At 43.4% G+C, this 144,179-nt stretch overlaps 3 protein-coding genes across 5 annotated transcripts; 2 read left to right on the top strand and 1 right to left on the bottom strand.

Annotated features, from left to right (window-relative positions):
- Positions 1 to 36,742: 36,742 nt before the first annotated feature.
- Positions 36,743 to 51,364, top strand: PROK2 (prokineticin 2). The gene is made up of 3 exons (XM_045991718.1): positions 36,743 to 37,162; positions 40,855 to 40,980; positions 50,184 to 51,364. The coding sequence occupies exons 1-3, from the start codon at positions 37,067 to 37,069 to the stop codon at positions 50,286 to 50,288; spliced, it is 327 nt and encodes a 108-aa protein (XP_045847674.1). The 5' UTR covers positions 36,743 to 37,066; the 3' UTR covers positions 50,289 to 51,364.
- A 9,689-nt stretch (positions 51,365 to 61,053) lies between these two features.
- On the bottom strand, positions 61,054 to 64,830 carry GPR27 (G protein-coupled receptor 27). Its single transcript, XM_045990435.1, has one exon. It carries the CDS (start codon positions 64,693 to 64,695, stop codon positions 63,568 to 63,570), a length of 1,128 nt encoding a protein of 375 aa, XP_045846391.1. The 5' UTR covers positions 64,696 to 64,830; the 3' UTR covers positions 61,054 to 63,567.
- Positions 64,411 to 135,341, top strand: EIF4E3 (eukaryotic translation initiation factor 4E family member 3). Of its 3 annotated transcripts, none has more exons than XM_045990437.1 (8): positions 64,411 to 64,521; positions 90,146 to 90,291; positions 107,389 to 107,461; positions 117,328 to 117,422; positions 118,932 to 118,992; positions 121,646 to 121,712; positions 125,108 to 125,263; positions 129,618 to 135,341. In XM_045990437.1, exons 4-8 carry the CDS (start codon positions 117,397 to 117,399, stop codon positions 129,662 to 129,664), a joined length of 357 nt encoding a protein of 118 aa, XP_045846393.1. In that variant the 5' UTR covers positions 64,411 to 64,521; positions 90,146 to 90,291; positions 107,389 to 107,461; positions 117,328 to 117,396; the 3' UTR covers positions 129,665 to 135,341. The 3 variants fall into 3 exon arrangements, with proteins under 3 accessions (XP_045846393.1, XP_045846392.1, XP_045846394.1); XM_045990436.1 differs by having other exon boundaries at positions 64,421 to 64,533; XM_045990438.1 differs by lacking the exons at positions 64,411 to 64,521; positions 90,146 to 90,291 and adding an exon at positions 93,515 to 93,747.
- Positions 135,342 to 144,179: the final 8,838 nt, after the last annotated feature.

The raw sequence follows: 144,179 nt of genomic DNA, 5'->3' as shown, positions 1-144,179 counted from the left end.
GGTTGTTTTTCAGAGTCCATAGTCTCTCATGGTTCATCTCCCCTTCCAATTTCCCTCAACTCCCTTCTCCTCTCTATCTCCCCATGTCCTCCATGTTCTTTGTTATGCTCCACAAATAAGTGAAACCATATGATACTTGACTCTCTCTGCTTGACTTATTTCGCTCAGCATAACCTCTTCCAGTCCCATCCATGTTGCTACAAAAGTTGGGTATTCATCCTTTCTGATGGAGGCATAATACTCCATTGTGTATATGGACCACATCTTCCTTATCCATTTGTCCGTTGAAGGGCATCTTGGTTCTTTCCACAGTTTGGCGACCGTAGCCATTGCTGCTATAAACATTGGGGTACAGATGGCTCTTCTTTTCACTACATCTGTATCTTTGGGGTAAATGCCCAGCAGTGCAATTGCAGGGTCATAGGGAAGCTCTATTTTTAATTTCTTGAGGAATCTCCCCACTGTTCTCCAGAGTACTTACTTATTTTTAGCCTTCACCATTACATCTGCAAAGTCCCATTCATTGGAACAAGGATTCCATACTTGCTGCCTCCTGGGGAACTCTGATAATCTATTGACCTGAAAGGTCCAGGTATCTGAAAGGAGCAGGTTAGTGAGGTTTTACAAAACCCTCTCTGAGGGCAGGATACAACTTACCCTTTTCCAAGGTAAGAAAGTTAATTCACCATTTATGGGTACCAACATTTATGGTCAAAACACTTCCCATTTTGCAAGCAATTGATTTAATTGTAATAACTTCTATAACCCAGTGATCTGGCCCTGGGCCAGGCACCACCGTTCCCTGACAATGTGGTTATGCTCTGGGAGGCTGAGACCCTGCGCTGCGTTGTTGGGGTAGAAGAGAAGACAGTCTTCGTGCTCCTGGAAGGTCAGAATGTCAGGAGAGCAGGAGCAGAAGCACATGTTTCCGAGTCAAAAGCTAACAGAACAGGTGCCCTTGGAATAACTTGGGGCTGATGACGCCCTCCTCTTCAAGCAGTGGAGGAGGGGTGCTGCATTTGGGGTGTTTGTCTGGGTGCTCTGCCCCACCAATCCAGAGGAGCCTATGATAAAGCATAGGTACTACAGAGGTTGTCCAGGGCAGTACTCCTGAGTGCTTGGGGGTGGTTTTTCTTGTTCTTTCTGCCAAGGGGAGAGGCAAAGGGACCTTACCTCCCCCAGGAAGAGCAGCTGTAGAAATTGTAGAATGGCAGAGGCAAAACTGGCAGATGACTTGACAATAGAACAACATGGTGTTGGCTCTTGGGTTGACCACTGACAGTAGTCCAGCAAGAGAGACCTCATGTTCCTTTGATCATAGGACCCAAGGCCTACCTTCAGAAACAGAGCAAAGACAGGAACACACTGCAGAGAACATGAGTGTGAGGGAAGGAGGGGCTGTTGATGCCAAATACGGCTCATGGAAGAAGATAACCCAAATCCAACCTCCCCATGGTGGAGTGTGAATGGAGGGTATGGCCTTATCCCCTCCATCTACACTAATTAGCTGGCCACTAAGAACCCCACCTCTTGTGCCTGGTTCGGTTCATCACAAAGTTAACAGCAGAAGGGTGACAATGGTGGGCCTTGATTTGTAACCTACCTGGGCATTTTCCTCCAGCTTCAGTGGTTTCACATACATTTTATTGCTCTGTATTACCCCTGAGTTACACCTACACATCTGGAACAGCACATAGATAGATACCATCTAGGGCACAGGAGCCAGGGTGACCCTTTTAAAATATAAGTGTCATCATGTCACCTTCTGCTCAACACCCTGCTGTGACATCTCTTCTCATTTGGAGCAAAACTCAAAGTCCCCATCATGGCCCTTGGGCTCCATGCAATATAGACCCCTACCACCAGCCCCATGTAGCTCTAACTTCACCTCCTATCCTCCACTCAGTCACCCAGGCTAGCTGCGTCCCTCTGGCATACACCAGGCACATGCCTGCCTGGAGTGTTCTTCCCCTGGTACCTGGAAGGCTCGCTTCCACATTTTCTTCAAGTCTTAGGTCTCTTGTCACTTTCTCTTCCCAGCCAACTCTCTATAAAAGTGTAACCCTCAGCCCCAACCCCCATACCACATACACATATCCTCTTTCCCATTTCATTTTCTCCATGGTCTGTATCAGCATCTGACCTTCTGCATGCTATAGTCATTTGTTTAATATTTGTCTCTCCTCCCCCATCCTCTCAGTTCATCCCACAAGTGCAGGGACTTTGGCCTGTCTTGGTGTATTCTCAGAGAGAAGAACCTGGCACATAGAAAGTGCTCAAATATTTATTGAATCCAGGAAGTACCAGAAAGAAAGATCTTCAGTGAGCCCAAAAGATGGAACAAAATACAATTGTATCCATTGAATTACTTTCTAATATCTGTCACCCACCTGTTTTTCTCGACACCCTGCCTTTTTCCCAGTATTCCTACCCAACTTGGATGAGCAAGATGAGGTCGTTCAGTGCTACTCAATTCTTAAGAACAAAGCCTTCTCAAAGCAAACAATTTTTTCTCTTGCCCACATTGACTACCTCTTGAGGTTTAATATCAACATGTGGTTATGCTATTAACTTTACTCTGTCCAATTAGAGACCATGTTCCCAAAAAAGAGGATGGAAGAAGGAGAAGGGAGAAGAAAGTCCCATCAGGTCACATCTTTACAGTTCACACAGGCAGCTATACCAGGCAGCAAATACCAGTCTCTGTCCATTGATCTCATGAACAAAATATCACCAGACTGGGGACTTTGAAATGTCTTTGATAGCTACCCACAGTAGGAAAAACATTTAATGTGCGTAATGCCCATTAATATTTCTGAAACAGAAGATTTATGAAACAGTATTATTATTTGGTGTGTTGCTTTCTGACATTCCTCAGTCTATTCTATTTCATTTTAAAAATGCCAATCTTAGTCTCTGATTTCATTTCATAACCCAGCGGATCATACACCATAGTTTAAAAACTTCCAGTCTAGCCTCTGGGCCCTTGTACTAGAATGTCATGCACACTTTTGTAGCCTCTCAGTAGAACATACAAGCATTGCACATCAACACTTTGCTGTTTCATGAATACAAGTGGGGTGTAGTAAAAAATACAATATAAATGTGGATCTTTTTAAGACCTATTAGGTCCAGAAGAGAAATGTATTGCACACTAGAGATATTTTATTAGAATAATTAAAAATTATTATAGTACCAGGTAAAATGTTAAATGCATAGAATATTCCGTCACCATGTGAGCAGTTTCCAAAGCTTGCCCTCTTGTGAAGGTTACCAGATGACTGTCACTTGGCACTAAGTGAACTTACTGAGAGCTCTCCCTCCTTCACTGTCTCTCCCTCTCTCACACACAAACACACACACATGCACACATTTTATTCTGGCTCTCAGAACTCAGGCACTTTCCTGGAGTAGCACTTGCTACGGCACTTTGTAAACTAAATACCAAACATTGAAAGGGTGAATTATCTGTTGAAAAGTGGTTATACCTACTGAAAAAAAATGTTCAAGAGGTGGCGAGTGTATGACAAGTGTACAAATTTTATATTAGATCATGCAAACAGACAAAAGTGGATGGCTTTGAGAGGCTGCAGCTTAGCTCGAGTGGGATTTTTATATGGAGGGCCCTCCTAATTCTAGTACCACCACATCCTCTTCCTACACTGACTCAGACCATCCTAATATCAGTGTGTAAAGGAAGTGGGCAAGTGTTGTGATTCTCAATATGCAGTCATGGAAACTGGGCCCCCAAGGAGTTAGTTAGTCACACTCAGAGGAAAGCCTTTGTTTCCCAGTTCCAACTGCAAGCAGGAAACCAGCCTCAATGTCATGGTTAGTAGTGCCAATTGATGGGAATGAGGACAGGGGGATCAGTCTGGAGGGAAATGGTTGGACAAACATTAGTATCTATTCTACAAAATGTTATGCAGCTCTTTAGGATCTAAGCAATAGTTAGATCTGAGGTCACCCAGAAAATCAAGATAGAGAAAAAGAAAAATATATAGAGTTTTATCCCATTTTTTTTAATTTAAAAAGAAAGGAACAGGGGCACCTGGGTGACTCAGTCAGTTTGGTGTCTGACTCTTGATTTTGGCTCAAGTCATGATCTCAGGGTCATGAGATTAAGCCCCAGGCCAGGTTCCACACTCAGCTGGAAGTCTGCTTGAGATTCTCTCTCTCCTCCTACCCTTCCCCATGCTCATACATGCCAGATAAATAAATAAATAAATAGATAGATAAATAAAATCTTTAAAAAAGAAGAAAGGAACACACTACACTGTATGTGGATAGAATTACTTGTAGGTGTTTCTAGTAGGTTGCTGAAAAACATGAACAGATAAATACTAAATGATTACTACTAGTTATTTGAAGAGAGCTAGACCATGGGCCTGTATAAAGGAAATGAAGGGGTGTATAATTGACTTTTTTGTTTCATAATTGCATTTTTTAAAGATTTTTAAAAATTTATTTACTTGACAGATAAAGAGAGCACAAGTAGGTAGAGTAGTAGGGAAAGGGAGAAGCAAATGTGAGACTCAATCCCAGGACCCTGGCATCATGACCCAAGCCAAAGGCAGACACTTAACTGACCAAGACATCGAGGTGCCCCTGTAATTGCATTTCTTTCAAAAAGCAATGTTTTGGGGGCCCCTTGGTGGCTCAGTCAGTTGAACCTCTGCCTTCAGCTTGGGTCATGGTCTCAGGGTCATGGAATGGAGCCCCACATTGAGCTCTCTGCTCAGTGCGGACCCTGCTCCCCCCACCCACCTCTGCCTCTCTGCCTGCTTGTGATCTCTCTCTCTCTCTCTCTCCCCCTATCAATTAAATAAATAAGATTTTTTTAAAAAAGCAGTGTTTTGGAATTTTAAAATTCTGACAAAGGATGTTTAAAACAACCAAAGAAAATTATCTGTTTTGTATGGCTCAGGGTAAGGTGACCTTCTCAGGGTCTCCTGGGTTGAAACGGGCAGCGTTTGGACTGTCATTAGAACTGTGTTTCTGACCCCAAGGCTGCACCATTTCCTCAAAGCTACAGCTGCCTCTTGAGTATCAAGTGCGTGGAAAACTCTATACCCTTAAAACTAGTGTTGAGCTGAACACAGAGTGAAGAACCAAATAATGCCATGTAAGAAAATGGCCCAAATGATTGTTATTATTATACAGTGTTTAATGCAAATTTAAGCATGCAAGTCAGGTATCACAATAGCTGTTGGAAGAAATGTAATGCTGACAGTATTTGGCAATAAAGTAATAATCGCTGTGTGTATCTCTGATGAAATGAGATTTAATCCATTTGAGCTCCTAATTGTCTGCCACACTACATTAAAGATGGATACTACTATTGTCTTCACTGCTCAGAAATATGAAATTCAAAGCAATATGCACAATGTCTTGAAATAAGCTAGCTTAATGAACCAGCAAATTAGACCTTTCTATCTCTTTATTTAACATCCAGTTCCATGAATTTATCAGAGTTCATTACAAAGGTGCAAAATTTAAGGAAATGCTGCTAAATTCATTTATGATTAGAACTAATGACTTTGAAAAAGACTTCTCATATTTTTAGAGAGAGCCATTATTTATTATTGAATTTATATGGTTTCGGGTAATAAACGTTCAATCTTCTCCCTTCCTTCTGTTATTTATAGTTTGAATTTTGTAATACAGCTACCAAAAAACTCTCATGTAAAGAAGTAAACTTTTACCCCCAAACACAGCAATGACGTTCAGGGAAGCAATGGCAGAGCTTTCTTCTTGACCTTTGGCAGGTTTTCAATGGGTAGATGAAGGAGGACTCTGCCCCTAAGATACATCTGGCAATGTCTGGAGACATTTTTGATTGTCATAGCTGAGGGAGGGTGTTACTTACATCTCTTGGATGAGACCCCAGATGTTGCTGAACGTCCTCTGATGCCCAAGACAGCTCCTTCAACAAAAAATTATTCAGCCCACAATGTCAGCAGTCCCAGGTCTGAGAAGCCCTGACCTCTATGAATAGGTCTCATTCAAAGAACATTTCGTTCCACATTTCTTAAATGAGATTATTTTTCATCTTGTCACATAGATTTAGAGCAAGACCAAATAAAAGTATGGCTCTGGATCAAATGATTTTCCCCCCTAATAGTTGTAGTAATAATGACTTTTAACATCTGTAGTGAAGACAACAGTGCTGAATGCTAGAATGGAACCCTTAAATATAGATTAGAGATACGATTTTCATTTGTCCAGATATTTATATATTTTTAAGGGGATAGCTTTCCCATTTTAAACCAAAAGCATCTATCTAATAGGTTTTAAGATGTTAGCATTTCAATTCAGAATCCTTAAAAGAAACTTGCTTGGGATTCTAATTTAGATGAAGAAGGGTCTATTTCCAGAGTCAAGAATGATGGCAAACAATGGGAAGATCACAAGGTCTGATTCAGGTAACTTGTATTTACCTAGAAGATTGTTTTTGGTCAATTCAAGGTCGCAGTTCCACACTTTCGATAGAGATAGGTTTGATTTCAATATTACCGAATTTCTCTTTTAAAATTCTGGTCTTAGCTCTTAACTTTTGTCTTTCTCTATGGCATGCATCACGAATGCAGTTAATTTGATACGATTTAACTGGGTACTTTTAGTATCCCTGTGATAACAATGATCAACGTTTTTATAGGCCTTAGGTATTTAAAGGAAAATATAATCATAATGAAGTGGCCCAATGAAGAAGAATGAAGTATTAAAATTCTTCTTATCCAAAAGAAAATAACAATCAAGAATCCAAAATTAAAAGGATTAGAATCCCAATTTGTTAAACTTCTTCAGAACCAGGGTCTTTTGAAGGAAAGTTCGTTCAATATGTTGGTATTCTTTGATCTCATGAAGTGAACATAATTGAGGCAGCCATAATTTAAGGGATTGTGGTAACATAACATTTTTTATAGCGAGGGAAATGGTTTACTGGTTATGTGCTTATTGTCGTGTATTTTCAGAAAAAGAAATGGCATTCACACATCGAATCCATGACTTTACTATTACTATTCTCAAAACTAATGAAGTAGGTCTTGGCATTAGACCCAACTCTATTTAAAGACAAATATTAAGTAATTAAATAACATTAAGGAATCCAGTAATATTAAGTAAATGATGATGGTGGTACGCAGGGAGGGCAAAAACTGTGACTGGTACACGAATGAAATCTTGGGGCAGTGTTTCAAAGTCATCATTCTGAACATTTTCATTGTATAGCATTTTGGATGAACAAAGTAATAGGGGAGAGATACAATGGCCTCAGCATACGTCATTACATTGGTTTTTACAACTAATTAATGTTTATTGGGCCCTTGTGATGATCCGTAGTAACATTTATATAATGCTTACTACATGCCAGAGTGTTGCAAGAATGTTACTTACATGGTTTTTGTTGTTGTTGTTGTTGTTTTGTTTTTTAAACTCATTTAATCCACAAAACAACCCCACCTAATCAGTCAGTTAGTACATGGTAAAGCTAAGATTGCCACTAAGCATCTGCCTCTGGAGTCCGTACTCTTCATGATTATGCAATACTAGGTCTCTTGTGATAAAAACAGGTGCCATGCACTGTGTCAAAGGCTTTCACATATCATCTCATTTAACTCTCATGGTACTCTTCTGCTGAGCTTCATTACCTCCTTGAATACATGAGGCTGATTGGGTGAAACAATTCATTTCTCACTAAGATGTATAGAGGGATAAACTTGGATTACTCAAGACTCTAAGTTAATGGAAATCAAAATGGGGAGAACACAAGAAGAGCCATAGAGATGTGAAAAGAAAAAAAGTAGAATTTGATTAGGATTTATCCCTATCTCAGCCTTACTTTTTTAAAAGGTTTTATTTATTTGAGAGAGAGAAAGAATGTGCACGTGTGTGTTCATAAGTGGGGGATGGGCAGGGGGAGAGAGAGAAGTAGACTCCCCGCTGAGCAGGGAGCCCAACATGGGGCTCAATCCTAGGAATCTGATATTATGACCTGAGCCAAAGGCAGACTCTTAACCACCTGAGCCGCCCAGGTACCCCATCTCACCCTTTCTAATGTTCATTCTTTCTGTATGGTTATAATGTACTTAGATAACCAAATAATAACATGTGGTATAACTTATAAATGAATATGAATATATTATATTATATTATATTATATTATATTATATTATATTATATGAGTGTTTGAGCAGAAATTTTATACCAATGGATGCATACTTTATAGTAACTCCAGATTTTCTCCCTGCCTGGGCCATTCCCTTGGCATACATAAGTCAACTTGGAAACTTACATTGTCTTCTAACAGCCTGTATATATGGACAGCTTCGTTTGCTCTGTACATTTAAATCCATTTATGCAGGACATTGTCACTAATTGCTGGAGCGTATCTTGGACATAAAAAGAATATGTCATTTTAAGGATGAAACCACAAGATGAAACAAAAAACAAAACAGCTATTCAATTCCAAGAAAAGATACCATTGCTTAGAGGAACCTAAGAGGTTAGCTGAGTGAGCCATTTGGGTGTCCACTTAACAGATATTCATACAGCCTTATGCCAGCCACAGCAGGTGCCACCCCTAGTGGCTCTGTCCTCAGGTTGCTGACAGTCTAGTCCAGTGGTTAGGAGCACAAATCCCTGGCTGCGTGACCTTGGGCAGGTTATTTAGCCCCTCCGTGCTCAAGGTTTCTCATTTGTACAATGGAAAACAGTCCCTACCTCAAAGGGTTGTGTTGAAGGAGTAGATAAATTCATAACTGTTAAGTACTTAGCACAGTGGTACCCGCAAGCACTGAATTCTCATTGTTGTGTGTAACGGTATGTGTCAATTTGGCTAAGCCATGGTGCCCAGATATTCGGTCAGACATTATATGTTTCTGAGAAGGTATTTTTTAGATGAGATTAACACTAACAAATTGGTAGACCTTGAGTAAAGCAGATGATCAGTAATGTGGATGGGTCTCATTCGATCAGCTGAAGGCCTTGACAGAAAAAGACTGACCTCCCCCGAGGAGGCTTGAATTGTGCCATAGACTGCCTTTGGACCGGAATTGCAATTCCTGCCTGGTAGGCCAGCCTACCCAGCAGATATTGGATTCCATATATGTGTGTATACACACACACACACACACACACACACACACACATACACATATATATACGTACATACACTATATATATGTACATACATACATACATATATACACATATGACTATAACTATGCATAGATGAAAGATAGATATACATTCTGTTGGCTCTGTTTCTCTGGGGACCCTGGCTGATACACTACTAGATAATAGTAACTAGGTAACTAGTATTTATCAAGCCCTTCATACGTATTATTTAACATTTCAAATATGATCTCACTTATTCTTCATAAAAGCCCAATTACCCCCATTTTACAAAAAAGCAAACTGAGTCGAAGAAAAGCATCTGACCTGCCCAAGGTCCATCCAGCTAGTACGTGACAGATGCAGTACTCTCCCCCAAACTCCCCCTTCCTCCAGTAAATACTGTCATATTTAACTTAGGGTTAAAAAGGTAGGACTGGAACGTTAGGACTTCCAGTTCTGGGTGGGGTGATAGGTCTTCAGCTTCAAAATGCTGGGTGACAGAAATATTTTTGTAGCTATTTCAAAACCCATTTTAAGCTGTTGTGAGATACTAAATGCCAAATAATAAATGCCTAATGAATTTTGCTCACATTTGATTGTAATTCTTGCCAGAGTTGAACTGCTTTGTGCTTCAGTGAAGCCATTCACAATATTGCAGACAGAGGAACTAGACAGGGAGTGTAGAGCCCACCAAGTCCCCTTATTATAGGAGCTGTCTAACAGAGGGGGGCAAAGTGTTAACACCTTAAGTGAAATTAGCCAAGGTTCTGAGACCACCTATGGTTTTGAGGGGAACAAATGTCTTTTGAGTTAGATGGGAGGTTCAGCTCTTTGAGAACGGACTTTCAGCCCCTCTCCTCCCCTGTCAGGGGAGCACATTAGGGAACTGGCAAATCCAATCAGGCCTCTTCCAGTAAATAACTCTGATTCTTGAGTGAAGCTTATCTGAGGGTTCACCAACAGCATTTAAACCAGTCCTAGAACCATCAGGCAAAAACAAATTAGCTAGCATTCAGAAACAATTTCCTTTTATGTGCAAAGCTGTTCTATAAAAAACTCTACAGAGTTCAAAAGAGCTGTAAGGAAATATTTTTACAATCTGTTCCACTGGGTAACAGATTGAATTTAGCCTCAGCTGGTGATTTTTGTCTCCTTAATTATGGGCAATAACACCACTTTAAATTGATATGGTGCTTTAACTTTGCAAAAGATGGTCAAGTTCGTTTATCAACTGATCCACTTTGTTGTACCGTGCTATGATTTTTCAACCGATAGTCCAAGATAGCAGGCTAGCACATAATGCAGAAAGGCATGCTAAGAAAGGTTGTCAATATATCTTTTTTTCTAAACAGAATTCAGGTGATGATGACATGATTTAAGAAAGTATCTGATACAGTTTAGTCCCCAGAGACAAAATATCTACATGTAGGTAAGTGAATAAAGAGCACTTGATAATATAAAAAAAAATTTTTTTTTAATTTCACTTGCATGTTGTTAAGTATAAAAATGCAAACCAAAGCCAACTAAGAATGACTGGGGAATGAACTTGCTCTGTGTTTCTCTCTCTATGAGTGTAGGCACTGAGAGTTTTCTGTGCTCTAAGGGTTCCAGAAAATTCTGGAACAGGATTAAGAGCAAGGAGCTTAGAAATGACTTTTGAAAGATACATGCTGTGATTGGCTATAGACACATCTTTATCTGGTTTATTTAAAAATTCAGATACTCACCATAATAAGGAAGTGATAGTTACATTGGCAAACCTTTCAACTGTAAAACTTGCTAAATGGTGTTTAAAACAGCAGGGGGCCTTTGTCTATACATTTTGTATTTCTGAATTGAATTGTATGAGATAAGATTATATGGCATATCTTTTAAACTATGTGACGAAGGCAAAACTCTTAAAATATATGAGGCTCTAAACTTATATTTAGATATTTCACTATATAAAGAGATGAGTTTGTAAAATCAAATTTTGGAATTTGATTACACAATTTTGGAAGGTAAATCAAAGAACCAAGGCCATAGGATGTGGAATTTCCATCCCACAATAATATATGAAGATAAATTAGTCAATGAGAGGTATGTGTATATATACCAAAATATGTACTGATTATATTTTTTCATGTTTGAAAAGAGGAAAGCATTATCAAATTAACTATAAATAGCTCTTCTAAGCAAGGATTTTTACACCAAAATTGCAAAAAAAAAAAAAATTCTCTCTGTGATTAGGCAAAGTTCACACTTCATTTGGTCTCTATCCATCATATTCCATAACGCTGGCCAGTCCTCTTCCAAATTTGATGCTGCACAGATCCAAGCACTGAATTGGAGGTTTCTTCTCTTTCAGTATGTTGTGGTCATTGCCTGTTGCCCCAAGTATGAGATCTGTTTGTCTTTCTTTCTGTAACTTCCATGAGCTCTCTATCTGTAATGGCAGAAGAAAAGAAACCCAGGTCTGCAGTAACTGTATAACTCCATGGGCAACATGCACATTTTAGTCCAAGTGAATCTCTATCACTGTTTATATAGACTACCATGTGAGTGGTGCTTTAGGAATGATGCAGATGCCTTCAAGTTAGGTTAAACTCTAGAAACTAACAAAAGTAGATAAGGTTATATCAAGAACATAGAACATTTCTCTGCTGTTTGGTGTTCTCACTCCACTTTTTCAAGGCCCAGATGCTTCCATCTCATCTTCCTGGCTTTGCTTGGCCCCACAGTTCAGACACCTAACAGGACAGACCATACTGGAAAATCCAAATGACCTAATATGGACCAGGGTGTGGATACCTGGCCTATGCTGCAAACAGCTGCAGGCACAAAGTGGTTTCATGTGGTTCACTTAGCAAGAGAGAGAATCCCTGAGAAAAATTTATGGACTAGGCAGGCAACTTGGTGACTGAGCTTTCTGTGGTAATGTGGTAACATAGATAATGCTGGATTTTGTCAGGAGAGTTTGTAATCTCTAAGAATATTCCCATTATGTGGAAGTCATTCACCCTAAAACAGTTACTCTTCCATGATAGTAAACTACTTCTTTTCATGAGTAGATTTTATTATTTATTTTAAAATACTTGTTTCCCCTCCCTGTGAATGTATAGTTTCCTGTCCCATTGAAGTCAGGCTTGGCCCTGTGATTTGCCTTAGCCTGTGAAATGCTTGTGAACATGGTGGCTGTCAGTTATGAGCAGAAACTATAAGAACCATCATGCACTTCCCTCATTCCTCCTTTCCTTCTGCTATGGTAGATGCAACATGTTAGAATGTCCTCTATATAGCTTAGACCATAGTGATGAACCAGAACCAGATGTGATGATCTCTGTCTTTTGATGGAAATATTTTTCCATTAATATTTAATGCAATTGTCAACATGATTTCCTTTAGATATTTTGCTCTATTGTTTTTTCTGTTTTCCTCTCTGCCTTTTGTTCCTTCCTTTCCCCTTTCCCCCTTCTTTCTGGATATAATACAGAAACTCTTACTTCTGTTATATTCCTACAGACTGTCAATGATTTTGTTTTAGCAAGCGATTAACTTGGACAGACTCAAACAGTGAACTCTGTGATGCCTATGGAAGGTAGTAGCTCACATTTCAATACACTTCTCTTAGCCTTCCTCCAAGCTGCTTTAAGTCTGCCATACACATTGTTCAGGGGTCAGACTCCTGAGACAAATTTTATGCTCAGAATTAGTGGCCCTACTGCTCTAGCTTCCTCATTTCTGGAATTCCCTTCTCACTTTGCAACAGCAATGACTGGCTCAGAACCTATGGTTCTTCAGGCCAGAAATACAGCAGATTTTCTAGCAGGATTTTAGCCCACCCACTCTCTGACTTCACCCTGATCTCACACGGAAATGGGAAATTCATGTCATCATCACCTCTGATGATGATTCCTCCAAGTTTTGACTCGCTTCCAAAATCTGCCTGCTTTTGCTAACTTCCAAGAGCCTTTGGGTATTTTTTGTTGTTGTTTTGTTTTGTTTTTAATGTATTTTGTTTAGAGTTCAGAGTCCTTATTTGCAAGAAGAACAGTCTATTGGGGACCTACTCTGCTGTACTGGAAGTAGAACTTTCTAAAGCCAGTTCTGAGACAGGTATATAATGAGAATCAGAAATAAGCTTTTATGATTGAAAGTCTTTGAGATTTTAGGGTATATATGTTCCTACAGCCTAGTTTACCCTAAACTGACTAATTAGCCAGCTAGGGCAACCTGAGGTATTACTATTTAACTATTTCACAACTGTACTGATAAAATCCACTCAAAGGTAAATTAATTTCCCCAAATCATTCTGATTTTATGAATTTTGCTTTTCTCCTGACACTCTGAGCATCCTTTAAGTGGTACTCTTTCCTTCTTAATTTTCTATCATGAATAGTAATCTCCTTAAATTGAGAAGACATTTTTCATGTCTCCGCATTCATCCTTATCACCGAAATCACAAAGTTTGAAGACCAGGATTCATGACCTAAATTGAATGTATGTCTGTGTCACTAACAAAATTGGGCCCAGTAAAATTATGAAATATTTCATTTAAAAGCATATAATTAACTGATTTTGGCTTAAACATGGTAACATGTAAAAGTTGTAGAAAGTAGAGATAAATGGAAACTAGGCAAATGAGAGCATTTTTCTTGGGATTGCCATTTCAATGTTTACTTCCCTTAAAATTGATTCAGTAGAAAGTAGATCTTTTTACTGCAGTATAGCAAAGCAGGTCTTTGACACAGTTGTTCCATGTTATATATGATGTTGCCTTTAATAGGAATGCAGGATTATGACTATATAAGCTTCAAAATTCAAGCACATGGTTATCTCTCTTCGTTGGCTAAAATCATGAAAAAAACATACACACACACACAAAACACACACATGAATACACAAACACACACACACATTTATTTATTTCCTAAGATAGTTACTTTGCAGTTTATGATCTAACTGGTAATAAAATTTCTTCATAAAAGTCTATAGGAGAGTTGTAGATTAGAAAATTCTTTTGGACCTCTTGGGTAGCTCAGTTGGTTAAGCAGGTAACTCTTGGTTTTGGCTCAGGTCAATAACCTCAAAGTCCTGGGATCAAGCCCCACATCTGGCTCCCTGCTCAGTGGGGAGTCTGTTTAAGTATTCTCTTCCCCTCCCCTTACTTGCTCTCTCTCTCTCTCTCTCTCTCTCTCTCTCAAATAAATAAATAAAATCTTTCAAAAAAAGAAAAGAAAAGTATTTCAGAAGTACATCACAGTCTTTGTATATTGTTGATTTCCACTTAAATTAGGAGGAGAGTCTGGGAGGCTGACCCCAGGGTATATCCTATAGGCATCCTCATAACTTGCTTTTTCTTATTTGAACATGCATCTATAACTCCTTGTAAAGAGTCTGAACATATGTCCATAAAACTAAAGTTATTACATTTATTTTTGTCCTTTACATATTTTCATCAGACTCTGCTAACTCTTTATTCAACAATTTTTTTCAGCGAATATTTATTAAATGGCTATTTTGTGCCAAGCATTGAGGATACAGGAGTGAATGAGACAAAATTTCAACCTTTCATGGTGCTTCCGTTTTAGAGGAGAGACAGACAACAAATAAACATAAGTAGTATCATTTCACATTGTAAAAGATGCTGTGAAGAAACATAAAGCAGGTTAAGGAGCTAAAACCCACTAGAACTTTCTCTTGCTCTGTAATTTCTTTACCTTTGCATCATCACTAATCACAGTGACTGTTCCGAATTTTAAGGAAGCCCTGCATGAGAGATCGATGGTTTATCCACATTTTGCTTCTATATACCCCAAATCCAGCCCACTTTGTTAACACTGCTCTCAACAAGGACACCAATAACCTCCTTGTTTCTAAATCCATTGAACACGTCTCACTCTTTGTCTGAGTTGAGTCCTCCGCAGCAGCTGACATCATTCCCCACCTCCTTGAAGAGCTCTTCTGAGCTGGGGACATCTCTGGTCATGTTTTCTTGGTCTCCTCTGGAGTCTCCTCTTGGTCTGTCTATCCAGTCATTGTATTCTGTTGTTGTGGAGCCTGAGAGGCCTGGGTCCTTGACCCTCTTTTCTTCTCTGACATGTTTTCCTTCACATATCCCATGCACCCCCACACCTGCTTTATTACCCACCTCCAGTGGCTCAAAAATCAGTGTATCCTGCTAAGCTATTACTCCCAAACTCCAGACTGTGTCACCAATAACCTTTAAACACATGTACTTGGATGTGTTCCAGATTTCTCAACTTCAGTGTGTTCAAAATTGATTTCACCATCCCTACTTCCCCTCTACCATGCCCCATCTCCAGACTTATCCTTCCTATCCATTCCCCATCTCAGGAAATGGCACAACACTCTAATCCTCAGCTGCCCAAGCCAGACTGGTGTCATCTCTCTCCCTCGCTCTCCACATCTACTTTATTAAAAACTACAATCAACTTGTCTGCTTTGATATTGGTCAGGTCTGTCCCCCTGGCTTCATGCCCACTCCCAATCTCTTAGACCAGGCTGCAGAGTGGTCTACACATTCTCAGATCTGCCCTTTCAACCCACCCCCCACCTTCACACTGCAGCCTGGATGAGCTTTCTAAGCTCTAACCTGATTGTGGTTGTCCTAGGCTTGAAGCCCTTCAGAGCTTCTTTCAGAAAAAAGACGATCACACACAAACCTTTGCACCCTTATAGTTTCTTTTAACTTTCTCCTTTCTGAGGAAGCTCAGCTCTGCTGGCTACGACTCAAGTTGAAGTGGAAGACCTGCATGGTCTTCCAGTCTTACACACCAACCTCCACTTGCAGAATTGCATGAAATGCCACACAATGGAGTGTAAGATCTGACTTCCCAGGCAGTGCCAGGTGATGCAACCAGAAAGATGGAGAAGTTAACTCCCAAAGGATATTCCTTGAATAAAGGAAAGTAGAAGATGGAAGGGAGCTGGGCAGAGAAATTCCCCTCCTTGCTACTTTTGTGGACTACGATAAGAAGGGATTTCTTCTTGGAGCATTTCAAACAAAGTCCCTTGTCCCAAGCAGATTCACTTGCTTGAGTTAGTCATCTGCTGTGTCTGATTTTGGCTCATTGTAATTTGGTGGCCATCAAGACAATGTATTACAGCTCCCTCAAACTGCTTGGCTTCTGCATTTGCTTTACTTCCCTTTCTGACTTACCCCCGCTGTCCTGGGCTTGCATCTTCCACATTAAGAGCCACTGCTTTCATTCTTGAGTCAGGGTCCACTTTCTAGAGGCCCTGTGCTTAGACCAAAATCAAACTTTCTGGCCACTGTCTAGCTCCCTGACTCTGGAGTCTGCCTTCCCCTCTCTCTGAACGCTTGCCCAGCCCCCAACCTCAGCAGCATGATGACAATGCCACGTTCTCTCTTTCCTCCTGAAGTCCTCTGTGGGGCGCTTTCTTGTCTCCCCTAGGGAAGTCTTATGTCTCATCTGGGAAGCATTCCTTGATACCACTCTTGCACCAACTGGTTTAGGCGCCGTATTTTTTTTTTTTTTAATTTCTTTTCAGCGTAACAGTATTCATTGTTTTTGCACCACACCCAGTGCTCCATGCAATACGTGCCCTCCATAATACCCACCACCTGGTTCTCCCAACCTCCCACCCCCCCCGCCCCTTCAAAATAGGTGCCATATTTTGATGCTCCCATGGTGCAGCCACTGTTTTTTCACCTGTGGAAATCCTCCTCACTTGGCCTGGTGATTGCTGTTTGGCTGGTCTGTATTTCCTCTTGGATAGGAAGTTTTTCACTCATGTACTTCCAGCAGCTGGCACAACAGTTGACACATGAGGGCCTGATAAATATTTAATGAATGGGTGAATGGATGAACACATGTTTTCAAAAGGGATAAATTTTATGTAAAAGGGTACACCAGCAATAAAACTGAGTTGGTGTTCAGTTATTTACTGAGAAAGATTTAGTATATACTTTTTTTTTTCTAAAGAAGTGAAGCATAATCTATTCTTGTTTTGTTGTGATGCTGGTGTATATATCCGTCATTGTGAACCTTCATATTATTGAATACTGTAGAGTTCAACGGTTAGGTTTTGTGCAAGGAGTAAGTTTGGTTCCAGAGCCAGACAGCAGATGTTGAAATCCCAGCTCTGTCGCTGACTTGTCTTGGGGGTGTTTGTGTGTGCACGTGTGTGTGCATCCTTGAGGACAAAGATTTCCTCATCTGAAAATGAGGCTAATAACAATCTCTACCTCATATGATTGTTTAGAAGCATAAGTAAGTAAAAGAGCCAAAAAGTTTGGTACAAGGTTTGACACAGTGATGAGTAAGTGTTGGTTATTATTATTTGAAGAAGACAATAATAATAATATTATTATTATTATTTGAAGAAGACACTTTTATTATCACCACCTAAATAATTTTCAAGTCCATTAGGTAGGATGTTTTTGGTTGCCAGGTACTGAAAAGCCCATGCTAAATGACTTGCACAAAAAGGCAATATATTATCTGACGTAACTAGAAAGAGTGGGACCACCAAAGTTACTATCAAATACCTGGCTTACTTCAGCTCTCTGCTCCATTTTTCTCATGATGATCGAAATGTAATTCTGGAGTACCACGTGATTACGACCCGCCTTCAGTGGCACTCGAACCTACAGCTTCTTTGTTCTCAACCTTCTGATGGTAGAGGGAAAAACCACACCCAGTGAAGGAAATGTTAATCCTTCCTTCATTGTGACTGAGCCAGCCTTAATTATGTGACCAATCAAAAACAGAGAAGCAGAGCTAAGGGGAAAGGATGATGTATGACTGCCTCAGACTATTTAAGATCCACCCCCGGAATGTAGTCTTGGGTGGCATTCTCCTGAGTGGTGAGACATGTACGATGGTGAATACTTGGCCAGAAACTGGGTTCTGTTTTAAGAAGAAAGAAAAGGGGGGAAAGGAAGCTGACTGGACAATCAGCAATGTTGACTACATGTGCCATTGCTGTCAGAAAATAGGGAGATGCCTCTATTAATCAAAAGCATGAATTCTAACACATTGTATTATGCTTAGAAACTATGTAACCAGGAGTAAAAAAATGAAAGTATGTACTTACATATATATTTAAATATGTATAGCTAATATTTACTGAGAGATTACTTTGTGCCAGACACTGTAAGTCCTTTATGTTCACTGTTCCCTTCAATCTTCACAAACGCCCCATTCATTAATAAGGCAATACTCATTGAGCACATACCATATTTCAGGCAACGAGACTGAGACAAAGTGAAAGTTATGTGAAGCTTTATTCTATGCCAAGCATTAGAGGTCAGACTGACCGGCCAGGGCTACCTCCGAAGAGAGCGACCCCCTCCCGATTTCACAGGCTGGTTTTATAGGGCATAATCGCAGACCCAAGATATGTGGCTTCTATTGTTAAGGTGTTTACTCCCGGAGTCGATACCTGGAACCATACCAGGAACTACGGGGGGCATTTATTCACGGAATGAAGTCCATGGATGTAAACAACAATATGGCTACCCAGGCAATATGGAGTTGCTCTGGCTAAGCAGGCCCTGATAGTTAAACAGGTGTTAACATTAAGTTGGCCCTAACAGGGGCGCCTGGGTGGCTCAGTTGGTTAAGCGGCTGCCTTCGGCTCAGGTCATGATCCCGGTGTTCTGGGATCAAGTCCCACATTGGGTTCCTCACTGGGCAGGGAGCCTGCTTCTCCCTCTGCCTCTGTCTGCCCGTGTTCTCTCTCTCTCTCTCTGACAAATAAATAAAATCTTTTTAAAAAAATTGGCCCTAACACTCCTTACAAAGTTTATCATCTACTGGGTTGAGAAAAGGGACCAGTAGCAAGAAAATGGATAACTAAACTATGTCATTATCAAATATGGTAAGTGCACATGGGCAATGAACAGAGTATGATTTTTAGAGACAGTTGAGGATCTAGTTGGAACGGTCACCAGAGGTGGACATTCTCATCCCGCAGGCACCCTTTACCCTTTGCTCTTCTCCCCTCTGCCCCACGGTTGTCGATTGGGTGGCCATCTTACCATCCTGAGGGGACATGCATGGGGACCAAAGTGCTAAGAATGGCTGCGTGGAAGAGTGGAATAGTCCCTTATCTCTGATGGCATCATGGAGCCAGTGTACCATCCTGGAAAGTCACTTCCAAACTTCTATTTTTGTGAGGAAGACAAAACTCCTGTTTGTTGAAGCCAGAGAAAATTGGATATTTCTGTAAGGGTGCAGCCAAATGTATTTTTTTTAAGATTTTATTTATTTATTTTAGAGTGAGAGAGCACGAGCAGGGGAAGGAGCAGGGGGGGTGGGGGGACAAAAGTGTCCATGCTGAGTGCAAAGTCTAAAGTGGGGTTTCATCCCAGGACCCTGAGATCATCACCTGAACTGAAAAGAAGAACTGAACATTTGACTGACTGAATCACCAGGTGTCCCAGCAGAATGTAATCTTAAGCAGCTCCCAAACTGTGGAGGAGGGGTTGATCTTCTAGGAGAGAAAATCAGTTTCCCAGGAAGGAAGAAGCAGAGGGTAAATACAGAAGAAAGTTGGAAGGCTTCTCACATTAGCTTCTCTACAGAGATACAGGGTCATTATGACACTTTAATAAAGTAGCGCTGAACAGACCAAGTACAAGAACATGGTTTATTATCTTTGTGGGAATCTTTACCTGCGGTAATGGGTTCATTCAACCCCGGCTTTTCTTCACATTAGCACTAGTAACTTTTGGGGCTGGATCATTCCTTTCTGTAGAGGCTGTCTTGTACCTTGTCGGATGTTTCGCAGCATCCCTGGCCTCTACCCACCAGTGACTGAATTGTATCCCCTCCCCCTTGGTTGTGACAAATAAAAATGTCTCCAGAGGTTACTGAATGTCCCCTGAGGGCCAGCCAACATCACACCCAGTTGAATGCCATTGCTTTAACCTGTGATCTTTTCCTTTCAAAATACAACTTAAAACCTCTAAATTTTATCTACAAACTTTGTAATTAATGATAAATTACAGGGCCAAATGGGTGGTTCAGTCCCTTAAGCGTCTGCCTCTAGCTCAGGTCATAACCCTGGGGTCCTAGAATGGAACCTCTCATCTGGTTCCCTGCTCTGTGGGGAGCCTGCTTCTCCCTCTCCTTCTGCTTGCTGCTCCCCCTCTCTGTGTCAAATAAATAAATAAAATCTTTTTTAAAATGATAAATTATGTTTAAACTACAAGAGAGCTATGAAGAAAGCAATCTTCTTTTGTACCTATAGGCTGATGTTCTTTTAAGTAAACATTGAAAACAAAATCTGCATCTATCAAAAGAAAAAAAAAGAATAGTAATACAAATCACAGAAGAAGCTCACTTTAAGTGTGCCTTAGGTAAGTCATTCTTCACCATGTATCTCAGTTTCCAAAACTACAAATGGAAGAACTTACATAGGATAGCTCAAAAGTATTTTTTTCCTTTAAAATTAAAATTATTCCATGATACACTAAAAAGTTTTTTGGTGTCACCCTGGACCTGAAATGATGATTCAGTTTACAAAGATGTAATTTACATGCAAATTTGTGGAAAACAGGTCTATAGAATGAGACATACTGTTTTTTTCTTCCAAAAGTCTTATTGAGGAATGTAGGAAAATAATTATTTTAAAGAAGGAAAGTAGTCATTGATTTATGTCTATATGTAGATATATATATTTATATATCATATATAAATATGTTATAATATATATAAATTTTTATATATAAATTTATATATACAAATTCTACAAAGCAATTGTCTATCATTGATTCAAGGTCAGGTTTTGATATTGTTATCTTCTGAAAGTATTCATTATCAGATTGTCTGCATTCTTAAAAACTGACACGGCCACAGTCAAAAAGAGAATAGGCCAAGGAAAGGTCAGTAAATGCTGAGGTGAGTCAATTTGCATAGGGGAGAAAAAAAGGGGGCTGTTTCCATGGCTTCTAATAGAAGCAGAGAGAGAAATGTGAAAAATGAAAACTAGTTTGCAGTGGCAAACAAAATGAACTGGTCTATAAATATTTCATCATTTTAGCCCCATAAAGTCTCATTGTTTGGTGGTAATCTTTATTATGACTAATCATGGGTTGCTTTTGTGTTTGTTTCTGGCTTGTTCTGCTGATCTCTGTGCCATACATCTCTGAAATAGAACCCACTAATTTCTTTTTAATTTACCTCACTGTGGTATAGAAAGAATATATGTAGTCATGAAGTAGGAAGTTAGAATTGTAACTATCCAATTTAAATGAATAAAGTACATTTTTAGAGTCAAAGAGTATTGCATGGAAAAATGGAAACCCAAAGATAAAGTCTTCAGTCGTGTTTTCCTTTTGGAATAGGATAATGATTTAAATATCCTAAGAGGTTAAGTCAACCATACCCAGAAGCAGTTATCTTGTTTCTTGTGTCTTGGTTGGGGGAGTGGGGGATGTATACAAGACCCGTAAGCAACAGAGATGTGTACAGAGTAACCCTCTTTGCTCAGAAGCAGGGCACATATCTCTTGCCTTGGCCTGACTATGTCCCCCCTCTCTTCCTTTTTAACAGCACATTCATTTTCCCAAGGAAAACCAGCTCCTCTCACCCTAAGTACAAACAGCCTGGTGGGGTTTCTCTCCTATGTGTATCAGCATCACACCCCCAAATCAACATCCGATAGCTCATTCCATTCCAGTGATTATAGAGATTGGTTCAGAGATGAGCACCTACCCCAGAATAATCCACTGAGACTAAGTCCTGGGATTTCTGCTGGAATCGTTGGGGCAGGAAACAGGTATAGAGCCCCGTTTTGGTAAATAAGAAACAGTGGAAATTGTGGAAATTGTCATTATGGAAATACTGGGGTCGTTCATTCAAGAGAGTCTCCCAGAGGGGACCGGCCCAACCCAAAACCTGATTGAAGACCAGCCTGGACTCACGCCTGGCCTTCTGTTTCGAGAGTGCACAAATTCTTTCTTTGCCTAAACCAGTTTGCATTGGATTTCATTACTTGCCATTAGAAGGTTCCTGAGGAATTCAAAAGTAAAGTTCTGCAGACCCTAGAAAGGACTAAGGGCTCAGAGATGCTTGTGGATTGGAGTTAGAAGAAGAAAGAATCCACCTTTATTTAGGGATCTGCACATAGTTGGCAAAACGACAAAACACAACTGGGGAAATGGTTAACAGACCGGAAATTGAGGATACGTATTTGAGGGGAACACCCAGAGAGGGTTTTGGGAGCACCGTCAATGTTCAAATGCAGCAGCTTTGCAGCAGTGTAGAAGAATTTTAATTTGTACCTGTACTGTACCACATGGTAGTCACTAGCTACATGTGGCTATTTGAATTTAGATTTCATTGAAAAATTTATCCCTCGGTTACATTTGCTACATTTCAGGTGCCCTGCAGGCCTATGAGGCTCGTTGTATTGTTGTGGACTGCAAAGATGTGGAATATTTCTCTCATTGTGGAAAATTCTTTTGGATCACACTGTGCTGTTCTGGGAGTGACTGAAACCAGAACTGGAAGAGCATAAAACTCTCCATGTGTGGAGCCTGGAGAAAATGCACATTTAGGGGAAGGTTTTCTGTCTGTGTCCTAAAAGGGGCCACAGGTGACTGCTCACCTTGACCCAGTGACAGTAGTCCAATGTCTCCTTGACCTGTCTGCACCTCCAGAGAAGGAGTAGAGCACTTAGGATAACCAGGCCTCCTCAGTTTGGGTCATGAAATCAGAATGCCAATCTGTTGCTTTAGGATGAAAACCCTCACTGCCCAAGGACTGGCACTCAGGCCCTCTGGTTCCCAGAACCTCTCCCTCCAGGCATAAGCAGAGAGCCGCAGTGAGCCAGAGTCAGAACAAGGGCAGCAGTTTGTGTGGTCTGAATGTGCTGAATGTGTTGTTCCCCAGGTTCAAGGGAGAGCTGCCTGTCACTGGAGCTAGGCTGGCAGATTCTCAGGCCAGAAGCCGCTAGCCCGATTATGGTCAGCTTTACTGAATTTGTATTCAGACACTCCCATTTCTCTCTCCATCCTTTCTTCCTTCCCTTCTTTTCCTTCCTTCCTTCTTCCCTCTTTCTTTCTCTTTCTTTCTTTCCTTTTTTCTTTCTTTTCTTCCATTGTTCCTCCCTCCCTTCCTTCCTTCCTCTCTCCCTCCCTTCTTCCCTCTCTTTCTTTCTCTCTTTCCTTTTCTTTTTGTTTTTCTTCCTTCTTACTTTCCTTCCTTCCTCCCTTCTTTCCTTTCTTCCCTCCTTTTTCCTTCTGTTCCTCTCTTTCTTTAACTCTTTATTTTGAACTAATCTTATACTCACAGACATAACAAAAATGATACAGAGAGTTCCTGAGCATCCCCGCATGCTCCCCCAGCAGTAACATGTACATGACCAGAGCACCTTTTCAGGACCAGGACACTGACGTCGGCACCTTTTCCTTTGATAAGAGCAAATGTCTCACTGGGTTGTTTTTACTGCATCAGGCACATTGTCTGTTTCTCATAACAGCCCTGTCCTGCAGGTATGACCATACTTAGCTCCATCTTCTTGATGAGAGAACTGATGCTCTAAGAGCATAAGTGTCTTCCCCAAGAGTGTTCAGGCTGTCGGTGGCCGAGCTGGGACTGGTCTCCATCAGATCTAACCCCAGAGCGACACTTTCCAAATGTGACGGGGGTAAAAAGACTAACAAGCAGGCCTCAGAGACCAGACTGGAAGGGCTTTCTGCTTGTTTGCTTTCGTATTCTCCATCTCTGAGCGGATTCCGTGTCTGTTAAACCTGCACATGCCCCAGGTGGGGGATGGGAGGGCACTTGACTGTAGGCCCCAAATTGTGATGACATGGTTAAACCCCAAATTTGCTAGAACTTTCAGTAAATTTATTGTGATATTTAAGAAAGGGAACCAATAGCATTCCAAATATAGAGTATATTGTAGATGACTTGTACTTGTATACTCTGTGAGTTCAGGAACTCATCATTTGATATTATGGCTCATTATAATTGAGACAAATAATCAATAATGAAAACATACCCACCAGAGGCCCAATATTGAGGAAAACCAGAAAAACTGTAGATAGGCTTACTCTGAGGAAATATAATAATACGAAAGAATACACAGTGATAATAGCTCACATTTTTCAAATGCTTATATGTCAGGCACTATGCTAAGCACTTTAAATATTTAGATAGGTCACTTCCTTTATTCCTTACTCCACAGCTCCATGATCTGGAAAAATGTGTTTATAGCTGGATTATAAATGGGTACTCATCCCTAAGAGGGATACACACAGAGTTGACAAAACACAATCTCATCATCGTCACCATCATCTAATAGGTATCAAGCCAAGTATGCCATGCAGTCTGCTTTCTCATTTAATCGCGCTTTAATACTCTCAGTCCTTTTGTTCTTGCCTGCCTGTCATTTCCTACCTGCTAGGGAGGTATGAGGATACTTTAGCTTACAGTTATTGCGCTCTTATGACGATGCAGTTGGCGGATCACAGTTAGTCATTATTTCATTTAGTTCCCATAACAGCCCCCTGAGGACAGAGCCATCATGATCCTCATTTTACCAATAAAGCTCAGAGACATGATGTCACGAGCCCTGGCTCAGACCGAGATGTATCTTAGGAGTGTTCGAGGGGTGCATTCCAAGTGCTCCCGGGTTTTAGAAAAGAAAGTTGAATGTGGACTGCAGTCACGTGGGTACAAGGGGTTGCAATGCTTTGGCCTTCAGGAGCCAGTAACTAGTAAGACAGGCAAGGGACAGTCCTGCAGGAGTGACAGCAGGAGGGGGATGCTTACAGCTTGTGTGAAGTCCAGGAAACACATCTGCTTGCTTGGAATTCAGAGGGGAGGCTGCAAGACATGGAGCTGGATTCCAAGCAGAGAACCTGGAGTGCTTTTCAGAGGGATGTAGATTAAGGAGCTCTTAGTTTAGAAAGTCAGCCCTTGTAGGAGAAGAATAAATGAAACAAGATGGGATTGGGAGGGAGACAAACCATAAGTGACTTTTAATCTCACAAAACAAACTGAGGGTTGCTGGGGGGAGGGGGGTTTAGGAGAGGGGAAGTGGGGCTCTGGACATTGGGGAGGGTATGTGCTATCATGAGTGCTGTGAAGTGTGTAAACCTGGCGATTCACAGACCTGTACCCCTGGGGACAAAAATACATTATATGTTTATAAAAAAAATTAAAAATAAATAAAAAATTTAAAAAAAAAAGAAAGAAAAGAAAGTCAGCCCTTGTCGTGATGAGCACCCTGTGATATATGGAATTGTGGAATTGCTATATTGTACATCTGAAACTAGTATCACTGTATGTTCACTGTCCTGGAATTTAAAATAAAAGAAAATCAGTTTAGGATTTTGAACATGGTAATGGTAAGACGGTTGCTCTAAAAAGAGCCATCTGGTACCGGCGTGTGGTGTGGACTCGCTCTTGGGGCATTTTCCCCAAGAAATGCGCCTACGACCCAGTGTGTCTCTAGTGGGTAAAATTGCTTGTGCTCTCTCTTCACAGCTTCCCCTGCCCTATCTGTCTATAAAAGCATCAGGAAAAAAGGGCAATCAGGAAGAATTTATCTGACAGCAGTCTTCCCAAAACTTGGGTGTTCCTCTAAGGGGGGAAAAGAAAGTTTGAAGTCCACTATTTTACAGAAACTGAATATATAAGAGATCCTTTTGCAAATCAGATTAGCTGTTAAGTAATTTAAGAATTACTGAATCGGGGTGCCCGGGTGGCTCAGTGGGTAAAGCCTCTGCCTTCAGCTCAGGTCATGATCCCAGGGTCCTGGGATAGAGCCCCACATCAGGCTCTCTGCTCAGCAGGGATCCTGCTTCCCCCTCCCCCTCTGCCTGCTTCTCTGCCTGCCTGTGATCTCTCTTACTCTCTGTCAAATAAATAAATAAGATCATAAAAAAAAAAAGAATAACTGGATAACCCCAAGCAGCTTGTGCTAGTTTAAGATTCGGGGGGTTTCATCAGCTTTAAGGAAGACTATGAGCTCCTCAGTCAAGGTGGGGTTCTGAAGCCCCACCTGCTCTACGAGGAAAACACTTTTCAGCACCCCAGTAAACCCATCTTCTGACCTCACTCGCTCTCCTCCACCTCCAGCTATTATGACGGGGGTCTATTAAACAGACAAACTCAAAAGAAGTGGAGGGGAGAATGTGTAATAAGATCATAAAAGCACAATTACTATGGATCATTGACTAGGACTTGGAAATACTTTCATTATGGAGAATTGCATCTATCAGTTCAAAGGCATTTTAGAGGTAAACAAATGAGTTAGCAGTTTACCGCTTAGGGTTTGGCCCATCAAAAGCCATTTTCCAAAACCCGCCATCCCCAAGCCTATGTTATCCTGTTCACCAATTCACAGACCAAATGTTGGTAATACTTATATATACATTTAATATATACATATACATTTAATTATATATATTTACTCTGCTGACCCATGTGAAGGGCAAATGACACCAGTAGATAGAGACCAAGGTGCTTTCACATCGAATGCACGATCTGATGGTCTTCTTTCACTGTAAGGACAGTGGAGCCCATAGCTAGAATGGCTCAACATACAGGGCACAAATATCCACAAACTAGTTTCCTTTTTTTTTTGGAAAATGTGCCTATAACTGTTTTGTAAATGGGCACCCATACCTCAAAGAGGTGCATGTATAGTTGGGAAAATTTTGAATTGTGATTAGGAAGCAGGAGAACCATGATCTGCTCCCAGCTCTGTCTCCTAGTTCCTATAAGGTACTATCTTCCAGATTCTTGGTTTCCTCATCTGTAAAGCAAGTTAGATGAATCTGAATATCTCAGCATTCCTTGTATTTGACTGAGAGTTCATCTAAGACTCACTGCATGGTCAAAGCACTTATTCTTAATTTAGTGGATTTTTTGTTAAGACTAGCATGTGGTCAAGTTAGGGGATTTAGATTTACCTAAAATCTTTTTCCTGACACATGCAGGAAATGCTCTATTAACAATTGGTTGGAAATGCTGGGTTGCAGCAAGTTGGGCTGGTTTCTTTTTGCAGGACTTCTCAGGGCCTATAACATGTTGACAGAAAGGGTGACTTCTTAAGAGATCTCTTCCTACCTCGTAAGCAAGCAGGATGCCTTCAACAAGGTAGTTACGTTATAAGCAGACGTACCAGTATTCTCTTCCAACTCTGACAAATGAAGCTGAAGAGTAGAGATATTGCTCACCTGTTTACTTACAAAAATAAAGAATAAAATATAAAATAATAGCTCTTCTGATCTTTCCTGTTGTTGAGGGAAACCTTTTGGACAAAACCTCTAACAAAAAATCTAGGATTGTACCTGCTCTCTGACATTTTGTTCTCGAGTTTGGTGTCTTAGTTGATAAAGACAGAGAGAGAGGGAGAAAGAGAGAAGGAAGGTTTTAAGATGATTGTGAGGAAAATTCACATCATAGTCATAGTTTCTTGCTTCTGGTTATTGGCTACCTAAATTTTGTATGGCAATGTTTATGTAAACCAGAAAAACAGGGGCAAAGCTATAATACCGAAACATTTGGTCTTGGACTGACTGGGTTGAAACCCACCTCTACCACTTAGAAATTATTATGATTCTGTGCAACATAGTTCATCTCTCTCAAGCACTCTTTTCTCATCTGTAAAATGGGATTGTGCTAGTAGCTACCCCAGAGAGTAACTGGGGGTCTTCTACAAGCTGTATTGAAATTTATTTACCATGTGCAAAGATAGAAATAGTCAGCCTTTACATTTAGAAATAAAGGCTCTGTGAACTGGTTTGTGCCTTAAGTTCCTATGCCCACATGCCTTCTTATTCCAAGTCATTTCCCTCAGTGGAAAAATATGATCCAAAGTTAGGGGAGAAAAACAAATTGCTAAGTGAAATTTACTTGCGTGGGATAGCTAATGAATGTTGACCTAAAATAATAAAGCAGTAATTACCTAGCCCTGGTTTTTTTCTTAAAACTCTTTACTATATGAGCTTTTTCTCTTTCTCTGTGGAAAGTTCCTAAATATACTACAGATTTGCATAACAATCTCTTCCTTTTAGTGAAGTATGTGATATATAAACCTTAGCCTTAAGCCCTATCTTCATTGCTAAAAATGAATATTAAATACATTCAGCATTATAATGAATAAAACCTAAATCTTTTAGAAACAACTATTCATCCTGACCCCTCCTATTCTCTCAGATGAGTTTTCTACTAATTGTTTTAAGAAAACCTTTTCTCTGGGATTATACTCCAACTATTTAAAAATAGGTAAACTTTACTGTACATTATCACTTGAATAGACTAAATAATTTTAGTGCCTCTGTAGACAATTGGCTTTCAAATTGAAACACGGTGATTTATTTTTAAAAATAAAGAGAAATCATCAGCATTGAAGTAGATTAAAATAGATGTCTTATTTAGAATTAGAAAAGTGGTTCATTTTTCATATGTCACATTTAAAGCCTGGTTCTTATTTTTAAAAAATATTTCAGTCTGATAATATGGGTTTGTTAACAAGAAAAGCCAATATATAATAGTATGGTGATAAAAGATGAAAAGTGAGAAAACAAGCAGAATATCTATTTTACTTCATTTATTTATTTTAGAGAAAGAGCATACACAAGGAGGAGGGGCAGAGGGAGAAGTAGACTGATTATGTATGTATGTATGTATGTATGTGTGTCTATATTATGTTATGTTAGTCACCATACAGTACATCATTAGTTTTTGATGTAGTGTTCCATGATTCACTGTTTGCATATAATACCCAGTGCTCCATGCAATACGTGCCTGCCTTAATACCCATCACTGGGCCAACCCATCCATCCATCCCCTTCCCCTCTGAAACCCTCAGTTTGTTTCTCAGAGTCCATAGTCTCTCATGGTTCATCTCCGATTTCCCACCTTTATTTTTTCCTTTCCTTCTAATGGCCTCCATGCTCTTCCTCATGTTCCACAAATAAGTGAAACCATATGATAATTTACTTTCTCTGCTTGAATTATTTCACTTAGCATAATCTCCTCCAGTCCCATCCATGTTGATGCAAAAGTTGGGTGTTCATCCTTTCCAATGGCTGAGTAATATTCCATTGTATATATGGACCTCCTCTTTATCCATTCGTCTGTTGAAGGGCATCTCAGCTCTTTCCACAGTTTGGCTACTATGAACATTGTGCTATGAACACTGGGGTGCATATGACCCTTCTTTTCACCACATCTATATCTTTGGAGTAAATACCCAATAGTGCAATTGCTGGGTCAATTGCTAGGGTAGCTCTGTTTTTAATTGAGTTCCCTCCACACTGTTTTCCAATGTGGCTGTGCCAATTTGCATTCAGTGTGAAAGAGTTCCCCTTTCTCCACAACCTCTCCAACACTTGTTTCTTGCCTTGTCAATTTTTGCCATTTTAACTGGCATAAGATGGTATTTCAATGTGGTTTTGATTTTAATTTCCCCTGATGGCTAATGATGATGAATATTTTTTCATGCATCTGTTAGCCATTTGTATGTCTTTTTTGGAGAAGTGTCCATTCATGTCTTTTGCCCATTTTTTGACTTGATTATTTGTTTTCTGGGTGTTGAGTTTGAGAAGTTCTTTATAGATCTTGGATATCAGCCCTTTGTCTATAACATCATTTGCAAATATCTTCTCCCATTCCATGGGTTGCCTCTTTGTTTTGTTGACTGTCTCCTTTGCTGTGCAAAAGCTTTTTATCTTGATGAAGTTCTCAAAGTTCATTTTTGCTTTTGTTTCCCTTGCCTTTGGAGATGTGTTCTGAAAGAAGATGCTGTGATGTTGAAGAGGTTGTTGCCTATGTTCTCCTCTAGAATTTTTTATGGATTCCTGTCTCACATTGAGGTCTTTCATCCATTTAGAGTTTATCTTTATGTATGGTGTAAGAGAATGGTCGAGTTTCATTCTTCTGTATATAACTGTCCAATTTTCACATACCATTTATTGGAGAGACTGTCTTTTTTCCATTGGATATTTTTCCCTGCTTTGTTGCAGATTATTTGACCATAGACTTGAGGGTCGAAATCTGGGTTCTCTATTCTGTTCCATTTCTCTATGTGAAGGAGACTGAAACTTAAGCAGACTTTGTGCCTAGCACGGAGCCCAACATGGGGCTCCATCTCACAACCCTGAGATCCTAACCTAAGCAGAAGCCAAGAGGCAAAGGCTTAACTGACTGCACCATCCACACACCCTAATTTTACTTTTTTTAAAAAACCCATCTAAATGAAAATCGTTGACTAAGACAAATGGGAGCCAGCTTCATATGAAGTTAACAGACCCACCTATTATGCTATAATAATCAGAAGTCATATGAAGAAGACACACAAGAAAGTAAGTCCTCAATCAAGCTGGAATCACTCTAAAAACTAGAATTTCGTATACAATAGTAATAATAGTTTCCTTGGTGTATATGGAGGAAAAAATGTTTCCGGCTTCTAGTTCAACATGGCAGAAAAAACAAATTTATTGTCCTTCTTCCTCCAGCTTTACCAGAAAACATTCATTGAGTACTACTATGTAACAAGCAGTTGAAGTGGAGTACATACAACAAGGTGAACATGATAGAGGTCCATCGGGACCCCAGCATTTGGGGTAACTTCCCAAACTTGGGAAGCTGATGGATTAAACTGATAAACCGGGAGAATTAAAGTACAGCCCATACAAGGCCAAGAAAATTCTCATGGTAACAAGTTTGCCCTGAGGAACAGTAGAAAAACTCCAGATTCCTCTTTATTCTCTAAAGCAAGAGTCAGCAAACTTTTGATAAAAGCTTTCTATAAAAGGTCAGATATATGTTTTTAGCTTTGTGGACCATACAATCTCTCTCTCAAAAATACTGCACTCTGCTACTTTGGTATAAAAACAGTCATAGACAATACATTAAAAAGTGTGGCTGTGTTCTAATACAACTTGATTTACAAAAACAGGTAATAAGTCACAGTTTGCCAACCTCCAATCTAAACTCTTACATTGGAGCTATATTATATGATATAAAAAAAGGAAAAGATTTTAATGGAAACAGGCCAGAATTATTCCCAGCCCAGCCTTTTTTCTATACCCCAGGCTTGTCTGACTGCCTCTCTCCACACTTGGGTACATTTTCTACATCCCCAGCATCACTACTGTTGATACAAGGTGTATCTTGGGGATAAATCTGATTTTTTTTTCTTCTCCACTCTTTATCTTAACCAATGGTAAACTCTACCTGTTTCACTTTTAAAAATGAATCAGTTGACTTTTACCCCTCTTTACTGCCAGTGACATTAGTAGAAGCCCCCTGGACCACTCCAGTAACCTGTCATTGGTTCCATCCTTGTCCATTCTACCGCACCGGCAATCTCTTCTCCACATTCCCAATAACTTGTTCAGCAAATATTTGTTGAGTACCTACTATGTGACAGGCATTCTTCTAGGCACTGGAGATAAATTGGTAAACAAAAGATATTTTTAAAAAATTCTTGACCTCATAGAGCTTATACTCTGGTCTATGTGTAGGGTAAGTGGGACAAAGCAATGAACATATTAGTAAATAACAGAGTATGCTAGAAGACGTTCAGTGCTATAGGAGAAAGCCAAATATGGAAAGTAGGCTAAGGGACTCTGGAGTGCTGGGGCAGTTGCAAATTTAATTGCAGTGGTCAGGAGAAGCCTCCTTGAGAAGATGAGATTTGAGCAAAAGGGAGTCAGTTGCATTCCTGTCTGTTTGGTAAAAGAGCAGTCCTGACAAAAGAAGTTTCAGGACAAAGTTCCCATGGTGGGAGCATACCTATGTGTTCAAAGAACTCCAGGAGGCCAATATGGACGAGCCAGCAGGAAGACAAGTGGTAGTCAGAGTAGATGAAGCTGAAGAGGTCAAGTCTCTGTGAAGGAAATGAGAAACCACTGCATGGTTTTGAGCAAAGGGTCTGACTTACAATTATTTTTCAAAGATTTATCCATTTATTCCAGAGACAGAGAGAGTGTGTGAGTCAGGGGAGGAGCAGAGGGTGAGGGAGAGAGGGAGTCCCAAACAGACTCCCTGCTGAGCGCAGAGCCAGATGTGGGGCTGGGTCCCTGGACTCCGGCAGCATGACCTGAGCTGAAAATCAAGAGTCAACCTCTTAACCCTGACTGAGCCACCCAGGTGTCTCCTGACTTGTATTTTTAAAGAAGAGCCTAGGCAGCTGGGGCAATGATGGGATGTAGAGGGCAGGGGTGAAACTGGGACACCAGGCAGGAGCTGATGGCAACAATCCAGGCTGGATTGGAGATAATGGTGGCTCAGAACAAGAAAGGTGGCCATAAAGAGGGCAAAGTGGTCAGATTCTAGATATATTATGAGGGCAAGGTCAACAAGATTGGATATGAGGTATGAGAGAGGGTCAAGCATGACTCCAAGGTCATCCTCAGAAGGACGGAGTTGCCTTCAACAAAACAGGTTTGGGTGGGGGCCACAAGGAGTTTGGCTCTGGACTGTTCAGTGAAGGTCTTCTTTTCAAAAGCTTGTCTCATCATGCCTGGCTCATCCCTTTGTTTTCCATCTTCCCTGGCCACATAAAGATGGAATTCCTCTAGGCTTATGACCCTGCATTGGATTTCTACCACCTCTCTGGCCCCATATTTGTATCATATTTCTCTTTAGGCTCAGTCTTCCAACCACACTCATCTCTCTTCAGCTCTTTGAACACAGATGCTCTTTCTAATCTCCAGCACAAGCTGATTCCCCTGCCTAGAGTACCCAGCACTCTCCACTTCTGCTGCCCCCATTCTCCATCCCATTTAAATCCTGCTCAAGCTTCAGATCTCAGCTTCCGCTTCTTTACTTGAAGGAAACCTTCAGGTCTCCCCCTGTGTCATGTCCTAATGCACTACATTTGTTTCCTGTAATTATGTAATTGTATGATTATTAGAATCATGGCCTTCCCACTAGACTGTAAGCTCCCAGGGGGCTGGATTTACATCTGTTTTACTCACCATGGTACCTCCAGTGCCTCACACAGTTATCTGGCATATAGTAAGTATTACGTAAATGTCTGCTGAATGAATGAATGATGGCCTATTACCCACCCCCCAAAAAAATATTAGCCTATACATTTACTCTCTTGCGGAATCTTTGTATAATTCTAGCATAAGGAGTACTGAACTAGGAAGAAACACAAAGGAAGTAACACATTATCATTTATAATCCTCCAGAGTTTAATATGCCCATTCAAGAATCCAAGCCATGATGGATCCCTCCTCTCCTGTAACATATGGCCTTGTTCACCAGAATTCTGGTCCCCCTAAGATTTACATTGTCCAGCCCTTTGAAGACAGGCTGAGTCGTGTGATTTGCTTCGGCCATTTAAACTTGAGCAAAAGCAATTGGCATCAACTTGAGGCAGAGGCTTTCGAAAGCAGGCGTGCAACCCTCCAGTTCCACCTGCCTGTATTAGTTTCTGGTGGTTGCTTGAAGAATGCATCATGACGGAGTGGCTTAAAACAACAGAAAATCATTCTCTCTGGTTCGGGAGGCTAACAGTCCAAAATCAAGGTGTGAGCAAGGCCATGCTTCCTTGGAGGTCTCTAAGGAGGAATCTTCCTTTGACACTTCCAGGTTCTGGGCCTTGCTGGCCAATCCATGGCAGTCTTGTCTTGTGGAAGCATGACTCCGATCTCTGCCCCATCTTCACGTGGTGGTCTCCTGGTGTGTCTCCTCTGTGTCTTTCTGTCAAGGTCTCCTTTGCCATTCTCTCATAGGGATGCCAGTTATTAGATTTGGGGCCCACCCTACGCCAGGATGACCTCATCTTAAATTGATTACATCTGCAAAAACCCTCTTTAAAACAAGGCCCCACAACCAGGTACCAAGGGTGAGAACATGAACATAGCTTTGGGCAGGGATGCAAGGGAACCCGTTCTCACCGTGCAGCACACGCCGAGGTGGAGACTCCCTCAGCCTGGTTCCCTGGGTCACTGCAGTGGGACAGGTTTGTCTCTCCCCATTCACCTCCATTCAGTTCCGTGACGCCCCCTGAGTTAGAGTGGTGGGCTGAATCACCTGCCCCAGGTCAAGTATTTATCTCGATGGCTATTTGATGATGACGTTTTGCTGATTCCTGCAAATTAAACATGCCTGCGCTGTCCATCTATTTCCTGTGACCTGTCTCTGGACTATCTTCCATACTCTATATTCCTCTTGATCCTTAGTGACTGAGTGCCTGCCATATGCCTATCATTGTGCTGTGTGCCAAGAGGGATGTATGGGAAATTAGACACAAGGAGCCCAATTATAAGGAGTATATAATCTAATCTGGTGGACAAAACAGAAAAAAAACTATCAGCGTTGACTGAAATTATCAGAGGACACCAGATAATATGACTTAATAAGAGGGAATGCCAAGAGGACATCTGGTTCGTTCTAGGTTTTATGGTAAGCAGTTTACAGGTGTTATGCCTTTTCATCCCTGTGGAGGTTGTACCCTGCTGGGCTGGTATTTTGTATCTGTTTTATAGGTGAGGAAACAAGCTTAGAAAGGTTTAAGCAGCTTGCCCAATGATCATTCAGGATTCAAATCCAGGTTGGTCTGATTAACAAATTTGGGTTCCTGTGGACTTGACTGACCCTTCAATTTAGATCAGCCTTGATAGCCTGCAAGTATATGGTAGTCTACACTCAAACTACACCAAGTTTGGTTCTCCTTATACAGTTATCCCTGGGCTGAACTTATCATGTGGCAGTATCAAGAGTCTGCACTAATAAATAGAATAAAATAGTTAACCTACTCTTCAATTTCAATCTCAGCATTGTTAAATGGGCCTTTCCACCTGATTTGTCTGAACTAATCCAAACTCAACCTTTCGTCTTTCCCTTTACAAGATGGGACTTTCAGACTTTAATTCTCTAAGCTGGCCATGGATGCAAAGATTTGTCATATCAGGAGCCATCATTTTTCCTCTAAAGCATTAAAAGTGATTAAAAGAAGCAACATGGTCAAAAGAAACAACATGGAACCAACCAACCCTATTTTTAAGTGTTTCCAACCTTGTTTCAAAAACAGCCTTATGACGACTGTTTTCCCAACAGCCATGTATGAAGCCATCCACTTTTGAAATCTGATTTTCCTGTGTAGACACATCCTGTTTTCTATGCTTGGAGAAGCAGGGAATACCCAAGCTGGCACTCAGTTGTAGCAAATATGAAATAGACCATTTTTAAAAAATCATAGGAATGTTAAAACGCATGTTGACTGGTTTTTACATTTCCCCGGCAGCATTCCCATGCTAGCGTTGGCATGGAGACTGGAAAAGGAAACTTTCCACCAATCTGTCACTTGCTACTGTTTCCACTTACTTTACTGGGAGTCCAATTTTAACAATTTTTTGAAGTTAAAACAAGTTTAATTCTTTTTTTGTTTTGTTTTGTTTCGTTTCAGAATGTTTCTCAAACACAAAAACACAGGCAAAAAGATTTTAAAACTCCGTCAAAAATTTGGTTTTCCAAATATTCAGCTGTTTAACATTCAGATAATTGCCTTCCTTTTTTTTTTTTTTTTTTTTCCACATTTAGTCTGAATGCTTTGGCATGGGGAGCCCCACAGTCTGAAAGTAACTTTGTCCCGACTCTCCTCACTGCGTTTTTTAAAGGGGCTGAAAGACGCATCTGCTTCCCAACAGTTTCTGGTCCCTAAGGGACCAGGGAAAGCCAGAGGTTCTCACCATACAGGAATATAGCTGGACTTCCCAAAACCTCTGCACAAGCAAAGTTGGCAGTGGTCACAGCGAGGTATTCTTGAAATCGTTTTCATTGAAGAAAAACGGGCAGTGATTCTTGGATCTAGGCTTGGGTCAGAGATGGAAGGCAAATTTGTCACTCGTTCTCTCGTGGGTAGCCTAGAACCCAGTAGGCACTCAAGTCCTGTTTGCGTGAATGAATTCATCACAGTGATGATGTATGGCATTTTCCAAGACTGAAGGGTGATTCTCCTAGGCTGGAAAGTAAAAGAGAGAGCTGCCTACCTACAGTTCAGGGGGCCTCATCCTGGCGGCCCCGAAGCCAGGCGTTCTCATTTCCCCTTGGCATCCTCCTGAACTGCTCTGCCTGACGCTGGCGCTGGCGCTGGCGCGACGTTACAGAAGGGAGGAAATGCATGTGAGGAGAATCAGCGAGGAGAGGGTCGGGAACAGATGTGAGCATAAAGGGAAGCATTAGAAATGAAAGAAAGAAATTGGACACCCACAGCTGGAAGGACAAACCGCACAGTGTCGTCAGGGATGTGGGATTAGGGGTGATTTTGCTTGCCCTTTGTTCTTTTTCCTGTCTTCCACGTTTCCCGGTGTATTTGATGTGTCTTTTCTGTTCGGTTATTGGACCATGAGGCCCGACCCCAGTGGCCAGTACCTGGGATGCAGCAGGCGCCCTGTGAAGACCTGCTGAACAACTGAACGGGTTCGGAGGCTCCTGCCCCTCCTCTCGCCGCCTCCCCAGGGTGTCTAACCGCCTGGCACGTAGTAGGCGCTCCCTAAACATCTGCACAGCAAATGAGCTGCAAGTTTTCGGCGCCGAGCACGTGGAGCTTTGAAAACCAGGGCAGTGAACGAGCGCGTCTCAGACCACAAAGCGGCTAGGGCGCGTGCGAGGAGCGGCGGCGGGCGGAGGCGAGAGGGAGGCTAGGCGCGGGGCCCGGAGTGGGGCGCCCCGCGGGGGGCGCTGCCTGCGTGGCGCCCGGGGCGGGGGCGCCGGGAGCAACGCGCCGGCACGTGCTCGTCCCGGGGACGCCGGGCCAGGGTGGGCGTGCGTGTACGCGTGGGGGCGTGGGGTGTGTGCCCGCGCCGTGCCCCCCGCGCGTGCTGCCGGGCGGGCGCCGGCGTGAGTCACGGTGGGGCTCGCCTTTATAACGGCCCGGAGGCTCGCGCCAGCCGCCCGCCAGTCCGCCCTCCCGCCGCTCCGCGCTCCAGCGAGCGCGCCCCGGCCCCGCGCCCCCAACGGCCCCCCAACCGCCGCGTAGTCCCGAGGGCGCCATGAGGGGCCCGCGCTGCGCCCCGCTGCTGCTCCTGCTGCTGCTGTCGCCGCTGCTGCTTATACCCCTCGCCGGGGACGCTGCCGTCATCACCGGGGTAAGCGGCCCTGGGCGCACCTGTCCGCCCGGGATGCGCGCCCGCGCTGCGCCCCGGGGGGGCTCGGGAGGGGAGCGGCTCGGGGAGGGTCGCCCCGGGCGAGGACATCTTCCCCAGGTGCCCTTTGGCGCTCTGGGAGAGGTGCCCTACTCCAAACACAGCGGACGGCCCGGAATCTTAGGTGCGCTGTGGAAAAAAAAGTGACCGAAGTGTCACCCACCTCCTTTATCACCACCTTCTCCCCCTTGCTTCCCTCTTAGAACCCTGCAAGCTCTCTCCTCGAGTTTAGTCTGTTTTTCTGTTAAACTGAAAGAAGTTTGCTTTCAGAGTCTTCTCTAGCACTTCTTCCAGGGTTCCAACCTCAAACCTTAAAATTTGGGAGGCCCTTTCTGAAATGCACAGGGGGGCAAGACGAGTATCTCCCATTCCTGAGACTTAACCCTCTGGTCAAGGAGTTTGCTCCCCTTGCACCCGCCACAGAAATCCCGTGAAATAACTTGGTCCGAGGCCCTGTGTATGTTTTGAAAAGCAATGTGGGCGCTTCCTTCTGGTTTCCAGAGAGTCCCCCGCCCCCCCAGCTTCTTGAGGTTTTCCTTGTAAAATTTTTCCATTTCCAATTCCTGATAAAACACCTCCAGGGCTCGGGCATAATTATGGAGTAGGTTACAATGTAGACGTTTGTTTCAACTTAGTGTAGTTGTCCTCATCATTTCTGAAAGTAGGACCTGAGTCAGTTCTCTCCTGTTCTCACCAACAATTTTCTGTGTGGATCTGAAGGATGAGTTTACCGTAGTCTATTTACATCAACATCTGAAGGATGAGTTTACCGTAGTCTACATCAACAATGCAAAATCCCTACCACTTCCTGATTGCTCAACTGCTTTACTCTTTCAATTTTTTTTAAAGATTTTATTTATTTATTTGGCAGAGAGAGACAGCGAGAGAGGGAATATAAGCAGGGAGAGTAAGAGAGGGGGAAGCAGACTCCCAGCTGAACAGGGAGCCCAAAGCAGGGCTTGATCCCAGAACCCCGGGATCATGACCTGAGCTGAAAGCAGACACTTAATGATAGAGCCACCCGGGTGCCCCTGCTTTACTCTTTTATCTTTTTTTTTTTTTAAAGTCTTAAATTATTTTACATCTCCACTAAATTGCTTAAATTATCTAAGTGCACATTATGGGATTTTAAATATAACTTACATGTTTGAATTGATGATACACAATGAAATATTGAAATTTGAGGGAAATCTGTCCTTGTTTTGAGAAAACAAAAGTTCCATAGTCTCCCAAGTGAGTTCATAGGTTTATAGCATCTTGAAAGCGCTTGTACAATAACAGTATTTGGTTATATCCAATAGGATTATAAGCATTGTGATATTTATTAAAATAGAGGTTTTTTGAAAGTGTATTTGAATAGCTTTGTCAGTCAGTCAGTGTGGTTGAAAAAAACTTTTTACAGGTCTTTCTAATATAAGAGTTGGAACATGATTGGTTTTTTTCTCCCACTCTTCCCCTGCTGGCTCATTTTAAATTTCTGCTAATCCTCTGAGCCCAGAATCCCTTTGCAATATAAGTATCTTTTTGTTCCATTCACAGGACAACACTATTTGAATAGATCTGCAATGGGTTAAGGATGAAGGGCATTAGGAAACAGCAGTCTAATTAAAATTATATAAACCTATGCATTTCTTTGTAAATATTTCCAAGAAGTGAAGTTTTTTGTTACGAAAGGGAAATTTTATCATATGGGGTATTTATCTGTTGGAGAGGCTTAGAGTGGACTTCTATGAGCTGTTTTTGTTGTTTTAACTCAGTGTTACCGAAAGAGAATTTTTTTAAAATTCCTCTAAGCAATGTAGCAATAAAGAAACGTATTTATGCCTTCATGACAGGAACCATCTGGAGCCAAATGAAAAACCTGGTAACTTATCATCTTCAGGATGTTAAATATCCAAGTGATTGACCGAATTTTGGGAAAATTTTGGCTGGATTTTGATTGTCTTTTAAAAAGGGTTAGTGGGGCCTCAGAATTCTAGTTCTTGAGCATCTGTTGACAGAAAATACTGCCTGAAACCTCCATCTTAAATATTTACCTTTTTTGGTAATGGGTGTAGCTATTTTGAAATTGATTTATGTTCCACATAGATTTGTTAAAACCGTATTGGAAAAGATCACATACTGAACTTCTCATTTACAAAATGTTATGGCCACATATACATGTCTCTATTTGATCCCAGGGTTCTGGGATCAAGCCCTGCATACAGCTAAAAATTGGAAAATGGAAATGTTTGGATGTTTTCCCCTGAATGTCCTAATGCCCCAAGGTGAAAATTGACATTTTGTCCACACAGTCATTTTAAATAAACTGGGAAAAAACTCTAATGAGGGAAATAAACCAACCTTAGAGCAGGATGGTTGATAATTTTTAACAAAAAAACAGTGAATGAGGGTGAGCCCATATACTTATGTTTTGAGACTTGTGGCTGGCCCTCAAACTTTGAAGGAGAAAAGCCTTGAAGGAATGTTTTAGTTGTTTACAGTAAATATAAAAAAATTATATTTTTGTCTAAATTATAGACTTTTTAGTTTCTTACATATATAGTACAGCATGTTTTTACCTTATCACTAGCAAAACAGATTATTAACATACCGTTCAAACAAAGCATCCTATTTTTTGTTGGTTCTAGGAAGGAACAATAGTTCTTCAGATCTATTTTCATGCAAATAAATTCAGACAGCATTATTTATTTCTATTTAGATAGAGTATGAAAACTCCTCTGTAGTTGATTCTTTAATTATTTGTATTTGCAGTTTTTATATTGAGAACAGATGCCTCGATTGAGTAATCGTTGTTGAGAATTGCATCCGTCATTTGAATTTCTAAATCTGATTAATCTTAAAGAATAGTTCAGCTGATTTTGTAATGTACACATGTGTAAACCCTAAGCCAATAATTTCCTTTTTGCAGGTTACTCACCTGAAAAAAGCAAAAAACAAAAAAACAAAACAGTAACCTAAGGCAAAAATCTTGGTTTGTCCATTCCCAACCTATGAAATTTCTTTCTTTAAAGAGGAAATGTGAAAATCAAGCCAGCGGTTTGAGAAACATCAAGTCTCATGAACCAAAATACAAATATTTGAAAGAGAAAATGAGCACTTTTAAAATTTACATCAGTGCCTTTATGGGTCTGGAGCATTTCATGCCAGATTTAGAGACCATTTAAATGCCTTTAAAAATAAATAAATAAATAGGTTAAATAAGTCCTTTTTAAAAATTGGGCCCAGTGTATTCTGTGGTTAATAGTCATAAAATCTTGTGATTCAATTTATGTAGTTCCTAATAGCCATGTATGGTATAAGACTAATCCAGACTTGTTTTTCAAATTCAAAGCCAATTCAGCCACAAAACACTAGAAAAAGAGAGGTGATTTTCTGTGTGTTTATTTAAGATTTTCGTAATGTGTGGGCCATTCTTTAGGCAATTTTTTTTTAAACTAGGAAAATCTCTTCTGTTCAGATTTTATGGTAAATATGTGCAAGCAAATGAAGATTATAGTTCTTTTTTATATGTGTGATTATTAAAATCCTAGTGGTTGGAGATATAAAGAGCATTTTTGACTGCTAATTTTAGATTTCCTCAGCCCGAGTCTTGCCCGCCATCTACATTTATCTGTCTGTTTGTTACATTTCAGGCCTGCGACAAGGACCCCCAGTGTGCTGGAGGCATGTGCTGTGCTGTTAGTATCTGGGTTAAGAGCATAAGGATTTGCACGCCTATGGGCAAAGTGGGAGACAGCTGCCATCCGCTGACTCGTAAAGTTAGTACATATATTCGTATTCACGGTGGTTCTCTTACGTTGTGGTAACTGAACTCCCAGCAAGGCCTGTAGGACATGAAACCCAAGGTGTTGTGCTTGAAATTGTAAGTTAGAGAAGATGGCAATGGAAAACTCCCTCCTCTCCCCTCTCCCCTCCCATTGTAAAGAACTGGGTCCTCTCCCATAGTTATTCTAGTGAATCATTTTCATATCCTTGCTGTCATGATGTTAGCAACTTTTCAGAAAAATAATTTCAAACATGGGAATTTGCCTAAAAGAGATTTAGGACAAAAATACATGTGTGTAGTACAGTGTATGCTTCTCTGCCGAAATCGGAGTACAGAAGTTCTTGAAAAGACTTTTTGTATCAGACCCACTGATAAGGCAGAAGTAAATAACTGTTTTGTTTCTTGCAGAAAATTATGCATGATACAGTTATCCGTATATCTTAATTTAAAAGTCCTTTATTTTCACTCCATCTGTGCAGGACACTGTTCATAATCATAGAGATTAATGATATTTAATTCTCCAACTTCTTCTGTTATCTAACAGCTCAGTGTCCCGATGACCTAAACAACGCTTTTGAACGGTTTTGGCAATGAGTGGCATGACCCGACATAGGCAGGATTGGATGGTGCTTCTGAGGTGGGATGGCAGACACTCCTGCCCACGAGGCCAGTCAGCGACATCATTTCAGGAAGCGGGGTGGGTTAGAGGCAGAAGGGAGTAGAAAGGTATGTGGGGCTTGGAGAGTCTTGGCCGTTCTGAATCAAAACTTGGAACAGTGGGATCTCAGGAAGATGCCCCAGGGACGCCAGGTGGTGGTGCCTTGCTCTCCTAGCGCCACCTCCTGGTTTTACCCAGCAACAAAGGGAAGTCGGGAGCCACAGAAGGGTCCGTCCCAGGCCAGGTGGCTTGTTGGAGGCAGAGCTGCGAGTGCCCTCAGCGTCCTCTCCTGTTTAAAATAGATGGAATGTTTGCAAAGTAGTCTGCCTTCTGGACTCTGCCTTCCACCTTTTTTTCCCCCACATGTGGTTTAGGGTGGACAGCTGTAGTAGAGCCCACCATCTTCGCTGTCCTTGACAGTTATGGATGATGACAGTTACTATTTTGACTTTCTCAGAGTGAAGGTAATGAAATAAACGGGCTTCTGTTGAGCTCTGTGAGCTGTAATAGGGAGCCCACTTGTTTGGGTTGCTCTGAAGACTGAGTTTGGCTTTCCTGTGGTTTCCTTGAGAAATACTTCCTGTTCCATTTAGACCATCCCTCCCCATGGCTTCACTGTCATTGTCACATGTGACATGCATCTTTTATTTCTGGCCACTTTAAGACAGGAAAGGTTGTAAACTGTTAGAGGTCTGTCTCAATGCCTGACTCCCGGAGAGGAGGTGACACCAGCCCAGCCACCCTGGGCACTGATGGCACTTTTGCCCTCACCCTTATCAAGTGCGAGTCAACTTTTGTACATTGGAGCCACTGTCCTTGAAAAGTTTCCTCTCAGTCTTTTAAGAATGTTGTGGTTTTTGTGCAGTGTTGGTATATCCTTCTACTTCCTGCATACCAGAATTGTGCAGACTTTTTGCTAAAACAAGTGAATACTGACACGTTCTATGCAACCATTCTTTGCCATAGCAAAGCGCAGTTGTGCCTTGTGGAGGACTGTGACGTCCCAGACACCCTGCCCTAAATGTTGTATATGCGTTTCTCATTTCACACGACAAGCCTGTGAGGCACATTTTTTTCCTGCACGTTCTGCATTCAACCACGGTAAGCCTCAGAGGGACTCAGTGACAGGCACCAGATGAGAGGGCACACAGTAGCATGGGACTTCATGTCTGGCTGGTGCTCCGCTGATTGTGGAGTGTTTGTCCCCATACTCTCCTGCCACCCTGAAAGGGGATTTACCTGAATACTTTTACCAAAACTGGTTGGTGTGGGATGAGAGACAATGGTCCCTCGTGGGAATTTGTCACATCCTGTAGTTCTGATGAATTTTCCAAATCCGAGGTATTTTTTTTTTAAGATTTTTTTTTTATTTATTTGACAGACAGAGATCACAAGTAGGCAGAGAGGCAGGCAGAGAGAGAGGAGGAAGCAGGCTCCCTGCCGAGCAGAGAGCCTGATGTGGGGCTCGATCCCAGGACCCTGGGATCATGACCTGAGCCGAAGGCAGAGGCTTTAACCCACTGAGCCACCCAGGTGCCCCCAAATCCAAGGTATTTTAATAAGAGAACCAAATTCTCTTTCCCTGGTGCCTGAATAACTTCCAGTTCAGGTATATGAAGGGCAAGGTCATTTCCGAGAGTAAACAACACCATTCTTCTCCTGGAAACCCAGGTTCACCTCTACACCTTTGTTTTTAGTCACAGTTTTAATAACGAAGTCTATAATAACACGTTATGGTTTTCATAGTAGAATTAAGTGATAAAAGAACTAAAAGACTAAGAAAAAGAGAAAGGTTTTAATGTCAGCTCTTAAGTATTCCCTTATTCAGATACCCATTTGGAAAGTGTTTCTAGAACTCAGTTTTACACCTTTTCCTACTGGATACTTCTCTGTCTTAAAAATACATTTTCATATGTCATTTCTATTTTTAAAGTAGGTCCTGGAGTTGTTACTTGTTCTGGGTGAAATTAACTTATCCTGGTAAAAATCTAGTTACTTCCAGATTATCTTTCTGCTATATTCTACTCAAAACAACCTGAGAAAAGAAATTTTTGTAAATGTGTCCTAGTGAATGTAACATTAGTATTCAACTTCACACTATAGTTTGATGGTTCATCAGTGAACAGTAAAAGTATAGACACTACATAGAAAATTCTATTTTAATATGATGTGTTCATTCCTTTTTTCTTTTTTTTTTAAGGGGGGATTGCGGTCACAGGGCTTGGTGTTTTAAAAACACAAGACTATGAATAAGTCAAGACTACACCTGTTTAAATTTTAAACTTTCCATTCTGGCTTGACTTAGTCATAGCCACAAATGTCTGTTTATTTTGATAAAGTGAGTAATATTTGATGAATGAAATTGCAGACTACAGGTAGGAATTGATAGTCACAGAGTTCAGTTTACTATTTTCTTTGCGATACATCCACTAATTTGTGGAGTTTACAGTGACTGCTAGGCTAGACTCAGGAAGATGCCCCAGGGACGCCAGGTGGTGGTGCCTATACAACTTTATAATTGTACAGTTTTTAAATTTACATTTGATAATTGAAAAGTAGAACAAAAGATCAGTTTACCTAAGAAGAACAGGATGTAGGTTTTCCAAACACATTTTTAGTCAAATAAAATTCTTAACATATATTCATTTTTAACACTTAGGGATGAATTACTGAATCATGTCGACAAGGAATATTTTGATATTTAAAAATCCCACTATTTTAATATTTCTATTAATACTTAAACTTTTCAGAGTTTACAAAGATTAGCCATTTCCATCCCATTCTGATTACTGCTTGACTTTGGAAGTTTATAATTATGTGGTTAATACTTTTATTTTTATTGCTTATTAGTTTATAATTTTCTTCAATTTAAACAACTGTTTCCTCCCCCAAAATTTTTTGCTTCACTTTTTTTTTTAAAGATTTTATTTATTTGTTTGACAGAGAGAGATCACAAGTAGGCAGAGAGAGAGAGAGAGAGGGAAGCAGGCTGCTTCCTGCTGAGCAGAGAGCCCAGCACGGGACTTGATCCCAGGACCCTGAGATCATGACCTCAGCCAAAGGCAGTGGCCTAACCCACTGAGCCACCCAGGCGCCCTTTTGCTTCACTTTTTATGTTAACATTTTTAGTATCAGTTTTACTTTTTGTTTTCTGATGTGTTTTTTTGTTTTTGTTTTTGTTTTTTTTAGCTACACTTTAAGATTTGACCAATATATTTTCCTTTTCTGGAAAAAAAAATTTGAAATTAAAACCTGGGGTTTGTCTTTGTAAAAAAACAAACAAAAAAGGGGGTGCCTCTCTCTCTCTGCCCGCCTCTCTGCCTACTTGTGAAACTCTTTAAAAAAAAGAAGATTTAAAAAATTATTAGCCGTTTCTGTTTTAGAACCAACCAATGATAAAACATTGTAAACATACTTTCAGGATAGAGTATAACCTTAAAAAATATTAATTAAAATATGGCTAATGTAACTATAGGATTTAGTGGAAGCTGGGTGGATGAAAGCCCAGTATGTTAATTTCCTCATCTTTCCTACCACAGAGCTCAAGAGCCATTATCTGCATTTTCTCTCTCAGGGCAGCATCCCTGCTGTGAATACAAGTTCCTTGTCGGAGAGACTCAGGGGACATAAATACACTTCGGTGTAATACGGTTTCTCAGCCTGGGAACTTGACGGTATAGCCCTGACAGCTCTTGGTGGTAGGGACAAGCCTATGTATCAGAGAATGTTCAGCAGCATCCCTGGCCTCTACCACACGATGCCAGTAGTCTCCCTCTCTTGGTTGTGACAACCAGCCATGTACCCAGACTATGACAGATGTCCCCGTCATGGTTTGGGGCATGGACCTTGCCCTAGTTGAGCACCCCTGACCAAACACTATATTGACTTTGCCTCACAGGACACAGTGTAGGAAATGAAGATCATCATTGCATTGGGAGCTCAGCAGCTACTGAAACCCACAGCTTGGCTTGCCCTCTCTTCCACACAGGGTACTTGTAGTTGCCCCACTTGAGAGCTAAAGTGGGGGGAGGGGAGGCTCCCCTTGACTCACAGAAGCTACCACCCTTACTCTTGCAAATATTTTGCACCTCTCTAGACCCAGAGGCCCAGGCCTACATGCCAACAGCTTCTCCAATCCAACTCGAGTTCCGCACAACCCACGGGGCTGGCCCCTTATTCCCTGTTCTCCTTTACTCTTTCCGAGGACACAGAACAGTGGGAGGCCAGATCCCATGGTAACCCTCTACGCACAAGAAGATAAATCATTGCATTATTTAGGGTTGTATGAATATATAATTATTCCAAAAACATTGGAAGAAACATTTTCAGAATTTACCAAATTAAAATACATTGGCGACCTTCCCAATTATCAAAACTGGAAAGTGTGAGAGAGGGACAGGAACTGTGAGATCTTTCGTTTGTATTGTATGTGCCATCATGCTATTTGAAATTTTTTAAACTGTGTACTTATTGATAAAAATTATGGTAACAAAACTGACATTCTTTAAAATAAAATTGTCGTTTTTTATTGAGGTAAAATTGGTATATAAATGATATAAGTTTCAGGTATACAACATTGGTCTGAAGTACAAAGCAATCACCATCCTTCACTATTCAGTTGACCCCCTTCACTCATTTTCCTACCCCAAACCTCCTTCCCACAAGAGACCAGCACTTTCTATGTGACATGACCAGCCTTCTCTATAGTTCTTTCTTTAGCAAAGTTGACTCTGTTTTGAGAGAAATCACAAACAATACGTGTGTTCTGGGTCAGTACTGTCTTCTCTTTACAAGTGCTGCAGATGGCTAGGAGTCATGCCTTGTGGAAAGCACTGCAGGTCCTACCTCGGTTTCTTTGAGAATCTGCTGTTTGGCATTCTGGGCTTGTGGAAATGCTGAAGTGAGTTGATTCTAAAATAAACCGTCAAGTTGGGACTGAACGGTTGGCTCCTGGGCTCTCTCTGTGCCTCTCCTGTGTCCTTTCTCGTGTCTCTGGCTATTAGACACCTATGGACTTTGTCATGCAACACGTGTAGGACTAGGGGATGCCCGTGTGGCTCAGTCGGTTAAATGTCTGCCTTCAGCTCAGGTTATGAGGGATCCAGCCCTGAGCCAGGCCCCCTGCTCTCCACCTCCTCCCAGCTGGTGTGGGCTCAGTCTCTCTCTCTCACTATCTCTGTTGCTATCTCTGTCTCTCTCAAATAAATAAATAAAATCTTTAAGAAAAAAAATATGTATAGAGCTAGAAATGAAGGGGCCAGTGGAGAAATTGCCTAGTGTATCACATCAGAAATTGTGCCCTTTGTCAGTAGGGGCTCGGTGAGAGAAGGAGAGGAGGAAAACTGCTATGAGCGGGCACATGAAAAAGGCTCAGCAGGGGGAGAGACACAGAGCAGATCTTGCAAAGGGGGAGTGGACTTGCGAAGAATAAGAACAAGGCTGCAAGGTATAAAGATGCCTGCAGGACAGTGTGATCACGATGTCAAGGTTGTTGGGGCAGATCTGGACTGAGGCCAATAGTACCTTTTCACCTTCAATAAGAAAAAGAAAAATCCACGATATATTTGAAAGATTCACAGAGACATAGGACCTTGGGAACTCGTTGCCAGGGTGCTGTCCTATAGAACTATCCTGGAACTATCCCCAGGAAGGCCCTCTGTGTCTTTGGCTTCACATAAGTCCCTCTCTGTGAGTTTGGTGGCATGGGTCACTTTGGGCCTGCTCAGTGCCAGGCAGTGGTGTATGGAGTGAGGAGAAGCCACATTACCTGGGAAGAGCACGTCTGGGGAGATGGGAGGGGTCACTGGCAGGAGATAGGCTTTTAACAAGTATTCGCTTAAGCGTCTCCTGTGTCCCAGTCTAAGCGCCGAGTGTTCCACAAATGAGATCTCTTTTCTTCAAAGAGTCTGGAGTTGGGGGAATAGTGGTATTTGAGAAAAGAGCAAAATCTGGAAGAAAGTGGGACTGGGTTTGATGATGACAGCTTCCCTTTCAGCTGGGTGACCTCAGTCAATCGTGTCACTTCACCTCAAGAGGAAGCCACTTAGCTTGTGTCAAAAAAAAGGCAAAAAGCTGTCATACAGGTTTGGTGTGACGTTCATGCATGATGCCTCATGAAGCCTGCGTCTGGCTGGCCACCACTTGCAACTGTTTTCAAGGCACTAGGAATGCACATAACAGACCAGAAAGCGCCCGTGGTGCCTTGGGGCCCTTATCACTGGACGGCAGTCACCCCAAGGGGCTTCTTTGGTGCTTAAACTATCCCCCTGGTCCTCTGTCTTCTGTCACTACAATTCACGCCACATGATGGGCCCAGGCCTTTCCTGTTTGTTCTCACTGTCTCTAGCACGTGACGTAAGGCCTGTAGGTCGGGGACAGTAAATGTCTGCGGAATGGGCAGATGAAGGAAAGCTGCTTGGCATAGTCTGTGTGTAGCAGTTTGACGCGGTCATTATAGTTACACTTCATTCAGGTCAGGCTCCTTTACCTCGGATGTTGCTGCTTCTGTTCATTTTTCTCCACATCAGCATCATTGGCCCCTTGGGTCTTCTTGTTGGGGTGACCATCCTGTGCGTTGAAGGCTGTCTAGCAGCACCCCAGGTCTCCACCCACCACTCATGCTCCTTCCCCCAAGTTGTGACAAATAAAAGTGTCTCTGGATATCACCTGATGTCCTCGGGAAGGGGAGGAGTGGTGGAGTCACCCCCAGCGGCCCACGAAGTCATCTTGGGTGTGACACAATGAAGCTCTCAAAGACTCAGGGCTAGAGCAGATCCGAGAGGTCCAGGGTTGGAACTTCTCCTGCTGTCCCCTTGTAATCGCCCGAGCCAGTGCAGCTGGGCCCACCTCCTCCGACACGTTCTCAGGGCCCACAAACGAGCCAGCCATCCACATGCCCCTGGAGCACACAGTGACAGAACCATTCTGAGCATGAGTCTGAGGGGCGTTAAAGGCCACAGCCCCAGCTGGCAGGCACTGTCACCAGAGCCTTGACAATAAGACCCTTGTCAAAAGGCAGAGGAACCTGGGGTGGCTCTGCCGGTTCTCCACGTGCATATCAATGCCTACCTGTTACTTCCCTCTCTTCCTTTTGTATTTATTGACCTCCGTCATTTCCCTGGTTCTTCCAGAACCATTTTGGAAATGGAAGGCAGGAAAGAAGAAAGAGGAAGAGAAGAAAAAGGGAAAAGGCGGTAAGAGGAACATGAGCACCGTGCCCACCCAAAGATAGTGCCCAGTGTGTACTGAGCCCTGACCACTGTTTGGACTACCATACAGTTGAGTCTGTCCTCTTAGTTCAGCCCCAATATAAGGTTAGAATGGTTCTGTCACTGTCTGCAGACAAATTTTTTTTTTTTTTTTTTTTTTTACAAAGGAATTATTTCAAAGGCATCTGGAAGATGTTCTCAGACTTTCTCATTAGGACAGATAATTGGTATGGGCCGGCCTCTTTTGGTGGCATAGACTAGGAAATACACTAGAATGATAGAGAGCAGACAAAAAATAGCAGAGCTGAGAAACAGACAGGATGCATTTTTCTGCCCTGTGTAAACCATAGAAGGATCCCTGAGGCATGAGTCTCTGAGAGCTTGCCTCTCTCAACTTATCCTGGACCAGAGTAATTTGCCGTCCCATTTCATTGACTAACTATTGCCTCCAGACCTGGGGAAAATCTCTCCCTCTAACTTCCTAAGGAGGCAGAGTCTCAAGAGGGCACCATCCCCAGGGCAGAGAATGAATTCTGTTCTTTGCCTCTGGAACTTATGCATACTTTGAAGGACTCCATTGGCCCTGAGACAGAGAACCATGATGCTGGTTGCTAGTTGACCCCCCCTCAACCCTGCTTCACTGGTGGCATAGGCAAGACTCAGAAATACCACTTGGATGCCTCTTAAAATGAAGCCAGCCTTTCTCTGCTGGCTCTCCCTGGGCCGGGGTTTAGTTTGTTCCTTTTCTGTGACTCAGGCTTGCCTCCTTCCCTAGTTTCCCTTTTGTTCCTCCCCTACCCACACTGCTTAGAATTCTGACCCCTCCTGCCATCTGTGTGCAAATGTGTGAGTTTATAGATTGCTTGTTTTCAGTGACTCCACATTTACTCATTATAATATCATTGTGGTCATACCCTTAATGTCATGCCCTTATTAATAGTATTATTAATAAGGGCTTATTAATAGTATGCTATAAAGAGAATTAAAATGCAGAAGTAAAAGGCAGTATAGCTTGGTGGTTAAAAGCTTGGTCTCTCTGGTCCAGCTGCCAGCCACGCTTCAAGGTCTGGGTCTGTGAGCTTGGGCAGGTTGCTGATCTCACTGTGTCTCAGTCTCTCACCTGTAAAATGGGTATAATGAAAGCATTTGTCATCTTCACAGAGTGGTTGTGGGATGAAAAAGGATAATAAAGTGCAGAGTGTATTGCTTGATTAAGAGTTCCAGGTAACACTAGCAATTCTTATTCAAAGAGATTTCTCAAGAATCAGGTTTTTTGGTTTTGTTTTTTAACATTTCCTGCTCTGACTCAGTTTTCTTCTTCTGTCTTAGGTTCCATTTTTTGGGCGGAGAATGCATCACACATGTCCATGTATGCCGGGCTTAGCCTGTTTACGGACTTCATTTAATCGATTTATTTGTTTAGCCCGAAAGTAATAACTTGAGAGTAGAAACTTTAAATGTGAACAACCACATGATGTCTGTAAAGCCTATTTACTTGTGATTGTGCCAAACAAATAATATGCCAGAAAGAAATGCTGTTGCTTCCTCAGCTATCCAAGTAACATTTCTATCTTTGATGTTTAAATGACTTTTTTTTTTTAATTGAAAGAGGATTTTAATTTTGGATATGAATGTAAAGTGAGGGGCATTATGGAACCGGTTCTCATTTTCCCGTCTGTGTTTTGATTTGGCTGGACTCTTTTAATGCCAATAACTCACCTATTTTCACAGAAATGAGAAGAATAAGAATTTGATATTTTGTCACAGAAAATTTTTTTTCTTAAACCCTCTCCCACCAGCGCTGCCCACCACACACACACACACACACACACACACACACACACACACAGATACACAAACTTTGTGGTCTCTTTTCTCTCTTCAAAGAATTCTAAGGCTCTCACTTTATTTTTCACCATTTCCCTCACCAGTCCTCTAGCCTTTGAAGGTGGGGCGCAGGGTTGTTCCACAGCCTCTAATTTGCTTGCAGAATCACTGTTGAGACTCGAGCTTTTTGCCTGATACTTAAAGAGTGAAGGGTGTGTAGTTGAACTAGACACTCCAGACTTCTAGATGGAATAGAGGTTGGAGTGCTTCCACACTTTCACGGAACCTGTCCATGTGACAAGACCTCAGGTCCACTGTGTGACAGATGTGAGTGAGTCCAGAGGGAAGGGAAAGTCAAGTTAGTCCATATATCTAGATTTGGGTTGGTTTAAAAAAAAACAAAAAACAAAAAAAACTTCTCCAATATAACATTACATTTATTTATCTTTCTCTTTATAAAGTTGGTTTTTTTTTTTTGAAGTCTCACAGAGATGTTCCAGAAAATGTCACTTGAAGAGGAAGTATTGATTTTAATCTGACATAACCCCCGTTACCATTTTAAAATCGGTATTAAGTCGTAATTTAAACTTCATTTGTAACCAGAAGATCTCTTATAATGGATTACCTGACATCCTGCCATGTGTACCTATATCAATATTGCCGTGTAAAAATTCTGTATCAGAATAATGACAGTATTGTATATCATTTGATTTATTTTAATATTATATCCTTATTTTTGTCACTGTTGTCGTCAGTTTTTATTAAAAGCAGCTTTCTCTTAGCTCACATTCTAAAATGGGCAAAGACCCCCAACGCTGGGCAGATGGCACTCACAGGACCTGCTTGTCACTCACTTTACATACAGGAAAGTTCTGTTTGCCTGAATCTTAAGGTCGTACAAAAAACAATGTGTAAAACAGTGAGGTCTGGGACCACGAAGGAAGATTGTGACGTGCTAAACTGGCTGTAATCAGGAATGGACTCCTGTGATGTCACTGTTGATTCAGCAAATCATGACCCAGTGCTTATCACGAGCCATTAGGCAGCAGGCTAGGTGCTAGCCGAGCAGTGATGGAGAACCTTGAAAAACCCCACCAAGTATTGTAAATGGAATCAATGTCACAAATAAACAACTTATAAAATGTGTTTAACTGACTAAACTTGACCATGCCAAACCCACTGACTTGCAAAAAAAAAAGAAAAAGAAAAAGAAAAATTTGTCCATTTTGTAGTTACTGATTCAGCCAAGGCTGACAGTTGCACGTTGTGTGTAACTTTACCCTCGGGGGCTAAGTGTCCTGTAAATGTATGGGATTTTGCTGTACTCATTGCCATACCTGGGCATAGAAGTATTATTTTTGGTTGTTTCCTATGCGTGCAAGAAGCATTGACTTTAGCAAGTGGAATTACGGATAAAGAAACATACTGCAGCCATCGTGCTAAAAGTCGCCTTCATATAACGGTTGAGATACCCTCTTTCATAAATTGTAAACACTTGATTGGATCAATCATCCATTTTCCCCCAAGTAAAAAAAAAAAAAAATCGAACAAACTCATAAAATTTTAGTTTTACATATACCAATTCAATTAAATCACTACAAAGAGGTAGACCATAGGACACAGCCAGGACAAGGAATGTAAAAAGTGTGTGGGAAACAGAACCGTGTCTCCTGACTTGCTCGCCGCCATTCAGAGAAAAACAGAGCTTCATCATTTGGTAGCTCTCCCCTGGGTTATTATTCCTATTGGGGAATAACTCCTACAACTCTATTTGGTTAGTACTCTTTTTAGCTTGTCACCAAAGTTAGCACTTTTCAAATAATTGTTTCAAAAAACTTACAATCATGTTCCATGGAGATTTTTTAAGATAAATGCATGCAAAGCACACAAAGTCTTGCACTATAAAGACTGTGGTACTGTTTCTTCCCATCCCCAGTAAGCTTTCTCACTGAAGTTGACCAGATCTCATGGGCCAGAATGTCTGCAAGGAAAGGCAACGTGAGAATTTACACAAGAAGTTGTTAAAGTCAGCAATCTACTTTGATGTAAATATTGTGAATGGATTCTATCCGTCCTAAGATAGAAAAACTCAGGTGGACCTTTAGATTCCTTTACAAACGTTGACTTTCATGAAAACTATCATTTCTGACCTCAACCTCTTTTCTTTAAGCATCGTTGTTGTTGTTTTTTCTTTTGTTTTTGTTTTCTTTTTTTTTTTTTTTTTAACCATGGAAAAGTTAGTGCCACAACTATTTCCTTACGGGCCCTCTTATCTAACTGAAGACCATCATCCTTCCCAGCGTTTCATTGTTCTCTTGTTGGAGCTCTACAAAGTCATTCTAGGGAGAGATCACACATGTAAGCCAATTTTTTTCTTCACTGGTGATTTTTTTTTTAATTTTATTTATTTGTCAGAGAGAGAGAGAGAGAGAATGAGCACAGGCAGACAGAGTGGCAGAGGGAGAAGCAGGCTCCCTGCGGAGCAAGGAGCCTGATGTGGGACTCGATCCCAGGACGCTGGGATCATGACCCCAGCCGAAGGCAGCTGCTTAACCAACTGAGCCACCCAGGCATCCCCACTGGTGATTTTTTTAAAAGATTTTATTTATTTACCTGACAGAGATCACAAGTAGGCAGAGAGAGAGGAGGAAGCAGTCCCCCTGCTGAGCAGAGGGCCTGATGCGGGACTCGATCCCAGGACCCTGAGATCATGACCCGAGTTTAAGGCAGGGGCTTAACCCCCTGAGCCACCCAGGTGCCCCCTTCATTGGTTTTGATATCAGAAATTTTATTCCACTCAGAATGTCCTAACTTCAGTTTTTAAGAGGATTAAATTTGAGACCATTTTAATTTTAAAAACGGGATTTTTTTTTTTTTTGGTAGCTACTTATTTGATTCTCAGGTGCACCCATGATTGAGAGCCACTGAGAAAGAATAAAGAAATATGCTTCTATAGGAAAGCTACTGCTCCCCTGGGACACCCTTTGGCAAGACAACTTTCTAGTCAGATTAGAAGTAGCTAATTGTCTTGCCTTTCCTTGCCACCCTCAGAAGTTCCCATGATCCTTAAGCATAAATGAATCTATTTGTTTGGGGGATTTTTCCCCCCACCATGACTTCTGGAAGGATAATCACAGAAGGGTCCCGTGTGAGAGTTTTAGCTGCAGTTTCATAGCTCATTTGAGGAGTCTATTCAAAGTTTCTTGGAATTAGATGAGGGAAGCAGACCGGGTGCAGCCTAGCTGGTCCCTGGGCTCTGGCACTAGCCCTGAGGCAGGGCGTGGAGCCATGGCTCTCTTCCTCCAGGCAAACCCTCCCAGATGACAGTTTTCCCAGCTGGCCCCTCTGCCAGCCCCACTTTCCAATATCTCTCCAGATTTCATTCCATCTTACGGGGCCCATAAATCACCCCAATGCTCGAGAAAGGCCAATGTTGCAGCAAATTGTAAATGAATAACTCCCACTAGTAAGCATTTAAATAAAACTTATATATGCCTCAAGAGAGTAAAAGCCAGAAAGCGGAAAATCATGATGTGAACCTGATTTCTGATGATAAAAGCACGGTCTCATCTATATCGCGTGCATACATGTGTCCACGGCGTTCTTCACCCCTATGAAGGAGCCCTGGGGCCCTACTCATGAATTGTGCCGGCCAGGCAAGACCATGGCCTGCACCCCGGAACGGCAGCTGGAGGGGATGTTTCCAGGCATCCACTCACTTTAGTGGAGATTTCTGGACACCGAAACTACAGACATTCTGGGCCAGGCCATTTTTAGTTCTGAGGGACAATCCTGTGTTTTATAGGCTGTTGGGTAGCACGCTTGTCCCCTACCCACCAGATGCCAGTAGTTCCCCTGAGCTGTCACACCCAAAAATGTCTCTAGATTTTACCAAGTGAATGCGTAGGGGTAGATGGTCCCCCTGCGAGAGCCACTGGTTTAGTCTGAAGATATTTTCCATCTGCTCGTATAAATATTTTTCTTAAAGATTTTTTTTTTTAATTTGACAGAGACACAGCAAGAGAGGGAACACAAGCTCGCAAAGTGGGAAAGGGAGAAGCAGACCTCCCAGTGAGCAGGGAGCCCAATGCAGGGCTCAATCCCAGGACCCTGGGATCATGACCTGATGAGCCCAAGGCAGCTGCCTAAAGACTGAGCCATCCAGGGACCCCTAAATTTTGTTCAGTATCAAACAAAATTTGAGATGACTGTATTAAAAAATAATTTAAACCTCCAAGTGGGGCCCTACAAAATAGGTCTGCTGAAAATAAAGTATCATTTGTATCCAAATATTGGATACATTTTAATAGCCAACTAAAGAACTCTCAGTTGTACAGTTTACTGTTTCAAGGAAGCCATTTTTTTTTTAAAGATTTTATTTATTTACTTGACAGAGAGAGATCACAAGCAGACAGAGAGGCAGGCAGAGAGAGAGAGAGGGAAGCAGGCTCGCCGCTGAGCAGAGAGCCCGACGCGGAACTCGATCCCAGGACCCTGAGATCATGACCTGAGCCGAAGGCAGCGGCTTAAACCACCGAGCCACCCAGGCGCCCCAAGCCATTTTTTATAAGCCACTCTTTAAAGCTTTAAGGCAAAGGGCTCACATAAAATAACCTCAGTCACAGATGAGAGATATCACAGCTTTATAGTGCACTTCTGAGCAAATTTCCACGTTGTTTAAATCCAGATTTTCACCATGTTGAGTAAAATGTGATATAATTTGTGAAAAATGTTTCTGTTGCAGAAACTCAAAAGCATTACAAGAAGTTGGAGAAGACTGTATTTTTGTATTGTTAGATCTGAATAGCTGTTGGTAAGCTTCCCAAATTGAGTTTTCTCAGTGTGACGGGGAATGGACCTATAGGCGGGGCTGAGCCTGGCTTGAGTGTATGTGGCTCATCCAGGCAAAAGAAAAACTTTTTTTTTTTTTTAAGATTTTATTTATTTGACAGAGAGAGACAGCAAAAGAGGGATCACAAGCAGGGGAAGGGGGTGAGGAAGAAGCAGGCTTCCCGCAGAGCAGGGAGCAGGATGGGATGCGGGGCTCCATCCCAGGACCCTGGGGTCATGACCCAAGCAGAATGCAGATGCTTAAAGCTTAATGACTGAGACACCCAGGCGCCCCAAACCAAAAACTTTTTATTATGGAAATTTTTAGACGTAAAAGTAAGCAACTTAAGAAAATGCGTAAATCCATTTCCTGCTCCTACTGTTCTAAAATATGTCATCTACCCACGGATTAAGAAATTTTGGAGACAGGGAACATCACTGAAGTCCATTTCAGCCATAAATTTTCTTAGGATGTTTAAGTGAATTTTAATCTCACCAAGAGGTGCTAGATAAAAACTTTAAATGACAAACTTTCAGTGAACAAAGCTGTTTTTTCAAGTAGCAAAAAGTAAAATAATATGCCTTAGCAAAAGACTAATTATGCCTTTGTATAATTGTGTTCCTTTCAATAGAGGCAGGTTATTAAATATATATCTAAAGGTGTTTAATTCTAATATCTTTATAAAACTTATAAGATAACTTAGAAATTAAAAAAAATCTTTTGTCAGACCACATGTCACCATACTCATAAAGGATTAGAACAATTATGCAAATCAAATTCTAGAAATAGCTCCGGGTATCCCATAATTCCTCAAGATAGATATGCTAATTAAATGGCTCGTGACTGTGGGTTGAAAGAATTACACACTGTACAGTTTCACTCTTTATGTCACTCTGCCGAAAAAATACCTGGGACAGGGGTTCCTCCTTATCTCCTCTCCTTCCACCTCTTCTACGAAACGTACTGCCATGCAAATTGGTCAGTACTCAGGAAACACATGGGAGAAACACATGGAGGAATAAAAGGGGAAAAAATAAACATGTTATATGAAAAAGACAAGGAAAATTTTCATCGTCTCATGCATTTACATTTCATGATCTCCAGAGAATATTCTGTAAGGCATGTATTAAGTCAGCATTGAAACTTTGATAATTTTTCAAAGCCTTTTGAAATTGCAGCACATCTATATTTCAAGAAAATGAAACCGTTTATTACACTTTGCAGGTTCCAAGACAAGTCCTAACCAAAAAACAGTATGTGCTTCTCAGATATCATAGCCGGGCAGAAAATAAAATTTCCCATTCCAGAAGGCTACACAGGCTGGCATAATTCAGGTAATAGAAATGAATCGGGTAAATTTTAAAACATACACTTAACCAATAGTTTGCATGTTCTCCACCTAGCGTACTGGCCACTTAAATCTTAATTTATAAATGACTAAATTATTCCTCCTAGAAGCCAAATAATAATAACCTTAATGTACCTGTCTGTCTAATGTTACCAAGAAGTAAGAGAATTGCATTTATGCCTTGACATTGCAACTTAAAATAGTTTTGCTTGTTTTCACTGTGTAATTTGAGGTGACTTCAAGACTTGGGACTTGTGCATATAAATTTCAAGCTGTTTATCTGACATGACTGCAACCAGGGCACAGAGTGAGTTAAATACCTACTAAGTCTTTCCCCCTCCCTTATCCTTAACCCAAAGCACAAATTACCCTTTTCTGTGGGGTAAGCCTGCTTCTCTTTCTTCTTTTGGGAGGGTAGTGGAGTGGTCTTCTTAAAGACTATCTGTTTGATTTCTATTAAGTTCTGACTCTTCTAACCAATAATGTCTTTGCTGGCTCTCCTTGAGGCAAGATTTTGTGTAACAAACTTCATTAAAATGGCTACATTCTTTACTGGCACTTGAATATTTGAAGAGACGTGTAATAGAAAATGCTGAGGAGAGAATTAGGTGGTTTTATTGCATTAGAGAGATTTACTTTATTTTTTATTTTTTTTAAGTTTTTTTCTTTTAGTATTACTTTTTAATCGGAGCAGAGAGAGAGAGAGTGAGCGCGCACAAGCAGGGAGGGAGATCAGAGGGAGAAGCAGAAGCAGACTCCTCTCTGAGCAGGGACCCTGACCAGGGGCTCGATCTCAGGACCCTGAGATCATGACCTGAGCCAGAAGCAGACACTTAACCAGGCAGATGCCTAATGAACTGAGCCCCCAGATGCCCCTAGAGGGATTCACTTTAAAAATGGACACCAGAGGGGCGCCTGGGTGGCTCAGTGGATTAAGCCGCTGCCTTCAGCTCGGGTCATGATCTCAGGGTCCTGGGATCGAGCCCCGCATCGGGCTCTCTGCTCCGCGGGGAGCCTGCTTCCTCCTCTCTCTCTGCCTGCCTCTCTGCCTACTTGTGATCTCTCTGTCAAATAAATAAATAAAATCTTTAAAAAAAAAAAAAATGGACACCAGAGTGGGGAAGATGTGGGAGTGAGAAGGTAACTTTAAAACATGAGAGGAGGGGGAACGTGAAAACTGGGCAATTTTTGTTCCAGTCTTTTTGTTCTTTCTGCTTTCTTCACTTGGGTAACCAGAGCATTCTAGCCTGTCTCAGACAATTGATTATGATGTCTGATCTCATTATCCCCAAGCTTTCTATCTAGATCTCTCTTTGGGCATGTATTATGTTCTGCCTTGATTTGTGGTTTGGGGCATGTTTGCCAGCTTTCTCCACTTAGCTTGCTAACTCATTAGCAAGAGAACTAGACCTTCCAGACCCCTGTGTCCTCCTGCACTGCCAAAAGAAACTGGCTTATTAGCTTACAATACCTATCGATCACTGTAGATGGAGTCATTCAAGTGGTTTTCCGTTTTCTTGTAACTAGATTCATGAAATCAAAATCTTAAACATACACTGATCAAAACCAGCCTAGTAATAGGCATATTTTTAATCTTCCAGATTTATTTCATTATAAGAAATCAAGTCAAATCTACTTTCTCCAGAGGCAGGTTAATTTAACAGTTAACAGCAGGCTGAATGACCTGATAGTTGGAAAGAGTGATTGAATAAGTCTTTTTTTTTTTTACTTTGTAAATACAGTTCCAAGATACCTAGCATACCCATCAAAGGAGTAGAGGGAGTTGAATATTTTAAGTATTGTTGCAGTTAACTGTTATTTCAAAAACCAACAATATTAGTGCCTAAAGCACTGAATACTAGTGCCTGAAGCAATAGTAGTATTTATTTCAAGACCAGAGTCTGTAGATATGAGGTTGGTTGTTTGGTTAAGTAGCTCAACAATGTTCAGACAGATGCCTGTTCTTTTTATCTTTCTGGTCGCTACCTTCACTGTGTTGACAGTATCTTTTCTCATGGCTGCAAGATGGCTGCTTTGGCTCCAAACATCTAATCCTCACCAAAACTTCCCAAAAGAAAGGAAGCAATGGGGGTGGGGGAAAACAAGAGAGTTCTATTCATGGGCTGGGTTGGACCCCAAAGTCTTGCCTAAGTTGGATGAAAGGTATAAGGAACCCCTTGGAGTCAGATCAATTCTGCTTAAACTACCATTCACTCCAGAAGCAGCTAATAGTGCCACAGTGGCCTAGAATGTGGGTGAGTAGAGAAGGTTTCCCATTGCCTCCTTTACCCCTCATGGAGGGAATCCTGAATAAGTGGTCTTATTCAGTGGTCTTGGCAGGTGACAAAGAAAACCACATCTACTAGAGAAGGGTATTTTGCATCCACTACATTTTATAACCTAGGCCACCTTGGTGCAAAGACTACTCAAAATGTGGGTAAGACGATACATTTGCTACTCAACCCACCATGGCACTTGGATCTAATGCGTGGGTTTGGAGACTTGAATATTTTGCAGGGTCTGCCCTAAAATGAGCTCCCCCCCCCCCCCCCCCCCGCGTAGGTTAGTTCACCTCTTATATCTGGGAATTCATCCCTTACATTTGAAGGCTTAGTAGCAATGGAGTTGGGGATCAAGGGCATGAGGACTTTGGACACAAGGAAGAATACATGTAAAGCCATGTATGGATGGCACAGTATTATCTGCTCAGGGCACTGGCGCTGATGGAGTGGCTGGAAGACAGGGCCTGGGAAAGGAATGGGAAGACGTGAAACCTAAGGGAGCTGGGAGCCATGGCCACACATGAGGATTCATGCAGGTAAACAAAATGGGCCCGGAGAACCCAGAGGAGGGCTGACTGGGCCTAGAAGGGCTTGCAGAAATCTTGGGTCTGGGGCCAGCACAAAACTGATGGTCAGCCAGGACCCAGGGGTATGGATGTAGAGTTGAGTTAGCCCTCTGCCATCCCAGTTCTTAAATATTGTGACTACTGCCTCTACCCTGGAGGGGTGGGTGAAGGATTTCCAGACAGAGAAGGGGACGTGGGGTTTCCAAGGAGAGCTTATACAAAGGTCATTAGAGAAGGAAGAGATGGAAATGCACAGAGAGGATGAGGCCAGGGGCATGGAGGGGCCAGAGAGTGAAAGGCCTTTTGTGGCAGGCAAAGAAGTTTGCACTCCATCCTGTAAGCTTCAGAAAGACCATAAAAGGCAGACCTAATCCTGCCCATCCAATCATCCCCCTGCAAAATGAACCCCTAACTCAGCCCTAGGACTCAGCACCCTTTTACCTCTTAGCAGGTAGAGAAGGCATTAGAAAAGGTAGCGGGGGTGGTGACCAAAGACTTGGCAAAAATAATTGTGTCTTGTTTTATTTCTCTTAAAAAGAGAGAAGAATAAAGGGAAAAAAGGAAGAAAGGAAAGGGAGGGAGGAAAGATGGAGAAAGGCAGTAAGAGAAGAGGAACAAAGATAAGAAAAAAGAGTTAAGGAAAGAAAAGGGCAGTGGAAACCAATATGGAAAAACTGGTAAGATTTGTCAAGCTTGGATAATGGATACAGAGATTGTCATTATGGTTATTGATTTATTACATCTTTCCCACTTGAGATATTTCATTTTTTATAAAAGGGAACATGGGGGTGCCTGGGTGGCTCAGCGAGTTAAAGCCTCTGCCTTTGGCTCAGGTCATGATCCCAGGGTCCTGGGATTGAGCCCCGCATTGGGCTCTCTGCTCTGCAGGGAGCCTGCTTCCTCCTCTCTCTCTGCCTGCCTCTCTGCCTAGTTGTGATTTCTCTCTGTCAAATAAATAAAATATTTTAAAAAGGGGGGGGGGAACACAGGTGGAAACATAAATAATCCTTTTTCTGCAAAACTCTTAGACATATGATATCAAAACACCTAAAAATTCTTATTTTTGACCCAATAGTTCCATGCCAGGATGTGCTGGTGAAGATTTATACACAAGAAATCTACTTTCTATTGCTTCAAGTTCAGGGAGAACTTGTTATCTCATGGGAGCAGGGGGAGGGTAGAGATGTGCTAAATTAACTTCCCAAATAAACAAATTTGCTATTTTAATGGAAGTCTTCCCCAAAGACCTAGTACCTGCCCTGGTACAACGAGTAGAGTATTCTGAAACACAACTAAACTTTTTCTTGATGATGTTTTATTAATATAATTAGCAATCAAAGTACATGTTAATAGAGTCATTGATCCAAAAAGCTGTTGAGGTGTGAGGGGCGTTTTGCCTCTACACACTATTCCCATAGACAGCTCATTTCTCTGCCGCTCTTTGTTCTTCTGTTCCCTTTACAGTTGGCTGTCATTTCTCATTACTCTTCACCTGAACTCTCATTAGAAATCATCAATCTAATCAGAATAAAACACAACAGAACCAAAACCAGATAACCGAGTTTATAGACATGGCATCTAAAACAGATCTTATGTCTGAACACAAAGGCCTATTGGTCTCTCTCCGGCCAACTGGGGTACCTCTTAAGGATGTTTTCTTGGATCCAACCTCAACCCCTCCTAATACGAAATCTCTGGACTCTGCAAGCACTTCATGTAATTATAATGAATATTAAAATTTGAGGATCACTGGCTTATGGATTCTCCTATGAAAAAAATATCCATGAACTCAAAGCCATATATATAGGGCCCACAGGTTGTTCCAACAGGCTGCTGTGTAAGGCTGGATGTGTTCAGGAGTCAGAGGCCTTGGTCTCTGAGCCATGCCAAGTGTTAAACACTCTGAAAATCACATTGGCTTAGAGAATTTTTTTTTTTTTTTTTTAAACATGGATCACTAGGATGGTGGGGTCGGGGGCGGTTTAAGATGAGGTTTACTTCCCCACCTCTCTGTCTTCAGGTTAGCTGAGATTTCTGACAAGCAGCTCTTGGAGAATTAATATCTATCTGGCCTCATGATCTGGGGAGAAGTAGGGTAATATTTAATCATATTTTCCAAATATGAGACCATCTTCACAGACTGTCTGCTACAGACAAAACAATGCCTTTGTCAGAGATAAACTGGCCACCCCTTCTTATTTTGGCTTATGCCTCTGGGACTGAACACTTCATATTATGCTCAATTATAGTAAACTTCAAGATATTTACTGCACCTTATTTGTTATTTTTATCAAAATGCTCACACTCATGTTTTGTATGTTCATTAAAAATGTTATAAAAGCAGTATATACATCTACTATTTCTTTAAAGAGAAGATTTGCGGATTTTTATCTTGCATTTTAAGTTAACAAGACTCCAAATGTCTTAAATATGCTGATGGTCAACCAAATAGGCATGCACAAAAGGCTAATGGAACATGAATATCATATTTAGAAGTGTCTTACCACCAGTCACAGCCTCAGGCAACAGCAACAAGAAACCACTCCAGAATGAAAATACTGGTATATTTGTATAATGCAAAGAGAAATACAGATATAAATCCTCAAAACGTAAGGTACATTAATAAAAATGTAGCATTATAAGCAAAAAATATTATACAGTACTTGCAGAATTTAGTCTTTCCATTTAAGATTACAATATGTCTAACAAGTATTTAAAATTATGGTTGTCATTATTAATTTAAAATATCCATCCGATGAACAGCACAGCTTAACCTAGCAAACATTTTAAGGAAATGCTTTGTCTTGTAGGAGTATCATTATGTTCCATTCATTTATACCATGAACAAAAGAAGAACCATTTTCAAAGTGGAAATCGTTTCATAAGACAGAATAAAACTGGGCTTCTCAAAGCACAAGCTGCTTCCCTAAACGTATTTTAATCTTTATTGGCAAAAAAGACCTAAGCAATTCTGATTTCGTACTCTGCTTCTCAGAGCCTTCCCAATCCGTGGGCCACAATCAGCACAAAAACATGCAATACTGTATTTTCTCCACACCATCACTAACCAAAACACCTGTACTCTTTTAAAAGTTACAATTTTACAGAAATGTTTCCACTCAAGATTGGTATAATACAGAGAGCAGTTGTAGCTGATGTGTATTTTCTAGTAGTAGAAAGTAAGGTAGGAAACAAATCCCATTACTTGTTACTGCTTACAAACACCGCCTTGCAACTTTACATTCCCGTTTCTGCTCGTTAAATTCATTATCAATACCGAACAAAGTTTTCAACCCTTTCAATGAGCCAGGGCAGCGCAACGGACCCCACAGCCGGCCGGCAACTCAGAGGGAACTTAAGACAATTTTCCCTCCTTTCTCCTGCTTCCAACAGAAGACCCTCAAGAAGTCAAACTTGTGAAGTCCCTCTAGGTTCCTCTACTTCACTGCAAAAGGTAATGCCACTTGAGGTTGTCAAAAATAGCTTCTGTAGAAAACTGGCCATGGTCTTTAGGAAACGTTGCATGAAGAAAATTAGTTTAGCCTGTATTTAAAAAAGAAAGAAAGAAAGAAAAACACATAGAATAAAAGACGCCAGTCAGTACCAGTACAAAGACTCCAAGGCCTGTTGTCAGGTAGGACAAATGCATGGAGCTGGGGGTGGGGGGGAGGCTGGAACATCGGAACCCATCCCTCCCCCTCGAAAAAGTTGTCTCTGTACAGCCCAAGTGCTGATCCACTTGGAGAGTCATTTCGAAGGCAGCTTAGAAAATCAACAAGGGGGCCGCAAGGGGAGGGACGACGCCACTGTCTGAGCCAAAGGGAAAGGCCGGGTGGGGCGTCCGTGGCTCAAGAGCCCCTCATAAGCCAATGCCTTTCAAGTCGCAGGGGAGGGAGGCCTGGGTGGTCTGGGGGCTCTGGCAGCAGGGGAACTGGGCCCTGAAGCAGTCCCTCAGCTCCCTGTTGAAGAGGAAGCACACAACAGGGTTGATGCCGGCCTGGGCGAAGGTCAGCCACACGGAGGCCGTCAAGTAGGCCTGGGGGACGGCGCCGGGCCGCACCAAGACCCGCAGGTAACTGGCCACGACGTAGGGCCCCCAGAGCAGCAGGAAGAGCAGGGTGACGGCGTAGAACATCTTGCACAGCCTCTTCTCCGTCTTGAACTCCTCGAGCACGAGGAGGCGGCGTGCGCCGCGGCCGGGCCCCGCCGGCCGGATGCCCACGAGCGCCGGCGGCGTGGGCCCGCGGCCGAAGCCCGCCGTCCAGTTGGCGGCCGCCTGGCCGGTGGCGCCGGGGCCGTGGAAGGTCCAGTCGTGGCTGACGGCGGGCACGAGGCGCGCGGGCCGCATCTTGCGGCGGTCGTGGATGAAGAAGAGCAGGCGGAGGTAGACGAGGTGCGTGGCGCCCACGACCACGGCCAGCAGCAGCAGGAAGCCCAGCGCGCCGGGGGCGCCGTCGGGCCGCTGCTCCAGGGCGCACGGCGCGTCCTCGTCGTCGCCGCCGCCGCCGTCCAGCACGGGCGGGAAGGCCGCGGCCAGCGCCAGCGCCCAGGCGGCGCACACCAGCATGGCGGCGCACGGCCAGCCGGCCAGCCGCTCCGCGTAGAAGCGGTGGTGCGCGATGGCCAGGTAGCGGGTGACGCCCACGCCGAGCAGCAGGAAGGCGGCGTGGAAGCAGAAGAGCGCGGCCAGGAAGGCGAGCAGCTTGCAGCCCAGCGCGCCCGGCGGCGCCCCCGCCGCGGCCGCCGCACGCCGCGCCGCCAGCATGACGGCCGGGAGGCAGGCGAGCGCGCGCAGCCCGTCGGCCAGGCACAGGTCGAGCAGCAGGTAGTACGGGGCGCGGTGCAGGCTGCGCTCCCGCACGATGAGCAGCGCGAACAGCACGTTGCCCGCCAGGCTCACGCACAGCAGCAGGCTGAGCGTGGCCAGCTTCAGGCCCAGGGCGGCCGCCTCGCCGCCGCCGCCGCCCGGCTCGCTAGCGTTCGCCATCGCGGCCTCCCCGGGCCGTGCGCTCCGCTCCGGGGCCGCTCCCGGCCTCGCCGCCCCCCGGGCCTCCCGGCCCTGGTTCCGCCGCCGCGCGGGCCCTCCGGCGAGCTCCCGGCCGGCGGGGCTCAGCCCGCGCCCGGCTGGCCCCTCCCGGGCTCTCCGAGCCGCCGCGCCGCCGCCGCCGCCATCTCAGGAATGATGCGCGCAGGAGGCGACGGCCACTCCCTGCACCTCGGGTGCCGCGGGCTTCACTGCGGACAGGGCCGCGCCGCCGCCCGCAGCCGCCCGCATCCTCCGCCTCCTCCTCCTCAGCCGCCGCCGCCGCCGCCGCCGCGCCTCTTGGCTCTGCCCCCCGCCGGGCCCGCCGCCGCCGACGCCGCAGCCTCTGCCGCCGCCGCCGCGGAGCCCCCTCCCCTTCGCCGGAGCGCGCAGCGTGGCCGCCGCCGCCAGCCCCGCCGAGGCAGCCCGCGCCGCCCGGGCCGGGCTGGGCAGGGGGCGCCGCCGCGGCAGCCGCGGGGCCGGGAGGCGGCCGGGAGGGAGGCAGGGCCCAGGACGCGAGGTGGCGACAAGTCGCGTTTGGCCCCAGGTAACGGGGGTCCGGCGGCGGCGTCCGGCGCCCGCGCTGGGGTCACGGTGGCCGTGCGCAGGGGGAGGTGGCTAGGGACGGCAGGGTCGGGGGGCCTGGGGAGGCGGGGGCCGACAGGAACCTGGGGGTCGAGGCTTCTGCCCGCAAGCTAATGATTAACAGTAGCGATCGTCACCGTCGGAATCCTGTAACCGCCGGGGTTCAGGCGAGCCCTGATGCGGGTGGCAGTCTTGGGGGAGCTCTACGAGCGTTATCTCCCTGACGTTCCCCGCAACTCCAAAGTTGGTTATACCCTTAACATCACTTTAGACCGGAGGGAGCAGACGCCTGGGGCTCGAGGGAGTTGAGAGCCAGTAAGTGGCCGAGAGGGGACTCCGATTTCGCTGGGTCTGATGTCCAGGGCTGGACTCCCAGGGACTCTGCCGCGTGCCCTACTCTCGGCCTCACCGGTGGTCCGAGTGAAGAGTTACATCAGGGAACAGAAATACAGCATTTTCTCTCAGGTGCACCCCCTGACACCTTTCTCCAGGGGACTCTTCTGGGTGAGCCTGAAAGGGCAGCCCGTGTTCCAGTCGTGAAACACACCAGATTCTCTCAAGGTTTTGCATGTGCCTCTCCCTCTGCCTCGCCCAGCCCCAGAGCAAGCTTCCCACTCTGCGGGCCATCCTTCTGACCAGTCTGCCTTGTTCGATATGGCTGCCTGCTCGTTTTCTTCATAACACTTATCATTTATCGTTTGGTAGTTTTATTTTCTAGATTTCTCTCCTTCCAGCCTGTCTGTAAGCTCCATGAAGGCAAGTGGCCGTGTCTGTTTTGCTTTTTGGCTGTTTTTATTGTTTGTTTGGGGGGGGGGAGGGGGTCTTTGTTTTGGTTTTGGTTTTGGTACCACTCTATCCCCAGAACAGAAATGAGGAATATGTTGTTTCTCAGGTACCCTGATTGTTTTTTCTTTTACACAGAACATTATTTATTGCCCACCTACCGTGTGCATGACCGGCCCTCTGATGGGCATTTCCAGGAGAACATAACCTTGTGGAAGGCCTTGACCATCAGGCTAAGGAGTCTAAACTTTAGTCTATAGGCAGTGAGGTGACCTGAAGTATCCCAAGGAGAGTGATATTGTTAGAGTTGTGCTTCAGGAAGATTCTTTTGGCAGTAGTGCTTAATAAAGAGGAAGGACAGAGTAGAGCCTGGAAGTCTAGTCTGAGTCTCAGACTGTAATGTACACAGAAATCACTGGGATCCTGTTAAAATGCAGATTCTGACTCAGTAGGTCTGGGATGGAGCCAGAGACTGCATTTCTAACAAGTTCCTAGGTGCCATTAATGCTACTGCTCCTCACACCACACCGAGTAACAAGGACCTTGAGGACAGTTTGGACCTTTTGTAAAAATTTAAGTGGTGGCCAATGACAGTCTGTCTTAGGACGCCTAAAGGGGCCAGGTACAAATAGGTGGATGACCTTGTAGGTCTGCAATATTTGTTGACAGAAAAGAGAAATAGATTTTGGAGGATATTTTGGCTAAGAATTGCATATTGATACTGGTAGCCTGACTGTGAACGTGTGTCTATTTTCCTCATGAAACAAGAAGTCCAGAGGTCAGTGGTTGCTGGCATTGAATTACTGGCTCAAGGACCAAATCTCTGAAAGTCTTTTAGCCCTCCCTTAGGACCCATAAGCAGCTGATGCTCCAGCCATTGCTTCTGCATTCCAGGCAAAAACAAGAGAAAAGTAGGGAAGTGCAAAAGTGTTCCTGCCATTTAAGTAGGCCCCCTCTGGAGAGCATTTTAGAAGTTCTCTCTCTCTCTCTCTCTCTCTCTCTCTCTCTCTTTTTTTAAGATTTTATTTATTTATTTGACAGACAGATCACAAGTAGGCAGAGAAGCAGGTGGGGGGGGGGAGCAGGCTCCCCGCTAAGTAGAGAGCCTGCCAGGGCTCGATCCCAGGATCCTGGGATCATGACCTGAGCGGAAGACAGAGGCTTTAACCCACTGAGCCACCCAGGGACCCCTAGAAGTCCTCTCTTATTACAAACACATCACTGGCTACCCCTAGCAGGAAAGGAGATTGGGAAATTGTGTTGTTGTTTGGTTGGGTTTGGTTTTGTTTGTTTGTTTGGTTTTGGTTTTTTTGAAAGCCAGACCATAGCCAAGAATGAGATCCTGCCTTGAAGTGAACCTTAGCACTTGGGCTGCTTCTGCCCTGAGGAAGGAATGCCTTCTTAGAACCCAGACAAAGACACCAAATCTGGTTCCTTTATTGTCATGTTAATGGCAGCCTCTCTTTACGGAGTAATTGCTTTGTACCATGGGCCATGCTGAAACCCCTGAAGCCCCCATGTTAAATGTTACCTCATTTAATCATTGTGAGGGCCGGGATGTATTAGGTACTGGGACAGTCGTCACTTTGCAGATGAGGCGGACAGGTTAGGTAATCTGTTCAGGTTTCCCTCCTCATACATGTAAGGGCTGGGGTTGGGAGGCAGAGTCTCGACTCTCAAACTCATAACTTAGTCTTAATCATAGCTGCAAAGAAAGTTCCTGAGTTTCTGGAAAGAAAAACAAGCAAGAACTACTGAAGTCCATGTTCACAGATTTATAGCCCCTTCAGAGAGGGAAGGAGTTTTCAAAACCATCTAATCTGACGCTTTTATTTTATAGAGTCTCATTAATGGCTGAGTGCAAAGGAGCATCCAGGTCTTTTCACTCTTAGATCGGTTAGTTGAAATAATACTATTAATTGTCCTGATGAACACATGACATTGGACAAGTCACTTCACCTCACGGAATCTCAAATGTTGCCATTTACAAGACGTAGAAGACAGGACGGTGGACGAACTGGTTTCTGGAGGTCATCAGTGGTGATATTCAGTGTGTCAGTGAGAAAATGAAAGTTAAATGATTATATAATCCCAAATGGGGTGAGTTTATTCCTCAGAAAAGGACACAAAAGGAGGGACATCTGTCTCTTATAACTTAGATTTCCGTGTGTTTTCTATTTCTCTCTGTGGTTCAATATGCTTCTGCTTGGGATTCGAGATTTGGTTTAGTTATTTGCCCAAGATCAAATAGCAGAAGCAGCAAAAGAAAATACATATATCATGGCTCTCACAGCATTTACATGACTGCTGCTTTCATTCTCAACATTTGTTCCGTAGATTAATACTTAAGGAAAAACTATTAACATTTTATTGCCAGAACCAACTTATTTTCCTTTTATTATTTCTAGGAAGCATCAGACAAGAATTTAAAATGTAGTTTCTAAGGCACAGACTTAAGTTGCTGCATTTCAAAGCAAAACAGCTCTATGAGACTTTTTTCTGTAACCAAAATGTCTGTTCTGCGTATAACCAAATTCTTCCTTTTGCACGTAGATAGAAAAGTTGGGATTCTACCCCCAAATCAATTATGTCTCTTCTTTTGCTGCACCTGTAGGCAGTGTCAATGGTATTGGGAATCCAAACTGGAGGAACTGGTTGACGCATCTTGACAGTTAGACTCAAAGTCATGGGTCCCATGGTCATGGAAGCCAATTTGGCTGATCTCTCTTGTCCAACTTCAGATCCCTGACGAGTTGCCTGCCAATGGGTGCATTGAATACTGAGTCAGAGAAGACTGGTTTGATTTAAGCCCATCCTAACTCTTAGAAAACATGAGCTAGAGTCTATACCTATTGGATATTGGGTTATCAAAGGAGAGCTCTCCCACTCGCCTCTCCATGGGAGGGAGTCATAACTGTAGGAATGGAAAGGGACTGGGAGTTAGTGTACCTGGGTTCACATCTAAGCCCCACACATTACAAGGGTGCATCCTTAGCCAAGTCCCTTGCGTGCTTTAAACCTCTGAATCTCAAAGGCCTGTTCTGAGAAAGATTGTCAATGTGAACCATTACAAAGAGTATAAGCATTGCGTGTGCACACAGATGGTGTGTAATAAGTGACTACTACAGTAACTCTTTTTGCTGTTACCACACTAGCCTTGGCTAACCATGTCTTGATGAGCTTCTGTATTTTTTGCCCCAGCTTAGAATAACAGGATGCCATATACATAGAGGTTCCTCAGAATTTGAGTGGCAGGTGTGAAGGTCAGTCTGTAAAATCAAGGGTACATTTCTCATGCCCTGCTTCCTAGGAACCTCGTTTCTGACTCTGAATGACCATTTTACCTTGCTGGTGGGGAGAGAAAATGTAAACTTCTCAGTGCTTCTTGGGTTTCATCGTGACGCCTGCTTTCTCGGGGTGTGCAGTCCCACACTGCACGGTAGGCCGTCCTTAAGGAGAGTGCGTGCCTGTGTAGGTCGGGTATTCCATCCAATGTTTGGTTAGTCATTGTAGTTTTGTGATTCTTAGCGCCTCCTGCCAGACTTAGGGTTGAGAACCTGAGCGGAGATGCCCATGTTATCAATGTAGCCACACAACCTCTCAGCAGTATGTCTGAGACGCCAAGTGCGGGTTCCCTGTCTCTCAGAACCTCCCCTCTCCTCCCTTCTGCTTCATCCCTGGAGACTCCCTATCTACTCCGACAGTGGGAAAAACCAGTCCTTCCTTGTGTTTCTAGAATTGGGTCAGTTCTCCTAGGAATCTGTGCTTCCAGAATTTAGGTGTTTGGAAAAATAAAAGCCAGGAGGCCACCTTGACATAAACCTGTGGTAGGAAAGGAAGGCTGCCTGCTCTGTACTTGAATGTTGGGAAAGAATAGTTTGGAAACTAGGGGAAGAAAGTGGTCAGCTCCTATCTCAAATATTGTTCTTGCTGCCTGTATATGTTGAATGAGTATCTTCATGTGCGTACATGTGGTGTAGTGTAACACTGCGGTGAAAACTCTTTTCGTGGTCGGGATTCTGCACATGCAAAAGAATGAAGGTGAACCCCTGCTTCAAACCATATACAAAAATTGACACAAAAGGGATCATAGTCCTAGAAGCAAGAGCCGAAACTATAAAACTCTTAGCAGAAAACATAGGAGGAAATATTCATGACTTCGTGACTGTAGATTCGGCAGTGATTTCTTTGATACACCAGCAAAGAGATAAATTTAAAAAATGAAAAATAGATAAATTGGATTTTATTAAAAACTTTTAAAGTTTGTTCTTCAAAGAATACCTTCACGAAAGTGAAAAGACAACCTATAGAATTGGAGAAAATATTTTCAGTTACATCTGGTGAGGGGCTTGTGTACAGGATATATAAAGAACTCATATAACTCAACAATAAAAAGACAAATAACCCAATTTTTAAAAAATGGGCCAAGGAGTTGAATAGGCATTTTCCCAGAGATACACAAATGGCCAATAAAGTCAAGGAAAAATGCTTAACATCTTTAGTCTTTAGGAAAATGCAAATCAAAACCATAGTGAGATACGACTTCATACCAACTAGGATGATTGTTATCAAAAAGACAATAACATGCTGGTGATGAGGTGGAGAGATTGGAACCCTCCTGCAAGAATGTAGTTTGATGTAGGTGTTTCGGAAAAATAGTTTGGCAGTTCCTCAAAAAGTTAAACATAGAGTTACCATATGACCCACTTAGACTCCTAGATATATATACTCAAGAGAAATGAAAGAATGTCCACATAAAAATTCATACGCAACTGTTTATAGAAGCATTTTTCAGAAGGGCCAGGAGGAGGAAGCAATCCAAATGTCCGTCAGTGGGTGAATGGATAAACACAATATGGCGGGTCCATAGAATGGAATACCCGCTCATAGAAAGGAATGAAGTGCTGTTATCTGCTGCAGTACGGATGAACCTTGAAAACATTGTGCTGAAAGAAAGAACCCAAGTACAGAAGACTATGTACTATAGGTTTCTGTGTATACGAAATGTCAAATAGACAAGTCCATGTAGACAAAAAGTAAGTTGGCGGTTGCCAGGGGCTGAGGGTAGAAGAGATTAGAGAATGACTGCTAATGGGTTACTGGGTTTGTTTTGGGGGATGCTGAAAATGTTCTAAACTCAGGTGGTGTTGGTAGTTCCCCAACTCTGTAAATGTCCTAAGAAAATATGGAATTGTGAAAAAATTCATAATAGAGTCAGGTCACCTCTGTGTCCTTTGGCAGTGTCCTTTCTGAAAGGTAGATGGTGGAGCATCGAGGTGGCTCAGTCAGTTACCCGCCCAACTCTTGATCTCAGCTCAGGTCTTGATCTCAGGGTTGGAAGTTCAAGCCCCAGCTGGGCTCCACAGTGGGTGTGGAGCCTACTTAAAAATGAATGAATGAATGGCGGATAGGGCCCTGGAAAACAATGGGAACTTCTTGTTCCTGCTTTCTGAGTGAATGTAGGCCTTTAAGGTATGAATTCATATGTCCTTTCCTGGGGTGAACCACAGAAATAAGTGGTGCCTTCCCCTGTGGTCACATGTTGCCTCTGTGGTCGGCTTCAGCTTTTACATGCCTTAATGCAGAAGTGAACTTGGAAGGAGGGGGTTAAATTCTTATTTAGTCACTTTATATTGTGCTGTCTGCCCACTAGAAAACTAGTCTTTTTTAGACCCACTCATGTTCTAGAGGGGTTTTGCATACATTATGCAATTTACTCCTACAAAGCCCTGTACCCCTGTTTTACAGAAGCAGGGCCCAGAGTCTCATGTTAATGAGAGCAGTTAATCACACAAAGTCTGTGGTCACACAGCACAAAGCGGCGAAGCAAGGTTACAACTGAGACCGTCTGGCCTAATGGGCCCGAGTGCTCAGCAAATACGTACGGGGCTGCATTGATGAATTCGTAACAAAGGAAACCTGTTGATATCATATAAATATTAAGCTGCGGGTTGCACCACCTGAGAGTTGAGAAAAACTATTGTGTTGTAGGCAGTATTTTAATCCCCTGAAAATGAACCCTTCCAATATGGAAAAGAAGCAAAAATCTGCACTAACATGTTATCACCATTTAAATTCTCTCTCTCTTTTTTGTATTTCTGTCATTTTTTTCCCTTAAGATTTACAGCCACGGCTCAAAGTGAGAAAAAAAGCCGCCTTTTAGGTGACCTCTCTCTTTCCCACTATGCTTAATAGCTGTTGAAACTCCCTCTAGTGGTTTCAGTCATGATGTGACCCTAAACTTGGCTTTTTAGAGATGGAGTGTGACCCCCTGGAAGGGTGCTTCTGTGCATGCAGAAGACTGTAGGGTCACATCTGTCCCTGGACTGTGCCCCTGCTGTGTGTGGACTAAGGGTATGAACCGCACGTGGCAGAGCTCTGCTGCTATAATCCTCTCTTCCACCTCTGTCCTCTTGACTCAGAAGTCAGATTGTGCATTGAACACTGTTACTGTCCAGACCAGGAACCACCGAGACGGTGATTTGTAAGATAACAGATTGTGGGGCACATCCTTATAAAATGCTCTGAGCTGTGGAACGGAGACCCACAAGACACATCTCTAGAGATGTACCTCCTATTTCTTGATTTGCTATCTTACCTATTATGCAACGACTTTCTTGTAATGAGAAAGAAAAGTGACTATTTAAAATACCCACCCTCTGTACGCGTACACATCCCACACGCGTACCAATTCTTTCTCTCCCCCTACCCGCCAGCCTTGGCACTGGGTTTTGATTTAGATGAGATAGAGACAGACTCTTTTCATTGGCCAGAATTATTACCATTGTTTGGGGAGAGCAGCTTCAAGAATAAGACCCAGGCTTACCTTAGAGACACGGCAGACAGGTTTGGACAGTGAAACAAGTCACACAGAAGGTATGACTTGGGCACATTTCTTATTTGACATGATGGTTAAAGAGCTCCATTTCTCTGAACCCTCCTCCTAACCCCCGCCACTCTTAAATTGCTTTCTAACCTGCATAAAGCTCACTTAATGAGTACAAGGTCAAGTCCACTTAGCATTAGTGAGATGTGGGACCATGAGATTCCGTGTGGGATAGTGTAGATCACAGGGGAATCACATAATTGCGTTGTATCAGTTGTACCACCGTACTGTGTTCCTTAAAGTGAATAATTGTCTTCTCTTCCCCCTCCCCGCCCTTAATGTGTTATGTGCCGCTTTGACCTCTGACTTTCTGGCAGAATCTTGAAGTTTCTCATCCTCTGGTCGATCGGGAGTGTTTTCATCCCTGGAGACCTCTCTCCTGGAACCTTGTTCCTCTTCTTTCTGGTCTGGACAGCTTTCTGCACAGCTGTTGCCCTCGCACTTTCCATCAAAATCATGCTGGCATCTGCAGTCCCCCGCTGTGTCACAGCTCCCGTTTCCTGGCACCCACATCTTTCCCTTTCTCGTTTTGTTCTTTCGTTTCATGCTTGGGTGGTTGTATGTACATCAGAAACTTCCTGAGAAAGGTGATTTGGAAGTAACTGTTTTAAGCTTTTACACCTCTGAAAATGCCCGTATTTTGCCTTTATTCTGTCGTAGTGTGGCTGGGAACAGAATTCTACCAGGTTGGAAATGATGACTAATGACATTGAGCACCTTTTCATGGGCTTATCTCCCATCCATGTATCTTCTTTTCTGAGAAGTCTGCTTAAATTTTTGTCTGTATTTTTTTTCCTTAAGTCACTTATTTTTATTGACTTTTGAGAGTTCTTTATGTGTTCTAGAAGCAAGTTCTTTTTCAGACCCATGAGTCACAAATATTTTCTCTTGGTCTGTGGCTTCTCTTTTTATTCTTTCAATAGTGTCTTTTGGAGAGCAGAAGATATTAATTTTCAAAAAATCTCATGTATCAATTTGGATTACTTTATAGATGTGTTTTTGGTCCCTTTCCTAGGAAGTTCCTGCTTACACCAGAGTCACAAAGATTTTTTTCTATGTTTGCTTCAAGAAGTTTTATTTTTTTTTAAGTTTCACATTTAGTTTTATGCTCTGCATTGAGCCAATTCTTGTAAATGGTGTGAGATATGGCTTGAAGTTTTTGTTTTATTTTTTGCACATGGATATCCTCTTGTTCCAGCACTCTTTGTTGGAAGACCATTACTGTTCATGCAATTGCCTTTGCATCTTGGTCAAAGAAATCAATTGTTCATATATGTCTCTGTCTATTTCTGGACACTCTCTTCTGTTCACTTTCTCTAGCTTGATGCCAATACCACACTTTATTGATTATTGTGGCCTTTTAATAAGCTTTAAAATCAGGGAGTGTTATTTTTCCAGATTTGTTCTTTTTCAATTTGTTTTGACTGTTCTAAGTCATAAGCATTCACATATGGATCTTAGAATCAAGTTATCAAATTCTACAGAAAGGTCTGTTGAGATTCTAATTGGGATTGTGTGTAGATCAGTGTGGGGAGAATTGACATTTTAATGATAGTACAGCTTTCTGTATGTGAGCAAGGCATATCTGTCTACTTATTTAAATCTTCTTTAATTTCTCTCGGTAATCTTCTGTTGTTAGCACTCAGTTCTTTACATCTTTTGTCAGATGTTTTCATAAACATTTCATATTTATCACAGTATTATAAATGGCATTTTGAAAAACTTTAGTTTCCAACTCTCAATGCCATTATGTAAATACATAATTTATTTTTGTGTATTTATCTTGCATCCTGAAACTTTGCTAAGCTTACCAATTCTAGTAGTTTTTGTGGGTAAGTTCTGTGAGGTTTTTTTTCACATAGATAAATGTATTATCACCAAATAAAGACATTTTTCTTTTTTTCTTTTTCAATCCAGATACTTTTTATTTCTTTTTCTTGCCTTATTGTACTGGCTGGAACCTCTGGTACAGTGTTAAATAGAAGTGATGAGAGCAGACCTTATAGGTCTCTTCCCCATGTCAAGAGAAGGCATTCGTGTTTTCACCAGTAAGTTTGATATTAGCTGTAGGATTTTGTAGATGCCTATAGATGAGAAAGTTCCTTTCTATTCCTGTTTTGCTGAGGGTTTTTTTTTTTTTTAAATAAAAAATGATAGTCAGCTTTTGACATCTATTGAAATGATCACATGGATTTGCTAGTATAATTTGTTAAGTGACGTGTTGTATTGATTGACTTTCGTATGTTAAACCAAGCTGTATTCCGGAGAGAAATCCCAGTTGGTCATGATACATTATCCTTTTTATAGATTCTCATATTCTACTTGCTAAAATTTTGTTTGGAATTTTTGCATCTGTATCCATGAAGGTTATTGATTCTTTACTTTTTTTTTTTTTTTTTTTTTTTTGTTCTGAGGGTGAGGCTGGCTTAATGGAATGAGTTGGGAAGTACCCCTCCTTTACATTTTTCTTAAGAACACTTATTTATTTTAGCTGGGTAGGGGCAGAGGAAGAGGGAGAGAGTCCTGAACAGACTCTGTGCCGAATGTGGAGCCTGACATGGGGCTCAGCCTCACGACCCTGAGATCATGACCTGGGCTGAAACCAAGAGTCAGCCCTTCAACCAACTGTACCACCCAGGTGTCCCTACAATTTTTTTTTTAAGAGTTTTTGTGCTTGGTATTATTTTTCCCTTAAGTGTTTGGTAGAATTCGCCAGTGAAACCATTTGAGCAAGTTTTCTTTGTGGGATGGTTTTTAACTATATATGTCATTTCTTGTATGTATGTATGGTATATGCATGGCAGTTTGAGGTATGTATGTATGTATGTATGATGTATGGCAATTTGAGTTATGTGTGTATGTATGTATGATGTATGGCAGTTGGAGTTATCTATTTCTTCAGTAAACTTTGGTAGTTTGTGTCTTTCATGTTATTTGTCCAGCTTATCAATGTTATCATTGTCATAAGGTTAATAATCTTCCCCCATTATCCGTAGAATTCCCTTATTATCTATAGACTCTGTGTTAATATCACCTCTTTCCTGATTTTGCTGAATTTTTTCTCAGTTTTTTTCCTTGAACAGTCTGACTGAAGGTTGATCAATTTTTTGTTTTATCTCAAAGAACTATGTTTTTGGTTCATTGATTTTCTGTTTTCTACTTGCTGGTTTCTACTATGATCTCTATCATTTCCTTTCTTGAGTCCAATTTGCTCTTCATTTTAGTTTCTTAACATGATTTAATGATCAAGGTCATTGATTTGAGACCATTACTTAAGCATTTGTATTATAAATTCTTCCCTAAATTTGTGTTGTAAATTCTACTATAAATTTACTGCTTTAGCAGCATCCCACAAGTTTGACCTGTGTGTTTTCATATGCATTCGTTTCAAAATACTTTCTTTTTAAGATTTTATTTATTTATTTGAGAGAGAGAGAGAGCAAGAGCAGGGGGAGAGGCAGTGGAAAAAGCAGGCTCTCCGCTGAGCAGGGAGCCCCATAAGGGACTCGATCTGAGGACCTTGAGATCATGACCTGAGCTGAAGGCAGACACTAAACCAACTGAGCCACCCAGAAGTCCTGTATTTCAGAGTATTTTCTAATTTCTTTTTTGTGTCTTTTTTAAACCATAGGTTATATAAAAGTGCTTTATTTAGTTTATAAATATTTGGGGATTCTCAGAGATATTACTATTATTAATTTTTTGTATGTATGTATCAGAAAACATACTTGTATGACTTGAGTTCTTTTACATTTATTGAGAGTTGTTTTAATGGCCCAGAGTATGGTTTGTCCTGCTAAACATTCCATGTGCCCCTTAAAGAATATATATTGTGTGGTTGTTGGGTAGAATATTCTGTAAATGACAACCAGGTTAATTTGAGTTTTTTATATTCAATAAAGTTAAAATATTTTATATTCTTACTGATTTTCTGTCTACCCATTCTATCAGTTACTGAGAGGAGTGTTAAAATCTTAGGCTGTAAGTGTGGATTCAAATATTTGTCCTTGTGCTTTAACAGTTTTTTCTTCATGTATCTTAGAGCTATGTGGTCAGGAGTAAAAATGCTTGGAATTGTTATGTCATCTTGGTGAACTAACTTGTTTATATAATTAATTTAACTTCTTCATTCTCCATACTGTTCTTTGGTCTAAAATTCTCTTAGTGTGATATTAATATAGCATCTCCAGCTTACTTTTGATAAGAAGTAGCACAGTATATCTTTTTATTCTTATTTTTTTTATTTTAAAATTATTTTATGGTAGATTATGTTCATGAAATCAAGCTAAGGATCAAGGTAACTTTACAATTTTGCTTACAGTTTAAACCTGGGATTTAGGGTGTGCACCTGTGTTTGCGCATGTCCTCATGTGTGTGGTTTTGAATGAGTTCTTACAATTCTTTTGTTCTCTTAACAATTTTTCTCATACACCCTTGGCTCATAGTAGGTGCTCAATAAGTATTTGTTAACTTGAAAGTTTTTGTATACTACCTGTAGAAAGGAAAACATTTTAATCCTTTTACTTTTCACCTATTTCTGTCTTTACATTTCAAGTGTATTTCTGGAAGGGAGTATTACTGGTAGGTCTTGCTATTTTATCCAGTCTGACAATCCCAGCATTTAATTAAGATATTTAGACTGTTTACATTTAATGTGAATTTTAATGCAGTAAGATCAAAATCTATCATCTTGCTATATTTTACTTGTCTTACTTGATCATTGTTCCCTTTTCCCTGTTTTTATATCTACTTTTGGATTAACTAGATGTTCCTTATGATTTCTTTTTTTTTTGTCTCTTTTGTTGGATTATTAGCTATAATCTTTTTCTTTGTTATTTTAGTGCTTTATTTAGGGTTTATAGTGTAGTCTTCAATGTACCATGGCCTATCTTCAGGGGATACTGTACCTCTACACATATAGTATACAAGCTTACAGATAGTGTACTTTCATTTCTCCAAACTTTGTGCTATTGTCACATATTTTGTGTGTGTGTGTGTGTGTGTTTTAAATCTCATACTGCCTTGTTTTTTGTGGGGTTTTGTTGTTTAGACAGTCCACTTTCTTTTACTTTTTAAAATTTTTTTATTTTTTTAGTCCACTGCCTTTTTAAGAGATTTTAAATGTAAGGAAAATTTTCATCTATTTACCCATGTGATTACCATTTCCCGTACTCTTCGCTCCTTTCTGTAGATATAATTTCCCTTCTGGTATGATTTTTCTTTTTCTTGAAGAACTTCATGTGACATTCTTTGTAGCATGGGTTGGCTAGTGATGGATACTTTCAGCTTTTGGATGTCTGTAAATATCTTTCTTTTTTTTTTTTTTAATTTTTGCTGTTTTTTCCCTTCCATCTTCTTGATTTGGTTTACTTTACTCATCTCCTTTTAGTTTCTTTTTTTTTTTTTGTAAAGATTTTATTTATTTATTTGACAGACAGAGATCACAAGTAGGCAGAGAGGCAGGCAGACAGAGAGAGAGAGGTGGAAGCAGGCTCCCTGCTGAGCAGAGAGCCCGATGCGGGGCTCGATCCCAGGACCTGGGACCATGACCTGGGACCATGACCCGAGCTGAAGGCAGAGGCTTTAACCCACTGAGCCACCCAGGCGCCCCTCCTTTTAGTTTCTTAATGTAGGTATTTATGTTATTGATGTCAGACTTTTTTTCTTTTGTAAAGTAAGCATTTCACACTCTAAAATTCCCTTTCAGCTGTGTGTACCTGCATCTGACATATGTTTGTATGTTATATTTTCATTTTCATTTAGTTGTATGTATATTTAATTTTCTTTGAGATTTCCCTTTAGCCGATGGATTATTTATATGTATACTGTTAGTTTTCATGTGTTTGGAAATTTTCCTGTTGTCTTTCTATTAGTGGTTTCTTTTAAATTTGTTGAGGTTTGTTTATATACAGGATGTAATCTACATTGGTGAATATTCCAGGAGCATTTAAAAAAAATGTGTATTCTGGGTGCCTGGGTGGCTCAGTGAGTTAAAAGCCTCTGCCTTCAGCTCAGGTCATGATCCCAGGGTCCTGGGATCCAGCCCGCATCCAGCTCCCTGCTCAGCAGGGAGCTTGCTTCCTCCATTCTCTCTGTCTGCCTCTCTGCCTACTTGTGATCTCTGTCTGTCAAATAAATAAATAAAATCTTAAAAAAATGTGTATTCTGCTAAAGTGCAGTATATGTCACTTACATACTGTTGGCTAAACTGTGTTATTCATTTCTTCTGGAAACTTTTGGAACCTTTCTTCCTTGCTTGCTGATTTTCTGCCTAGTATTTCTATCAATTGCTGATAGTGGGGTGTTTAAGTTCTGAAATGTAATTGTCCATCTCCTTTCCACCCTTTCAGGGTTTTCTTTGTTGTATTTTGAGGCTCTGTTGTTTGGTGCACACGTACTCGGGGTCATTGTCTTCTTGAGTTGATTGTTCTTCATTATGTGGTATCTTTGTCTCTAGTAAACTTTGCTTTGAAGTCTACTTTAACATATTAATATAACCACTCTTAACATTTTTTAGATTAATGTTTACATGATATATCTTTTGCTATCCTTTTCATCCTACCCATATTGTTTGTTTGAAGCGAGTTTTTTTTAATAGACGGCATATTATTGGATCACGAGAGGTTTTTTTGTTCTTGTCATTGTTTCTTTGTTTAATCTCCTCCCCCCATGATGGTGTTGGCCTTGATGACTTGGGTGGGAGATGGGATCATAGTTGTTCTGTGGTGTTTGGCTGGTGTACAGCAATTCTTGTCTGAAAGTTTTCTTTCTTGGCAGGCTGCTGCTTTTCTTGTCCTTTGGCTAGAGAGAAAGCCAATTTTTCTTGGGCTTTATCTGCCTCTGTTCATTGGCATTTCGAGGATGCCAGCTCTTCCAGCTCCAAGTCTGGGATATATGAGGCACAAAGAAAACCCACAGCACTCACCACCATGGTGTTCCTTGGGTGCCAAGGCTCCTAGCTGGTGTGCCACCTTCTTGCCACTTTTCACAGTCCTCTTCTGTTTAGTTTATACGCAGTATTCAGGATTTTTCACTGTACCAAGTACAAGGAATTGGGAAAAGCATGTCGACTCCATCTTTTGGGAGGCAGCATTCTTTCCCATTGTTTCAGAAGAGACATTTCATTGCATCTAGAATTCTAGGTTAACTTTTTTTTTCTTTCAGTACTTTAAGTAAGGAGACTGCTTCCCTATCTTCTTGCTTTTATTATTTCCTATGAAAAATCTTTTCAAATCTTTATTTTTGTTTCTCTGTTCATAATGTGTCTTTTTTTTTTCTGGTATTGAGCAATTTGATTATGCTCTGGCTCAGTGTAATTTTTTTATGATTTTGTGTCTGGAGTTCACGGAGATTCGTAGACCAGTGGGTTTACCTCTCTTAAGCAGCTCCTCTCTAAAAATGATTCAACCAACCCTATGGCAAATGCTCCACTATTGTTCATTTGTAGTTCAACTCCATTGTTCACCAAATTCCATATCGTTATTTAATAGGTATACATATGCTGTGTACACCAGGTACACAGGCCCCTTTCCACAGTGTTCTAGTTTTAAACACTTGGGGGCATAATGTGAAAACTTCCCTAAGTCAAAGGCACATCTCATCTTTTAAATGTTAGAGAGATAAATGGAGGGAGGTGGAACTTGTCCTCCGGAGGTTGTCCTCCGGAGGTGAGTTTGCAAATGTAGGAACACAGACTTGGAACCAGACTGACTTGGCTTTGAACTCCACCTCTTGCTGTGTGAATGTTTTTCAACCCTTCTGAGCCTCCAGTGTATAAAATAGGGATGATAATCATACCTACCTACAGGACTGATATGTGGAATAGATAAGTAAATGTGGAATATGGTTAAGCACTCATGAAACGGTACCTATTGTCATTGTTGGTAGTTTTTTTTTTTTTAATAGCCTTTATTTTTTTTTAAAGATTTTTAAAAAATTTTAACTTATTTGACAGACAGAGATCACAAGTAGGCAGAGAGGCAGGCAGAGAGAGAGAGAGAGGAGAAAGCAGGCTCCCTGCTGAGCAGAGAGTCCGATGCGGGGCTTGATCCCAGGACCCTGGGATCATGACCTGAATATGGCCTTTATTTTTAAAGCATTTTAGGTTCACAGTAAAATCAAGCAGAAAGTACAGAATTTCCCTTAAACATGCACATATGCAACTTCCCGCACTATCAAAATCCTCCCCTAGATCTGTACATTTAATTTAATCAGTGAATCTACATTGAGGCATCATTATCACCCCAAATCCATAGTTGACATTAGGGTTCACTCTTGGTCTTATACATTCTGTGGGTTTCAGCAGATGTATGATGACATGTACTCACCATGGTAGTATCATACAAAAGAGTTTCACTGCCCTAAAATATCCCCTTTGCTTGGTCTGTTGATTCTCCCTTCCCCTAACCCCTGGCAGCCACTCACCCTTTTGCTATCTCCGTAGTTTTGCGGTTTCCAGAGTATCATCTGTTTTGACTGATATGGTATAGGGCCTTTTCAGGTTGACTTCTTTCACTTGGTAATATTCAATTAAGCTTCCTCGTGTCTTTTCATGGCTTGATAATCCATTTCTTTTTTGTCACTGAATGCTATTTCATTTGATGGGCGTACTACTTCCATTTACCCACTCACCTACTGAAGCACGTTTTGGTCGCTTCCATATTTTCGCAACTGTCAATGAAGCTGCCATAAACGTCTGGGGGTAGATTTTTGTACGGTCACATTTTCAACTACTTTTGAGTAAATACCAAGTAGCCGTATTGCTGGATTATATGGTAAGAGTGCATTTAGTTTTATGGAAAACTGGAAACTGTCACCCAAAGTGGCTGTACCATTTTGCGTTCCCACCAGTGTGATTAGGGTTTCCATTGTTCCACGTCCTCAGGGGCATTTGGTGATGTCAGTGTTTTGGGTTTTGGTCATTCTGATAGGTGTGTAGTGGAATGGAATCTCGTTGCTTTAATTTTCAGTTTCCCAATGACAGACAATGTGAAGCCTCTTTTCATATGCTTATTTGCCATCTGTATATTTTCTTTGGTGAGCTGTCTGTTCAGATCTTTGCCCATTTTAAAATTAGGCTGTTCATTTTCTTCTTGTTGAGTTTTAAGAATTCTTTGTTTATTTTGGAGCTGTTGGCATTTTGATTTGAATTATTATTGTCTTCAGTGCTATATAGGTTTTCTTGACACCTCAGTATTCTAGGCTGCAAAAATTAAAAAAAAATCTGTTTTCTCTTTTTGGAGGGAAGTAGAGAAATTATCTTCACCTGAAAAAAATTAAAAGAGTTTTCCCCAGGATTACCTTGATCGAAAAAGAATTTCAGGCTGCCTCTTAGGTACAACAGTGGCCTCGTGGGGCTTCCATGCTGTAAATCCCTCCCTACAAAATTAGCTTATTCCATGGGTTTCTTAGTAATTATCTTATTAAGTAGTAGGAAATACCTGCTCGGCACAGCATTGCCTTTCTTCTGTGTCTTCTGTAGGTGTGTGTAAATGAACGAGGACCTCTGCTCTAATCAGCGGCAGTGACAAGTAACAAGCCACCCTAAGTTCCAGAGGACTGTGCTGGCCTAGATCATTCTATAACAAATAGTCACTAATGCTACTGAAGAAAAATATGTCCCATTGCAGGTGAAGGATGTATTATATTCTCTGGTTTCCCTCCTCCCACCCCTTCACTATGTGTCAGGAGATTTATATCATTTATATCAGGGGATTCATTTTCATTTTATGTCTTTTTATTTACGCACCAGTTCCTTTGCAAGTAATTTTAATTCTCCCTTTTATGAGAGTGAGGTTTTGTGTCTGTGTATTCCTATATAAGATAAAGGAAATGATTGTTTTTAACGCAGATTTGAAAGAAATATAATGGATTTCAGCTACAACAATTTCTCCCCATTTAGAGGAGATGAACACCTAGTTAGATGAAGAACGTCATTTCTCATATAATTTGAATACATCCTGTTTCCATGACAACTTGTACTTACCAGCTTGCCTGGTAAAAGAAGTGTTTGAATTCTTTCTTTGATAGAAGATTTGACCAGACACTGGGATTCCAGTTTTTTAATTCCTATAATTTAATTCCAGTTTAGGGGTATTTCTCTTCTTAACATGGGCTGCTTTTGAAGGAAACAAGCCCAAAGATCATTGGGGGGTTGGGTGGGGAGGTAACTCCACCTTCAGAATAAGAGGAGAGGATTCCCAGGCCAAATGCTAATGAACCCAGGAAATGATACTGCTGCAGGTTGTACTCGTTTTCTGACATCTTCCAGTTAAATCAAATCAACAGGGTGATGTAACAACTTATTAAGATGCTATTTGATTTGACAGAGAATGACTCAGTTACTCATTGCCATCTGGACACTATAATCATTAGGCTTGTTTCCTCACTATGAACTTAGGTCTTGCCTTTATGCGTGGTCTGTGCCCTCTTAGTGCTGAATTTTGATTCTTGCAAGGAATATGGTTTTATTAATGATTTTCCCTCAGAATGAATGATAGGAAATTATTTGCATCATTAAACTATGCTTGTGCAAAACATGAAAAAGATAGTACTATATTTTATGGACAAGATGATGTTTATGTCATATGAAATATTTTAGTCCATAAGGCCAGAAAGAATGACCCCTTTAGGGCCCTTTTAGGGCATTTTAGAAATGATAGAAACTTAACTCCAAGTTAGGATAATTCAGAGTTTAGCTCTGAGGGACCTGGAAGGTTTTGAAAGGACAGAAGTAATTCTTAGCTATCTCCAAGATCGTGCTCAATGATGATAAATATTTGTGACCCAAACAAAACACGTGTGCACAGTGGTCTGTGGGGTACCAGGTTTATCATAACTCCCATTAGAAACCACATTTTTTAAAGATATTGTTAGAGAGAGAGAGAACAGAGTGAGCCAGAGAGAACAGAGTGGTGGGGGGAGGGGCAGAGGGAGAAGCCAACTCCTGGCTGAGCAGGGGGCCTGCTGAGCCCAGGACCCCGGATCATCACCTGAGCTGAAGGCAGACACTTACCCTTAACCGCTTAACCGCCTGAGCCAGCCAGGCACCCCTGTTTCTTTACTTTTATATTTATTTAAGCAATTTCCACACTCAACCTGAGATCAGTAGTCTCATCCTCTTCCAATTGAACCAGACTGGTGCCCCAAAACTAAGGAACTGTTAAAGATATACCATACCACGCAACTTAATGTCATGTGCATAATATGTAAAAAATGAAAGCCAACAGGAAAGAAGGAAAAAAAAATCACAATATCTCTATGTATTGGGCGTATGCAATTCTAGCACTTGGTTAATGGAAAGAGATTGAGTAACCACAGAGATTTCTTTGACCTCAAATTCTGTTTCCAAATTCTGATTCCTAATGTTGCACTTTGCTCAGTAGTTGCAGTTCTGAAAATTTTATGCAATTACAAGTTTTTTGGGGAAAACAAATAATACGGCTTTATTCCAAACTTGCTTTATTTTCCTTTTCTAATTGCCCATCAATTGATAATAGCTTTGCAAATTTTAGAGGACTCAGCTTTTAAGAAGTAAATGACTTATAAAATATTTTAATATTCACTTTAATGAATGTTTTAATCATAGATTCATTATCCAGATATTTGTTGAATAGTCAGTACACGAGGAATCTTTAAAATACTCTCTGAGGAACACAAAGGTGACCTCCCGCCCCTCCTTCCCCTCCCCACCCCCCACACAAGGAACATAGACTAATACCAGAAATAAGGTATAGATGGTCATTTTGTAACATGACTCATCACCTCCTAATATCTTGCTGAGTAAGTTTATATTTTTTCTGTATGATGATTTCTTCTGTCATAATATGATGTGATTATTTAGGCTTAAAAATGAAGCTTTGGAGGGGTGCCTGGGTGGCTCAGTGGGTTAAGCCTCTGCCTTTGGCTCGGGTCATGATCTCAGGGTCCTGGGATCGAGCCCCGCATGGGGCTCTCTGCTCAGCGGGGAGCCTGCTTACTCCTCTCTCTCTGCCTACTTGTGATCTCCCTCTGTCAAATAAATAAATAAAATCTTTTTTTTTTTTTTTAATGAAGCTTTGGAAAGCACAGTGCCCTTTCTCAAGAGTACAGGCTTTCACAAGCTTCCCCTAAGTGATTTCTGAGCCGTAAGTGAAGGCGCAAAATCTGATCTTATCCCTGAAGAACCTCTTCACTATGAAGAAGTAAGCAGCTTGCTGCAGACTTACCCCACCATGCAAGCAAGCGTCACCTTGCAGTGGGGACTGGAGGCCTCCTGCTTGGATGCAGGCCACCAAGTACTCTGTGGACACGCTCCTGGCGTGACCAACACTTCCAGATCACCCAGGACGGAGTTGGGGGTGGGGGTTCTAGGATGTATTTTGCTAAAATTGGGGCAGTCTCAGACAAACTGGGATGGCTGGTTCTATACACTCTTCTCTAAATCTCTGAAAAGTGCCAAGAAGAACACGTGTATTCAAGTAGCCTAGAGGCTGTCAGGTTAGCTCTGCCAGGAATTGTAATAAGGAAACCAGAACCAGTGACTGTGTGGCATTTTGTGGCTTGTGGAGGACCTCACCTCCAGGCAGCACTGGGAAGCCAGTATTAATAGTCCACACATTTTTCAATTGATGAGAAAGAAGACTCAGAGAGGTTGATGGATTTGTCCCAGATCACACAGCTGTTAAGTGTGGGCTTGAACACACACTTGGAGGTCTTCCTCTGATCACATTGCCCCTCTACTGACCATCTCTCCTTCCCTTTAAAACATTTCCAAAGACCAAGCTGAAGCCTGCTGGCTTTCCTTTTCAGGTGCATTCTCCACCCTGAGCACCCTCACAGCTTTGGTTGATTGAGAGGCCAGGGGAGCTTGGATAACTAGTCTGTGATAAGGAGCCAGTGATTTGCAGAGAATTACACTTGTTGCAGTGTTGCACGTAATGGGGACAAACCTTGGTAACAGTCTGCATGCCAGCAGTAGGAGTGGGTTATGTTAACCTTAGATATAAAACCTCCAGTTACTTATTCAGGAATAGCAGAGAACTGGAATCCAGGAGAAGTCAATCACGGCCAAATCATTGGCAAGTCCAGAGAACAAAGGAGAGGAACGCTGTCCTCTAGAGGAAAGCGGGAAGCTGGAAGGCTGTTAAAAACCAAAAATCCACTAGAGTCAACTGGGAGCTCAGAGTATAGAGACTTTCCATTGGCTGAGTTGTGACTGCATCTCAGGGGGTGGGTTGTTGCTGGAGAAGGAAGAGGAGAGCCTTCCTCCTGCTGGGGTAGTGGTGAAGGTGGGTGTATTGGCTTGCAATGTACATCTCTTCCTGTTAGATATGCAGTTAGCCACAGTGGTAGTGCTGAGAGCTTCCTCTGGCCTCCTGACTCCATTTTACATGAGGTTTCCTGTATTAATTTTCATAGCTATATGAATTGTTCTTCCAATCAGTGAACTACTGTGCAGTCACAACAAAGATCCCTTAACCTGAATTCTTGGGCCACAAAACCAATGTTCCTGAAGTCACTGGGATTTCATTCCAACCAAAGCAAAGCAGGCCGTGGTAAGGGGTTTGGGCACCTGCTCAGCCATGCCTCCAGAACCCTAGATATCTTGCCCCTTTCTGGAGTTTTGTTTGGTCACTGAGCTCCCATGACAGAACATCCCTTGAAGGATGGAGAATTTGTGTGGGCAGAGAAGAGAAGGCTCAGGAAAAAGTGGGGAGATGAGAGTGCACACAGTAGGTTTACTGAGAGGGGAGTACACGGATCATACATTGAGTCAAATCGAGTCCCCCATGTGCCAGACGCTGCACAAGGAAGTGGGGAGGCACGGGGCGGGGGGGCGGGGGGAGGAGCTCGCAGGCCTGCCTTTGAGAGCTCCTGCCCTGGCAGAGCTGAAGATGCAGCAAGGAGAAGAGGATGCCTCCAAAGAGAGATATTTATATATGTGTGTATATATATATCTCTCAAAATACATATACTTGCTCTATGTTAATACATATACATATGCTGGAAATATATTAATATATCTTCAAGTATATGCAAATTTAGGTATGTGTATATATAATGAAATATATTTGGAAATATACTTGCAAATGTATTCGGAAAGGTGGCTGGAGTAGGAAGACTGCAAATGCTAGAATGGAGATGCAGACTTGAGCCTGTGGGAGAGAGGCAGCCCTGCAGGTTGAGCAAAGCAGCAGCGGGGGAAAGGTGCTTTTTAGGAAGAGTAATATACCACCCTCAGAACGGATAAAGCGGCAGAGGAGAAAGACTCGACATTGGGAAACAGATTCACTGACTGCTCCTTTCAGCTAGCGGCTGTTGTATACCCAGTTCTTTTCCTTCACAGACCTTGGCAATGTGCCATGCACGTGGCCAGACCTAGGCTGGGTACCAGGGGCTGGTCCTCTTGGACCAGATGTCCTGGGGTGGGAGATAGGCAGTAGATCCGTGCAGCTCTGACGCACGTTCGGGTGGTCATCAGTGGGGATGAGGACCTGCTCTGGAGCTGGATGGTGGGGCAGCCCCTGCCCAGGAGGCCTGAGTGGGAGAAGAAGCTGGTCGTACAGAGCAGAGACTGGCCAAGGACCGAGTTCAGCAGAGGAAACAGCTTGCGTAGATGCCTCGAGGCCGCAGAGAACCTGTGAGGAACGGGGAGAGTGCGGCCATGTGGCTGGAAAGGCAGGAAGCCTCTAGAAGATCCTGAGCCCTGTTTGCAACCGGAAAGAGATGGTGAAAGCAACAGGAAGCTGGCAAAGCACATTAGGCACGATTGAATGGGCGTTTGGAGACAACGGCTGAGACTGCTGTCTGGCACGGGGGTGGAGGGGCAAGTGCCGGAAGCAGGGAGACTGGTCAGAAGCCTGTCGTGATTGGCCAGAACTCAGGAGGTGAGGACTGGGAGTGGGTGTTACTGGTGGGAATAAAGAAGGAAAACCAATGCGGGCGCCGCAGGAGGAGCAGAAGCAGGACCGCGTGGCTCGTAGGCAGCTATGGATGTGGAGGGTGGGTCTGCGGAAACCTGATGTCCCATTTTCCAGGCGCAACGGTTGCAAGGATGTCAGTGTCCTCATCGCAAATACTCAACAAGTGCTATTTCATTTACGCCTTTCCCTTGCACTTGAGGCTCTGAGCCAGACCCTCAGGGGTCTTCTAGATTCTAGACAAGTAAAATGGGTCGAGCTTTTCCTGTGTGCAGCTTATAAGGTGCCTAACAAACCTGTTTTCTCCTACTCGCCTCACAGCAGCCTGTGGAGGGAGCTCTTGCTACCTCCACCTTCCGAGTAAGGAAATCTGGCATTCAGCAAGGTTAATAAATGACCGAGGTCACACGGCTTACCCCTGGCGGGATCTTGGTTAAAGCAGGCTTCGGTCTCACTAAAAGCAATAACTCTTAAATCACCTCATAGCCTCCCGCGACACCCTCAGTGCCTCAGGGGTGTTTCAAGCCTCCCCCTTGCCCACTCTGCTCTCCCCCTCCACACCCCCACCCCGGAACTGATCACCTGCAACACCTGCCTTTGCGGAAGCTTCAGCGGGACCTGGGCCTCCCTGTCCCCTGAATCTTGAGAGACTGAGGTCTGCCATCTAGTGGCTACTGCTTTCCTTTTTATTCGGCGCTTTTAAAAGAAAGGAAACCGGGAGTTCCCACATACAAGACAGCCCTGCGTATTTATAGCATCACACCCTGTAAACAGGAAACTTCTCAGTCTTAGAGAAGGAGCCTGGTAACGTAAACATAGCATATTGGCAATGAGTTCCTCCGCCCATTCAACAAACATTTAAATATATATATATAATGCATAACTGTATATGCATATATATTTAAGTGTTTGTGTTTATATATATTCATTTATACACACACACACATCTATATTCATTCCACTGGAAAGTAAGCTCAGTGAGACAGGGATTTCTTTTGTCTGTATTGCTCACTAATGAATTTCAAGGGCCTAGAACAGTGGCATTTGCGTAGCAGACATGCAATAAATATTTACTGACTGTAGAATACACGAGTACCTAGGATTAGTGCACCTTTACTGTACCCCGGGCACTTGACATGGGTGTTTTCTCGTTTACTCCTAGCGATGACTTAAGAGACAGGGAATGTCAAGATGCTTGTGTCTTAGATGTAGAGACTGAGCCATAGAGGGACAAGAAGTTTACTAGGTCTGGGGAGAGCTGCTGGGCTTTGACCCAGGCTTGCTGGCTTGAGAAACACTGCCTTGAACTACGTGCACAGTGGCCCTGTCTGCTCTGTGGGCAGGCGTCATGTGCGACACAGCCGCCATTTTGATGGGCGGTAGAGGTGCCTCCAGGGAACCACTAGCCGTTCCCCTCCTGTGTTTTGACTTCACTGAGTGAAGTTTTCCATCACATAGTACTGTGACAGGGGAAGCAAATAGAGGGAATTCAAGAAAGGCTGGCCGGCCAACAATGAGTCCCTGTCACTAGCTAGCTGTGTGGCTGTGTGACCTTGCACAGTGCTCCCACATCTCAGCTTCCTCATTAGTCAAAGGCAGAAACAGAGTTAGGATGCCTGCCTTCCCTTCTAGCTCCAATATTCTACTATTCCTGTGACTCCCAGGGAGCGGGATAAGAGTGAAGAGAGAGGACCACTGGTTCCTAGGCAACCAGTACCCGCCTCACCCATGTTGCCATGGTGACGATGGAAGTTGGGCTGATGGGATTACCAGCTCTTGCTAATTGCATATGAGAGCTCAAGGTCTCTGTCTCTTGCTGCTGGCTGGCTTGCTCTTACTTTCTCAGTCTTCTAGGAACTGTGGAAAGATCTCTCCTCCATCTGCAGCGTCCCCAAGATAGCCCTAGTGCAATGGGAAGCACTGGAAAAAAGCAACTGGAAATGGAGTCTAGTTGTGCCTCTGAGTAGCTGTGTGACCTTGGGCCGGTTACTCGGCTTCTCTGAGCCTCTCTTTCCCCATATGGGGAAAATGAAGGTGTTGGAATAGGGACCCCCATCTAAGGCTCTTCTCAGCTCTCAAATCCTTTGATGCCTAGGGAGCATGTCAAGGGAGCAGACCACATTGTTACTAGGCAACCAGCAGGCACCCTGCCCAAGTTGCCTTGGTGACTGGATACTAGAGGGGAGGGGAGTAGCTGCTGCAGCTAATTGCTTAATTATTTATGAATGCCTCAAGTCCTTTTTGTTGTTTTCGTTGCTAGGGCCTGTGGGGTCACCTTCTCTTCCTCCCTCCTGCTACCCCAAGTCGTCTGAGGTGCGCATTACCCAGTGGGAGAGCACATTGGCCTGGATCTCAAGCTACTTGCATTCTAGTCCTGCCTGTCATTTCCCAGAGCTGTGGCCTCGGGTAAGTCACCTCACCTCTCTGGGCCTCAGTTTCCTCATTTGTGAAATGGGGGGCTCGGTGTGACAATCTCCACATTTCCTTTTTACCCTGAATTTCTAATTCCTGCTGTTCAGTTGTGAAGTGGGGAAGAGGAGGGGAATTTTCCTAATTTTTTATCTTCTAAGGAGGAGTCTGAAGAGCAGTAACAATAGTTAAGTCTCTTACACATTTCAAACAGGAAGGGGATGAAAATTAGGCCCATTGTTCTCTGCTTGCCTCTCATCCTAGCCACGTTGCCTGACCTGTTTTATTAATCTTAAGGTCATTTAAATTTTATGCTTTTGTACATCACCTGCTTCCAAAATGGATCTGAGGGGTCCACAGTGTAAGATGCATCTGGGCAGTTAGGTCATTAAAATAAATATAGGAGTAAGTTAATGTGAAAATACCGATGCTGCTTCATTGGTTATTACCAGTGCTCTGATTGGGCATCAGATGTAATTCTGAGCGTCCTGGAAGCCAAAGCAAAAAGAGGGAAGTACATAATTGTTATTCAGTAAGGAAAAATTGCCAGACAGATCCTTGTAAATTCTGGAGGTAGTTTATCATGTGGTACTTACTCTCTTTTAGAAACTGCAGATAAAACTTTTAAGCTAACCCTTTGTTGTCGACAGTATTATTGAAGGACAGAAGGAAGAAGCTAGACTAGACAATTTCACAAGTCCTTATCTAATTAGAAGGCAAAAAGTCCCTTCCTTCAAAAATTCCTTCAGAATTTTATGAAGATAACTATCACTTAATAAACATAACTTAATCAACCATTACTTCTAAATCAGTTATGTAGAAATTCATGTAACCACTTTGCACCATAACTAGCAATATGTGTCAAAAATTTTTTTTTTAAGATTTATTTACTTATTTGACAGACAGAGATAACAAGTAGGCAGAGAGGCAGACTTAGAGAGAGAGGAGGAAGCAGGCTCCCCACTGAGCAGAGAGCCTGATGCCGGGCTCGATCCCAGGACTCTGGGATCATGACCTGAGCCGAAGGCAGAGGCTTTAACTCACTGAGCCACCCAGGCACCCCTGTGTCAAAATTTTTTAATGCAAACCAAAATTCTCCTTCTCCTAACTTATTCTGAAATAAACTTGGGCAGCCCAAGAAAGACACTGAGTATAAAAATGCTCATGATAGCATTATTTATAAAGGAAAATGACTGAACCACATAAGTCTTGAGGGCTAGTGAATTAGGTTATATTATTTCTTTACATGGATTATTTGTAGCCCTTGAAGTAACGGTATATGTTTTGATATGGAAAAAAAAATCTTCAAATATATAATGTTAAGTACATAAGGAGGTGCGGCAGTGGTATAAAATGCTTCTATTTCTCTTATAAAAGATATATGTAGGTATACAATTTCTGTATCTAGATACACACTTTTATGTGCCTACTTGCATTTTTCCGGAAGGAAACTGTTAACAGTGGTTTCCTCTGGGCAGGAAGATTGATAGCCTTGGGTGGGAGGGAGACTTACTATTCACTGCCTTATTTTTACTATGTGGACCTGTTCATTCTCCACTTAGAGAGGCAGTAGAGCCTGGCAGTTAAAAACCTAGACTCTGGGTTCTACCCCAGTTATATCACTTATTAGCAGTGTGACTTTGGGATTAATTTAACTTCTGCATTCTTCATCCATAAAATAGTCCCTTCCTCACTGGATTGCTATTAGGATTAAATGAATTAATACACTCAGAACAGCCTAAACAATACCACATGTGCTTTTTCTTGAAAAAAAAATAAAAGGAAAAAAACACACACAAACAAAAAAACCCTGCATCTAACCAAAAGGAGCCTGGGATCTCAGAGCCAGAGGATTTTATTAATATGTCAATGTTTTCAGCATCATATGTTATATGTGAAGTATGTTTGAAGCAGAGATCACAAAACGTTGGTCTCATTTAGCTTGTCATTTTATCTGAACTTGAGTACCTTTTAGGCAAGGCACCTATCTTGGAATTCACAATAGGCATTTACAATCCTTGAACCCATCTGGTCTTACAGCTCCTGTTCTAGTCCATTCCAGTGAATGCTCAAGCTAAGAGCTTGACAGGTCAGGTAGAAAATCTGAACGATGGAACTCTACATCCACAGCTGCTACAGGCAGGAAGGGACTAACCAAAATTCGAGCTTCAAGAGGGCATCCATGCCCATGCCACTTATGACATGTGTTTAGAGCCCCCAAGGAGCTGTGCCAAGAGGATTCCTCTTTCTTTGGACCCAGGAATCTTACAGCCACAGGGATTTCCTCTGTCTTCAGAAGTTCAGAGAGTAGAGGGTTCTGTGTTCAAGAGTGCCCGGTTTCCTCTTTCCTTGCAGGTGCTTTGGGGGCAAGTCTGGGGACTTAGGCCGAATTTGGGAACCTTCCTCTGAACTTGGCCACACTCTGGGACAGACTTAGTCCCTTACTATAGACACTTGGCGGCCCTGAAAAGGGTGGGATGGGAGCTGTGTTCCCTTAAAATTAGCTGAGTTAGGAAATGTGCTCACCGTGAGGAACGCAAAACTGACCTATCACAACCTCATGCCTAAGTCAGTGGCTCCTGGCTTGTGTCTGTCTGGCCCTCCCTTCGGGCACTCTTGGGCATTCCAGTCTCCTCATCCATTTGGCCAGCGGTTCCCCTTGCCATCTCTCTGTCACATCCAACTGTGCTTCCATCTGCCCTTCCATCCCTCCGTCCTCCTCCCAGCCATCTGCCGGCTTTCCCACCCGTCCTTCAGACTGCTGGTATTTCTATGCACCCGTCCTCCCCTCCCACCGTGTGCGTCTGAAACGCCATCCACTGGTCCATCCGTCCATCCCTCCATCTTTCGGAAACCCGCCCGTCCATCCTCCCCAGCCTCCGGGCTGGCCGCAGAACCAGCTCCCTCTCTGCGGCCGGTCCTGTGTTCCCGACCCCCAGGGCCCGCTCATCCGAGCCCGGCTGCAGCTCTGCCCTCCCCCGGGCCGGCCGGCCAGCCGTCGGTCCGCCGCCCGCCGGGTGCGGGTCCGGTCCGGGTCCGTGCCAAACGCGCCCCGCTGCCCGCCGCGGGTCGTCCGGCTTCTGTCTGGCGGCGCGGCCGGGCCGTGCCCCCGGCGGCCCGCGGCGCGGCTCCCAGGCCAGGCGGGCGGCGGGCCCGGGGCGGGGCGGGGCGCGCGCGGGGCGGGGCGGGGCGGCCGCGCCGGGGCGGGCGGGGGCCGGGGTGACTCAGCCGCCGCTCGCCCCGGGTCCGCGCGTCCGCCGGCCTCGCAGGCGGGGCGGAGAAAATGGCGATGCCCCCGGCCGCCGTGCCCCCCGCCCGGGCCCGGGAGCCTCCGGGGCCCCGCGCCGCCGCCGCCAACGCCGCGCCGCCGCTCGGCCTGCAGCAGCTGTCGGCGCTGCGGCCCGAGCCGGGAGAGGTCCCGCTGCACTCGCCCTGGACCTTCTGGCTCGACAGGTGAGGGGGCGCGGGGCCCGCCGCGTCCGGCCCCGGCCCCGCCGCCGCCGCCGTGCGCCCGCCCGGCCAGCGCCGCCGCTTTGTCTCGGCGCCGCCCGGGCCCCGGCCCCGCGCCGCGGCCGCCCGCGCGCCCAGGACTCGCGCAGAGCCGGCTCGGGAGCCCGGGGCCGGGCCGGGGCGAGCGAGCGTTTGGCGGCCTCGCCTCGGGCCGGGAGAGCACAGGCGCAGCCCGGAAAGTTTCGGCAGCACTTTCCCCTTTATTTCCCTCAAAGGAAGCGTGCCCTGGCCGGGCGCTGGGAGATGGGCCGGCCGGGGGTCGTCGGGTCCTCGCGTGAGTGGGGAGAGCGGTGCTGCCCTGGCGGCCCCGCGGGGCTCCCGGGGAGCTCGGACCCGACCTCCGCTGTGACAGCGCTCGGAAAAGTGGGCCGGCCCCCGGGAAGTGTGCAGGGGCGGCTGGACTGCGGCCCAGCGCGGGGCTCCACTCCGCGCCCCCCCGAAACTGCCACGGACACCTCCTGGCATTCTTTCTCAAACACTGGGCGGGTGTTTTCTTGACAATTTACTGTGCAGCCACATGCCTTCTAGACGCTGGGAATTCACTGGTGAGCGATACCGCACTTTGTCAATAAAGTGGGGACGATTATAGCTTCTCAGGGGACAGCTCAGGTGCCATCTCGTCAGAAACGCCTCCCTGACGGCTGTATCTAAGTTAGCACACCCCCGTCTTGCAGTCATGCTGTATTCCGCTGCTGTCTTGTTTTCCTGTTATGCTTAATGCTGCCACATAGTATTATGTATGAATCTGTTTATTTTCAGTCTGTCTCAGGGACAGGACTACCCTGTCTCAGGACTTTTCAGAAAGTCCCTCAGTACTTTCCCCTTGGTTGAAAGTCAATGATCAGGGGCTTAGTTTTTGACACTTGCTATATCCCAGCACCTAGAACTGTGCCTGGCACATAGTAGGAGCACAAGAAAATTTTGATAAGTGAATAAATGCATGAATGCAAAGCCCTTCTTAGTATCCATTACCCTGGATGGGCACCTGTGGGTGCCCAAAGAGGACACCTCAAGGTTGTCCCAAAAGCTTATGGAAATTTTGATGACACTGCAGCTGTGGTTAAATGTTTGGAAGAAAGGTATATGACTGTTTTCTATGAAATGTACTTAATAGACCCAAATCTGGTCTTTAAAAGCCTCACATAAAGTTCTTGCAAGATTTTTTAAAAGTGATAATCATCCTTTTAAGGAAGATAAGTTCATTCCTTTCTTCTTGTTGGAATTACCACCCATCTATAAGGATCTATAAGAACTGACACTTGGAGCGGCGGTCTCTTCCGGGGACCCGAAGAAGTTGGGGGTGGGGTAGATACAAAGAGTCTCATTGTCTAAAACATTTTCACTTTCATTATGGGATGCTAAGAAAGCGTTTTACTGTCATAGTAGGAGTGGTTTGGGCTAACATGAACAGAATGAAATCATGTGTCTTTGTTTTCAAAGGTGTGCTGTAACTATTGTTGCTACCTAGTATCTGGTTTCAAGGTGTTAAACCTGGGGCCTCTGGTCTAATGTTCTAACATGTGGAGATTGTTGCCTGGTGGAAACAAGTATCAAGAGAGTTTCTTTTTAAAGGCTCAAAAATTAGTCTACCTAAAGGCACATCATTTTAAGAATGGTCCAAGATTTTAATGCCACATAACAACACACACCTTTTAAAGAATATCTGGTATCTTTCAGGATAAGAATACAGTAACTTCAATGAAGACACAAACTCCAGCTTTCCTCATATGCATTTAGGTATTTTTGTTCTCTGAAAGCCAGAAATCCAATGAAATGTTATTGCCACACTGTCCACATTTGGAATAGAAATAATTACATTAATCTAGAAATTATAATTACTTCCAGCATTGCTCATTTGAATTCATTTTGCCTGATCAGTCATCCCATAGCTTTTACTGAACGCTGTTTCCACTTCTCTGGGAGTCCATTACGTTTATGTCAGCTGGCCTCGTTCCCTCGTGGTTATGAACACATTGTGTTCTAGAAGTTCTGTTTATAACTTTTTCCCCCTAGGGAAACAAGATTCTAGAGAGAGTAGTAAGGCTCTCAGGAGGGCCCTCCAAGGCAGTCTTTCCCCCAGCGTAGCTGGTGTCTGCCACCAAAGACATCAGTTTTGAGTTCCACAGCATCCAGAGGCCTTCTCATCCCTAAAACTCTACTTTGGCACCTACCATCTGTCCTGTCCTCCCTTTCAATCTGCTTTGTGACCAGAGACAAGTGATCTACCCCCACTAAGCCTCAGCTTCATTGTCTGTAAAATGAGGATATTCATAGGTTCTCTCTCTCAAGGGTTGTTCTGAGGATTAATGGATGAATATAAAACACCAACATGGGTGCCCAGCATAGAATAAGTGCTTAATAAATATTGATAATTAACATCGTTACCTGAAGGTCGCACACACCCCCCCCCCAAAACACACACACACACACTAACTGTCCCTGGAGCAGCTTGTCTGAACTTAGTGTTAGGAAGCCAGCAACCTGAATTCGTTTCCCCTGCTGGATGAAATGGAGAGCCCCTTAAGTAGAGTTACTTGCATTTTCAATAGCAAATTCCACTAAGCCCGTGTGTGTGTGTGTGTGTGTGTGTGTGTGTGTTATTTGGACTGTATAGCTTAGAATCCAAGCATTTGGGGTATGATTTTGATTGGGGATATAGAATGAAGAGTTTTCCTCCCCTTTTCTGGATATCGAAAACCTGATCCTATCTCGGTCTTGGAAGCTGCTCTTGGTTGCATGTCTCTGAGTGGTGACCCCTTTCCTCAGTTTTATCCACAGCACTTAGTCCTCTGGCCTCTCGTCCCCAGCTACACCAGAGACAGCATTCAGTTACAAGGCGTTCAGTTCCCTCGGTGTGCTGGTGATTTCCCACAATTTTTATACTTGTGCATGCGTCTCCTCCTCTCTGTGTCCATATGGATGTCTAATACACATCCAAACACATGTCAAACCGCCTCTTCAGCTTCTCTCCCAAATTTGCCTTCTTCCATCTGTCCCATCTCAGATCATAGCAGTTCACAGTCACTCCTTCCTTCTGGTTGCTCAGCCTCCAGATCGTGGTGACCTCTGTGACTCTCCCCTTCCTTTCCTTCCCCATTCCTTCTCCCTCTCCAGCATCCACTCTGCACAGAGGCTGTTGATTCTACTATGCAGATGTGTCCAGAATGCAGTGCCGTCTCACCGCCTGCATCTGGACCCGAGCCGCACGGCCTCTCCCACCTGGACCGCTGCAGGAGTGTGCTCTCCCTGCTTCTCCCCCTGCCACCTACGGTCCCTTCCCATCACAGCAGCTTTAGTAATACCCAAGTTAAGGCCTGTCACTTCTCTGCTCGCCTTTTCACTCAGCGCAGAAGCCAAAGTACTTACAACTGCCTGTGAGACTCTGCAGCATTTCCTGTCCCCGCCACATGTGCCTTGCCCCCCGCCCCCCCCCGCCCTCTGCCCTTCTAGCTCTTCCTCCGTCATCCCCAAGCATGGGCCTTGACCACCAACGGTCCCTCCTGCCTGGAATCCTCTTCCTTCAGTCATCTGCTAGGACTGTGCTTTCTTCCCCTTCTGGTCTCTGCCCAGATGTCATCTTCTCACAAGGCCTGCCCTAACCACTGAGACAGAAACGGCACGCACATCCTGACACACACTCCCCATGCCCCTGACCCCGCTTTATTTTCTCCATAGGATTCTGCGTTCGTCCGTCTCCTCTCACTGGAACGTCCGCTTCACAGGGTTCTTTCTGCATCATTCCGCCCTCACCACCTGGACCAGGCCGTGGCACAAAGTCACCCCACACTGAAGAGTTCAGGGCTGTGGAATTCTACTCCTAGTGACTTCCCCTTCTCCCATGGTGGTTCTCTTACTCCGAGTGTCATTTGTAAACCTGCATCCTTAGCCTGACCGCTCTCCTGAGCTCTGGGCACCCTGTCTGCCATGTGCCGGCTAGCGGTGCCGCCATCCAACACACTTTTCGGAGTTGGAATTTCCTTTGACTCCTCTTCTCTCTCGAGTCCACTACTCCATCTGGCTCTGTGCTTCAGAGGTTTGATCCCCCGTTGGAAAACCTGCTCCAAGCCTAAGCCATCCCCTCCTCTCCCTGTGCCTAGGCACCTGCACTCTCTGGCCCCAGGTAGACTGGTCCTGCCTGCTCCTCCCTGCTCCTGCCGGCTCCTAAGCTCTTCCCTCCTCCCAGCATCCCTGCCCTCTCCCCCACCCACTCCCTGCCCTACCCCCCCCCCCCAAGCCCCCACCAGCTGCCAGGGCTTAGCCTGCTGCCTTCTAACCTCCTCCTGGTCCTGTCATTCCAAAACTCCCCACCTTTCTCCGCTGCCACAGCTGTGGATTGTGACTCTGTCTCCCGCCACGTAAGCAAGCGTGCCTCTCTTGTGGGCTTGTGTGCTCCCGGCAGGTAGGATTCTGGATCTCCACCCCTACTTTTACCAGAGCAGCTCTGATTGGTTTTGTTGTGGTGTTTGTTTAGAAATGGGCCACTCTAATTTGAAAAGAGCTCTCCCCAGCTTAGAAACAAAAACAAAACCTAAAACCCACAGCCTTCAGATCATGCTACAAACTTCTATATTGCTTTTTTTAACTTGAAACTCACTTTTTTTTTCTAAGCCTCATCCTCTATATGTCCCCAACTCCGAAATACCACTCAGTGTGTCCAGTCTCTGCTAACAGTGGACTCGTGGCCCTTTTCCTGCTTAAGCCATGGACTTGCCAGCTTCTTAGATTTGTCTCCTCATGTCCCTTGTGCTTGGGATGCCCTTCTCCTGTTTGTCTACCTGAAAAGCTGTTGTGCATCCTTCAAGGCCTTGCAAAGATACTAACTCTGGAATTGTCCTTAAATAGCCTTTGGCCCAGGCAGGATTGAGCCCACCTCCTTTGCACTCCTGCCGCACGTTTTTATAGGCCATATTTGTATTAAGGATCATTGGTGGGTCCCCTGTCCCTCCGTCTTGACCATGAGACTCGGACTGCCTCATGCCTGACTCTCCGGAGTGGCCTTCATAGTACACACAGAAGCTGCTTAGAGAGTATTTGTGTTCTTGTGTCTTTAGTCACAAAGGTAGGCCAGTCGCATATGTCCCCCACCAACGCACCCCCTCATGGTTTGCCCCTGCCCAACCAGTGTTCCTCACGGTGTCATCCCTCACCACTCACATCTGAACCAGCCGACTGGGCCTCTTCAAATGCCAGCTCCAGCCTTGCCCAGGACCCGCTCCCTCAGACCTCTGGGGTGGACTGCACGTTTGGAGCAAGCGTCTTACGCATCACCCCTGGAGAATTACTGCTCTCTTTATTGATCAGGTCAGTGGAGCCTGTTACTTGTCCATCGCTGCTCTCGCTGCCAAGATTGCAAACACGACGACAGCGTGGTCCCGGGCCTCCCAGAAGGGATGTCTCCTGTACCACACGTTTCTACAGCATCAGTGGAGTGTTCTGGGAGGTACCACGTTCCAGAGGGAGAACCCGTTTCATGGTGTGATGCTTTCACACGCATCTCCGTGGGGCGCTCCATAATAGCAAATCTGATATGGGGTGCCGGGCCAGGCTTGATCCCAAAACCATCCTCGTTCACAGAGCAGCCTGTTGGGACCAGGTGAGGGTAGAAGGCCACGTAGAAGGATGTCGTTGACAGGGAAACACGGGCTGGCATCAGCATCTGTTTCCCCCATTTTTGCCTTTCTGAACCCATAGACTCTCTTATAGCCCAGGATTTTACTTTCTGGAAGGGGGAATGGTGTTCACGTAGGTCAGGCAGGGAAAGGCTCTGCCCCGGGGGGCTCACAGCCTCTCCTCCTGTGCGGCAGTGCTTGCTTCCTCCCCTTGGGCCTGGAGGCCTTAAGCACCCTCAGAAAAGTTACCACTCCTCCCCTGGTACTAGCCGCTCAAAAAATCTATTTTCCTTCCTTTAATATTACAGATGCCATTTCCCTATGTGCAAACCTAAGACAGCTGGCAGGACCTTAGTGGTCTGGCATGGTGACAGTCCGGAACCTGGCCTCAGTTTGCTGTCACCTCTCTTGCACCCAACCTCTGTGTACTGAGGGATTAATTATCTGGCAAGAGGAAAAGAGTCCCACTGGCTTGTGTCAAGGAGCTTATAGGCTGGGAATGAAAATAGAAGGAAGCCCGGAAAAGTGAAAATAATTTAACATGCAAAAATAAAGCATTTAGATTATGAAGTGTGTTTCAGTAGATTCCCTTATTAAATGTTAATAATAGGGCCAGGACCATTTTTTGGCGTGTGACTCTCAAACAGGAAGCGGCGATGGCCACAAGCCACAGATCTATCTAAAAGTGATTAAAATGCAATCAGCTGTAATGGAGTGCGTGATCTCCGAGGGATGCTCTCCATCACAGAACTGAGCCTCTACAGATTTTCCCTCTGACAGCTGAGTCCGACATGAGCACATTCACCAAGATGGCCTTTCAGGAGACACATCCCTCTGGCTTTAAAGTTTCCCTCTCAGATGAAGGCCGTTCTGTTCGCTCAGACGCAGGTGTCGCTCCCGTGAGGTGGAACGTTGTCTGTATTCATTTCTTCCACCAACATCCATTGTGTGTATGTGTGTGTGTGTGCGCACGCACGGGGCATGCACTGTCCCTGCTAGGTATGACCCTGGGTGTTGTACACAATTCCCCATGAGTCCTCACAATACTGAAGTAGGACATACCAGCCGCATTTTACATGTGAGAAAATTGAGGAGGCTGGGAGCAGCCGCTTGACCAAGGTCACACAGCTAACACAGAGCAGAAACGGGATTTGAGCTAAGGACCGCGTGACCCCAAGCACTGGTGTCCCTCACCCTGCCGAACACCACTTCCCTGTGACTGTGAACAGTGCACGCAACACAGTTCTCCCACGTTCCACATTCTGAAATAAGGAAGCTGCATGGGACTTGATGGGTAATCTGGGCCCACCACCGAATTTCACAGACGAGGAGACCAAGCTCCCACTGTATGGGAAACAGTTAAGCCAAGGACTCCCTGCTTCACAATTTGCAAAGAAGAGACCCTTCCCGTAGTTAAGAGCCTGGGTAGGATTGTCCTTCACATTTAATGATGGCCTCATCTTGATCATCTTTTTGGGCAATGACAAGAAATACATCTGTGAGAAAAGTGATTTTTATGTGTTTTTGATGATGCTATCTATAGTTCATTAGCTTTTACTTGCCAGGTTGTTAGCATTTCTTCTGGTGACTTGATTCAGATGCCACAGGCCAGCACATCCCAAACTTCAGTATATACACAAATCACATAGGATTCAGGTATCTCATGGGCCTGGAGATGCTGTAGTTCTCACACCAGGTGATGCTACCTGTTGACCGAGCACACTTTGGCAAGGATGCAGGCAGGATTTGGGGAGAAACCTTTCCAGCTTCTTCTCTGTGTAAGAAGCATTTCCAGGTGTCCAGGTCACTGGTAAGTGGTGCCACGGCCTGCCAAGAGCTAGCCAGGCAACGGCGACGATCATTTCCTTGGGTATTTACCAGGCCTTCTGTCTCCATGGATTATTCATGAGCCTCGCTCACCTGTAGCAGACATGTCTTTAAGGGCGCCCGTGGGGTTGAGGGGAGAAGGCCCATTCATAAGGCAGGGAGATACCGTGAGGATTGCAAGTTACAGGGGAGTTGATACTGCTTGGTGCGGATCTGCATTCATGGCACCAAGCAGAGGATGGGTCATGGAATAAGTGACCCATCTAGGCTGGTGACTGAGAGCAAGGCTTCCCAACACCCGTGGTTCAAGTCCCAGGCCCGCCCCTAGCCACCTCTGTGTCTTTGGCGGGCACCACCCTCAGACAGCATTTGCTTATCTGCAGAATGGAAACGCCAACCGGTATTTGCCTCATGGTGTTGGAATGAGGATGAAGTGAGATCGCGCATGCATGGAACACAGGATACACAGGGTTCTTTCTTTCTTTCTTTCTTTCTTTTTTTTTTCAATTATTAGAGTCTTGGTACATATTTCCAGAATAAGAGAGAGGATAAAATGCCTTGAAGCACTGCAGACTTAAATTGAGCTGAAAGTGTTCTGTGTTGTGAGATTCTCGGGGACCTGCTTTAATGAATAGATAAAGATGATTTGTAAGTAACACATTAATTTTTGCATATAAATGGTGCTTAGGTGCCTAGAAACCATGTAAGTATAACAGTTGGTCCAAACTTATGAGACTGTCTGCTTCCTCCTAACTCCCCAAATGAAATTTTAACCAGTTTTACATAAAGAGCCTTGAGATGCATTCCCTGTTATTTTGTTATGCATTGAAGATGCACAGGCATAACGTAAAGCTGGATGGGGGGTTTGGGTCATATGCAACATTAAGAGGTCCCCTCTTATCTTTACACCCATCATCTACTTGGCAGACCTGGAAGGATCCCCTCCCACTTCTGCCATAACCATCACAACTTCTGGATTAGCCAAGTCCAAGTGGAAATAGCCACATCAGGGTAGCCCTGGCCTTGAGCCCTGAGATATTGGCACCTGATGGGCTTTCTTTTCTGAGGAAGGAATCTAGGAGTTTCTCAGCTCTGTGTGTAACTCTCACAGATTTCTTGGGATTCTTACTGGCTGCCCCACAGATTAGAAAATGTGTTCAGTGTCTCTTAGTTCTAGTTGCTTTCTTATCTCTTCCTGTTTTTCTGCCTCTGATGGTGATGATGACGATGGTGATGTTGGCAACAATTGCTTATTAGATGCCAGATATTGGGTAAGTGCTTCATAAAGTATTCACTCATGTCATCTAAGTAGCAAAGCAATGAGTGCCATAGAGACCATGTTCTCAGAAAGGGGAAGTGGGGGCCAGAGAAGGTCAGGCTTGCCACAGTTGAGCAGAACTGGGAGTTGGCAGAACTGGGGCTTGAACGCAAATCCGTGGATTCCAAGGGCCATCCTCTTAACCCTTCTGCTTTCCTGCCTTCCTGCTATAGCTCATTTGTGGCTTTCGTTTGCTAAAGGTATCTTCTTCTTATACCTAGCCCCAGAAGACGATGATCTGTATGTGTGTTCTTACTGAATTATGTTCCTTATATGATGTTTTGGGTTGTCATTATTGCCAGGGGTTCTGGTAGCCTCCAAGTCAGCCCCGCATCTCTGCATCTCTGCGTCCGCCCCCTTCCAACAGTGGATGGCGGTGGAAGAATGACAGGCCAGAAGGGTCCAAGGAGGGAGTAGATAACCTAAAAAGGGATGAGAAAGGGATTTGCCCTAAGACTTGCCGTGGGTGACTCTCCCATGATGACAGTGACTGCTGGGTTTCTACTTCCTTATCTAAGAGGAAGATCATGGGCATCAGAGTTAGACCGACCAGGGAAAGAACCCAGATTTTTCTACTTAAAAAGCCTCTCTGCACCTCAGTTTCCTAATTAGTAAAGTGGGATGATGATAGCAACTTGACGGGGTTGCTGTAAGATTAGAGACCGCATAAGCAAACCCTCCATAAAAGGAGCCCATTATTACACTGATATCACTAAATCAGAGGAAAGACTCCTGGCAGACACTTCCAACTCTTTAATCTGTCTGCCCAGGGAGCATTTATTGTCCCACTGAGGGTTCCACAGTGTTCCTGTGTACTGGGAGAAGGCAGCGTAGAATTCAGAGATGTGCAAACAGGTCCTGATTCCTTGGTTCTGTGGTTCGCCACCACTCGGACCGTGTGTCCTTCTAGGAAGGATCATCATCGATACGTACACCCCTCTCACCACTTTCTCTCCCACCTCCTCCCTCCTGGGCAAAGAAGAGGGGATCTGATCAGAGTTGCTTTTCCTTTGAGAGTCTGGGGAATTCAGAAAGCAGCGGGGCTAGTTCTAGAACTCCATGAGGACACGGACTTTGTCTAGAGTGACCACTGATGTAGCCCCATCAGCTGAAAGAGGTGTGCACTGAATCTTTGTGGTTTACATAAATCATAAATCCTCAGAGATTCTTTGTTACATGTCTATGTCAGGGTTTCTTGGTGTTGACTCTGATGACCTTTTGGACTAGATAATTCGTTGTTGTGGGGCTATCCTGTGCCTTCTACCCACTAGATGCCACTGGTATCCCCCTCAGGTGTGATGACAGGAAATGTCTCCAAATATTACCACCATATGTCACCCTGGGGGTGACAAGGGGCAAGATCACGCCCAGATAAACACCTTTGGCTGCAGAGCGAGGGCTGGGTTGGGTTTCTGTTGGGAGGTTTCTGTTTGTAACATGAATGGAGTAAAAAGACTTTTAAAAGACAGAATAGACTGTATATGTGAGATGAGTAAAACTCTGTCTCTCCTCGAAGTCCATGGCCAACATTCGGTTGATAGAGCTCTCTTTCAGAGTACCGGGGAGGACGGGGTGTGGGGCGGGCCGCCCAGCACTGCAGCTCTGGCATGAGCAGCCTGTTTTGCTACTTTAAGAAACAGTAACCGTAGACTCTACAGCTTCTGGTTCAACTTTGAACCAGTGAGTCCAGTCCGGACTGACCTGTTTACAAGACAGATGATTTTAAAATCTCAGCCTGTTTACCCTGTTAAAATTGATTCCATGGCTATGGCCCAGTTCTGCTTGTTAAAGATGTCCCAGGGCTGGCCTGAGGTTTAGGCGCAGCGTGATTTTTCAGGGACTGTCAGGATCGGACTTGGCTCGGGGAAGAATGTCATCGCTCGCGTTGGCCAAGCCAGCCACTAAGTACGATCAGAAGTTCCAGCACCGTTGTTTCATTACTTTGAAACCTGGAGAGCCATAAAACTGTCCAGCAGCTGCAAGAAACCCTTGAGATCCCAGAATCCAACCTTCCCTGTGAAGAACTTAGGAAACCTGAGAGCAGAGGAACTGATGTATTTCCTTCCAATGCCCATACATTCACATCACAACACACTAATCAGAATAGACCCATCATGGAGGGTGATCCTGTTGCTCTAGCGAGAACCTTCTCTCCTCAGCTGACCCAGAAAGGCGATCCTCAGAAAGCTGGGTGGCCAGGGTTCAATGCCCTAAAGGAGGTAGAACGTTTAGCACACCAGCGGGAATGGAGTCACCGCACACCAGCCCCTCATACTGTCATCTCACACAGACGGTGCTGCCTTCTTGTCTCATTCTAGAGCCCTTGCTTGGACTCTGGAAACTAGGTTTCTTTAAAAAACAAAAACAAAAATAAAAAACTTGGACATTGAAACTGAGGAGCCCTAAATGATTTTGTACAATTTTCTTCTCCACTGGAATAGAATTAAAAGACTGGAATACAGGGCACCTGGGTGGCTCAGTGGATTAAAGCCTCTGCCTTCGGCTCAGGTCGTGATCCCAGGGTCCTGGGATCGAGCCCCGCATCGGGCTCTCTGCTCCGCGGGGATCCTGCTTCCTCCTCTCTCTCTGCCTGCCTCTCTGCCTAGTTGTGATTTCTCTGTCAAATAAATAAAATATTAAAAAAAAAAAAAGACTGGAATACAGAGACAGAGGCATTTAAAAAGAGGCATAGAAAGCACATGTTCATCCGAAACTTCTTCCAGGCTAAATGGTGTCATCCTCGCATTGTGTTAAGTTGACATAATGCTGTCTGAGGCGAACATTCAAATACTCAAATTCTGCATGTTACACATGGAAGTGTGACTTTAAAAAATAGTAAAACTTAGAAATATGCTGTTTTAAAAGTGAAAGAAAGGCAAAGTACATTTCTTTCCTTTGGACCCTAACAAACCTCCATCCTGTTAGTGAAAGAGGCTTCTCTTTGCTCTCCTGTGTGCTTTTGGTGACCGAGGGATGTCTCGCTGGGCATTTCTGGTGGAGAGGTCAGCTAAACTTCCCAAAGGGGGGAGGAAAATCAGCATTGGAATAAATGCCAATAGATTTTCTTGTAAAAGCGAAAGATTTTTCATGTGAAAATCTATCCAGATAAAAGTTCAAGGTCTGTTTAGTGGGGTTTTTTTCTCAATCTTTTTATAATTGAAGCCAAAACCAGTATAAAAATTTGCATTAAATAGTAGATTAATACTTAATCATGTCAAGGCAATCTCTGTGGACGGATGGATTCATCTGGGGCCCGGGCACTGTCCTAGCTAGATACTGACCAAATATCTCACTGTTCACCACTCTCTCCGGCATAGTTATTCTAGGCTTCAGGTCCAGCAAGAAAATGTGATCGTGCTGGTTATTGTGGATTTGCTTTTTTTTTTTTTAATGCCCAGCATATTTATGAACAACTAGAAAAAAATTGGAAGCCCCATGCATTAGGGTAGCTTTAATTTATCACATTACCAACTTAACAGGGTCCTTTGTTTGCCCTCAAACTAGTCCACAATTATGCTTCCTTAGTGACCTTGAAGCCAGGGAACTGTATTCAGAAGGACATTTTTCTATTCCACTTAGACACCAGGGAACATTGGTCCATAGTTCCAGGAGTTTAGTCTATTAGAGCCCTGTCACTCTGGTGTCATGCCTACCCCACACCTGGGCATGACCCTTGTCTTGGCTGCCCACTCTGCGTCTGAGCTGTGTGAGTTTTGTGCATATCTCTGGTGTGCAGTAGTTTTGTGTGTCTCCAGAAAGTGCAGCGTCTTGAGGTTCTGTGGAATCTGTGAGGGTCAGTGGCTGCTAAATACCACATTTTATAGATTCCAGATCCTAGTGGGTTGACTGTGAGCCAGCATGTTCTCAAGCTTCATTTCCCACATCGCCACCGGACACAGGGCTTTCAAGCATTATTTGAGAGGTGAATTTTCCGCTTTGCCCGGACATTCCTGGATCCCGACAGTCTTGAGCAAGAACTGCTAGTTCAGTATAGGAAAAAGGAAAAGGTAGCAAGAATTGAGACTCTTTGCTTCTAAGGACTGATGAGATCTTGTTACGTTGCCCCTAACCCCAGGAAATGGTGCGGGGGTAAAGCCTGTCCCTAGCACCCGAGTTTTCCGCTGAATAAACCTGTAGTATGTTGCCATCTAGTGGACCGTATGGCAAACTAAAGATTAATGTATTCTGACCGCAGAATTCCGCAGAACTAATTAAATCAGCCCGAGAAAATAACTGAGTTTTTCTGAAAGCACATGTTGGGGGAAATATATGCAAATTTCAGGTGAAACTAAAGTTGACTTTTAGTAATCATGTTTTCTTAAAGTTGGCAAACGGTTACTCTGTTTCTTAAGAGTTCCTGAATATTTACCACCAGAGAACTAACAAGTTTTTCAAACATGTCACCGGGCCAAGAGCCTTTGATTTCAGTCACCTGTACTCTGGGCACAGTTTCATATCCAAAGTCCTAGCAAAAGGCTTGGTTATTACAAGGTTATTATAGTATTTTTTTAAATGTGATTTTTAAAAAAGGTTTAGTATTTTTTAAATGTGATTTTTAAAAGTTTCCAATATCTTTCTTACATACATTTCCTTTTTTTTTTTTTTTTTTTTTTTTTTTAATTTCCACTGAATAAATATGCTTGCTTTTAGGAGAGGCAGACCCATGACTTCATGGAGAAGGAATTTCACATTTTAAATTCTAAATCACATCCCAGAAATGTCTGCTGCTGTGGTTTCAGACCTTATTTGTATGAAAACCTGCAGACTGACTTCATGAACATTGACTCCTTGTTTCGCTTGTGTCTTTGCTCTTCATTTCTATTTCCTTAGATCCCTTCCTGGTGCCACAGCCGCTGAGTGTGCCTCGAATCTGAAGAAAATCTACACAGTACAGACAGTGCAGGTAAGATCTGGAAATGGACGTACCCAGTGAACACGGTGTATGGGGGTCATTTGATCTTCCAGCCAGAAAACGGCCACTCGGCAGGCAGTCCCCACCCAGGCTTCTGTCCCCCGATCAGCTCTCAGGTCTTTTGGTGGCCCTGTGCTTAACTAGGTGTAACCCAGAGGCTGGTTGAGCCCATATCCAGGGGACCTGCTAAAACAGTTACTGCCTAAATATTTTGCACATCGTCGGGAGGAGCAGACCGTGGTATGTCCCCTCATGGGTCTGCGTCCCCATTCAAGTGCCAGCGCGGCCACTCCCTCTCTGAGCTCTGAACTCTGTTTCCCTTCTCTGAGATGCAGTAGCATCCCCCCTACAAGCTGACCTGAGGCTACAGGTCACACGGGAAGAGCAGGTGTGGGTTGAGCATGGAAGTGGAAGGTCTCAAGCCTGTTTCCTACTTCCTGTTCAGCTTCCATCATTCTAAATTAAGCAAGTATCAACACTTTTAATTTCTGTAAAGTGGGTATAACACGGAGTACCTCTCTCTGGAGTGGTCAGGAAGAGTAAGATACTGCGCCTAGCCGGATACCTGATACACTGTAGCTTCTTAACACATGAAAGCTCTTAGTTCTAGCCCTTCTTTCTCTAGCCAACCCTTTTGAAGAAGATTTCTGAAAAACCTGATTTATTTAGTCAATCACATTTCCATTTTCTTCAAAAGTGTGTCTTTTGAAGTCTGTCAAGTATGTCCCCCTTTTTGAGGTTAATGCACAGTTATAGACAGAGTTAGGATTTAAGGCTGCTGTCTACTTGCAATGACTTTATGTTTAGAATGTTCTAGAAGGACCCAATTTAACATGCTCCTATTGTGCCTCTAAATCTTTTAATGCCGCTAAACATTTAGAACTAGCACAAAGATCCTTTTTTTTTTTTTTTTTTTTTTTTTTTTCAGAACTTCTCCCATTCTCTGTTTCAGAAAATGGGATACTCTCAGTTTTCTGCCGTCCCCAAAATCTGTTGGTAAGGTGCCATGCATGGGCACTGAGCCAGATGTAAAGACACAGTCCAGACCATAGTCCATTTCTGACCCAGTTGGGAAAATGGCATAAGCATGTGGAAAGCAAAAGAACAGTCTGCTGTCAGTAACCGTGCGGCACCAAGTACAAGCGGTGTCACAAGGCAGCACGTGGGCCACTGTGCAGAGGAATGAAGCCTCTCCGATTCCAGGAAAGGCTTCCCCTTGCTTTCCCCCCGTGGTGATGTTGTGGACTTTCATTCCCTCTTCCATAGCCGTCATTGTATGAACCTCGGAATGCTTGATTTTGAAGTCTGTCTCCACATGGAAGTTCTTAGATCCCTTTGACTTAGTAAGGTGCTCAGTAGACTTTTTCCACGCTATTATGACATTGGTCTCAGCGCTCTGCCTAGGACTCCAGGGCAGACATTGGTGAAGTCAGATCACAGGGTCTGTTTGTTTCCCTGACCCTGTGTGACCACAGACCATTTGGTTGAGGCTTGGCATCCAGCAGCAAATCAGACAGGGTCTTTAGGACCAAGTTTTAAAGTACCCCAGTTGGTACATACTAGGACATACTTTCTGGAAAACTATATTGGGAGATAATTTATATTCGGTAAATGTAGATTATGTAAGTGTGCAGTTTGATAAGTTTTGACAAAGGTATGCAGGCATGTAACCATAACCCAGACCAAGATAAAAAAGATTTGCATCATCAGAAAGCCCCTCCTGTCCTTCCATTTATCCTTCTCTTCCAGAAGCAGCCACTATTCACATTTCTATCACCAAATATCTTTCTGTGTTTTATTGAACATCCTATAAATGGAATCACACAGTACCATATTCTCTTGTGTCTGTTATTCCTTTCCCGCAATAAATACTGAAGGATTGGGGCACCTGGATGGCTCAGTTGGTTAAGTGGCCGACTCTTGACTTTGTCTTGGGTCATGATCTCAGTGTCCTGGGATTGAACCCCCTGTCAGGCTTTCCACTGAACAGGGAGTTGGCTTGAGGCTTCTCCCCCTCTCCCTCTGCCCCTTCCCACCACGAGCTCTCTCTCTCTCCCTCAAATAAATAAATAAAATCTTTTAAACAAATACATACATGCATAGGACATACTGAAGGACCGAAGGATTGAATGAGAAGTTAAGAAATGAACCACTTTTCCTGAACCATAACAGAACTACTTGCATAAGGATTCTTTAAGCTGTTGGCTCCATTCTTAATGGGGGCAAAAACTGATCCTTGATGGGGTGAAAAATCCTGTTCTTATACATAATGCATACCTATATATCCAGTACATAAACAAATGAACAGCTCTGCTGTGGTATTAACATTTCACAAGGAAGTAATTAGAAAAAAGGGCTCTTTGGGGGTGGGGCGGAGGGCCATGATAACAAAACACTGCCCCAAGTGGTCAGGAGGTTCTTTCGTATCTCCCATGTGCCTCTGTCCGCCTTGGTTTCCTTATCTGTCAGGCTGAGGTCAGAGCGCTGCCTACTCCCTAAGGTTGATCTAGGGTTAAATGAGATTGCATATGGTTCTTAGTCATGCTTGGCACCTCATACCCAGACTTTGGCAGCTTTTCCTAAAGTGGTGTTGGATGCTACCCCTTGGCGTCATCAGTTGACAGGCGGGGATGTGGGTGAGGGTGTAGCGTCGTCACGCTGCCTGGGTTCCTATCCTGTATCTGCCACTCACCCGCTCGTGCACATTGCTTAACTTCTCTGTATCTGCTGACTCATCTCCAGGATGGGAACAGTCTCAATACTGATTGTATCATGGGGCTCTGAGAATGAAATGGCACAAGGAGGTGAAAAGCCCATGGTCAGGTCCAATAATAATAATAATAAGAGGCCCGTCTGCCATGGCTCACCAGCATCTCCTGGAGCATCTTTTCGCATTGCCCTCAGTCATGTTTTCTCTCAGACAGCTGCGCACCACTCCTTTTCGATGATTTATTTCAAGCAGTTGTTCCCCAGATGATTTTCCCGCTGCCACCCCGACTGGGGAAAACACATTTAACTTATCAGTAACTTCTGGGATTCCAGCCTCTGCATGTCCTCAACATTTGCGAACGGTCCTGAGTATTTAACAACTGGCTTTGATGCCAGTTTTTAAGTCATTTGAGGACGTGCTTCGGTTCCCCTGTGTTCTTATTCTATGATTATATATCGATTCTTGGACCCTCGCTCTTTCAGCACTAAAAAAAAAAACCCTGCATCCCTATTTGTGTCTGTGATTCCCCCCCCCCCCCCATCTCTGTTTGGGTGAAATTGAGCATCCTGTGTTATTAATGACTGCTTTATACAGCAGGATAAAATACGTCTTTTTGTACTTTAAAGCCCTTCAGTAAATCAGAGGTGTTGATGGGGGTGGAGGAGGAATTGTTATTCCCATTTATTAGCTGCAGAGACTGAGGCTGAGAGGTTAGTGCTCTAAAACACCCAGTGGAATCAGCCAACCTTGCCATGCCCCAGGGACTAGAACTCCCCCCCCCCCCCGCCCAGATCAATTCTTTCCTTTCACTCTGCCCTGACTTGGGGTTGGTGGGGGGAGGCCCATGCCTCCAGACAGCCCACTAACCCCTGCTAAGGACACTCTCACTGTAGCCAACAATAATTCTCTTTTCTTGGAGTTAAATTTATTCCTTACTTTCCTGCCGTTCTTGGAAAATTCCATTTTTCATCTAGTTGCATTTTCCAGATGCTTATTGATTCCGTTTACTCTTTTGTAAACATTTCCAAATTTTCCACATTTCTCCTGTGTTTTTATGTCCTAAATGGATGCAGTACAGAAGAGAACCACAGCTTCTGAGCAAGCCTAATTCTACCTGTGGGAGAAGGAAGAGCTACCTGCCAAACAGTATTGGCAAGGAAGGGCTCCTTCGTCCCCACTCTATTTCAGCATTGCTGCTGCAGAACCCAGCAATTCCACCCCAAAACTCATTCCTCCGCAGCATTCTGTCCCACCTCGGTCATCTGTGTTATCCCCTTCAAGAGTTTGCCACACCGTGTCCCACTTGTGCTGTGTTCTACCCCATATTTTGCATAAATTGGCTGACTTTTTACTTAAATTTGCATAATACAGAAACTTCATGTTTTTTCTGTAAATGGATATCCGGCATCATTTATCATAAACAGAAAGTCTTCATCATAAATGCATACAACATGTTAAAACTATGAGAATGTCCCTTCTGTACCTGTGTCCTGCCAGTGACCTCAAGACATCCTCCCTCCTGGGACGGCATGAGATGGTTGTGCTGTTACAGATCACTGAAGTTAGGATGACAGATTGCCTTCCAAATCGTTGGGGAGCGAGGGCAGTCCCTTTCAGAAAGAGAGGTTTATAGGTCAGTACTGACGATGAAGAAGGATGTGAAGATTGATTCAAGTTTTGAACACAGACGGGCAGCCCACCGTGGGTGGCCTCCTGCAATAGAATGACCTGGAATGAACCATTTGGGGGAAGGGAGGGGACCGAGGTAAGAAACACAAACACACCATGTTGAAGAGACAGACAGAAGGACCTGCAGCCAGGTCTACCTCATAGGTCTGTGGAACACAGACTTAATTTCGAGTAAGACGGGATTCTTTATCATTGAATTTATTCATGATGTATATAATGAGATCAGCATTCATAGTCACCGCCCATTTGTGCAGAAATAGAACTGCAGCCAGGTTATCCATGATCCTCTCTCTCTGCTGGCCTGCAGGCACGGGGGGCCACTGTGCGGGTGGTGGCTGAAGACGGACATGAAATCTTGCACAGTAAATGTAATTTAGTCACTTCAGTTGTAAAACTTGGTCTCCAAAGGGGCTCAAAATATGTCACCCCCCCAAAATGCCACTATAGAATAAGAATTCTGTGAAGCTGAGGGCAGTTGAGAAACGGTGGGCAGAGGAGGAACCCTGGGCTCTCCTGTCTGCCTAACATCAGGCATAAATTTCCCTTTGAAGGGTGGCATAAACTTCCATTTGTAAAGGTAGCCCCTTTTCTTGTCCCTTGGGTCTGCATAGCAAAGCTTACTCCACAGCCATGTCTCCCGTGTAGGTCCTGTGACCTCCTCCAATGGACTACCTGTCAGGGGCCCCAAACCCCTTTTCCTTTATTCATTCCCTTTTCACACTTTATCACCCTTTGTTATGATGGTATACAAGCTACCGAGGCCAGCCACTTTCTTGGGCTTTCACTTCCATTTTCTGAAGCCCTTGTGCCCTTTAAAGTACTAACGTTACTAAGGAAGTATACACTGGTGGCCTTATGCAGGAAGCAGTGCTTCCTTCTGCAGAAACACTGCTCTGATGCGTTTCCCCGGGTTTTTCTGTGGGTTCTCGCCTTTCAAAGTATGAATCCCACTTAGCTCCCCCACTCAGACTCTGTGATTTATTCAGCAACTTCCTGTATGGTGAGAGAGTGCCCTGATTGCATTTTACCTACGTGATGATTAGTCCTCCCAACTTGGGTTCTCTCTTGAAGTCAGGCCATCTTGGAATTCAAAACAAAACCCATTTCTCTCTCAAGTACCCAGCTCTTGCAGATCAGAAGCACTTCGCTTTCAGCCTACAGTGTCTGCTGTCAGCTAAAAACATCCTGGAAGTTCTTTCCTTGTTGCCTTGTTTGCTCTGGGTTCTTTCTGTCCTCCCCACAAATATCATTGATTCAGTTGGTGGGAAGCAAGCTCTAGAACTAGAAACCCATTCCTATGGAATAGAAATATTTGCTTCTTAATTAAAAAGCACTCTCCTGCTTCAGATGCAGTGGCCCTCAGAAGAAATTCTGGATTTTGTTGTTTTCTGGTGGAGGAGAGTGTTTGCTGCGTGCTTTTATTTTATTTTACGCCGGTTCCTCTATCACAACACGGCCTTTATTTTCTTTGCTGCTATTTTCAAGTACGGTCTCTTTCTCGTTTCTTCAGAACATTCCAGTAGAAAATTGAGGAGGAAATTTGTCAGTTTTTCTGTTAATGAAGGATTATCTGTTTGGCAGAAGACCATCAGATGGGGCATAATTGCTCCCATCAGAACTGGTAGATTGGGGATTTATTGATTGGTCACACTTTCTTGTGAGTCTGACCACACCTTGCTTCCTTGCTGGAGGCATATCACAAACTCTTACTTCATCTCTAACCATTAAATCATCCAATGCAGTAGCTGTATCTGCTCGATACATAGAGGAGGAAATTAGGATGGCAAGCGCTTCATGAGCCGTGAAGGTGATCCTGAGAACTCTGGTCCTAAACGCAGCTAGACTTGAATTTACAGCTTCACAGGACCACCATCCGCCCTGCCTCCATTCTTCACAGAGGGTCCCCGAATGATGCTTGAGAACTTACCCACTGAGATGTGGGCTCCGTGGGCAAGGCTGGCCCTCACATGTTCAGTTCTGTTCCCCCAAGAGCTCATCGCAGTGACTGGTGCCTGCCAATGTCGCCCAAATGAAGGATGCCGGACTTTTAGACCTTCCCTCATCCCAGGGGGATCATTCAGGCTTTTGAAAAAAGCACTTGGCTCTGATTTATCAACATTGTGCTTACTTTTACTCCAGTCTGCTGTTCACAGGCCACTTTGAATTAATTATAGGAATTCTAAAAATTAATTATAAAAGCCTTTAGGCTTTTGAAATCTATGGGCAAGTCCCTATTGATAGTAAAATTTAGGTCTTTCAACAAAACTAAAAATGTGTTACAGAGAACACGATCATGAATTTTCAAGCTTCCGGCGAAAGAGCCCTTTTACTTTCTCAGAGCAGGAGGAGGGTCTCAGGAGTGTGTAATGCTGGATGCTGGACTCCTTCCTCAGGCTGTTTCTCTGTCATGTGTATAGTCATCCCCCCCTATCTAGCAGAGGTGCCTTACAAGACCCCCCCCCCCCATGGATGCCTGAAACACTGCATAGTACTGAAGCCCACACATAGTAGGTTTTTTTCCTGCACATACACACTCATGATAAAGTCTAATTTAAAAATTAGGGACAGGAAGAGATTAACACTAACTAATACTCAAATACAACTATTATAACTCCATACTGTAATAAAAGTTCTGTGAATGTGCTCTCCCTCTCTCTCAGAATACCTTATTGTACTGTACTCACCCTTCTTATGATGGGAGATAATAAAATGCCTACATGGTGAGGGGAATGACATAGGCATGTAACATAGCATTAAGACATGCTTTCTTTTTTAGATTTTATTTATTTGAGAGTGTGAGAGTGAGAAAGCATGAGAGGGGGGAGGGTCTGAAAAGGGAACCCAATGTGGGACTCGATCCCGGGACTCCGGGATCATGACCTGAGCGGAAGGCAGTTGCTTAACCAACTGAGCTACCTAGTCGCCCTATGTAGACCTTCTGATGTTCTCTCAGAAGGAGGATTCTCTGCTTCTGGACTGCAGTTTGCCACAGATAACTAATTGAACAGATATCCCACATATTGGATGAGGGGCTGGAAACAGGCTGGAAGCAGACTGCTTCAGGGCTGCGTCCTTCTTGAGTGGGGCTCTTTTTGGTGGTGTCACCATGCTCATGCACAAACGTGTGAAGGTGTGCCTTCGTAAGTACTGAAGTCAGAATTCAGTCTGTTGCTGTGTCTTCTTGGGCCATCATCTCCTGTCAGATTTGCCGAGACTAAAAAAGTCAGTGGTCTGTTTATTTTCAAGAGAAACCGTTAAAGAATTACAAACCTCAGCGCGGTCCTTAGAGTGATTTCTTTTTGGACACAGAGAAGCATCGTGTTGTTCTCTTCAAGGTGCTTCAGACCCTGGGAACTTCGGGTTGGGGGGTGGACAGAAGGGGCAAATGCTCTGGTTTTGATGTCACATTAGGAGGCTTGATATTTAACAGCACCAAAGTCCTTCTAGCTAAAGCAGGGATTTTTATGCTGGTGTTCTTTTATCCATAAATCCCACACCGGTCACTGCCACCTTATCGCAGGAGTCCCAGACTAGAGCTTACCACTATACTCAATATGGCGAAGAGCATCTCCCCGCAGAAAGACATATTCAGCAGGCATCCCTCATACTGTGACTCCTTGACCTGGTCCATGGCTTCCCAACTGCAGAAAGATGTGTCTAAAACACACAAGACTATTTTCAACGGAAATAGCAGAGTGGTTAAGAGCACTTATTTTGGAATCCAACCGTTTGGCTTCAGATTCCACCTCTGCTCAGCCTCACACCACAGACCAGTCCCGGAGTCACGTTATCATTTGCATTAATAGCAAACCGTTTAGTGGGCAAATACCTCCCAATGGGCTGATACGCCTCCCTGAGGACCTGCTGGTACAACTAACCTACTTCTAGCTGTTCCTTACATGGTACCGCTTTAGTACAAGGGATCAAGGTATTCCTGACCAGTCAACTGCCAGGTGGCTGTTTTCAGTTTCATCTTATATTTCATTGTTGCTTTCCTTGCAATTAATTGGGTTTTAGTTTTTACATGAGACAGGCTTGAACAACTCCTAAGACGTATCATTCAGCGTACCTAAACTTTCATTCCGCTGATGTTACTCCGTGGCAGAAGCCCTAGGATTTATTTTTCTGGTTGTTGCGTTGCTCAGGCTGTTTCCCTCAGATCTACCTAGAGACCCAGACAGCCACCCTTTGCTTACCCTACCACACAGAGTGATATTTCGTGTTGTGTAGAGTTCATAATGCAGTGTTATGATGGCCCATTTCCAACAGTCTGTGAAGGGCTTTCTTATTTGTAAACCGAATCCTCGTCCTAATCCCAGTGGTCATACCAAACACTGACTCTTAGGCAGATGAGTCTCGGTGCCTGCATTTATGTATAAATGTATAAAATAGGAGTAATAACTGTGCCCCCAATGAAGCTGTCGGTAGGATAGATGACATGCATATGTAAAAGTTGGTAGAACAGGGCCACTATTAGCAACTACTCTTATTGGTGTCACTCTTATTCTCTTATTTTTGTACAGTCTTATTTTGTACACTGGCCACTCTGCGTCTGAGTTAATTCCAGTTGCTATAAGAGAATACTGTAGTCGGGAGGGCTTGAACAGTAGACATTGATCTCTCACAGGTCTGGGGGCTAGAAGTCCAAGATCAGGGTGCTTGCATGGTGGGTTCTGATAAAGTCCATCTTCCTGGTTTATAGACAGATAGCCATGTTCTTGTTGTATGCAGACATCCGAAAGAGAAAGAGGGCTTGTTCTCCTTCTTTTCTTGTTGGGACAGTAATGTCATCATGGGGGCTCTATTCTTCTGACCTCATTAGCTCCCAAAGACCATACCTCCTAATACCATCCCCTTGGAGGTTGGGGTTTCAGTATATGCCTTTGGGGAGGACAGAAACATGCGGTTCCATATTTTGGGCAACTTGTTGCTTTAGTAACTGAGCTATTCCCTATTCCTTCTAGGAGGGGAGAGGAAAGGAGAGAGTGCATAAGGTGATCTCTCTTTGCCTCCTCCTCCATAAGCCATCCCCTAACCAAGAGTGGAACAGTGTCCTTCTGGGCTTTGAAAGAAAGTGGTCTGTGTTACAAGGAAATAAGTTTCATTACATATATTCAGCACTCAGGTCTGTATCAGATGCCATCCACCTGCTGGAAAAGTCAACAGTAAGGTCCTTGCGCAGGTTTACACAGAGATACATTGCATAGGGAAGTTCATTAAATAGTCGTAGCTTCCTGGGAAGCGAAGAACTTGGCCCAACATCAGCAAGGAACATTCTTTAATGCATGTTACATTTCCTAGCAGAAAACTAGAAAGATTACTGAAAAGAAAATCTATTTCAAGTGGATAGGACTTAATGAGAACTGGCTTTTTTTTTTCTTTAATGCATTAATTTTATAATCTAGTGGCACAGTAAATCAATACTGGGTATATTAAACAAAGTGTTTTTCTTTTGAAGATATTCTGGAGTGTGTACAATAATATCCCTCCTGTGACTAGCCTGCCTTTAAGATGTAGTTATCATTTAATGAGAGGAGAGAGGCGACCACTTTGGTAAGTGTCTAACTTGTAATTTGAGGTTAAGGTGGGAGGGAAATGGTTGTGAACCTCATAAAATATTTACTTCATGCCAAATTGGAATGCCAAAGTCATTTTCTCCCAATAATGATGGAAAGTAATTTTAGCTCTTACTTAATTACAAAGGAAGCTGCTGCCCACTTTCCCCTTCACCCTGGGCTCCACGATGACGAGTAGGTTTCTCAGTGTTCCCCACTGCACACCCCATTGTGGTCTCACCAAAAATAGGTCATTGTTGGCACGCCACACTTATGATGCAGCTCCTTTGTATGGGGCGTTGCTGCATTTTGGTTTGTTCTTTCATTTGCACGATAATAACCTAGACAGTGGGGTGGAGAAGCTTCTAGGCTGCTGGGAGATGAGAGGGTCAGGTGGAATATCACGTCTGCAATATGTTCGAAGCTCAGAGACATCTCTCACATGGACCCCATAGAGAGCGTGGGAATCAGGCACGGCCCAGGGTCTAGAGGAAGGGATCCTTCTTTAATAGCTTGGTGTCATGATGAGGGTAGTAGACGATGAGCCAGTTTGCTTGGGCTGGAGTCCCAACTAGTAATAAACTCTTATGTCGTGTCCCTTGCATGTTCTAAGTAACGGAGATGTCCCCTGGCAGGGCTGATTTCTGCCATACCCGAGCGCTCGGATGTTACTAGGAATCTGACATACTCCATCAGATTTGCTTTGCTTTCCTCCGAGTTGGGGTAATTTTCCAGAGAGGCTCTGCCGTCCGGAGTGGCGGCATGGGTCCTGGGAGCTGCAGTCTCACACCCTCCAAGTTTATCACTCTCAGCCTTCACCAGACCCCACGTGATGCCAGGGCTGGCTGTCATTGACCCACCACGGGTTCTTTCCATCACTGGGCAATCACAAGGACTAGAAAGAGGCAGTATTTTCACAGGCAAACCTGGGTCGGAAGCCCATCTTTGAGGCTAGGATGCGGCATCAGCCCTATCAGAATGGGTCTGACATAGAAGTAGGAGACAAATAGCTCCTTAAAGGGAAATCAGGGTGCTTTTACCAGATGAGCAAGCAGATACTAAACAGGAAAACATGGCAAGTGCCCACCCCAGGGGCCGAGTCTCCTATTAGGCGTAGAGTGGAAGGTCAATATGAGACTTGGACGAGGCAATGCCATGAATGCGGTGCTGAAGCGTAATGGCCTTCACACGTGTAAAGCACTTGTATTGATTGTCCTTCCCTGGATAGCATAGGGAACCTCTCATCGCCGCCTGCTTCAGGGTGAGCAGCTGGTGGCCCATCGCCACCCCTGCCCTTGTGGCCACTGAATCCCACTTTCTTCCCTTCCCATCTTCACCCCCTTTCTTTTTCTTTCATCCACTTCCTTTTACAGTAAAAGGGCTGTGGGAGAGTTTATTAAAGAATGTTCCATTGTTTGTCATTTTTAATGCCATCTGTGGATAAATTAAATGAATGTAGAGTTACTTAATCCTTGAGTCTAATTTCAAACCTTGGTCTCTGATCCAGGGAAGAGGAGAGTAATGCAAAGGGTGGCGTATGGAAGATGAAAGTCCCCAAGGACAGCACGGTAGGTTTGTTCCGGTCCTCTTCTAGAACTGGCTGTGGCTGGGTTGTTGTTGACTGCTTGTGGTGAGCATCTCGGGCTTTTTAGGCAGCCTGCTTGGTTGTCTGAGAGCAGGACTGGGGGTGAGAAAATCTGTTCTGACCTTCGTGAATTTCTGCCTCCCAGTGTCACCTTGAAAATGTAGTACTGTGTTTCTGTACAGAAACGGTGCAGCTGTGGGACTGTATCGTAAATTCCGAAGAGCTGCACGCTTCTAAACTTTACAGAAAGGCTGATGCTGGCAGTCATTTCCTCACCAGCCATGACTAGCATGTGGAAGTTGGTATATGAGAGAGAAGCAGATTCCTGCCCACCCAAGGCTGGTCCTTCCTCCCCTGAGCTTGGTGTGGACACAGGGATGCTTGGGAGGCCACGCATCACACCATTTGGGGGGGTTTTGTGTAAGGTTGTGCCCAGCCTCCCTGTGGGACGGGGGAGAGCCTGCTTGGTAGGACGGCCTGCTGAGACAACTGGTTTCTCTTGGTCAAGCCTCAGAAACCGAGATTTTCTAGAATAGGCTCAAATTCATCATACTGACTAAAAAGTGAACATTTGAACCCATTCTTAAGCTTTGGGAAACCAAAACACTTCTTTGAAAATGGATGAAAGGGCAGGAGCTGCCCGAGTCACCTCTTCATGGTTTCTTTCATGTGGATAAGCTCAAAGAATTACAGTGTCTCTGGAGACCCATAGGTTTGAGTCATTTCCCCATAAGCGCAAACCTAAAGATGTGACCAGATTTATTTGTTAATGAAGCAGACTGTCACCAAGATGCGTAGCTCCAGGATTTGCCTGTTACTTGGCTGTTGCAAAAATGTCAGGGCAGCCAACCACAAGGCAAGGCCTGTGAAGCTCCTCCTGCCCCACACCTTTAAGAGGAGAGAACGTAAGTTGTTTTTAATTTCATTGAGAGCACGGTTTCCTTTTCATGTGCTTGATTGACTCACACCAGACTTTTGAGTTCTGGTAGATACAAATGTGTGATGTCAGTATGTGGTGAACAGTAGCTGACGGGCACATTTGTCCTTTCTCTCCTCGTCCATCTGCCGTCACAGATCCTAGCACATTCACGTCTGTACAGGTGTCCTTTTCACTCACTGTCACTTGTGGAGGAGTGGGGTCTGGCGGGCCAACCTTGTCTGATGTCACAGCGGGGGAGGGAACCTCCCCTTTCCCCTAACTTACTTGCCACGCTCTCAACTTCATCATGAAAGTGTAAGATACCACAGGTGGGACATAGAGAATGGAGAAGATGATTTCCAGAAGGGAGACCAGCAGAGCCAAAGGGAGCATCTAGAAAAGGGAAAATACATTCCTCCTTGCAAGTGAAAGCTCCTGGTGCTTAACAGCTATCATCTTGGTTAAAAATTCAGCTAGGCTGCTTTTAGTGTATTAGGACATAATAATAAACACCGTTATTAATAGTTAATATGTAGCGAATACTTGGCATAGAGCAAACTTGCCGCTATTTGTGGAGCAGATCTTACGTATTAACTTCTTTTGCTGCAGTCACAGTGCTAAGCCCTTTGAATACATTTGTTGACTAATTTCATGGTCACAGCAACCGTGGGAGGTCAGTCCGTTGTTATTCCCCACTCGCCTGAGGAAACTGATGTTCCCTTAGTCTGTCTACTCCCTGACCAAGCAGTCTGGCAAGATTCAAACCCAGTTCTGGGAGAGTTTAGGGCCTGTAAGCTCTGGCAAGGAAGATACATGGGACCAAGAGCTTTTTGAGGGGAATAACTGTAAGAATTTTTAGGCCTCCAGCTGCCTGTGAGCACTTTCTGGCCATTGACTGGATGGCCTGAGTAGTCCCAGTAGTCCCTTGGGTAGAGGAGACTCCAGGTTTCTCACTTGCAGGAGGTGGTTGGGCACACGAACTGAGTCTTCCCAGAGACGCGTGCACACACACATCAAGTTCTGCCCCTGACGTAGCAGCGTGTCTCCGCTAGATGGGAATTTGCAAGTCTCTGAATTTCCTTAAGAGCCCATCACTGCAGTAACCTCTTAAGTACCTTGTAAACTGCCAGAAAAACAGAGGGCAAGGGAGGGTTTTGGAGAGAAGGATTTTACTAATAGCTTTCAACTCTAATTGGTTGATACATTTTGAATCCGTGAAAGCTCAAGGATTTGGGATCTTCTAAGTCATTTGAAAGCATTACCCACCCGCCCATCCCATTCTTTTGAACTTCATCATGGTTTCACTAGAGATTGACTCTGTGGCTTTGGACACAAAGTGTTACGGACACAAAGTTTGTGACTTTGGATCCCTGGTATCTCTCTGTGTAAAGTTACTTGTAAAGCAATACAGGATATGCCACTATTGAGTATTGACACCTGTGACCTGGGGATGTCTGTGGGCTCCAAATAATGGATATGAACAATGCATGTGAAGCTGAAAGAAATGTGACTTGTTGAAGATACTTGTCTAAAAATATATGTGTTGTTATTGGTTTTGTTTTTTTGTTTCTGATTTTTTTGTTTTTTTGGTTTTTTTTAATTTGGTTTTTTTTGTTTGTTTTTGTTTTTTGGTTTTGTTTTTTTTTTTTTTGTTTTGGTTTGTTGTTTTGTTTTGGTTTTGTTTTGTTTGCTGTTTTTTATTCTTTTCCCATGCCAGTCCACAGTTTGGAAAGAGTTGTTGTTAGCGACAATCGGGGAACAGTTCACAGACTGTGCTGCTGCAGGTAAAGAAGCCCATGCCGTCGGTCACCTGCTCGTGTCTGCTTGGCTTGTGCTTGTCACTTGGAGACGTTTGTTTCTGCGTGTTTGACTTTTGACCTGTTTCGAAGTTCTTTACTTGGTAACTGGGAAGTTATAGGTTTTTTTCATGTGATCATGGCATTTTGTGTCATATGTGTATGTACACGTACATATTTATGTGTGTTAAATGTATGTACATACGTGTATGTACATATCTTTCTTCCCACATAGCTCATGTTAGTAGTATCCAAGAACATCTGTCTAAAATCAATAGGTGAAAAGGAAAGAAAAGAAAATCTAGTATCAGTTGGTTCTTGACACAGTTTGGGTTAGAGTCTCATTCCAGTTCTTCCAGAGGGGTAACGGGTGTCTAGTGGAGTGTGGAGTGACACCAGCACGGTCCCTTGTGTCCCTCTGGTTTTTCTCCCTTCCTCCTGTTCCACTCTTGGGCCCCTGCTCAAAGAGACTTACAAAGGTGAGGAGGGGATGTGCTCACCCCTGGGACTTGTAACCCCACAACAGAAGCTCAGATAGAAGGTCCTCAGGCATTTTCAAATACTGGGTGAATCTCTCAGAGCCTCCATAAGTCCGCTTTTATATTGCTTTGTTTTTATGATGAAACCATTCAGAGAGAATGAGTTGAATTGCATGCTTAACATTTTGTTTTCTTCCCGGCTAGTTCCTTCAGAACCCTTCTGAGGTGACATTTAAAATAACACTTTACCTGTTCAGCTTTGAGTTAAATTTTTTTTCTTAGCTAATTAGTACTGATTAATTAGTCTCCAGGTGTCTTAGATGGTGCTAACTTTGCCCCCCCCCCCCCCCAGGCCAAGTCATTGCCTGGCAAGCTTCAAATTCACTTACTAGCAGTTTCCATAATTCTCCTTCGGTTTTGCTTCCTTATTACACCAGTTTTCATTCCCTTCAGACAAAACCTGCGATGAGATGAAATTGTCTTAAAACTACAGATTCCTTCTACGTTAACAGGGAATAGTTAGCAACTTCACAATATGGAGCCAAAAATATGTCCTAGGCATAATTATAAACACATAAATCCCTGGGAGAGGAAGTTTCCTGTGCGAATTATTCCTGTTTCCAGAACCCCGGGAAAACAGTCTAAGTAATAATAAACAGGCAGGATTGAGTAAAGAAGGCCTGTTGTTCCGTAGCTGACTTAGGAAACCGGCACACCATGAACTGTGTGTTACACGTTAGCTCTGCTGTGACCCCCGCTCTGCCACCTGGAGCAAGCTGGCCAGTCTCTCCAAGCCTCACTTCCCTCATCTTTAAACAGTGGCTCCTCCTCGCTCTTCTGCCAGTCCCCTAAAATAATTAGGGTTTTGCTGGTCGATTCTACATATGAATAGTACATGATTGCTGACAGATCTGCCTTTGCGTAAGAGTTGCAGCCTTTGACCACGCCGCTTCTGAAAGTGCTAGGCTGGTAGGAGCCGCCTGGTTATCAAGAGCCAAGCCAAACTGAAATCTGGATGGCTCAGCAGATCCAACAGCCATCAATCACAGCACCCTCTGGCCAAGAGTGTAGAAATGGGCCATCCCCAAAGACCGAAGAATGCTGATGTGTCCCTAAAAGGCTGATCTAGTGTCTTCACGGCCATTCTCGAAAATGGTAATGAAAATACATGCACAGGGCTTCCCTCTTGATGTGCTGATTTTCCATTCACATAGGTTCTTGAGCTCGACCAAGTGCCCATTGAAGGCGTAAATTCAAAAATGAGAAACCTGAACGAAAAATTTTTGATGCAGCAATGTTTCTCTTGGCCAAGGGATGGCTGGGATTAGGTCCTATTTTTTTTTTAAATTTTGATTTGAATGTGACATACATACCAAAAAGTACACAAATTGCAATGTGTACAGCTTGATAAATAGTCACAAAGACAATAGATCCCCAAAACTGCATCCAGATCAGGGAGCAAGTGGACCATTACTAGTGTCCCAGAATCCCTTCTTGCCCTCCCTTCCTCCCAAAGGCGGCCACCAGTCTGGCTTCTAATACCATAAGCCAATCTTGCCTGTTTTCAAATGGTGATATAAATGGCATCATTTAGTGTCAAGTCGTACACAATTAGAAGGAAAGAAGGGAGGGAGGGAGGGAGTGAAGGAGCGGAGGGAAGGAAGGAGGAAACAAAGGAATTATTTTACTAAAGATGAATTCCTGTAGTAAATTAGACATGCCCTCTTTTAAATTATATTAGAATACTGGAATGTTTTAACCCCTGGAAGACAATTGGAAAAATTGATAGTATAAATATTTAGATGCACAGATTTAGAGCAAATTAGGCGAATTAGACAAAGCATATTAACTAAAGCAAAATTTCCTGATTTTGATAATGCTCATCTTTCGCATTTTGCTTGTAGATCCTGGGCACTCAAGTACAGAGAGCCAACCCTATTTCGTTAATACGGCATGAGCACATACACCAGGAGTCAAAACCCTTTATTCCTGTCATTTTGCCACAAATTTTAAAGGACATAGAGTGGGTGCAAGGAAGCATATGATGGTCCAGAGCCTTCCTTATCGGGCCACCATTCTCAAATATCTACAGAGTAGCCCCCAACCCAGAAGCTAGTTAAAAATAGATAACAGACCTCCATGAATCAGTATCGATGAAGGCTTTACTGTCCATTCACAGAAGTACTAGACTAGCAGAGCCACACTCAGACGATATTTACTCTCAGTTTATACACAGCGCTGACAGGTGGTCATTGGTTCTCTAGCCCAAAGTTCAAAACACCAAAACCTGAAGAGGGTTGGCCGGAGAGAAGCGCTGGGGAGCAGGAAGCATGAAAAGGGAAGGGGCAGAAAAGCAAACCACACAGAAACAGAATGAGCAGCTAGGAACACGTGGTCTGGGTCCAGTTAGGATTGGGGCAAATAGCACTAACCACCCCACGATCTCTGAACACTTGGCAGGAAGTCCAGAGAAATACTTGCTGTTCTTAACAAAGACAGTCAAGCATCGAGGAAAAGTTCATTTGAGTTCACTTGGCTTTCAGAGGACAGAGCATTATGCAACCCATTTTAGAAAAAGTCTCCTCAAAACAGACGAAGAATAAGTCAAAAAGCTTTGGTAACATGTTAAAAAGGATAAATGACTTATCTGGAAAATTCGTTTAGCTGGAACACGATGTTTATCTAAGTCCCTGGGTCAGTGTGATGTGCCTGTTGCAACTTTTGTCCACTAACTTGCTTTTTGTCCAGCGGTTCCCCTTAGAAACAGCATTTATCATGTGTTCTCTTGTGCCACCTCTTTATTATCTAATCTGTAACTTACAGCTATGACGATAAGTGCTTAAGAAACAACGCAGACAGACTTGGAATTATTGCTCATTGCTTTCTTCCCTGCCTTCCCCTCAGATGACGAAGTCATAGGAGTCAGTGTCAGCGTTCGGGATCGGGAAGATGTCGTCCAAGTCTGGAATGTAAACGCCTCTCTAGTGGGTGAAGCGACCGTGTTAGAAAAGATCTATGAACTTCTGCCCCACATATCTTTTAAAGCAGTATTTTATAAACGTAAGTGCTCTATTTTCAGTTATTACTCTCTAGTTTATTCTATGGTTACTTTTAAAGATAGAGACTATGTTGCAAATGAGGAGAAGGCAGAATCACTCAAAATTTTATAATCCAGAAAATAATTCAATAAAATACATGTGTTTAAAAAAAAAAAGTTCAGTCTCAAGAAATTAAAAGGAGCTTTTATTGTCACCTAAACACATGGATCAGAAAAGGTGATACGTGTTGTATTGGTTATTTTGGAAATTTAAACCTGATCTTAAATTTGTCACTCTCAGGAAAAAATTACCTTCTGTTTGAAACAAGAATAACAAGAATTCTATTATATGAGCTGGCAGGTAGATATTCAGTCATCCCTTCGTAAACAGGAATTTATAATGTATACCATCTATATTTGTGGAGGAACTCGTTCTGAGCACAGGGGTGATTGAATGTGCTCCTGAAATGCTAATACTTCCTCATTACGGAGGACTGTGACACAGAACGAAAGAGAATTCATGCACAGTGGTGAAATGTTAACAGTATGAATAGGTGTGTGGACCCATTGTTTCCATCATGATTCATGTTCATTGCTTTTGTGTGCTCTTTTGAAAAAGTCATCTTTTTCATAATGAAAACAGCTTAGTGCGATTAAATGAATGTTTGGTAGATCAAACTGCAGGTTACACTTTTAACAGTGAGTTCGAGAAAAGTACTGACAGCCCTCCACATACATCTATAAATTCCCGTTTCCCAAACCGTTCCAAGAGTCAATAACCCAGTGTTGTTGTTGTTGTTGTTTTTTTAACTGTGTGGAATTTCATTGACTCTAAGATGCCTTTGATGATAAGTATTATTTTATAATCACCAAGAGAGAAACATAAAAGACTCCCAATTAACTCTGATGTATTATTGATGCCAGGGGTCTTCTGACATGGGGTGAGGAGTGCATCTCAGTCTTGCTGAAATACACTCCATTATTGTTTCACTTTTCCCAACCCCTTGCCAAAAAGGAGGAAAAAAAAAAATCAAATGTTCTTTTGGGATTGTCTTGGTATGACAGAGGTTATTAAAACAAAGGCCTCCCTCGAAGGAATCATAAAATCACAGGCCAAGGGATTTAGATTTTAAGCAACAAGACTGATATGTTGCTGTAGATATTCAGCAGGTGCTTAGCTTCTGAATTTTAAATGTAAGTTTCAATAAAAGACACAGAAAAATGGCCCTGCCGAAGTGGATTCTTGGCTGTGCAGTGTGGAAACTGCACATTTGTAGATACAATTTTCAGTCCTTGGGGAACCTTAATTGTATTTCAACCCACATATTAATTGAAAGGTCACCAAGGGTCTTTTCTTGTTTTTTCTGCTTCATAAGACTACCTCTCTGGAAGGAAGTATATTTCATGGCCACTTATGAATGGGGCTACCGGAGTCTTTCCCACCTTTGAACCCACTCCACATTTGACTCAAAAGAGGAGGGAAGCAAATTCGGAATCATCAAATCAGGCACTCTGAATTTTTGTTCCCCTTCAACCGTGGGACCTCGAGCAGGTCACACTTTTCTTGTCCTTTTACTTTGTCATCAGACTATTGAGGAGGTTGGTCTTAAATGATCTCCAAGGTTCCTTCCGCTTCAAAATTCTCTGAGTAAATTTCCAAGTAACACAGTTCGCAGCAGGTCCAAGATGATAGGAGTATTTCACTAGAAAATGAAGCCGTAGAGTGGTTAGGCGAGTTGTTAGGGCGCTGGTAATAACCAGGTAAGACCGAACATGGGTGAGTCACTCCTTAGTTGTTGTGACGGCTTGGGGAGGAAGGGGGAGGGCAAGCCAAGCAAGGGGGAGAAGTTGCAACCTGGCCAGTTGAATCAAGCTGACTAGTTGCCCTAAAGATAGATGCCATTGTGAAGTTTGTGAGTAATGCAGAACTGGCTAGGGTCTCTGTAGAAATCCATATTTTAATGGCATAAATTAACATTTAAAAATTCAAAGATTATTCAAATAAAAATTTGAATTGGAAAAAACAAGCAATTCTCTTTATTTTATATAAAGCAGGCAGTCCTTTACTCAGTAGGATTATTATATACCACGTGCTGCAGAATTGATTTGGAAAAATGAGGTTTGGGCAAAAATCTTATTCATAGCATGATGAAGAACAGTCGTAGCGTGAGCTAAGTTAGGAATGGCCAACTCCATGCTTTGATTCTGTCTTGTTAACAGGATCCTGGTGTAAGTATTCACAAGTGTGCAGAAGCCAGGTGACATGGCAGATTTTCCATGTGGAAAGAGCCCAAGCGTCTTGGGTCAAGGCCTCCAAGCAGGGGAGATGAGTAGGCTGTTGTTCAGCTATACAGGGTTTGGACACAGATTAATTATTGGACGGGGACACTCACGATGTACAGGGAGACCTTTCCCACCCCCCACACCCATTCCGTTCATGTTCTTCAGAGCAGCTGAATGACATCTTTTCTGATGGGAGAATTATTTAGAGCAGAGGTTGGCACACTAGGAACCTTTTGCCAAATCTGCCCCCTCCTTGCCTTCTTCAGCAGCGGCTGCAGCTAAGAATGGTTTTCACATCTTTAAATGGTTGGAAAAAATCAAGGGAAGAACGACATTTTGTAGCACATGAAAACTGTATGAAATTCAAATTTCCGTGTCCATATATAGATAAAGTGTATGGATGCCTAGTGGTGCCCGTTCGTGCACATACCCTGTACGGCTGCTATGTGCTGATGGTAGCAAGAGTTCATTATTGGGACAGAAACACACGGCCTGTGAAGCACAAAATACATATTCTCAGCCCCTTCCTGGAGCAAGATCTCTTGACTCCTGGTTTCGAGAATTCTGTATTCTCTTCCCGCCAAGGCTCACCCAAGGCTGAAAGAACTTCTGTCTCGTAGGACTCCCCCAGTTCTGAATGTTCTATTCAGCTAGCTCCATAGCCTGTAACAGTTACACGACTTCCGTGTCTCAGCCATGACCACCGCAGACTGTCCTCACACTCAGAGTCATGAAAATCCTGGCCCAATCCATATGTCTCAGTTCCTTACTTGGAGCCCAGCATCACCAAGAGTTCTGGGCCTCCCCTACCTGACCCTGTGGCACTGTATGTTTCACTGCAGAACAGACCATATTTGCTTCGGTGCCAGTCCTAAACTGTTTTCAAGAGGAAAAAAAGGGGGGTTGGGGATATTTGTAAGGTTCTACATGTGAAAAGCATTCAGTTCAATCATTTGGAATTGTAGGGTCTCCTTGGGAATTTGGCCAACCCACAGTAACCCTGGGAGCTAATAGGTATGATTCTCCCAGGATTTTATCCAAATGAAGAACACGTTGGGGTGAACATCCAGGATGATCCTGAAGGGAAAACGGTCCCTGTGCCCACCGCTTCACCCTGCAGACACTATTCTGAAGAACTTAGTCTATATTAAAGACAGAGAAATGGGAGGGGCTTAATGGGTGGAATGGGCCAGCCTTCCTAGGACATCATGCACAGCCTGCAGGGGGAGGGCACAGGGAGACGAAGCACAGAGAATTGTGAGTTGCCTTGGGCTTTATCAGACCCAAGCTGGAGCAACTTTTCCCTTCAAGAGAAGAGAATCTGCCCTTGCTTCATGACGATGTTAGTCAGATTCCAGGAAGTGGACTTTCACACTTGGCCTTTTTTGCCTTGGAGAAAATGTTGTATGTATTATGAATGTCTTATTTCCCACTTCTTTATAAAATTTTAAGTCTTTGAAAAACTATCTTTGATAGTGCCATTTTTTATCCCAGGGTCCCTAACTATAATTAGTGGCTTTGCAAGCCAGACAACAGGACTGGGGGGGGGGGGATGAAAAACATGATTGGAAAAAATAAAAGTCCCATCCGTTTTATGAAATTTCATTTCCCACAGAGGGTGCTCAGAGGTGGGGGGATGTGATAGGACTGCTTACCCACTTGTGTTGTTCTTTGCTTTGCTTTGCTTTGTTTTTGTTTTATTTTATTTCTAAAGATAGGTCCGTGCACGGCCCTGGCGTGGGTAACATTGGGTTCCCCCACCCTGTGCATCCCGTGGGGCGCATCCTCCCCCCACCCCATGGCACGGGAGGCCTGCATTTTCTCTTCATCAGCTCGTGGGGATTACTCATCCTCTCGGCACAGCAAGAAGAAACAGGCAGCATGCCCATTGCTTGTTTATTCCTTGTTTTAATTTTCATGATTACGTTTCTCAGGAAATGCACGCCTTAGCTAACAGTTACTGGCACAAAAAGGTATTTGCGTTCTTGCCAGCCTTTGGGGAAACTGAATGAGATGCCTTAGAGAAGGGTTGCCCCATCCTTTGCTTAAAGTTTTCTTTCCTTTTTTTCTTTTTTGTTTTTTTCTGTCCTTTAGCCCATGAAGAGCATCATGCTTTTGAAGGTGGACGTGGAAAACACTAATTGCACACTCTGTAAAGAATTCTTTGTCCTTTGCTGATTGGTTTTGGAAACGGTCTTAACAGGAGGGAGAGTGAAGAGAAGACTTGCCGAAGCCCGATGCTGGTCCATTTAGAGTGGGTTTCTGTCCTTGCAGACGGGGCAATTAGGGCTCAAAGTGGCAGGTGGGGTGGGGGGGAACTGTGTGGGTTTCTACCGTCACATTACTTGCCTTTTTTTTTTTTTTTTTTTTCCTCTCTCTCTCTCTCTCTTTTGCTTTCTAAATTCTCTGTTCTTTTCGCTCTGGGTTTGTTCTTTGGTTTTTTTTGTTGTTGTTGTTCTTTTTTTCCTTTTAAATTTTCTTATTCAGTCTAATTATTGTTTTCTACTCTCCCCTTTCATTGAGGCACAAGAAATCGGTTTCCCTTTGAGTAGCTCTGCTGTACCTAGTTCATGAGAATATGCCTAATCGTGACAATACTGCTTTTGAAAACCACACTGTACTTTGAGGAATACTAGCTTGGTGAAACCTGTCTTGATTATTTGTTGTGACACATTCCTAAAGACTGTGCACTGGGCATTGTTTTTTTCTGTCCCAGGGAAAAGAAAAACCATACTTAATCTGATTTTGCACTGACAGCACACACATCTTTTATTTTTCCCTTTTAAACTTTTTTTTTTTTAAGCAATAAAAGGAAAATAATAGTTGGGTTGCCGAACATGAAAACTATAATCACAGTTGAATATTTCAGGATGTAAATCAAACTTGAGGTCTTCACACCATCTGTGGAAATATTTCTAACCAGAATTTCAATTTGGCCTTCTTAAAGGATAGGCATAGAGTAGTGGTAATGGATTTCTCCTGGTGGGAGATCTTATATTTCTGATTTGAAGAGGTAGAGGTATTGTAATTATTTGCATTAAAGCTACTTCTGAATTTTGGGTGTATGTACCCACTTAGGGCTTTCCAAATCCTTTCAGACACACTTTGTTAGATTATCCCTTTTTCCTGCTCACATTGTATATGATTTCCAATAATCGATAGTCTTCCTGCCTGGGCAGCTCTCCTCTGCCTTTGTCATTTAGGAGCAGGAAGGATAAATCTCATTTCCAGGATGAATGTGAACATTGGCAAAGTGGAACGTAGAGTGCATTCTGTTGATATTAATTTTTGGAATTGTTGATATATATTGTATTATGTTACCAAAGAAATGCCGGTTTTAGTAGAAGGAAACGGCCACCCTCTGGAACACTGAGACTCTTTCCAAAATGTGCCAGTTCCCCTCTCTCGACTCTGCCAAGCCTCCTACTGCTGTTATCTGAAAAAGGCAGGGCCATTTGAAGACACTTCCTCTTCCTGGCTTCTTCTGAGTCCAGGGAGCTAGTGCACGCTTTCACATGTCACAGAAAGGACCCTGTGCTCAGAACTTCGTTGTACCCAGGATTTTTAACACCTCTCGCAGTATGGACCAGCAGAGAGAGGTGTGGCCTCTTCAAGCCTCCAGCCTGTGTTTGTAAATAAAATTCTCCCATCAAACATTTTTAAGGACTTTCAACGATATCTATTTATAAAAGTTGTGCCCTTCACTTGCATTGCTAACCATATCAACCATAATCTCAATGATCACAGTCTTGAAAAACTCCTTTGTTTCTAAACGGACTTTCCTCAGTGATTTCAGAATGAGGTATAAGGATATCAGACCCCTTTTTTTCAAAAGCCTGGAACTTGCTTCTTTAACATTGTACTAACATCCAACTTATTTTTAAATTATTCATCAAGGATTTTTTAAAAAAATTATTCTGAACATGAATTTAAATTCTTTTTTTATACTATAAGTATTTTTCTGATAGAGTCGAAAAAAAGGATGATTGACCTATCTTCATTTTAATTGTCATATATATTTCCATAAGTAAATGGATTTTGAAGTATTTTTATTTTTTTTTGAACTTTATTTAAAGCATTGTGATGACATGTTCAGCTTCTGCATGTATGTAGCCTTTGAAGAAAAAAAAAATAAATAGGAATGCTAGGCTCACAGTAATGTTCTCAAGTTTCTGTTGTTTCTGATCGTGGCACATGGCTTAACGCACAAAGTAGATTTTTGTCCCAGAGAACTTCTGCACCTATTTCTGACCCTGCGGAAAATACCAACTGTGAGAAGGATTTAATTTGCCAAATGTTAAGAACCTATTATCTAAATTACTCTAAGAGTGGAGTTTGTCAGATTTTGCTTTGGAAATTGTTTTAATTGAATATTTAGTTCCTAATAGACTTTATATGAACTAAGCTGATTTAATCAGTCTAAAAACCTCTCATTACCTTCTTGGATTAAAGAAGCTAATACTCTTGAGATACAAGGAAATATCTTGTGGGGCATGAGACTTTTGTTTAGGGCAGTCCAGCCTGTCCTCTGTCCAGAGAGCCTGACGGCAATCACAGTGCTGACTTGCTCGCTTTTGTCCTTCCTTAGGTCTGGATGGAGAGCCAGGGTCTCTGAGGGAAACCAGTATGCACTTTCTCCTCCCATTGCCCCATACTAGGTCATTAGATCACAGGTGCTTGCTTACACTGGGGAAGTGACACCCGTTTAATAAGGACGGGTAATACCACTTAAAGTAACTTGTCTCTGTATTCACTTTTCTTCTGTAAGCACAACCCGAAGTGTTGGCTTATTCCACTTAAAGATTCACCGCCCAGCTTTTCCACACTTCTGAAATGAGGGGATAGTTTACAGTGAACATGTACATTTACTATAACATGGCTATTAAATTCACGGTGAAAGTGACAGCAAAAAACGCAAACAGGAAAACACAACTCTCGTAAAACTTTAAATAGTTTAACTTGATTCCTTCTCAACTCTCGTCTTGACTTCAGCTCATGCCTGCACCATACACATAGTTCCAAGACCTTATAGATGAGTGAAACTTTGGGTGTCATTGAGTGATAGACACACCGTGCCGGCTCCTAGCAGAGCCTTGACGAAACCTGTCCCTTGTGAAAGGACAGGGGGTAGCAAGGGACAGAGCTGGGCATTAGAGTCTGCAGGCTACATACCCAGTCCAGGTTCCTCAAACTGAGAACACTCGAGTCTGTCAACCTAACCCCCAGACAGCTCACCCAGGGCAAGCACTACATACCCAATCCTGTCTGGCCAGTGATACGCCCCTACGTGATCAGATAGCCTCTCATTTTCTCCCTGTTACTCTCAGTGACTAAAGCGGTGCTCCAGTTTGGTGTTGGAAAATCACCTTATTGGGACAGGAGGTGGGCCTTTGCTGTGAGAAGCCCAGCTCCTAGAAGGTCCCGTCTTTTGTACTTAAAACAAAAGTGACAACATTTGGAGCGATCACATGGGGGCGCTGCCTTCCAGCCAACCGGTCTGGCTCCGCAGCACCATTTACCCAGCTAGGTTTGTGCAATTATTTTAAGATTCGAGTGCATTTTGCTCTTCTGGTTTTATAAAAATGCAGTTAGATACTACCAATAGAAGTTTAGCTCTCTGATACCGGAGAAGAACGTGTGAAAGACAGAAGTCTCTGGATGTGCTTTAAAAAGCTCAATTCTTAGGCTCTCAGTGAGCCTCTAAGCAGTGACAAAGAGAAAGAACGAAATAAACGAACATATAGGAACTACCAGGAATGTTTCATCAAATATTGTGCCCAAAGGCAGAAGTAAAATTAGGGTTTGGTTTTCGGGTTTTTTAAGGGCTTTCTAAATATGGAACTCCCCTTTAAAAACGTAAGTTTGCTATTCACCTTTCCTAGACTGTACGTTTCTGTACGATTTCACTCCTAACAAGGAAAAGTAGAGGACTGCCTGTAGGTAGTTTATTTCTTAAAAGAACGTATGCAGAGCAATTAAAAATTACTTAAGAGTGTGGCGACTTAGGGTTGTACAAGCCTGGGTAATTGCCTGGACAAGTGGGAAGGGTCACAAGGTGCCGAGGGAAAAGATGGGAGCCGGAGGGGGGGTGGTGCAGTGAAGCTCACTCTGGACCCATGCTTTTGCCTAGCTGTTAGAGTGGGTTCTCCCACTCATCCTGTCACAAGGAAGACAGCTCAAATAGGTTCTTTACACATCTGATTATACTGTTCTGTTTCCGTTTTCTATATTCACATACACATCCAAACCCAAGTACTTCTCAGGTTAGCACATTCAGGCTCAAAGTCACCATCTTGTGTTGTAGAGATCCTCTCATCTTGCTGACGCTACTCCGTTTCTAAAAGGAAACTCACCGAGTCTTTGAATTTTAGAGTGGAAGGGACCTTCGAGATCATCTGCCAGTGCTTCTCACCCCTTATCATGCAGAAGAATCACTGAGGTGCTTACTCAACTTGCACATGTCTCAGCCCTGGCCCTAGAGGTTCTGATCCGCCAGGTCTGGAAGGCCTAGATACCTGCCTTTTTTAGCAAGAGTCCCGGTGATTGTAATGTGGATGGCCCTCAGACCTCACTGGAGAACCCCCTGTTCATATCCAGCCCCCCCCCACCTATCACAAAGGAGGAAAGCCTCCCACTCTGCCTCCCCAAGCTCTCAGGTGGCCTGATTGGAATGATAATCCCAACAACCCTAGGAAGGCTGGAGAAAGCCATTCGCACTAAGACTTGAGAAGATCATGCTCGTAAATAAGAACTTTATGGCTAGGACCACAGCGGTAATAAGTAGCCCATCTCTGGAAGTCCATGATATAAAACCTTTACTACAGAGTGGTGGCTTTTCTCTTTTCTAAATACCATTTCGGCGTGTTAAGAGAAAAGAAATGAATGTTCAGAGAAAGTAGTTACTGCACATACGGAGTAACTACTTTTCTGTAATATCTTATGGCATCTGGGGTTCAGCATCATTGAACAAGATTAAATGAACGTTATAGAGCTATAAAATTGCATGTAAAATAACGCAAAACTGTTCAAATGACTATCAAAGTAGCCTGGGAAGAATTTCCACTAAAATTGTCACTCCTAGACGTAGCTTAGCAAAGCTGTTACTAAAGTGGAGGGATTCTTTAATACAAAGAAGTGTCCAAAAAAATCAAGTAAGTATTCCCTACAACCATGTGAATGATAATCAGAAGTCATTGTGAAGTCAGTATTTTTCTGTCCATCATTGCTGCTAAAATTTAGAGTCCCATTGTATATGTGTGTGTTGAGTGTATTGATTAGAATATCCAATACAATGGCCTTTTGGATATTCTATGCTTTTGTGTCCTTCAGAAATCATGAGGTTGAAGAAATCTGTGTTTAATGTTTGTTTGGGTTGCTGCCTCAAAAACAGCTATCTAACTCATTTAATGAAATGCAAGATTTCTTTGTGAGAATTTCGACTCCTAATGTTGAAGTGAGAGAATTTTTCTGAAACTTTTATTTTGGGGCAAATGTTCGAGATTTATAAAACTGTCAGCTTTGTATTAGAGAAACAAGCATGAAGTAAATACGAGCGTTTCTGAGTTTTCTGTAGAAAATCAATGGTACCTTTTGTCTTTTTACCTAAGAAAGTTTAAAGAGGTGGAAATTTTAATTGTAGCACTTTTCCTTATATGATGAATGGGGACTTTGAACATTTTAATAGAACTTGTAGGGTTTCTGCTTTCAAATAGAGCTATTAATTTTGTGAGCATGCATTAAATTCCCCTCCAACCCCAATTTCTCCGACCTTAATCAGGTAATACGGCTCACAACCACAGTGTTTGTTTGTTTGGTTGGGGTTTTGGGGGGGGGGGGGGTTTAAGTTTTAACTACTCAGTTATCATTTAATAACAAGTTACCTTCCTCTGGCATGTGTCTTCCCTGAGATTTTAGTTTCATTTAAATTATTACACAAAGGATTTCAGAGTTTAAGCGAGTGAGCACACGTTAGCTGGAGACATCTAGCACCAGTTAGCCCAAATTTAAAATCTTATCAGTTGCATTCAAAATGATTCATCCTTTGAAACTGTCCTACCTGTGTGTAAGCTGAAGCAGGTTTATTTGCCTTATGTTTTGGATCTGCTGTGCGCCCCTCCCCATTGTATACCATCTGTGCCCTGTGCGGTTGGGGCCCTTCCACATATGGCTACAAGCTGGTGTAATGCCCTTCCTTTTGATCTGGCTTCATCTAGTGATTTGCTCAGTATTTTTAAGGTCAGACTGAAAACTTTTCTGTTCTAGTTATTTTTGATTTTATATTGTGTGTTGTGTTTGATGTTCAGATACATGTGAAGGTTGCTTCCATGAGTCAGTAATTTTTATTCCAGCCTTTTGCAGCAATAAGGTAAGACTAGACTGTACTTTTCTACCTCGAAAATGTAGTGATTTATGTATGTAGGGCAAATGTTTAGGCTTTTCATGTAAAAGTTCTTGTAGTTTTCTCCTTGGGACTGTGCTGTTACGAATCGGTGCTCCTTTTCTCAAGTTATAACTTTGTGGGGGTTTAAGGGTCCATGAGGTTGTAGAAAAACTGAGGTTTTTTTTTCTCATCTGTTGCCACTCATTTTCACTCTGTATTGGGATTCTGCGGAACAGAAACGTCCTTCTCCTCCCTCAGGTTTAAAATTTCATGCCGTTTCATTAACCACATTGCTTCATCTCAACTAGGGCCCAAGTGGGTGTGTGGTGAGGGTCATCACACTGTGTATTCCCACTCCTACTGAGCCTTTCTGTCCAGCGAGCATAGGGGGCATGAAGCTCCCAGCGCGGTGTGTGACGCGGAGATGGCTGTCCGAGGTGCTCTGACAGGAAACACTGCTGCTTCTCTACTCCCCTGTTGAACATATTTGGTGACAGGGCTCCTCTTCAGCATTTAGAAAACACAATTCACTCATTTTCATTCCTTTTCACTACTTTTTGCTAAGAATGGTCTCATTTTAGAATAAGTCAATTACTCTTCTTTCTCTCCTGTCCTCTGATTTGCCCCTAAGATCCAACTGTCCCCCATTTCGCCAAGTAAAGTGAACTTACTCTTCCTTTCTGGCTGTCCCATATATCCCTTTAAAAACAAAAAGAAACCAGCGAACTCTTACTTCCTCCCATTTATCTGCAGACTTTCCTGTCTCTCACTGCAGAAGCAAGCGGTTCAGGATTATGTGTGTGATGCCCAGTTACCATGAACACAGCAGATTTTTGTGAGGAGGGGTGGGGCATAACACCCTGAAGGTGTTAAGATTTCCCAATATCTCCTTCTCACATTCGAGTCTAATTACTGCCGCCATGTATTCTGTGTGTGCTGTATCCTGTAGTGGTTATCGATGCACTTTTTGGGGACATGTTCTCGGTTGTGGGCTCTGCCTTCCCCCTGAAGATACGGTTTTTCAGAGATCAACCCCAGTGATTCTTTTGGTTAGAGTAACCTCTGCTGCGGAACTTTTTAACTGCTTTCCGTAATGAATATATGTTTAAAAACCTCTGGAATCCTACAGGAAGATCGGTCTTTTGTTACAGGAAGAAAAGAAAACAGTAGCATTTACTGGGCTCAGCCAGTGAAAATGTGTACCATTGAAATATGTATCTATTTCCCATCATCTGGCTAAGCTGTGGCGCTGACTAGGTTATTTCTTGCCAGAGAAAATAATTTTAAATCATAAGCATATTTAACTAGCAAGCATAAATCATAAGCCCTTCTAATCATAAGCATGTTGGACTCTGGTAGGATTTGTACAGATGGTATGGTTGAATGTGTGGGCTCCTCCCAGCCTCAAAGATGTGGACAAGCTCTTACTCCCCAATTTCCTCTTTCACTTGGGGAACTTAAATCATTTGTTGTTTGCACATATAGAATTCAAGAAAGCACGGACTTAGAGGAAGGTTTCAGGTCTTAGGAAAGTTTGGGGTTTTGTGACTCACCCTGACTAGAGAATGCTGGAAATGAAGGGTAAATATTAATGCAGCATTTTTGAGGCAAAACTAATTGGTATTTCACGACGATAGTCAAATGATGAAGGACAAGATGCTGATTTTCAGAATGTGTCTTTTTTTAAAAAAAATCCAACGTCACGGAATCATAAATAACAATTTAACAGAAGCCCGTTGGCTTTCAAAAAGTGTTCTCCAGGTGGTTGGTTCTCCAGAAATACTTTTAGATACTGCAAACAAAGCTCCTATTGTATGTAAAGTATATTTTTGAAAGTATTTTTTAAAGTGTAGTAACACAATAACACATCCATACTGACATGCATTGCAAGGCAAATTGTTAACGTTTTGGAAGCCATTCGGCATAATTTACATACTCATTGATTTTGTTTTATGAAACACCACTTTTTAGAAACTTTTTATTGTAAAAATGAAACAAAGATACAGAAAACCACCCAAAACAAACGTGTAACTTAGTGAATCATTGTATGGAGAACACTCCTAGAGCAGCACCCAGGTTGAGAAATAGATCTTTGCCAGCCGTCCCAGGAGCCTCCTTTGTGAGTTTCCTCACAATCCCAGCCCCTAGGGCCTTGCCTGCTAGAGTAACCCTGATGCTGATTTCCAGTAAGCAACTCCTTGCATTTCTTCCTGGTTTTATCACTCAGGTGATAAACATCACCTTTACCTTTTTATATAGAATCTCCTCTATTCATGAAAGTTGGGTTCAGCAAAGTTACTTATAAGCTCTCTGAATGCTAAGTGCAGAATGACACTGTAAGCCCAGGCTGCCCGCATAAGCCAGGGAGCGGATGGGGTTTGGTACACTTCTACTATGCTGTGTGGCTCTCTTCCTTAGCTGTGACTTGCTGGTAACTAATGGAGTTTGGAGCTCCATGCCATGGAAGCACAGAGACTCACTAATTTACTTCTCCCCAAGACACTAGGAGGTACTGTCATGATTGTTGCCTCCATTTTCTGTGCGTGGAAGCTAAGACTCGAAGGGGTGAAGTAACTTGCCCACAGTCACGCAGGCAGTTCGTCACAGAGCAAAGGGACAGCTCAAGTGCTGTGGCTCTAGCCTGTTCTCCTGACGCTAGGCTTGATGGAAGATTCCAGTAGACAAAGATCTTGACACTGCTCAGAGGAGTTTGTAACGGAAAGGACCTTCAGCTTTAAGAAAAAGATGGAAAGCTCGCTGGCCTAGTTCAACCTTTGCATTTTACAGATGAAGAAATGACCCAGAAAGCATAAAGAATTTGCTTAAGGTCACACAAGCAGTTGGAGGCAAAGTTGCAGCCAGCTCCCCGAATCTCCTGGCTGTTAAAATCAATGATCTTTCCTTCATTCCATACCCTATGTGGGAAAAATACACATTTCCTAATCCGCTTCTTTGCATCAGTTCCACATGAGCAGATTTGTCTCGAAACCAGTGTACACCATCTACTTGCTTACTTTTTCAAGGTTTTAGCTGGGAATTAAAAAATTTGTACTTGAAGTTTGCTTTTCTGTCTCACTTATTGAGTGCCCAATCTGTAGACGCACATGCCTAACACTCTCCTCCAAAGAATGTACAAGAATAACACATTTGACTGGTGTGGATGGCAGGTGGAAAAGAATTACTGGTGTAGTGTAGGCCCTTCAACATATTCACGGCCAATTCTGGATTATCCCAGCACAGATGGATCATGCAAAATCCTCTTCTACTTCTTACTGGTGACCTTTAACTATTTGTGTTTGCAAATGCTTCTGTTGGAGACTGGAAAGGAGAAGAACAGAAAAGATGGGATTTGGTTTCTTGACCAGAGCGTTAGGTGTCCTGGGTAATGGTTTGGTGGTTTTCGTGGGAGAATGTGGGATTCTCTCTGGGTTGAACCACTCTGGGATTTCCAAACCTTAGCCTTGGATGTCAGCAATCGGAAGGGAGTCAGACTGGCACAATGCAAAGAGCTTAGCTTGGAATTTGTTTTATTGGGTTGAAATCCCATTAGCTTGTGCCTCAAGCAAGTTACTCATGCTCTCATAGCCCCAATTTCCTAATCTACAGAAGGGAAGAAGACAAAACTTCAAAGCCAATGACATACTTAAGTACCCAGCTCAGCACTTTGCTCATGTAGAGAGCTGTTCGATGGTACTTCTATTAGTTGACTCTACATCCACATGGTAAAGAGAACGAACTGATCCAATGAAACTTTGGCACCTTCCCCTTGACGTATTGGTCCGGCTTAAGCTGTTCAAGGCCCTGCACGTTGATGGCAACATTGGCCAAATCCAGTAGTCTCATGACTGCTTGTCTACCAATCTCTCTACCTCTTCGTGCCATAGTGGCACAAACAAGTCAAACAAACAAGTTCTTCACTGGAGCTCTGTGGACCTGACTTCCGGGTCATTTGCTGTGAACCAGTTAAAAACCTGAATGAATCTTCCAGTTAATTATTTTCTAAGGACATTATTGCCATTGTTACTCAGGAGTAGACGAAGGAAGTCCAGCTGATGAAAACATTTTCCAGGCTGATCAAATTATTGTTGAAACATAAGTCTCATGTTATGCTCTATGGATTGTAGGCACTCAAACTTATCATTGGAGGAAGACCGTAGGGGGCCCCCCAAGTGTTCCTTGTAGTCCATGCATATTCTTTTAATGCCGGATGCCTTAAGTAAAGCCAGTGGGCATCGGGAGAGCTGAGATAAGGATTACATGGGATATTGACTCACTGACTCAGAAAGTATTTATTGAACAGCTATGACGTGCTGGTAGGCACTGGGGATACAAAAATAAACAAGGCAAGACATCGTCTGTTCTTCATGGAGCTTACCGTTGAGCAGATTGGCAAATATCATTAAAACTTAGGGACTACTAGACCATAAGAAAAGCAAGAAATCTATCTTAAACATGTTTGAGCTCCACATACCTACACATACTATGAACGAGCTCAGTGCATGCTGGGAGGAAGGCATGTTTGAGTGTTGTTATAAGCAGGTTTGGTGTTTTTTTTAAAGTTAAAATATCCTTAGATTTCTAAAGCTGAGTGTTTTTACTAATCTCATTATTGTTTTTAAAATGCTCTAATAATAGTTCTGACACGGAATTCAGTTAACCACAAAGGCTGTTTATAATTTGTTGGTGCTTTTCAGACATCTTTAAAAGCTGAGGGAGCCCTGGACTTTGGCTCGGTAACTCACTGAGTCTTTATGTATATACCTGAGGGGTAACCATCATAAAGGAGGTCTGTGCACCGACATGTTCAATATGGGGATTCGTACACTGTGGAATGTCTCAAGATTGCTTACTCCGTAATTTTTAAAAGCCCTGTAATTCCTTATAAAGCATATATAGCATCTGAACAAGAAATATGACACTAAGTCTCGGATTAAATAATATCTCGGGGCCACTACCTTATGCATTTTCAGCAGTTCAGGAACTCCACTAAGTGCAGGTTAACAAGACCAGAGCATCGTAAATGAGCATCTGTCCCATGACCCAGCTGGAGACCCCTTCCGATTATTCATTCCAGAAGCACGTGCTGACACCGGGTTCAGCCCTCTCGAATCTCCCACTCGAAGTGGTCTTTTAAGATTGGCAGGAGGTCAGGGCCCTGCGACCCCGTGCTTTGTGGCGTGGCTCAGTGTTTTCTGGGTCTTACTGGCTTTGTAGCCCGGATAACTATTTTTCAGAGTTCGAGTAAACAAAAGGAGACTCTGGATGGGGAGACGTCCAACTCGGAACCCTTGTGTGGAAAAGGGTTCTGTTGTTTTTAGAGCATTTTAAATGAGAACCGGCAGCTCCGGCCGCACAGAAGAACTCGGACTGGGCACCATCGCCGTTTATCCCACTGACCGGGGTTTCTGCAGTCCTCGTTCAGCCTTCCACTTCAAAGGCCTGGCTCTTAGGGGATCACACATTTGCCTCGATGACAAATTAATCAAACTTGATTTCTTGGATGAGATGGGTACAAAAGAACTACAGCTCCCCAAGGCCTGAAAGTCACTACGGCCCTTCTGGTTCTGATTAGAGCAACAAAAGGATGTCTGAGAGCCATCTTCCTCCCCGCTCAGGCTGGGGGACAGAGCTGAAAGCCGCCGGCTTGTAAAGGAGAAAGGCCTTATTAAAACACGTTTCAGCTGCGACCAAGTGCTCGGCGAGCCCTTCTGACAGAGAAAATTACTTTTTAGTAGATGCTCGCCTTCTCTCATGAGCAAAGTTCCCACTTAGAAGAATGAGAGGAGGTAGTATATTAGCAATCTGAAATGTTTATAGAGCCCCCCCTTTTATGTTTCGGTGGGGAAGGTGAAGTTTAAAAAAAAAAAAGAAGAAAAAGAAAAAAGGAATGAAATTGACCTGTGATATCTGGCAGGCGTTAGGGATCGCGGAGTTTGGCTAAGGAAATTCGCTTGTACCTGGTTAAAAAGCAAATTCTCCCGGCTGGGAGATTTATGTGCCTTTAAGGCAGGCCTAGGACAAGGCAAAGAATGGGATTCAAAATGCGACTGCCGTCGGTCTGCTCCCGCAACCCACTCATGCAAGAGAGCGAAATAAGCCTTCTGCTAAATCGGGGAACGCAGGATTTCGATGCAAACCCTCTTAGCAGCTTTGTCATCCGCCTGTTCCGCGGAGCATCCAAGGACACTGCTCGCATCCCTCTTGTGATCGCTGTGCGTTCTATATTTAGAAGAATTGCTGTTGCACAAAATATGGTCCCCTGACTGTCCTGGGTGTGCTTTACGCCTTTCCCAAAAAAGACTTCAAAAAAAAAAAAAAAAAAAAAAAGAAAGGTTCCTACCTTTATATCGCAGTTTGGGAAAGAAGCACCCAAGGGGTGGTCCCCCCCCCTTTAATATGGAGGCAAACCACACAAATCCACATACTGCGAGTTCCCATTTTATTTGTGGGCTCTTCTTCCACGCAGCCGCACCACCGCCCGCCGCCGACTGATGGCTGATGAACACGTGCGCGGTGATGTGGGGTCACATAGGCTCGTCCCTCATTTCTGACACTTGGTTTGAAAAGAGCCTTCCGCCAAGCATCTTTGTGATCCTGACAGGCAGTTTTCAGAAGTTTGTGGCATTCCAGGATCCTTAATAATTTAAAGCTGTATTTTAGATTCCAGCCATGAGCAAAGTATATAGCGGGTTCTCCCTCCCCCAACCCCGCCCCAAAGCTGGAGGCCGCGCTGACCCCTGGGCCCTCTCTGAGTGTGGCCAGCGAGGCCCCTTATGTTCCCAGCCCTCTGCCTCCATCCCTGCCTGCTCACCCCTTCCCACCCTCTGAGCGTGAGCCAAAGCCCCCTCCTCCAGGAAGCCAGTTCTGAGCTTTCAAGCTGGAGAGGAGCCCTCCTTCTGGCAACATCGGAGGCCCTTACATTTTCTTTTAGCTCCTCTGTGGTAAATGCCTTCTCAAGCGTCTTCATTTGTAAGTGTGGCCCTAACTCAAGAGTCCCCGGGCCTTTCACCCCCCCTCTTTTTTTTTTTTTTTTTTAAGATTTTATTTATTTATTTGACAGAGAGAGAGATCACAGCAGAGAGGCTGGTAGAGAGAGGGGGAAGCAGGCTCCCCGCTGAGCAGAGAGCCCGATGTGGGGCTCGATCCCAGGACCCTGAGATCATGACCTGAGCTGAAGGCAGAGGCTTAATCCACTGAGCCACCCAGGCGCCCATAACACCCCGCTCTTCCTGGGCCTTTCACACGGGAGGTGCTGCTGTTGAACAGAGGAGAGACATTGCCTTGCAATCCTGGGGTATTGGTTTGGTGGTTGGAAAGAGCACTACCATCTGAGTGAGAAGACTAGCTCCTGCCTCCCCACACGGCAGCCTGCAAGCTTTGTGACCTTGCATGCGGCTCCCTGATCTTCCTGAGCTTCGGTTTCTTTCGTCTGGGGGACGAGCAGAATGAACGCTCCCATCACTGGGTGGGAAGATGAAATGAGAAAATCCGTGGTGAGACCCTACCTCTTGATAGTCCTACTTTATGGTACCACGGTGTTCTGGTCAAGATAAGCCTGTCGTTTTACCCCAGGCGTTTTAAAATCACCTTCTAATGTAGAGCCCAGCAGCTTCTGGGTGGCTCAGTTTTAAGTGCCCGACTCTTAATTTCAACTCAAGTCAAGATCTCAGGGTTGTGAGATCAAACCCTGCGTCGGACTCCAAGTCCCTCTCTTTCTCTGCCTTTCTCCCTACCCCCTCAAAAAAAAAAAGAGTCCAGACACTTTATGTTTATGAAAATCCTCTTTTTAGGATAAAAGTGGTAACATGTTCATTTTAACAAATGCAAACAATAAGAGCTACCCCCCACCCACAAATATTTTTTTTTTTTTTTTCCTGGAACGATACCCATGGGAACTAACAGTGTTTATGGATATCTGAAGATAGGCAAGAAAGTGGGGGCTGCTTAGGGCCAGCTCAAGGCTGAGAGGAATGCCACAGAGAAGATGTCAAGGAAGTAAGGAGACACTAAACAGGAAAAAGGAGAGACCAAAGAACTGTGAGCCTAGCAAAGCGGCCTGACCTCACTCAGGTGGCCCTGGAGAAGTCACTCATCAGTATCTCCTGTCTCCGCCCCACGTTTGCGGGATTCTCTGAAGGAAACACAGCCATGATTAGGCTTCATTTGCGTGGGTCCAACACCTGTGGGACTTTCTTCACTCTGCACCTAGAGGTGAGGTCTGAGGGCAGATAAAACCTGCCAGAGCCCCCTGACTTTCTTGAGTTCAGATGACCCCC

This window comes from Meles meles, chromosome 20, assembly GCF_922984935.1.
Source record: "Meles meles chromosome 20, mMelMel3.1 paternal haplotype, whole genome shotgun sequence".
NCBI lineage: Eukaryota > Metazoa > Chordata > Mammalia > Carnivora > Mustelidae > Meles > Meles meles.
This window is presented reverse-complemented; position numbering and strand designations above follow the sequence as displayed.

What these genes read in the sequence shown, in the direction of transcription:
- PROK2 (XM_045991718.1), top strand. Translation starts at nt 37,067, where the DNA reads ATGAGGGGCCCGCGCTGCGCCCCGCTGCTGCTCCTGCTGCTGCTGTCG. An exon ending in ACGCTGCCGTCATCACCGGG is followed by an intron (nt 37,163 to 40,854) that starts GTAAGCGGCCCT and finishes GTTACATTTCAG; the next exon opens with GCCTGCGACAAGGACCCCCA. An exon ending in GCCATCCGCTGACTCGTAAA is followed by an intron (nt 40,981 to 50,183) that starts GTTAGTACATAT and finishes CTTCTGTCTTAG; the next exon opens with GTTCCATTTTTTGGGCGGAG.
- GPR27 (XM_045990435.1), bottom strand. Translation starts at nt 64,695, where the DNA reads ATGGCGAACGCTAGCGAGCCGGGCGGCGGCGGCGGCGAGGCGGCCGCC.
- EIF4E3 (XM_045990438.1), top strand. Translation starts at nt 93,578, where the DNA reads ATGGCGATGCCCCCGGCCGCCGTGCCCCCCGCCCGGGCCCGGGAGCCT. An exon ending in TGGACCTTCTGGCTCGACAG is followed by an intron (nt 93,748 to 107,388) that starts GTGAGGGGGCGC and finishes CTATTTCCTTAG; the next exon opens with ATCCCTTCCTGGTGCCACAG. An exon ending in GGAGAGAGGCGACCACTTTG is followed by an intron (nt 117,423 to 118,931) that starts GTAAGTGTCTAA and finishes TCTCTGATCCAG; the next exon opens with GGAAGAGGAGAGTAATGCAA.